The sequence below is a fragment of the Rhinoraja longicauda genome, unplaced genomic scaffold (genome assembly GCF_053455715.1).
Source record: "Rhinoraja longicauda isolate Sanriku21f unplaced genomic scaffold, sRhiLon1.1 Scf000143, whole genome shotgun sequence".
Taxonomy (NCBI): domain Eukaryota; kingdom Metazoa; phylum Chordata; class Chondrichthyes; order Rajiformes; family Arhynchobatidae; genus Rhinoraja; species Rhinoraja longicauda.
Genome location: NW_027601361.1, coordinates 1 through 139,401, shown reverse-complemented (window position 1 = coordinate 139,401; position 139,401 = coordinate 1). Strand labels below are relative to the sequence as shown.

Here is a 139,401-nt window from a genome sequence, read left to right as displayed (position 1 = left end):
TGCAGCACAGACACTGAACCCTTGGCACCCCATAGTCATGATAACTGTTGCACCATTAGGTATGTAGCCTTCTACGCTGTGATGATTCAGGTGCTTATCCAGATGTTTCGCAAATGTTGTGAGAGAACCTGGCTCCACCACCTCTTTAGACAGTTCCTTCCATATTACATTACCTTCTGTGTGGGGGAGAAAAATTCCCTCTCACAACTTATCACCTCGTACTGATGTCCTTTTCGTTTAGACAGCTGTACCATCGGAAATAGATTCTTACTATCTATCCCTCTCATAATTTTGTATATCTAGGTCACATCATTCCCATTAACCTTCCCCAGTCCAGGAAAACATCCCCATCCTATCCAATCCTTTATATTTGAACTGCTGTCATTCAGATAACATCCAGGTAAATCTCTTCTGCACCTCCTTCAGCGCACTCAATTCGAACTACAGTGTGGTGACCAGAACTGAATTCAATACTTCAGATGTGGTCTAACCAATGTTTTATGAAGATGTTACATGATGCCCATGTTCTTATATTCTCTGCCGTGGCTGATGAAGGCAAGGGACATTCCCTCGTCACCATCTTAAATATCTGTGTTGCCACTTTTTGGGATCTATGAACTTGTACCTCAGTCTTTATTTACCAACATTTCTTAGTGCACAACCATTGACTGTATAATTCTTGTCCCTGTTTAGCTTCCCAAATGCATAACCTTGCTGCACTTATGGGAATTAACTTAAAAATTTCCCACACTCCACCCAGCTAAAGAATATCATGCTGTAACCTTAGACAATCCACCTCCAATGCTAGAGTAAAATTAGAGTTTGTGTTACTATTAGAGTTATTTTTAGAGTAAAGGACAAAGTCGGAGAGAACTTTCAAAAACCTGGTCAGAAGGCAGCTTTCTTGACAAACATGGTTGAGTAAGCCAGCATTGTTAGATTTGTTTCTGGGGAAATGAGATGGCCCATGTGTGCATGAGAGAATGCTTCAGGAGTAGGAATCATAAGATTGATAGTGTTTGGATTAGTAAACAAGAAGAGCAGGGAGAACTTTAAAGTAGGTCTGCTTAATCTGACGAGGCTAATTTCAGTGGGATCTGGATGATGTGGAATGACATCAGAACAACAGGTGTGCTCTGAAGATCAGGTGTTTTGTATGTAGGCTGAGTATGTTTCTCCCAAAGGGAAAGATAATGGGGTCAAAGCCTGTGCTCCTTGGATGACAAAGGAGGGAGAGAGAACTTGCTGGAAGAAGAACGTGTGGACGATGCATGTGTGGGAAGGAACTAGATGCTGGTTTATACTGAAGATAGACACAAAGTACTGGAGTAACACAGCAGGATGGGCAACATCTCCAGAGAAAAGGAATAGGTGATGTTTCGGGTTAGAACGTCTGAAGAAGGGTTCCGACCCAAAACGTCACCTGTTCCTTCTCTGCAGAGATGCTGCCTGACTGGTTGAGTTACTCCAGTATTTGGGGTGTATGATGCATGTCAGGTGAATAACTAGAGGAAAGCAGGCGGATTGTAGTAAGCTGAGTGGGGAAGTGTGAAGGAAAATAAGGCAAGCAATGAAAGAGCTTGAGAAGAGAATGACAGTTGTCATGAAGGGAACCCCGAGGTCTTTGTATATGCATGCAAACAGTGGGTGGGTCGGTCATGGGCCGGTGTGGTGCAAATTAGTGATGAAGCAAATCATCTTTGCAAAGAAGATGCTGCCAGAAGTGGGGAAACAACAGAGATAATCAATGGCATGAAAATTGATAGGGAGGAGGTACTAGAAAGGCTGACGATGTTTTAATGTAAAAGGTTCACACTAGAATCTTATAGACGAGCATGGGAGGACGAATTGAATCAACTCATAATGCAAGATATATGGGATGAAAGTTTACAACATATACACCAATGTTCATTAAATACTAGACATTCCTTAATACAATTTAAAATAATACATAGATTACATTATTCGAAGACGAAATTAAATAGGATTTTTCCTAGTATCTCTCCTATTTGTGATAAATGTCAATTTCAAGAAGCTCATTTAACTCATATTTTCGTAACTTGTATAAAAATGCAAAACTTCTGGTTGGAGATTTTAAAAATAGTTTCTAAAGTTATTAACAAGCAATTGGATATGGATCCAAAATTAATTATATTAGGATTATCAGAATATACTACAAACTTTACAACAAGTCAGGTACATTTTCTTGATTACAGTCTAATAACTGCGAAAAAATTAATACTTAAATTTTGGAAAAAACCAATAACCCCCACAATTAAAATGTGGACTACGGAAATGACAGAGACCCTGCATTTGGAAAAAATAAGATTTGCCTTAATTGACAAACCTGAGTTATTTTTAAAAATATGGTCTCCATTTATTGAATTTTTAGAAAAGTAAATGGGTTTGGCACAGGACTAAAATAAAATTTTTTAAATTAAAGTTGAAACTTGAGTTAGGGGTTGGATGTACAACTGTGGTTATTGTCTCCCGGATCTACTCCCTTTAATTTTTATAGTTATATCTTTTTTTTAATCCTCTTATTCTCTCTTCCCAATAGTTTATAGTTATTTTTATTTTTTTTTCTCTCTTTAAAAATTTAAAAATTGAAGCTATGTAAGAACTCTGTAACAAATGTGTCTTTTATTTCTATTTGTACATATGCTTTTCAAAAATTAAAAAAATAAAATAAAAGGTTCACACTGATTCATAGAGAATGGAGGGATATGGATCATAAGTGCGGCACGGTGGCGCGGCAGTAGGGTTGCTGCCTTACAGCGCCAGAGACCTGGATTTAATCTCAACTATGGGTGCTGGCTGTACGAAGTCTGTACCTTCTCTCCGTGACCTGGGTGGGCTTTCTCCGAGTGCTCGGGTTGCCTTCCACACTCCAAAGACTTGCAGGTTTGTAGGTTAATTGTCGGTAAAATTGGCCCTAGTGAGTGTAGGATACTGTTAGTGTGCGGGGATCGCTGATCGGTACGTACTCTGTGGGCTGAAGGGTCTGTTTCCGCGCTATATCTCTAAACTAAACGAAAACTATAAGCAGGCAGAGGAAATTGGTTTAACCTGACATCATGATCGGCATGGGCATTGTGGGCCGAAGGGCCTGTTCCTGTGCTGTATTGTGTTCCAAGTTACCAGGTGTGGATGTGATATACCTATGTGATATACTGCTGAGGGTGGAGTTCCCAAAAATGTCCAATCCTCTGTGCAAACAAGTGAGGTGCTGGAGATCTGGAAAATAGCAAATGTAACACCAAAATAAAAATGGGGGAGAAAGGACATGCCCAGTAACTACAGGTCGTTCGGTTAATCCTGGTGGTGACGAAGTTCTTAGAAACGAGTCAAAGTTAAAATTAAACGCCCAGTAAATTTGTTAATGAAGAGACATCACTGATTGTTAAAGGCAAATAATTGTTGTCTAATCTGGTTAAATTTCTTTAGAACATAGAACAGTTGAGGACGAGAAAGGGGGCTTCAGCCCACAATGTCTGTGTGGAAAATACTGCCAGTATGTAATAGGGGAAGGTTGAATAAGAAGAATAGTGGCAACCATTTTCAGAAGACTGAATGGATTTCCAGAAGACATGAGAAGGTCTATCCAAAGGCATATTAGCCAGACTGTTGTTTGGAATTAAAAGACCAGTAACTGCAAACATAAGAGATTAGATGAAGGCAGGAGAAGAGTAGAGGTGAATGGTTGTTTATCAGACTGGAGGATGATAGGTGTTCCCAGGAGTCCCTGCCTTAACCATTGCTTTTTTATATCTGTATATAGCAGTCATGTTTATGCAGTGAGCAGGTGTGATCTAGTGTAAGAAAATAACTGCAGATGCTGGTACAATCGAAGGTATTTATTTCACAAAATGCTGGAGTAACTCAGCAGGTCAGGCAGCATCTTTTATTTCACAAAGTGCTGGAGTAACTATTTCACAAAATGCTGGAGTAATATTTATGTTACATGAGTAACATAGGTGTGATCTAGCGTTCACTGCTTGTTAGGATGGTGAAAACAGAGCTAATTGAGTCTTTCAGAAGGGAATTAGCTGGGGATGTGAATGAATGATGTGCAGGATTATTGAGAAAGAAGGAATGAATGGGACAGATGGGATTATTTTACAAAGCAGCAAAATCTGGATGGCCTCTTGTGCCATTTAATTTGTAATAAACGTCATTATGAAGTAATTTTTGATGATGCCTCTCTCTGAGAAGGACAAAGCTAATTAATGGGATTATCCGCAGAGCTAAGCCTATGTTTTCCATTGTGGAGTATATATCGTTAATAACCATTTCAAAAAATATATTGCTTTCTATTTTGATTTAAATGTTTTTGCTACTTTTGGTCTATGCGCAATGTTGTGTATCATCTTGCATAACGAACTTTCCAATCAAGCATTATATTCATGAAATTGTTTTTTCCATTGTACTCATACATTAATTCGAACGGTTCAATATGCTATTGGCTGTTTTAGCTTTGCATGTTCAAATATGGTTGTATAAACCATAGGCTTTCAGTAAACTGACTGTTACTTATAGCTTGAGGTTGGTTCTCTCCATGTCATGATCCTCTTGAGGTGAATTGAGAGTGAAATACTGATGCTCGATTTGAGTATCAGCTGTGAGTATTCAACTCAATTGTTTATTAACAACAAATTGGGTATCATAGGTCACCAAATCTAAATCCTAATCAGTTGAAATTTCATATTTACCTTGTGATCCCCTTGAAGATATCCTAATCTCGGTATCATCTTTACTCTTCTAATAGACACATATTGAAATCAGGCTCGGGAGGCACAGTGGTGCAGCGGTAGAGTTACTACCTTACAGCGGTGGAGACCCCGGTTTGACCCTGACTATGGGTGCTGTCAGTATGGAGTTTGTATATTCTCCCTGTGTCCGTTGGGCCCTCCGGTTTCCTCCCACATTCCAAAGACCTGCAGGTTTGTAGGTTAATTGGCTTCTGTAAATAGTCTCTAGTGTGTAGGATAGAACTAATCTATGGGTGATTGCTGGTCGGCGCTGACTTGATGGGCCGAAGGGCCTGCTTCCACGCCGTATCACACTAACCCAACAAGTGCATTCAATGTGATGGGCCCAAAGATAATAGAGCAGAGCAAGATAGACCACTCGACCCTAAAAACCGTAGTATCTCATGGCGCCATTTTAGTAGGCAGAAACTTACAGAAACATTTAAAATGAAAAATAACAAAAATCTGTGAATTGATAGATGAGATATATTCTGCATTTTAATGGTGTCATCACACATACTGTTCCCCCAAAACACTGATTACACTGCGAGAGGCATAACGGACGGCGGGTTTTGCCTATTAAAATGGCGAACGTTACGCTCCTTTGCGTGCTACACTTCAGTATAGGTGATTTCGACGGAGTGGTCCATCTTGCTCCTCTAGTATCTTTGGATGGGCCTGACTAAGGGCACTGTGTAAACCAGCCCAAACTGAGGAACATAAATATGTTAAGTATGGATCAATCACAATAGGTAAATAGTCCCAAGTGATAGTGATAGTCTTAATGGTGTGATTCCTCTGATTTTTAGAGTTCATTCTCTTGGTATCAGCTAGATCCAGGCCACAGGACTCCAGTTCGAAAAACAACCTTCCACCATCATCCTCTTCTTTCTCCCTTCCTCCCATCAAGCCAATTCTCTATCCAGTCGGCTAACTCTCCCAGATTCCCACGTGATCTAACGTTCCAGAGCAGCCTACCATGCAAAACCCTATCAAATGCCTTGCTGAAGACCATGTAGGCAACCTCTACAACTGTACCCTGGTCAACCTGTTTGGAGCAGGTGAGAATCGTATGTGTCAAACATGTACAATTACAATTAAGGTGGTACCGCACCATCGCACATGAGCTCTGGCAGCGGGGGACCACGTCCCATGCGGTTCTGGACACTAGATAAAATATATCACGTGAGATGACCCTAATGCGAGTGTTGGTGTGGTCACTGCCAAACCCAATGTTATTTCTGATGCCACACTACCTTAACTAATCTTTTTTAGTTACAATTTTCCCAGTAAATCTCCTTTGCACCCTCCACAGAACAATCAATTTGTTTTACAGGTTCAGAGTGGAAACAGGCCTTTCGATCGACTGAGTCCATGCCCACCAACATGAAAAATAACAAAAGTCTGTGAATTGATAGATGAGATATATTCTGCATTTTAATGGTATCATCACACATACTGTTCCCCCAAAACACTGATTACACTGCGAGAGGCATAACGGACGGCGGGTTTTGCCTACTAAAATGGCGGACGTTACGCTTCTTTGCGTGCTGCACTTCAGCATAGGAGATTTCGACGGAGTGGTCCATCTTACTCTGCTCTATTATCTTTGGATGGGCCTGACTAAGGGCACTGTGTAAACCAGCCCAAACTGAGGAACACAAATATGTTAAGTATGGATCAATCACAATAGGTAAATAGTCCCAAGTGATAGTGAACAGCTCTTAATGGTGTGATTCCTCTGATTTTTAGAGTTAATTCTCTTAGTATCAGCTAGACAGCTATTCAAAAGCATTATGCATTGATTCAGGAGCTTCCCATCGGGAAATATTACTTGATGATAAAGAAGGCATGATTAATGTATAACTCTCACAAAATAGAATTTGGTGAGGCTTTTTTGGTATGTTCAGGCTGAGGGCATAATGTGCTGGGTACACATAACCTATCGTAAACTTTATAGATGGTGCAAACAGATGGCCGATAATATACCGGTGGACAGTTTAGTGAAATGGGCCCTGGGAGAAGAAATTCAGCAGTAGATTGTGGAGCAATACATTTTGTTGAGAACAATGAAGAAGGCAGAATAAATTAATGGGACCATTTTAAAGCAGAAACCAGGAGAAGGATTCTAGATTGTTCACAAGTAAATGTTCGGATAGACTCGGATAGAGTGGATGTGGGAGAGTCTCGGTCTAGAGGTCATTGCCTCAGAATTAAGGAAGGAGATGTGGAGGAATTTCTTTAATCGGAGTGTGGTGAATCTGTGGAATTCTTTGCCACAGAAGGCAGTGGAGGCCAAGTCAATAGATATTTTTAAGGCAGAGATAGATAGATTCTTGATTAATATGGGTGTCGGGGGTTATGGGGAGAAGGGAGGAGAATGGGGTTAGGAGGGAGAGATAGATCAGCCATGATTGAATGGCGGAGTAGATGGTGGGCCGAATGGCCTAAATCTGCTCCTATCACTTATGACCTTATGACTTAAAATGCTGGAGTAATTCAATGGGTCAGACAGCATCTCTGGAGAAAAGGAGTCTGATGAAGGGTCTTGACCCGAAACGTCACCTATTCCTCTTCTCCAGAGATGCTGCCTGACCTGCTGAGTTACTCCAGCATTTTGTGTCTATCTTCAGTGTAAACCAGCATCTGCAGTTCCTTCTTACATATTAAATGTTTGGATATTGCAGGACAACAGAAAGCTCTTCATTTGATGTTATATTATCTCTGGATGTAAAAGGAGGTCATTTCACAATCAGGCTAAATTAGCTCGATCCTAAACCCCGACTAATTTTACCGTTACTCTGCACATTTCCATCAGCATTTACCTTCACTCCAGGGGTAATTTACAGTGGCCAATAAATCCTCCAAACTGCAATCTTTAGGGTGTGGGAGTAAACTGGAGCACCCAAGGCAAACTATGAAGTGCAAACTCCACGTACACCCAAGGTCACGGTTCAATGGTGTGCAGTTTTGGTCTCCTAATTTGTGGAAGGACATCCTTGAAATTGAGGCAGTGCAGCGTAGGTTCACGAGGTTAATCCCCGGGATGGCGGGACAGTCATACGAGGAAACATTGGGAAGGCTGGGCTTGTATTCACTGGAGTTTAGAAGGATGAGAGGGGATCTTATAGAGACGTATAAAAAGACTGGACAAGCTAGATGCAGGAAAAATGTTCCCAATGTTGGGGGAAAAGTCAGAACCAGGGGCCACAGTCAAAGAATAAAGGGGAGGCCATTTAAAACTGAGGTGCGAAGAAACTTTTTCACCCAGAGAGTTGTGGAATTCTCTGCCACAGAAGGCAGTGGAGGCTAATTCACTGGATAAATTTAACAGAGAGTTAGATTGAGCTCTAGAGGCTAGTGGAATCAAGGGATATGGGGAAAAGGCAGGCACAGGTTACTGATTGTGGATGAACAGCCATGATCACAATGAATGGTGGTGCTGGCTCGAAGGGCCAAATGGCCTCCTCCTGCACCTATTTTCTATGTTTATTGTCACGTATGCACTGCACAGTGAAATTCTTTACGAGTTGTGATATTTTGGCACCATTTACAAAAAGGTCCAAAGTCCGGTCGGTCCACATGCTGGAGGTACTGGAGTGCCCCCAATACAGGTACGCTCCAGACTGCCTCCGTCGCCCTCGACCGCAATGTGTCCCGGGCGCCTCCTGCAGCCAACATTGAAGGTGCTGGAGGCAGTACCCCGGTCCCTCTCCTATCAGGTCACTTCTCTCATCCATCGTCACCAGTGGCTCCCTGTTCCTTGACTCTCTGCTCAACCTGAGTCACTGGAGCTGTGAGGGAACAACTCTACTAACTAAAAGATAGTCACCATTGTAATATATATTAAAAAAATGCACTGGACAATTTGCACGCAATTGTTCTACAGTGTGGTCATGTGATCTCTTATATCCGCCTAAGACTGAGGGGAGGACCTTTTACAATGTCCTATTCAAAAGTCAGCACCACGCTTGCAGTGCTCCCTTAGTACTGGACGGCACTGAAAAGTCAGCCTGGATTTCCATGCCTATGTCTCAGGCACAAGACTTGAACCCACAACCTTATGAGGCAGAGACAAGGATGCCACCAACTGAGTAGAGATAACTAGAATGATGGGAGGGATGAAAGACCTCAGTTACAGAGAAAGGTTGTAGATTTGACAGAGGTGTTCTAACTCATGAAAGGCTTTAATGACTAAATCAAAAGAACCAATTGGTGAAGGGCCAGTGGGCAAGGGTTTAAGGTGGGTTTAAGGGCAAAGATTCTGAGTAACTTGGGAAGCCATTTGTATTCTCTGTATTGTGACCACAGCTGTGTGTAGTGTGACCACACGGCAGCACAGTGGGCAGCGGTTGAGTTGCTGCCTTACAGCGCCAGAGACCTGGGTTTGATCCTGACTACCGGTACTGTCTGCATGGAGTTTGTACGTTTTCCTTATGACCACATGGGTTTTCCTCGGGTACTCCGGTTTCCTCCTGCACTCCAAAAGACGTGCAGGTTTGTAGGTTAATTGCTTTGGTAAAAATTGTAAAATGTCCATTGTGTGTCGGATAGTGTTAGTGTATGGGGATCGCTGGTCGGCGCAGACTCGGTGGTCCGAAAGGCCTGTTTCCGCACTGTATTTCTGTATGGGTATCTCTGCACTGCATGGATTGGCTATGTAAGCAGGTTCAGTTATGTAGGTTCAGCACTAACATTACAAAGAGAATGTCATACAATCCCAGCTGTTATCAGGCAACTGAATCATCCTACCATAACTAGAGAGAGGTCCTGAACTACTATCTAGCTCATTGGTGACCCTCGGACTATCTTTAATCGGACTTTACTAGCTTTAGCTTGCACTAAGTGTTATCCCCTTATCATCTGTCTATACGCTGTAAATGGCTCAGTTGTAATCATGTATTGTCTTTCTGCTGACTGATTAGCACGCAACAAAAGCTTTTCACTGTACCTCGGTACATGTAACAATAAACTGAACGGAAATGAACAATCTTGGAGAGAAAGTTAACTCCACTGAGAAATTGCAAGGGTGAGGGTAACTAGGTCAATGAGCAGGCGTGGGCAATCTTCTATGCTGTTTCTTTTTATGATTCTAAAGCTGTTTCCCAATCACGTTGCTGAATAGGTTATCATTCAAAAGAACCATTCCCATGGTATCATTGGTAGGATATGCCACATGATATTGAAACCATTTTGAGGGACAAATTGGAAAGCTTCCAAACACTGGGAATATAATAGATGTCAACCTCTGCATGTTAAGTGTTCTGGAGCAACACTCCAGGTTCTGGTTTGTACTGTGGCTAGGGTTAATGGCATATCATGCTGACTACACTATAGCCTCTGGCACTATTCAATACATCATGTAACCACTCGTGTAGCCACATTCTCTGTCTATAAGCACTCACAACTTCACAATCATCTGGCTAGAAATTTGATTGCGCCCAGATTTTTGTACTAAATCTGCTTTGCAGTTAGCCCACATCTATTTGTACGTGTATAATAATCTGAATCTTTGGAGGCATGTTTTAGTTTTAGTTTAGTTTTAGAGATACAGCATGGAAACAGGCCTTTCGGCCCACTGAGTCTGCATTGACCAGCGATCACCCATACACTAGTTTTATCCTACACACTAGGAACAATTTATGGAAGCCAGTTAATCTACAAACATGCACATCTTTGGGATGTGGGAGAAAACCGGAACGTCCAGAGAAATCCCGCACTGTCCCAGGGAGAATGTGTGAATGCTGTACAGATGGCACCCGTAGTTAGGACTGAACCCGGGTCTCTGGCGCTGTGAGACATGTTAGACTGAATGGCATGCAAACAAAACCTCCTCACATTTAAAAATAGGGGTCACCCATATGTTAGTCAGGTGTGAGGCCATTTCACAGGGTGTTTGGAACTCCCTTCCTTAAGGGAGGTTGACACAAGGTGTGGAATCCTTTAAAAATGAATCCAATAAAAACATGGAGGTGAGAGGGTACATGGGATTTTCAGATTAATGCCATGCGCTATTAAACATGGTATGGGGGGGGGATATATATATAGATGTGGTGAGAAAATTAGTTAAAAGACAGAAAAGAGAGTACAAATAAATAGGTACTATTGGGAGGAGGTGACAAATCAGTTCAGTGTGGTTGATTGTCACGTGTACCGAGATACAGTGAAAAGCTTTTGTTGCGTGCTAACCAGCCAGCAGAAAGACAATACATGATTACAATCGAGCCATTCGCAGTGTACAGATACGTGATGGATGACAGGCACGATGAGATGCCACAGCGATGAATGTGGGTGCCTCAGATGTTCACAATCTCTATCGATCTGGATGGAGGAGCCAAGTGCAACAGAGGCAGCTAGGTGGCAGTGTGGGCTGTGAGGAGGTTATGTGAATGGACCAGGATGTGGCAAATGGAATATAATGTGCAAAATTTATGATGTCAAACACTTTGATGGAACAAATTGAAACGCGGAGTATTTTTTTTAAATGGAGAGAGATTGAAAGACATCAGTGTCAGAGAGACCTGGGTGCCGTTGTACACAAAACACTGGAGGAACTCAGCGGGTCAGGCAGCATCTCTGGAGAACATGAATAGGTGAAGTTTCGGGTCAGGACCCTACTTTGGACTGGTGGGGGTGGGAAGAGAAAGCTGGAAGAGAAGTGGGTGGTGGGGACAGGACAAAGCCTGGTAAGGCTTTGATTTCTTAATTATTGATTTCTCTAACCTCAAGTAACCCCTTGCACGCCCTCTCTCTCCGTCCCTCCACACCCTAGTCACCGTACTAGAATCACTGTCGTCCTGTTGAGTTTCACTGTCCCTATAATTGGTTATCTCTACACCTACAGCCAACAATGGCCCATTGTGGGCTCCACCATTCCTTGATCATCATTGCTTTTTGCATATCTTTTGTTCTATGTGCCTTTTGTATCTCCTGTTTCACTTTCCGCTGACTCATTCTGAAGAAGGGTCTCAACCCAAAACATCACCTAGTACATGTAGGATAGGGCTAGTGTTCAGGGGATCGCTTGTCGGCACGGACTCTGTGGTCCAAAGGGCCTATTTCCTCGCTGTATCTTTCAACTAAACTAAACTAAAAGTGTTTGGCAAAATGGTAGTCGAGTCTATTAGTGATATTGACCTTTATTGCAAGTAGATTTGTGTACAAGAGTGGAGCTTCGTTGCTCTAATTACATAAGACCCCAGTGAAACCATATCTGGTATTTTATTCCAACCTAAAGAAGGATATGTATAATGTGATAGAGTGATTAAGTTTATTTTAGGAGATCAGGCAGACTGGGCCTCTATTATCTTGAGTAAGGGAATCGAGAAGCAGAGGACATGGGTGAGGGAGGGAGAAACATTTAATTAAGACCGGAGGGGTCATTTTTTCCACACAAAGAGTGGTGGGTGTATGGAACGAGCTGCCGGAAGAGGTAGTTGAGGACGGTACTATTGCAATGTTTAAGAAACATTTGGACAGGTACATGGATAGGACAGGTTTAGAGGGATATGGGCCAAACACAGGCAGGTGGGACTAGTGTAGATAGGAGATTTTGGCTGGTGTGGGCAAGTTGGGCCGAAGGGCCTGTTTCCATGCTGTATGAATCTATGACTCTATGATGAGCTGGAGGCAAGAAAAGACCAGGACCAATGAGGGCCGGTCCCAAATGACCTCAGGCAGGGTGGTGCCTGGTGAGCCCATTATTGGCCAGGGAAAGTGTGATCTCAAGAGGGAAACAATGTGGGGAACTGTGGAACTGGTAAAAAGAACTATGAAGGAGGAAGGGGGCAATGGGGAGGGGTGGGGGGTGGGAAGTGTGCTGGCCAGTTTGAGATCAAGAAGGGCGGCACGGTAGCGCAGCGGTAGAGTTGCTGCTTTACAGCGAATGCAGCGCCGGAGACTCAGGTTCGATCCTGACTACGGGTGCTGCACTGTAAGGAGTTTGTACGTTCTCCCCGTGACCTGCGTGGGTTTTCTCCGAGATCTTCGGTTTCCTCCCACACTCCAAAGACGTACAGGTATGTAGGTTAATTGGCTGGGTAAATGTAAAAATTGTCCCTAGTGGGTGTAGGATAGTGTTAATGTACGGGGATCACTGGGCGGCACGGACTTGGAGGGCCGAAAAGGCCTGTTTCCGGCTGTAGATATATGATATGATATGATATGATGGCTGTTGGGTCTCTGGAAAAGCATTAAGGTGGATAAATGGCCAGGGCCTGATGGGATCAATCCCAGGTTATTGAGAGAGACAGAGAAGAGATTGCAGGGGCCTTGACGAAGATCTTTGTATTCTCTCTAGCCACATGCAAGGTCCTGGATAAGGGGAAGCATTGCCAACATCATTCCTTTGTTAAAGAAGGGAAGTAGACATAATCAGGGATATTAATGGCCAGTGAACCTTACATCAGTGGTAGGGAAGCTATAGGAGAGGATGCTTTGGAATAGGATTTATCTGCAATTGGAAGAGAATGGGTTAATAGAGATAGTCTGGAGAGGTTTGTCCGTGGCAGGTCATATCTTATGAACTTGATTAGGTTTTATGAGGAGATGGTAAAGTGATCAATGAGGGCAGTGGATGTTATTGACATTGATTTTAGTAAGTAATTTGATAAAGTCCCTCATGGCTGATTGGCTGATCCAGAAGATTAAAATGCGTGGGATCCACAATGAATTCGAAGTTTGGATTCAGAACTGTCTTACCGGTAGAACACAGAGGGTAGAGATGGAAGGGTGTATATTCTGGCTGGAGGTCTGTGACCAGTGGAGTTCTGGGATCTGTGCTGGGATCTCTGTTGCTTATGTTATTTTAAAATGACTTGGACGTAAATGTAAATGGGTCGGTTAGTAAGTTTGCAAACAACACCAAAATTGGTGGAATTTGTGGACAGTGAGGAAAGCTGTCAGTGGGATATGGATCAGTTATAGATATGGGCAGAGAAATGGCAGATGGAGTTTAATCTAAACAAGTGTGGCATGTTGCATTTTGGGAGGTCGGGCGTAAGGGGAAAGTATACAGTTAAGGCGATTGCATAATATTGCAGGTTTATAAAACTTTAGAGTATTGTGTGCAGTTCTGCTCATCCCATCACCAAAAGGATGTGTAGGCTTTGGAGAAGGCGCAGAAAAGGTTTCCGAGAATGCTGTCTGTATTTTTCTCTTCTTCTTCTTAAGCCCTTGGCTCCTCTAGGGAGCGTAGGCCATTGACAAATGTCCTCCACCTCACTCGGTTGTTGGCGGTTCTTTCGAGATCTCCCCAGTTGAGCCCACTCCCAGACATTTCTGCCTGGACACCTCTTCTCCAGCTGTTCCTGGGGCGACCTCTTTTCCTTTTACCTTGGGGGTTCCATTTCAGGGCTTGCCGGGTGATGTTTGTGGCAGGTTTTCTGAGGATGTGTCCAATCCAACTCCATTTTCTCTTTCGAATTTGTAAATCAATGGGATCCTGGCTTGTTCTTTTCCACAGGTTCACATTGCTTACTTTGTCTCTCCTCCAGATGTTTAGTATTCTCCTGAGGCAGGTGTTAATGAATTAAAGGGTATTAATTATAAGAGGGAATTGGACCAACTTGCATTGTTTTCTCTGGAGTGTCAGAGTTGAGGGGACACCTGATAGAAGTAGATACAATTCTGAGTGGCAAAGATAAGGTAAACAGACGGAAACTTTTCCCTGGGGTAAAGATGACAGGACTTAGCTTTAAGGTCAGTGGGGGAAAGTTTAAAGATGCGCAGAGCAGGTTTTTTACAGGGAGTGATGGGTGCCTGGAATGCACTGCCAGGGTCGGGAGTGAAAGCAGATACAATAGTGGCGTCCAAGAGGCTTATAGTTAGGCACATGGATATGCAGGGAATGGAGGGATATGGATCACATGCAGGCAGAGGAGATTAATTCGGCATCATGTTTAGTTCAGACGTTGTGGGCAGTATGTACGTTAGTATAATGTGCGTGTCTGCTAAAATCAAGATTTTCTATGTACCTGTACCTCACCATACTAGTGCATATGATAATAAACTTGATAAACCTGATTTGAATAGGAACTGGTTAGGTGCAGTATGTTCTATGCGTCTTTATCTTCTGTAGAGCTGTCCCAAGACCTTTGTATAAACTCATTGCTCCTGTTCTGGATGCAAATGCAGCAGCTTTGGTATTAAGGGAGGGTCACTGTTTTGTCTGTTTATATTAAATGAACAATGTTTATACTAACTTAAACCTTAGTTTACATCATCCCTCACACCCTTATCTCCTGTGTTAACTGTGCATCATCACAGAATAACGGGGCGGCACAGCGGTAGAGTTGCTGCCTTACAGCGCTTACAGCGCCAGAGACCCAGGTTCGATCCTGGCTACGGGTGCTTGCCTGTAAAGAGTTTGGACGTTCTCCCCGTGACCTGCGTGGGTTCTCTCTGAGAACTTCAGTTTCCTCCCACGCTCCAAAGACGTGCAGGTTTGTAGGTTAATTGGTATAATGGTATAAATGAAAGAATTGTCCCTCGTGGAGGATAATGTTAATCTGCAGGGATCGCTGGTCGGTACAGACTCAGTGGGCCGAAGGACCTGTTTTTGCGCTGTATCTCTAAACACTAAAAGAAAACTAAACTAAACATTCAATATAGTGTTCCAATATATTAAATTCAATTTACAGGTCACCTTGAACCACTCTTGTCAAAAGAACAGCAGAGAAATAGGCCCTGCTGCCCATTGAGTCCATGCCAAACACCAGACACCTATTTACGCTAATCCTACATAAATTCCATTTTTTAATCACCCCCAAATTCTCATCTACTTCCCCTGATTTTACCATTCAGCTACACATTAGCAGTAATTTACACCAGTCAACTAGCCCACCAATTTGCACAGGCTGTGGGTGGAAACCAGACCACACCAGAAGAAACCCTTGCAGTCACAAGGAGAACATGCAAACTCCACACAAGCAGCATCCGAGGTCAGTATTGAACCTATCACAGGGTATCACAGTTCTTCAGATTCCAATACCTTCTTCTGGATGGCAGGAGTGAAAGGAAAACATGGCCAGGGTGGTGTGGGTCCTTGATGATGCTGGCTGTCTTTTTGAGGCAGCGCCTCCTGTAGATCCCTTTCATGGTGGGGAGGTCAGTAACACTCTCCATATTAGAATGGTGGGAGCATCTTCCCCTGAAGGACTACAGCATTCAAGAAGGCAGCCATTGCCAAGAGGCAATGTTTAAGCCTGAAGAGGGGTCCTGTCCTCCAGAGAGGCTGCCCGACTCGCTGAGTTCCTCCAATACCTTGTGTCTCTTGGTCATCAATTGTGTTTCTTGTTGAAGATTCCAGCATCTGCAGCTCCTTGTGTCTCTATTATTATAGTTTAGAGTTTAGTTTAGAGATACAGTGGGGAAACAGGCCCTTCAGCCCACTGAGTCTCTGCCAACCAACGATCACCCATATATATACTAGTTCCAGTCCGCACACTAGGGACAAATTTTTACAGAAGCCAATTAACCTACAAATTTGATTTGATAGCATCGATACGGAAGCGACATTCAAAATCTCGTTGTACTTGTACAATGACAATAAAGGATATTGTATTGTATTGTATTGTATTGTATTAAACCTGGGAGGAAACTAGTGGGTATGGGGAGAAGGCAGGAACGGGGCACTGATTGAGAATGATCAGCCATGATCACATTGAATGGCGGTGCTGGCTCGAAGGACCGAATGGCCTCCCGAATTGTCTATGGCACCCGGAGGAAATCCATATGGTCACAGGAAGAACGTACAAACTTTGTACAGACGGCACCCAAGGTCAGGATTGCACCGGGGTCTCTGGCGCTGTGAGGCAGCAACTGTTCCGCTGCACCACTCACTGTACTGATGACACCAAACCGAGCTATGGACGTGGATCACATGAGGCAGCTCCAGTTCTCCCTTCTCACGGGTTCTTCCCTTTGCTTTAAAGGCCCCAAGGGAATGTGCAAAGGAGAACAGATTGCACTCACAAAGCAAGAGCCTCAGGCAATGACACGACTGACACGTAACTGTAATTAGCACAGCATTAACGAGCTGAACAAGCCTCACTCAGCCACATCATCAGTGCGAAGGTGACAACAATCTCCTTCCTCCCCACAGTGACCCGGCACTCTGCAAGTGATTACTGGGACTGAATGCATGTAAAGCACAGGTGTTGCTTGTAACACCAGCCGTGATTTTCAAATTCTAGAAATTCTCCACAAGGGATTAATTTATTTGTTTGAAACTGCAGGCATTATCCACGTCAAGATAAATAAACCAACAATGTCAGCTTGAGCTTGTCCTTTTTGGCGATGGATCCATTTGAAAATATAATACAGATAAACCCTCCTGTACGTCCGCTGATCTGAACGCACCCATAAACTGGGGTTGGTACATAATTGGAGACACCAGAGGCTGCAGATGCGGGAATCTTGAGCAAAAAAACAAACTGCTGGGGGAGCTCTGAAAAAGGGTCCCGACCCAAAATGTTGCCTGTCCCATTTCCTGCTACAAATAGAACATAGAAACGTAGAACAGTTTAGCACAGGAACAAAGACTGAAGAAGGGTCTCAACCCGAAATGTCACCCATTCCTTCTCTCCAGAGATGCAGCCTGACCCTCAGACTGAAGAAGGGTCTCGACCTGAAACGTCACCCATTCCTTCTCTCCAGAGATGCTGCCTGAGTTACTCCAGCATTTTGTGTCTATCTTCGGTTTAAATCAGCATCTGCAGTTCCTTCCTACACATGATGATAAGTTAATCTGATCTGCTTGTACATGACAGTATAGCTGCTATAGCACATATACATGACAAATATATGTGCTATACTATAGCACATATATTTGTCATGTAACATGTTGACTGCACTTCCCAATATGCTGGATTTAGCTAATTTCCAAAGACAATATTTCACTTTTACAATTCTCAGCCACCCAGAGGTATTTTGTAGGCAGATGTTTCCAAACCACATTAAGTGGGAAACTGAGAGAGTGGGGGGTGGAGGGGAGGGGAGGGGAGGGGGGGGGGGGGGGGGGGAGGGGAGGGGGGGGGACGGCGACAAAGAAGACTGTAGGTGTTTGAATCTTGAACAAAAAAGAGAAATACATCAAATTTAAGCTGTGCCCTTTCTGCATTTTTTCTTCCCAGTTACTGTGTTACAGTGTTTTGATCAGAAACATTGACTCTGTTTATTTTTCCATATTTGCCTCATGACCTGCCTTTTTTTCCCCTACTGTTTTTATTACATAATCACAGTTACAAAGTACTATGTAAATCAAAACTGCTTGTGCGGTTTGCAGACGTCAGGTGTTAAGTTACAACATTATCATCCATATCCATGACGCCCTTGAGACCCCGCAGCGACCAGTGTTCAAGGAGACCTTCAATATCTCCGTGGACACCGACCGGGTGTGCTCTCTCCAGGGACACACGGGCATGGACACTGGCCTGGAAGAGGGACAGGTAGTTGACTCGGGCGGAACCCTTCGACTGCCTGCTGCCTGGACCATCTTGGTCAGGTTCGTGCAGGACCTGCTGAATGTTTCCAGCATTTTTCTGTACCTATAACCGATTATTTTATTGGTTGTGAATCTCTTGGAGACATCTTTTTTTTTTTTTTTTTAATTTTATTTAAATTTTAACAAAACAAATACATATTAAGTGCAAAGGAAATTCAAGTCACTTTTTGGACATGGACTGGTTGTCTACCTGTAGTTGAAGGCCTGCCTATTTACTGATTGTAAGGTGAATAATGGATTACACTGTAAATGTACATGGTTCAATTGCATCATCTTTTGTTTCCTTAATTTGCACAGAATGGAGATTATGGTACAAATTCATGCAAATAGTTTAAATTGGCAGTGCTTTTGATTGGAAGATCTAAGCACATTCAGATCCAGATTAGTTTATTGTCATATCCACCAGCGTGCAGTGAAATTCCTTGTTCACATGAAGCTCACAGAGTGAACAGTATAATTCAATAATGTCACAATGCCTACAAATTATTTGGGTGGCACAGTGGCACATCTGGTGGAACTGCAGCCTCACAGCGCCAAAGACCCGAGTTCGATCCTGACCTCGAGTGCTGTCTGTGCAAACTTTGCACATTTTCACTGTGACTGTGTGGGTTTCCTCCAGGTCCTCTGGGTTCCTCCCACATCTCCCACAAAAGTGTGCGAGTTAATTGGACAAATGTAAATTTCCCCTAGTTTGCAGGAAATGGATGCAAAAGTGGAATAACATAGAACTAAACAGTTGATCGATGGTCGGCATGAACTTGGTGGGCCGCAGGGCTTGTTTCCATGCTGTATCTTACATGCAGACAATCAATTTGCATCTGAACTGATAACAATGATAACATTAGTGGAGCTTTAACTGTATGATACTCATTTCCATTTCTTTCTGTATTGTAGTCTCAGCATGCAAATCTGCAGATGTTGGTGATAAGAAAAGCTTCCCTCTGGGTATCGGCACCAGGTATATTGAGATGTATTTATAGACGTACTTAGATGGCCACTTGAAGGCCATGGTGTTGGTCAAGATGCTGGAAAATGGGAAGGGTTAGAGAAGTAATTGATGACTGGGACATTTTCCAGCTTTATAACAAGGGCATATATATACACACTGAGCTTTTTTATTATATTCTTTACAGAGTACTATGTTTACATATTCTGTTGTGCTGCTACGAGTAAGAATTTCATTGTTTAATTTAGAGACACAGCGTGGAAACAGGCCCTTCAGCCCTCCGAGTCTACGCCGACCAGCAATCCCAGCACATTAACGTTATCATACACACACTGGAGACAATTTTTTACACATACACCAAGCCAATTAACCTACATATCTGCACGTCTTTGGAGTGTGGGAGGAAATGGAAGATCTCTGAGAAAACCTACGCAGGTCACGGGGAGAGCGTACAAACTCCGTACAGATAGCACCCGTAGTGGGGATGGAACCTGGGTCTCCGGCGCTGCTAGCGCTGTCAGGCTGCAACTCTACCGCTGGATATATGACAAGAAAACACTCTTGACTTGAATAAAATTCTATCATAGGACAATCAGATCTTTTACATTACTGATGACGTACGACTAAATTCAAACCTTTCTGTCGGCAGAAAATCCAACATCATGGACACTTGAGCGAGCTAATTCAAAATTGTTATTCAACCCTACTTGTTTCTGGGTTAAATTGGAAGATAAAAATTAATTCCCTGGGAAGAATCGATGGTCAAAAATCCATTGCCCCTCGCACAGGCCTCGCAAATGATCTTTAGAGTCACAAATTGTCAAGATATTGCAGCTCCTGAAACTAAGGTTTACGCGATGCACTTATTCACAGGCAAACGTGTCTACAAAAAGGTAATGATTCTCTTGGGCACATAGTACTCTGGCATGAATCCATAAAACAACCTTCTTGGCATCGGGCCACGACAGATTGATTAACAAGGCACAGTTGGATTTATTCTCCCTTTGACAGTTTAAGCTTTTTTAATTTTCTGGATTTAGTGCAGGGGATCGAGATACTAAATTATACTGTCTTCTTTCAATATGACCATTAACATCACTGCGTAGGAACTGCTTCATATAGCCCTGTATTACCGAGAGTCGAGTCTTAAGAGTCATAGAGTCAAACAGTGTGGAAACAGGCCCTTCAGCCCAACGTGTCAGTGGGTACCGTCTACACTAGTCCAACCTGCCTGCATTTGGCCCGTATCCCTCTAAACCTGTTCTATCCATGTACCTGTCTAAATATTTCTTAAATGTTGCGATATTTCCTGCCTCAATTATCTCCTCCAGCATTCCATACACACTTCACCGTCTATGTGAAAAAGTTACCCCTCAGCTTCCTATTAAATCATTCCCCCATAGCCTTAAACCTACGTCCTCTAGTTCTTGATTCCCCTACTCTGGGCAAGAGACTCTGTGCGTCTACCTGATCTATTCCTCTCGTGGGAGTAGCAGGATTGTTTTCTGGTGAAATGGTACCCACTGTGAAGTTGGTTCAGGCGCTCACAGTTACAGCCTGATGGCAGATATACACAGAGTCATCTGACTTTCCACACAATGCCCATTTCCACCCGTACCAAACAATATCAGAGCTTCACACCGACTGTTTAGTTTAGTTTAGTTTAGTTTAGTTTAGAGATACAGCACAGAAGCAGGCCCTTCGGCCCAACAAGTCCCCACCGACCAAAGATCCCCACACATTAACACTCGGGACAATTTACACAGAGCAAGCCAATTAACCTACAAACTACGTCATGCTGGGTCCTTGCATGAGATTGTTGCCACATAAAGGTTTACTCTGCTGACACTGGGAGCTCTGACTGGGCACTTCCAGATCACACCTTGGGACACCTTCCAAAGTCCACAGGTCTTGCAAAGACTGACAGGGGGCATTTCCTCCACAACTTATCTGCCAGATGTTTTATACACCAGAGAGTGGTTGATAATCTGGAATGTGCTGCCTGGGGAGGTGGTGGAATCGGATATAATCAGGACAATCCTCGGTGTAATCCTTTGGAAATGCTGATCATCTGGAACCTTCTTACTGTGCAATGTATTGGCATTGGTTTAATGGGGCCATGGTTTCTGTGCTCCTTTTGACTCACGACGTGCCACATCCTATTCTGACTCAATGTGTAGAAAGGAACTACAGATGCTACTTTAAACCAAAGATAGACACAAAAAGCTGGAGTAACTCAGCGGGTCAGACAGCATCTCTGGAGAGAAGGAATAGGTGATGTTTCGGGTCTGAAGAAAGGTCTCGACCCGAAACCTCACCTTTCCCTTCTCTTCAGAACTGCAGTCTCAATTTCGAGAGAGAGTTCGATTTAGCTCTTAGGGTGAAAGGAATCAAGGGATATGGGAAAAAAGCAGGAACGGGGTACTGATTTTAGATGATCAGCCATGATCATATTGAGTGGCGGTGCTGGCTCGAAGGGCCAAATGGCCTACTCCTGCATCTTTTTTTCTATGTTTCTATATTTCGCTGCTTCAAGCATTTTGTGTCTATTTCCTATTCTGACTCACCAGGTTCCCAGTTCCCAGTTTCCCTTCTGACTCACTAGAGTCCTGATTCTCATGCTCTCCTTAAACTGACCAGGATCTCATTCTCCACTGACCCTTTAGAGTTACCGGGTTCAATATTACATCTATATACTAAAACTCTCGTTTGTTTGTTCGTTTGTTCCAGAACTACAGCCAAAACGGTACACGATAGCGCAACAATTTTAGGCCCACCTTACTCATCGTCGTCCCTTTGGTGCTAATGGAAGGTTTCATTGAAATCGGTGTTATCTTTTTTAAGTTATTCACATTTTAAAATTTAAATCTATCTCCAAGGGAGGGAGGGGGAGGAGGGAGGATAAGGGGGTTGATGGGGATGGAGTGGGGGAGGGCAAGGTGGAGGGGGTGGAGGGAGAGGGGTTGGGGGCGGGGAGGGGAAGAGGTAGGGGAGGAGGGAGGGGAAGAGGTAGGGGAGGAGGGAGGGGGGTAAGGAGGGGGAGAGGGGGAGAGGGGAGGAGGGGGGAAGAGGGGGGAGTGGGGGAGGAGAGGGTGCTGCACCAATGCAGGAGAGGTTTGGGCCCAATGGGTCCACTTGGTCTACTTTATTATAAAATTATCTAACACTTTTTAAAAACGTGAATAAAAATATGTTTGATATTAATTGGGAGAATAACTTCCCAGGGATATTTTGGTTAACATATGAGGAGCATTTGAAGGCTCTGGGTCTGTACTCGCTGGAGTTTAGAAGGAAGAGGGGGATCTCATTGAAACCTACTGGATAATGAAAGGCCAAGATAGAGTGGACGTGGAAAGGGTGTTTCCAGGAATGAGAGAGTCTAGAATCAGAGGGCACAGCCTCAGAATAAAAGGGCCTCTCTTGAGAATGGAGATGAGGAGAAATTACTTCAGCCAGAGGGTGGCGAATCTCTAGAATTCTTTGCCCAGATTACTATGGAGGTCAAGCAGACACTAGATATTTTTAAAGTGGAGATTGATAGGTTCTTGACTAGTTAGGGTGGCAAAGGTTACAATGAGAAGACAGGAGAATTGGGTTCAGAGTGAAAAATAGATCAGACATGATTGAATGGTGGAGTAGGCTTGATGGCCAAATGGCTTACCTCTGCTCCTATGTCTTTTGGCCTAACATCTAATAGCCTAGAAAGTCGATACCACCAAAGCTTAGAGTGTGACAGATAATTGAGATTTACTGCAGTATATTTATTAGCAGATTCCTGAGATTAACAGAACAGTTCCTTCCCCTGCAACCGCAGAAGGTGCAACACCTGTCGCTGTACCTTCTCCCTCGACTCAGTCCAGAGATCCCAACAGTCCTTTCAGGTTAGGCAGAGGTTCACTTGCACCTCCTCCAACCTCATCTATTGTATCCGTTGTTCATTATGTGGACTCTTATACATCGGTGAGACCAAACGCAGATCGTTTCGCGGAACACCTTCGCTCAGCCTGTGTGAACCAACCTGATCTCCCGGTTGCCAGAAACTTTAATTCACCTTCCCATTCCTACAAAGACCTTTCTGTCCTCAGTCTCCTCCATTGTCAGACTGAGGCTAAACACAAATTGAAGGAACGACATCTCATATTTCGCATGGGCAGCTTGCAGCCCAGTGGTATGAATATTGATTTCTCTCACTTCAGGTAGCCCAAACATTCCCTCTCTCTCTATCCCTCCCCCATCCAAGTTGCACTAGCTTCTCGTTTTCACCCAACAAACAGCTTACAATGGCCTGTTTCCTTTATCATCGTTACATTTTTGCATATCTTTCATTCATTGTTCTTTATCTCTCCACATCACCGTCTATATCTCTCATTTCCCTTATCCCTATCCAGTCTGGAGAAGGTTCTCGACCCGAAATGTCACCCATTCCTTCTCTCCAGTGATGGTGCCTGTCCCGCTGAGTTACTCCAGATTTTTGTGTCTATCCTCATCTCTGTATCTCCCTCTCCCCCGACTCAGTCTAAAGGAGGGTCTTGACCTGAAACATCACTCATTCCTTCTGTCAGGGTGATTAATGCTGCCTGTCTCGCTGAGTACTCCAGAACTTTGTCTCTTTCTTTAGTTTAAACCAGCATCTGCAGTTCCTTCCTACACAATATGAACATTGAATTCTCCAATATCAGGTATCCTTCTAGCTGAGATTCCCACCAGGGAACCGGGTTCGATCCTGATTACAGATGCTGTCTATGTGGAGTTTGTAGGTTCTCTCCCTGACCGCATGGGTTATCTCCTGGTGCTCCGGTTTCCACCCACACTCCAAAGATGTACAGGTTTGTAGGTTAATTGGCTTTGGTAAAAGTTATAAATTGTCCCTCGTGTGTACGATAGTGCGATCGTGGCCGGCATGGACTCAATGAGCAGAGGGCCCTGCTTCTACTCTGTATCTCTAAAACTTTGTACACCGCTGTACACCTTCCTTTCCAGCCCCCAATCTCCCCGCTACCCTCCTTCTTCCTCCACCCACTCTCCTTACTCCAGGTATCCAATTTTTCTTCCCCTCTCCCCACCATCACTCCCTCTGGTTCTACATTTCACTTTCCACCGCCCTTTCTTATCAGATTCCACCATCTGCACCCTTTTGTCTCTTGTGCACTTGTCACCTCCAGTCTCGGTTACTATCTCCACCTTTCTCTCCCCCACTTGACCCATGTCTCCATTAATCCACATACACAGTAGAAGGGTCTCAGCTGCACCCACCTACCCACCCATCACTTGCCAGTTCTTGGCCCACCCCTTGTCCTCATCTCTCCAGACCACCTGTTTTTTCCCCTCCACCATCAGCCCCGAAGAAGGGTCTCCACCCGAAATCTCATTTTCCTCCACAGATGCTGCCTGGTCCGTTGAGTTTTCCTCCAGCAGTTTTTTTGCTTTTGTTTTTTAATGCTCAGGGTTCCAGCTTCTCCAGTATTTTTTTGTCCCTCCTTTTACTGCCTTGTTCTAAAACCGTGATTGCGTTGCAGTCGTCGAGCGCTAGGACCCGGCGGGTCCTTGTCGAGACTGGGTCCGCCCGCTGCCCGCAGTACGCTCGGCTCGGTAGTGGGGTGGAGCGGAGCGATCGGGGAGCCGAGCGTTGCCGAGTCGGAGCTCCTGCACGGGGGCCACTGCGAGCTGCGGCGGCTGCGGTGGTGGTGGTGGTGGTGGTGGTGGTGGTGGCGGGCTGGGCTGGACGGACAGCGCGGGCACTTCGACCGCGGAACCAGAGGCACACTGCGGCAGCGAGCGGCGGCGTGGACGGGACGGGACGGGACGAGACGGGGCAGCTCAGGTAGGAGAACCCGGGGAGAGTAGGTGCTGGAGGAGGGAAGGTGACGGTGGAGCTGACAGTGGCGACAATGTCTAATGACAGAAACCAGCAACTGTGTGTATAAAGCAGGGATCAGGCACAATGTTCCCATGGAGCATCGTGTGTCCAATAACAGAAATCAGCTACAATGTGTCTGTTATTGAATCAGCTACAATGTATCCACTACTGTAATCAGCTACATTGTATCCACTACTGTAATCAGCCACAATGTATCCACTACGGCAAACAACTACAATGTGTCTGGTTATTGAATCAGCCACAATGTATCCACTACTGTAATCAGCTACAATGTGTCCACCACTGTAATCAGCCACAATGTGTCCAATACTGTAATCAGCTACAAGGTGTCCACCACTGTAATCAGCCACAATGTGTCCAATACTGTAATCAGCTACAATGTGTCCACCACTGTAATCAGCTACAATGTGTCCACCACTGTAATCAGCCACAATGTGTCCAATACTGTAATCAGCCACAATGTGTCCAATACTGTGATCAGCGACAATGTGTCCAATACTGTAATCAGCTACAAGGTGTCCAATACTGTGATCAGCGACAATGTATCCAACCACTGTAATCAGCTACAATGTGCCCAATACTGTAATCAGCTACAATGTGTCCAATACTGTAATCAGATACAATGTGTCTGTTATTGAATCAGCCACAATGTGTCCACCACTGTAATCAGCTACAATGTGTCCACTACTGTAATCAGCTACAATGTGCCCAATAACATCATAAATTACAGTCTGTCCCGTCAGCTGGCCATTCAAATACAGCTTGTCCAATAACAGAATTCTGCCTCAGAGTCCCGAATAGCAGAAATCTTCCAAAAGATGTCCAATAACATTCTAAGAGGGGAGGCTAAACAGCCAAGAGATCATGGTCCATGTTGGTACTCATGACTTGGGTAAGAGAGATGAGGTGCACCAATATCAGGAAGTCACGATGCTGCTCTAAAGGACATTGTTTGGGCCACAAATGGAGTATTGTGTGCAGCTCTGGTGGGCCCCATTGCATGGAGGCTTTGGAGAGGGTGCAGAGGAGGTTTGGCAGAACACTGCCTGGATTGAAGTGTTTCAGCTGCAGGGCGAAGTAGGATAGGCTTGGATTGTTCTCTCTGGAACGTTGGAGGTTGAGGGGAGATTTGATAGAAATGTATATAATTATGAGAGGCATTGATACAGTAGATAGTCAAAAGCTTTATCCCAGGGTGGAAATGTCGGTCCAACACTAGAGGGCACAGCTATAAATTGAGGGGGGGGGGGGGGAGTTTAATGGAGATGTGTGGGGCAAGTCTTTTTCATAGAAAGTGGTGGGGGTCTGGAATGCATTGCCAGGGGTGATGGTGGAGGCTGATAGAGTGCTGTTTAAGAGGCTTTTATTTAGGCATGTGAATGTGCAGGGAATCGAGGTGTATGGATCACGGAGAAGCGGATGAGAAGAATTTAACAAGGCATCGTGTTCAGCACAAATATTGTGAGCCAAATGGCCCATTCATGTGCTGTACTCTTCTATGTTCCAACATGAAATCAGGGAGCTAGATTAAAGAGTCAAAGAGCGAGACCTTTACGATTGTAATCTCTGGCTTGCTAGTGAGTATAGGAGTTGAGGAATAACTCAGATAACCGAGTGGTAAAGGAGGGAAGGCTTTGGTGTGTTGCATCAGTGGGACTGTTTCTTGTGGAGGAGGGACATGCAGAAGCTGCATCAGTCAGCACAAACAGAAACTGGTCTGACATCTTCCAGGGAGGTTTATTCGTGATGTTGGGGAGAGTTTAAACTAACTTCGCAGGGGAATGGGGCTCAGAGTGGCTGTACAGTTGGAGTGGAGGTACTGTTACACATAGAAGAAAAACAAAGTCAGTCCAATAGGCAAACAATACGAATTGTAAAGGTGCAGGGGAGGATTAGAAGGCTCAGTGCATGAATCTTATGTAAAGAGCCTGACAGGTAAGGCAAATGAAGTTAACAATGTTAGGAATATAATGCAATATAACACAGTACATTGTGGACAGCCCGATTATAATCATGTATTGTCTTTCCGCTGACTGGATAGCATGCAGCTAAAAGCTTTTTACTACACCTCAGTACATGTGACAATAAACTAAACTAAACTAAAAATATGGTCAAAAGAGGGGCAGGACTAACATCTCAACGTTCCAGGGGAGAGATGCTTGCATGATCTGGGAGGTAATAAAAGAGGATCGCAGAAGACCATCACTGCTGTAATGAGGGAAGATGTCCTGGAAGGCTCTCCAATTGAGGCTAGACACAAAATGCTGGAGTAATTCAGTGGGACAGGCAGCATCTCTGAAGAGAAGGAATGGGTGACGTTTCGAGTCGAGACCCTTCTTCAGAAATTGAGGCCATTTGTGTAGAGCTTGGAAATCAAATAGTGGGAATCACTCACTTTGTGGAGTCTTCAACCTGGTGGAGGAGCAGATGAACAGACAAATCACAGAGGGATGTAAGAACAATAGGGTTAAAGTAGTAGAGGATTTCAGTTTCTGGGATTGCCTCAGTGTGAAAGGCCAAGACGGAATTTTAATGTGCATCCAGAGAAACATTTTGAGCCAGCGTTTTGAAACATTTTGAGCTACTTGCCCAGATTAGATCCAGCACTAGGATAATTAGACAAGTGCTGGATCTAATCTGGGCAAGTAGTTAAAGGGTCTGTGGGTGAGCATTTGGGGGACAGTGACAATGATTCTAAGTTTCAAGATGGTAATGGAAAGGAATAAGGAAGCGATGTTCATAAGTTCTAGGAGCAGAATTAAGCCATTCAGCCCATCGAGTCTACTCTGCCATTCAATCATGGCTGATCTATCTTTCCTTCTCAACCCCATCCTCCTGCCTTTGGCCCATAATCCATGACACCCTTCAAGAATCTGTCAATCTTAGCCTTAAAAATATCCATTGACAGCCTCCACAGCCTTCTGTGGCAATGAATGCCACAGATTCACCACCCTCTGATTAAAGAAATTCCTCCTCATCTCCTTTATAAAAGTACATCCTTTTATTCTGAGGCTATGGCCTCTGGTGCTATACTCTCCCACAAGTGGAAGCATCCTCTCCACCTTCACCCTATCCAGGCCTCTATCCAACGATGCTGAATTTGAGGAAGGACAATTTCAAAACCTCAATGGGACGTGACAAAAAATAGTTTGGGAGTAGCTCGTTGTGGTAAATCTACATCTGACCGCTGGGAGCCCTTTATAAGTGACTGTGCTCCTGGAAGTGTGGTAGTAAAGGAAGGCAAGTGCTGGGGAGCCTGCAGGATTGTGAGGATGTGATAAAGGAAAAAGCAAAAGCACATGGCAGGTCTAGAGCATTGAAGTCACGGAGGCCCTTCAAGAGCATGGAATGTGTAAGAGTGCAGTTTAACAAAAAAATGGAGGGGAAATGCAGACTATTAACTGCAGACAAAATGTATGAAAATCCCAAGAGGTAACCAGATTAGAGCCCACCAGGGACCTAAGGAGGAGCCTATGTGTGGTAGACGTGGAAGGGGTCTTAAAATTAATACTTCTCATCTGTATTCATTGGGGAAAAATTAAGCAACATGTTAATACTTTTTTTAAAGTGGAGATATTAGATGTCAGGCACAAAGGTGGATAAATCCCCAAGGCCTCATGAGGCGAGAGAGGAAATCACTGAGACTCTGGCAGAGATTTGTCCACCTTTGGAAAGGCAGGAGTTGAACAGGCATCGTCAGCAGGGCTTTGTTGGTGGGAGATCCTTTCTGACTAATTCAGTTGAGTCTTTTTGAAGATGCAATAAATTATATTGATAATGAACAGTCTATGTGTGGGAAGTAACTGCAGATGCTGGTTTACACCGAAGATAGACACAAAACACTCAGCGGGCCAGGCAGCATCTCTGGAGAAAAGGAATAGGTAACATTTTGGTTCAGAACCCTTCTTCAGACCCTGAGTCTGAAGAAGAGTTCTGACCTGAAACATCACCTATTCCTTTTTGCCCGAGATGCTGCCTGACCCGCTGAGTTGCTCCAGCATTTTGTGTCCATCTTCGGTTGATGGAGTCTACGTGGACTTCAGTGAGGCCATTGACAAGGTCCCACATGGTCCAAAAGCTTAGAGCCCCTGGTCAAATTAGATGCAAAGTTTGCTTGGTAATAGGGAGAGTGATAGTCGTGGGTTGTTCTGGGGTAGGATGCCTGTGACCAACAGTGCACTACAGGCATTGATGCTGAGACCCCGACGGTTTGTCACCGTCCGAAAAAATTGCCCACAAATAAGATCAGTAGTAACGTTTTTAATGGGACAATCAGTTTATGTCTGTAAAATAAGAAAAACTCCAGCTTTTTGCGTCAGTCTTTAAGAAAAATCACCCGCTGTGTTTCGAGTAACAGGGAGTAGGTTGCAGTGTGTCCCATTACATAAATCAGTTTCATCCTGTTGATAACCACTACTCTTTGTCTTATCTGAAGCATCCTCTCGCCTGTCCAGTAAAATAAATGGGCTGCTGTGTGTTTAATGAAGGAAGTCAGGTGTAGTGTGTCCAGTATCACAAATTAGCCTTTGAGAGTCTGTGATGATAAATAGTTGCAATAACAAAGAAAGCCATCAGTATGTATGAACAAAGTGGCCAATGAACTACAAGGTGACCAGAAGCAGAAACAATTTCAAGGATTTCTTGTTGCAGGAATCAGTTATGACCATCTCAAAGTAAATATGAATTACATTTTCTGAATCACAAAAGTCAACTGCTGGGTATCAAATAATAGCAATCAGTTACTGTGTATCTAAGTAACAGGAATCATAGATAAATGATGACATGGAAGGAGGTTTTTCCTCCCATTATATCTGTGATGATCAAAAATTGCTACCTAGTTTTGACCAATGTTCCATCACTTAGTCCTTAACTTGCAGATTGCACCTCTTCAAATGCACATGCCAGGACTATCCAAATGTGATGTGAGCTTCTGCCACTATTACACTTCCAGGCAGTGGGATTTAAACCCCACTGCCCTCTGGATAATTTTTCCTCTAATCCTTCTGCAAGTTATGCTAAAGGAAATAGGCCATCAGCATTTTACTTTAGTTTATTCTCACGTGTACTGAGGTACGGTGAAAAGCCTTCGTTGCGTGCTATCCAGTCAATGGATAAACAATACATGATTACAATCGGGTCATTCACAGTGTATAGATACTTGATAAGGGAATAACGTTCAGTGCAAGATAAAGTCAGCAAAGTCCGATCTAGGATAGTCCGAGGGTCACAAATGAAGTCGGTAGTAATTCAGGACTGCTCTCTGTGCTTCTCTGTGTAAGCTCTTCAAGAGTTTATACACCTCAGTTAAATCTTCCCTTGGGTTCTCCATTCAAAGTAAATCAACCTTCCATTAAATCTTTCCTTGTCGCCATAATTATCCAGTCCCAGCAAAACCTTTGCAAATCTCTTCTGCAGCGCAGCCATATCTTGCTATAAGGTGGTGACCAGAATGTATGTGTTGCACTCACCCTTTGTCCTAATGAGATGTGTGTACATTTCTAACATAACCTTTTTTCTTTATCGCATTCTATCGACTTAAATGGAAATTATTTCGAACATTATGCCTCATTGAACCGTACTGACAACAAAATACCCATGAACTGCTACTGAGCCAGTTTTGTATCTAATTTGCCAAATTTCATCCAATGCGAGATCTGGTTAAAATGCTTTGCTAAAATCCTTGCATCAAATACATGGCTTCATTGAGCTCCTTCAAAAAATCCAAATCTTTGGGTAGGTTGTACCTTCCCTAAATAAATCCATGCTGAGAGTTCCTGGGTTAATCTATGCCTTTCTAAATAGAGGTTATATTTTTCCTCAGCGGTTTTTACAAAAAAAACACCACTGGTTAAATTAATTGGCTTGAGATGAATCAATGTATTTTTTTTTTTAACGGTGGTACTTTGTAGCTCCCTATTTCTCTGTCTCACACGCATAGAATCATAGTCAAACTTTTTGCAGTTTCTTGCCTTATCATATCATATATATACAGCCGGAAACAGGCCTTTTTGGCCCACCAAGTCCGTGCCGCCCAGCGATCCCCATACATTAACACTATCCTACACCCACTAGGGACAATTTTTACATTTACCCAGCCAATTAAAATTTGGGCCAGGCAAATTATCCAATTTCCAAAGAAGCTAAACCCTTAATATTTATTTCTTTCTTATAGAAACTTACAAAATTCTTAAGGGGTTGGACAGGCTAGATGCAGGAAGATTGTTCCCGATGTTGGGGAAGTCCAGAACAAGGGGTCACAGTTTAAGGATAAGGGGGAAGTCTTTTAGGACCGAGATGAGAAAGTTTTTTTTCACACAGAGAGTGGTGAATCTGTGGAATTCTCTGCCACAGAAGGTAGTTGAGGCCAGTTCATTGGCTATATTTAAGAGGGAGTTAGATGTGGCCCTTGTGGCTAAAGGGATCAGGGGGTATGGAGAGAAGGCAGGTACGGGATACTGAGTTGGATGATCAGCCATGATCATATTGAATGGCGGTGCAGGCTCGAAGGGCCGAATGGCCTACTCTTGCGCCTATTTTCTATGCTTCTATGAACTATATCCATCTTAGTCAATATTTCAAGGTCACCTTTTTGCTGCAACACGCATCTCTTGTATTGTGAAAGAGGCGACAGAATATTCATTAAGAAACTCTTCCTCCATCCATCAAACATTCTTTTGTCTCGATGAGCCCTGTTCTTTCCTGAGCTGTTCTCTTGCTCTCTGTTTAATAACATAAGCCAGCTGCACTCCTACAATGACAGCAAGGCGTGGTTGTGTGTAAAACGACAATAATCACCCACATTGTGATGGATTAGAGAAACCAGCGTTAGTAACAACCCAGTAATAGATCCCCATTACGATATGCCCAAGAACAGCAAGTGGCTGTATCGTATCGAATAATTGTTACAACACCTCTGGGATTTTCCATTAAAAAGGTGCTGGATCAGGCAGCATCACTGGAAGATGTGGATAGGTAACATTTTACATCACCTATTTACATCCTCCACAGATGCTGCCTGACCCGCTGAGTTACACCAGCACTTTGGGTTTTGTTTTGTCAACCAGTATTTGCAGATCCTTGTGTCTCTCTTGGATTTTCCTTGATTTTACTAGTCAATATATATATATATTTTGGTACCATTTCTTTGCTTTCTTAATTTTAAAAACATTTTTACCGTCACGCTTTCTGTGCTCTTTACTCACGTTCACTGCTGTAATAAGGTCTCATTGTCTGACAGAATGTTTATCTTGCATGCACCTTGATATCAGGGGGGGGGGGGGGGGAACCTTTGGCCATCCTTCAATTTTATGAGAGACCTTGTTTACCTCAACCACTTGAATTTCCTCTTTGCCGGCCTGCGGTCCATCACTCCAGGATTGATCTTTTCAAGCAGCTGTTTCCAATCCATTTTGCTAAATCATTTTGCGGTCCCATAAGATTGGCCATGACCCAATTTGGAAATGTTGATCTTGTTTTACATTTGCCCTTTTTCCATAACTGTGCTAAATTAAACTGAACGATGGTGATTATTGCAACATCGCTCTTCCACCGATATTTCTTTCACCTGCACAGCTTAATTCCCAGATTCAGAGCAGAAGTCGGCTACTGTGCCGAACAACAGAAATCAGCTGCAGTGCTTCCAGTAGCAGCAACGGGTGACTGTGTGTGGAGCAGCAGAAATCACCCACATTGTGCACGATATGAGAAATCGGCCTCTGTAACAGTTCAGTAACTGAAGTCCATTCTTCTGCATCCAATAACAGCAAGTGGCTACATTGCATCTAATAATAGAAATTAGTTACATTGTGGCCAATGAAGGAAATGTTACGCTGTCTAATAACAATCACCTACTAGGTGTGTTTGGGAAGAAGTCTCTTATACTATCTCCAAATCTGCTATCTGATTGTGGGGAAATTTCACTGGTTTGGCTTCTGGTTTACTGGGCGCTGATTTCTGCACTCCCCTTCACTCATGGAGTCCCAGTTTCCACTCTCCCTTGAAACTCAACTGGTTCAATCCCCACATTCACTCGAAATTGACCTGGTACTGTTTCTCATGCTCCCTTTACAGTTATAAGTTTGCTAGAACATTTACTAAGCGGAATATTCTGGTTGGGTGGCTTACAGCCCAACGGTATGAACGTTGAATTCTCCAATTTTAGTAACTTCTGACCCACCCACTCCGCCCCTTTCTCCCTCGCACCCCCTCCCCTGTGCTCCACGTGGACTCACACCTTTTTCTCCCCTTTCCTTCCCTCCCCCTCCTCCTTCTACATTCCAACCTCTGGCATCATAATTCACAACTCTAATCCTTTTGTCTCACACCTTTTTTCATCTCTGGCCTTTGTCCAAACCATCTGCCTATCAGAACCCCCCTCTACCTATTGCCTGCCATGCTTTGTCCTGCCCCTCCTCTCTTCTAGCTTTCTTCCTCCCCCCCCCCCCCCCATCAATCTGAAGAAGGGTCCCAAACTGAAAGGACACTGATCAAAGTTTTCCGCGGATGCTGGCTGACCCGCCGAGTTACTCCAGCACTTTTTTATCTTCTTTTGTAAATCGGCATCTGCAATTCCTTGTTTCTACATTATCAGCATTACTTGCAATGCGTGTAATCAATTGCATTGTGCTGAATGACTGATGGCAGGCACTTTGTGCTCTTTAAACAGAATCGGGTGTGGGATCTCTGGTTACAGAGTCAAGCACAATGCAGGGTGCAACCGTACCAAATTAAAATTTAGCGCGATTCGGCTAGAGTTACTGTACGTTCATAAGTTCCAGGGGCAGAATTAGGCCATTCGGCCCATCAAGTCTACTCTGCCATTCAATCATGACTGTTCTATCGCTCCCTCTCAACCCCCTTCTCCTGCCTTCCCGTACTAGTACCTCTGACACCCGTACTAGAATCTGTCAATCTCCGCCATAAAAATATCCACTGACTTTTCCTCCACAGCCTTCTGTGACAATGAATTCCACAGATTCACTGTCATCTGACTTAAGAAATTCCTCCTCCTTTCTAAAGGTGTAACCTTTTATTCTGAGGCTATGGCCTCTGGTCCTAGACTCTCCCACTAATGGAAACACATCCACTCTACCCAGGCCTTTCACTATTCAGTAAGAGTATTTAGTTACAGTACTTACAGTTGCAGCTCCAGTATCTCATGGCAAAAAATCATAGACATTTACAGAACTGAAAGAGACCAATAGTCCAAATCTTCTCTGTTCATATCAGAACGGGCTATTTGTACTTCAAGTCACCCATCTGTAATGTTGGCGTGTTTATTCTCCTCTCTCCATTAGCAGAGCCTGACTCCAGCTCTGTATTTCGCATTCTCCATCTCTAACTGCTTCCATTAACCCATTGACTGTATGATCAGTTGTGTATTTATTCAAGGGGTGTGGGCTCCGTCAGCTGAGTCAGCATTTAATCGTCCATCCCTGGTTCCTCTTCAGCAGGTGGTGGTGAACTGCCTTCTTGAACCGCTGCAGTCCTTGAGGTGTGGGGATACTCACAACGCTGTTAGGGAGAGAGTTCCTGGATCTTGAACCAATAACGGTGAGGGAATGGAATATGTGTCCAAGTCAGGGTGGTCTGTGGCTTGGAGGACAAATTCCAGGTGGTGGGGTTCCATGCTTTTGCTGGCCTTTGTCCTTGTGGGTTTGCAAGGTGCTGCCCAAGGAATCTGGTGAGTTGCTGCACTGTGTCCTGTAGGTGGCACAAAACCTGCTGTCGGTGGGTGGAGTGAATGAATAGTGATGGATGCCTATCAGGCTAGCTGCTATGTCCTGTATGCTTCTGGGCTTCTTGTTGAAGTTGCACTCCTCCAGGCAAATGGGGCGTATTCCATCACAATCCCGACTCGAGCCTTGTAGATGGTAGAGCAGCTTTGGGGGAATTAAGAGGGTGAGTTACTTGCCACAGGATTGCTAGTCTCTGACATGCTCTTGTAGCCACATTGTTTATATGGCTACTCGACAACCTAAGCCCATTGGAAAACCTGGCATCACCCTTTTACAGACACTCCCTTTTTTCCCTGTCCATCTGCCTCTCACCCTGTCCGTAACTTCAGCTGTTTTTTTTTTATCTCTTACCCAGTTCAGGTGAAGCATCATTGACCTAAAATGTTAACTCTTTTATTTCTCTCCCCACGGATGCTGCCTCATGTTCTGCTTATTTCCAGCATTTTCTGTTTTTATTTCACATTTCCTGCATCTAGCTGTTTTCTCTTTGGGTTTTCACTTACTTATCTCTTTGCAGGCTCTTTGTGTCATTGTCCCACCTGTCTTTGTATCATCAGCACATTAGCACCAAATCGGTCCCTTTAGCCAAGTTATTGGTGTGGTCCGTGTATAGTTACGGCCCCTGTGGCATCATACTGGTTACAGCTTGCGAACCTGATTACAGGTTACAGCTTGCTAACTCTTCATCCCAATGCTCAGTTTTCTGCTAGATTGACAATCTTCTATCCATGTCAATATATACCTCTTGCCACGAACACTTGTTACGATATGCCTTTTGGAAATCCAAATACACTGCATCTACAGCTACCCTTAATCCACCCTGCTCAGTTTGGTTTAGTTTAGAGATACAGCACGGAACGAGGCCCTTTGGCCCACCAAGTCCACGCCGACCAACGATCACCGCACGCTACATGCACTAGGGACAATTTACACTTGTACCCAGCCAATTAACCCACAAACCTGTACGTCTTTGGAGTATGCGAGGAAAGCGGAGCACCCGGGGAAAACCCACGCAGGTCACGGGGAGAACGTACAAACAGCATTCATATTCAGGATATAACTTGGGTTTCTGGTGCTGTAAGGCAGCAACTCTACCACTACACCACTATGCCACCGTAAGGCAGGAGAGCTTTGTCGAAGAGCACTAATGAAGTTCTCACGCCTGATTTCCCTTTCTAAAGCTCCTTGACTGTGTGATTGTATGGTGTTTTCCCTACATGTCCTGCAATAACTCCATGATGATGGATTCTAACATTTTCTCAAAGATGGGTGTCACGCTATTCGGTGTTTAATTCCCTGCTTTTTGCCTCCTTCTGTTCCCGAATAGTGCCACTATATTTGCCAGTTTCCAATCCTCTGGGACCTCTCCAGAATGAAACCCCTGCATGTGCCATTGATGTACCCATGACCTTTAAGATGCCAAGTTGCAAATGATCAAATGCGCAATCAAATGCACTTTCAGTTTGTCAGCATGTTTGTAAGTGTCTGGGTAGATATTTCACATTACCTAGGCTCCTTGGACAGCCCTCCCAAGCCCGTGATCTCTGCCACTGACAAGGTTGACAGCAGCAGGTAGCAAGTACCCCTCCAACTCGTGCATCAACCAGACGAGGAGATATATCACCAGTCCTCCATCACTGCCAAACCCTTGCTGTAAGACTACCATCACCAGAAGGACTGCACCAAGGACTGGTCACTCCCTCTTCTGCCCCATCGGGCAAAAGGTATAGAAGTGTGAAAATGCACACCTCCAGATTCAGGGACAGTTTTGTCCCAGCTGTTATCAGGCAACTGAACCATCCCACCAACAACTAGAGAGCAGACTCATGAACTACTATCTACATCATTGGAGACCCTCGGACTATCTTTGATTAGACTTTACTGGCTTTATCTTGCACTAAACATTATTCACGTTATTCCCTTTATCATGTATCTGTACACTGTGGATGGTTCGATTGTAATCATGTATTGTCTTTCGGCTGACCGGTTATCAAGCAATAAAAGCTTTTCACTGCACTTTGGTACATGTGACAATAAACGAAACAAAACTCAAATGCAACTCGACCAATTCAAGGAGGAGGACCATCACCATCTTCTCAAGGCAATTAGGGATAGGCAGTAAATGCTGGTCTCCTCAGTGGAATGCAGATCCCAAAAATGGAATGAAAAGCAGCCAACTTGTTCTCAACGATATCTCAGCCTCTCTGAACATCTGACAAGAGCTCACAAAGCTCACGTCACACAACAACTGAGCTATAAAGAGCAGGTCATTCAAACACTCAGATCTTATCTTTCCCTTTTAATTTGCAATCTAAAGTTGTCCACAATGATGACCAGACTGACGAAGGGGGAGGAGCAGCTGGAAAGGCTGTTTGCCTGTGATACTTTGTCGACACAGGCCACCACTCCTTTCTAGTTCAGTTTAGAGATACAGCGCAAAAACAGGCCCTTCGGCTCACCGAGTCCCTACCGACCAGCGATCCCCGTAGACTAACACTATCCTACGCACACCAGGGACAATTTACATTTTAACCAAGCCAATTAACTCACAAACCTGTACGTCTTCGGAGAGTGGGAGGAAACCAGAGCATCCGGGGAAAATTCTCGCAGGTCACGGGGAGAACGCACAAACTCTGTACAGACAGCACCCGTGGGTAGGATCAAACCCAGAACTCTGGCGCTGTAGGGCGGCAACTCTGCCGCTGTGCCACTCATTCTCCTGTTGGAGCTGAGGATGTTACGGCTCAGCTAGTGCCCACAGGGCAAGTCGTATACCTTCCCTCTTTGTTAGACTTTATAAATCAGCCACAGTGGAGCTCGACAATGTGTCAGCAAAATCATACCAATGTCTCTTGAGATGAAGCGAGCTTCATGACTTGCGATGTGTTGTACACCTTGGTGTACCGTGATTAAAATGCAGTGGTCACTGGAGACAACTTTTTGATCCAATTTCTGTTGTTAATTAATTGAAATGAGCCATGCAAGCTGACAGGAAATGATTCCCGCCTCAGGGCGAAATGCATGATCCAGTTTCCCAACGCACGCAAACACTTAAGAAAAGGGTTTTCTTTTGGTATATTTGTACAATTTACACCTCAAGAAATAGATGCAAAATGGTCAATGTTGCGGAACTCTGATGCCACATTGTATCGCTGGCAAGGCTTTCTTTTGTTTCGACCGTCCTCGATGCAGTGAAATGGTGGCAGTGAATTTGAACTTCTTCTTGAACTTTGGTGGGCCTTGTGAATGTGTTGCCAGTGTTGGATGGCAATCCCAGATTATTGGCCCCGCGGTGATGACAGAATAGTGATGGTGTGAGACAGGGAGGGCAGCCTGGAGCCAGTGGACCATCAGTTGCTTTTGGTCTTCTGGGTGGTAGAGTGGTTTGATTAGGAGATGCGCCGTATCTGCCGTGTTTGTCGTGACCGGCACCAAGTCTCATCCCCTTGGTCCATACACTTGATGATTCAATGATCCAGGTTAATTGCTTGAGTTAAGAATTCCTACCCTTCTTTCCAAATCCAACTTCCCTATTTCTGTATTTCTGTAGTCTCCTCTACCTTCAAATTCCACTGTGATGCCTGCACCAATTTGCTTCTGAACCTCCCTCCTCCCTGCATTTAATCACCGCATCACTGGTATCTGCGACTTCACATCGTCTTCTCTCTGCGACTTGATATCTACAACTTCATTTATATCTTCATTGGTGTCCACTTGTATCTTCATTGGTATCTGCATCCTGAGATAGTTTTCTCTATTATGACTCGAGTTCACAAGTTGTCGGAGTAGAATGAAGCCATTCGGCCCGTCGAGTCTACTCCACCATTCAATCGGGGCTGAGCTCTGCCTCCTAGTCCCATTTTCCCGCCTTCTCCCCAAAACTCTTGACACCTGTTCTAATCAAGAATTTGTCTATCTCTGCCTTAAAAAAATATCCACTTGGCCTCCACAACCCTCTGTGGCAATGAGTTCCACTGATTAACTACCCTCTAACTCAAATTCCTCCTCACCTCCTCTCTAAAAGAGTGCCTTTTAATGCTAAGGCTATGATCTCTGGTCCTAGACTCTCCCACCAGTGGAAACATCCTTTCCACATCCACTCTATCTATGCCTTTCATTATTTTGTAAGTTTCAATGAGGTCCCCCCTCAACCTTCTAAACTCCAATGAGTACTGGCCCCAATGCTCTACTCATTGGTATCTGAGACTTCAGTGGTAACTTCATTGGTTTCATTGGTATTTGCGACTTCAGATAGTTTCCTCTACAGAACATAACAGCACAGGAATGGGCCCTTTGGCCCACAATGTCGGTGTTGAACATGATGCCTTGAGAAACTGACCTCGCCTGTCTGTACATGATCCATATCTCTCTATTCCCTGCATTTCCATGTGCCTATCAAAAAGCCTCTTAAATGCCACTATCGTATCTGCCTCTGCCACCATCTGCAATGCTTTCCAGCCCCGCACCACTCTCTGTGGAAAACAAAACATCCCCCTCGCCATTAACATCTCCATTAAGCATTTCCCTTCTCACATTGTAGCCATGCCCTCTAGTGCTGGACATTTCCACCCAGTGAGAACGGTTCTGTGGTCAGATTGCACCCTGGGATATCTGCACCGTTGATTCTGGACCTCGCCCCTCCCTGCATTTAATCACTGCATCTGCGACTTCAGCCTCCAAGGCACCTGTGCCCTGGAATCCACATTAGGGGCAATTTACAGAGGCCAATTAACCTACAAAACCCACATGTCTTTGGGACGGGGGAGGAAACCGGAGCTTCCGGAGGAAGCCCATGCGGAAGTCCGCAGGGAGAACGTGCAGACTCCACACAGACAGCACCCGAGGTCAGAATCGAACCTGGGTCTCTGGCGCTATGAGGCAGCAGCTCTACCAGCTGCATCACAGTGATGCCTGAGGCATGTTTCAGTGTAGATTATATGGAGCGAATTTACTTGAACTATCACAGTGCAGTGCAGGGCCTGTGTCCTCTCGCATGTAAATACATCTTAAGGTATGAGCTTAGTGACCCCTACCCTTTGCTGCAGGTTGCATATGGCTGCTCACCAAAAGATCGGCCTGATATTCTCCAATGTGCCACATGCACCTCTCCCCAGCCACTGTTCCTCATCCCTGGTGACGTCCTAACCCGCCCAAATGACCATCCATCCACTCTTTGGGTCCAATGCCCAGCAGAATATTGAAAGGGTGGGCAGGGGATAGTCCCACCAGGGGGCATCACCAGTTCCAAACACCTTTTAAAACACTGAATAAATTTATGCTGTTATGCAGATTCTAATTTGATAGATTCACGCAAAAATTCCCAAATGCTGTACTGCAGCGCCCAAGTCATATAGAGTTATAATCATAGTCATACAGCGTGGAAACAGGCCTTTCGGCCCAACTTACCCACACTGACCAACATGTCCCATCTACACTAGTCCCACCTGCCTGCATTTGGCCCATATCCCTCTAAACCAGTCCTATCCATGTACCTGTGCAAATGTTTCTTAAACATTGCAATACTACCTGCTTCAACCACCTCCCACAGCTCCTCATTTCACACACTCATCCCGCTCTTTAAAAAAATATATCCCTCAGGTTCGTATTAAATCTTTCCCCCCTAACCTTAAACCTATGTATTAAATCTTTCCCCCCTAACCTTAAACCTATGTCCTCTAGTTCTTAATTCCCCTACTCTGGGCCAGAGACTTTGTACATCGACCCAATCTTATTCCTCTCATGATTTTGTACAAGTGCTTTGTTTCTTTTTATTTCTTTATTAAAAGTCACAAATTGAAGGAGATACACCATTAACTACTTGAAATCAATGTAAATTATTGGGTCATTTCATTCACAAAATGCTGGAGTAACTCAGCAGGTCAGGCAGCATCTCGGGAGAGAAGGAATGGGTGACGTTTCGGGTCGAGACCCTTCTTCAGACTGATTAAATCGATTTGTACCAGCATCTGCAGTTATTTTCTTATACTTCTTAAATTATTGGGTCAATATCTTGCAATTCATAGCGAAACCTCGGGAGACCATTTTGTAGGATCCGACAAAGCAATTTTGAAGTGATTGTTAATATAGCGTTGGACAGAGAAAGAGACATACAAAGAGGCAGAGGGAGCGATAGAGTGACTGGGAGAGAAAGAGAGGGACAAGGAGAGACAGAGAAGGACAGGCAGTGAGAAAATTAGATAGACGGAGAGACAGATGAAAAGAGAGAGAGAGAGAGAGAGAGAGAGAGAGAGAGAGAGAGAGAACGAGAGAGAGAGAACGAGAGAGAACGAGAGAGAGAACGAGAGAGAGAACGAGAGAGAGAGAGAACGAGAGAGAGAACGAGAGAGAGAACGAGAGAGAGAGAACGAGAGAGAGAACGAGAGAGAGAGAGAACGAACATATCTAAAAAGTAAAGACAGACCAAGGGAAAGAAACTAGGGAGAGGCAGAGACAACAAAGTGCAGATAGACAACGGAGATAGACACACTGAAAGCAAGAGTGGGGGAAGCCTGACACAGGGAACTGAAAGAGACTAGTTGAAAATGGGTGTGAGCGCAGGAGAAAATCGCAGGATACGCTGATCTGGCGTCGTCAGCACCCTGAGGAAATTTTTTCGCTGTAACGTCTAGGAGATGAAAGGTGGATCATTGCATGCAGCAGAAGGTTTATCACCTCTGGTGACTGACTGTAGGTGAGGCTGCAGAGCACGGAGCTCCCTCTGCATGTTTGGTTGGGTTTGCGATCCGTCTGTGCAGCTCTGCAGTTCCAGGAGGGAGGACATTAACCATGCGGTGGGTTGAGGAGAGTAAAAAAGCTCTCTGCAGTGGCGACAGTGAAAGCGTTGCCCAGGTAACAAGGTACATTTGCACTAGGAGTATTTTTCACAGTAGAGATAATTAATCGATGGTAAGGGAAATGATACCATGTTACAGGCCATGCGTTTGGCTTTAGCTGCTGTAACGGCCTCAACAAATGTGTCAAAACCTAGTTTTTATACATCATGGTGGCGCAGCGGTAGAGTTGCTGCCTTACAGCGCTTGCAGCGCCAGAGACCTGGGTTCGATCCCGACTACGGGTGCTGTCTGTACGGAGTTTGTACGTTCCCCCCGTGACTGTGTGGGTTTTCTTCGAGATCTTCGATTTCCTCCCACACTCCAAAGGCGTACAGGTTTGCAGGATAATTGGCTTGGTATAAGTGTAAATTGTCCCTTGTGTGTGTGTAGGGTAGTGTTAATGTGTGGGGAGTGCTGGTCGGTGTGGACTCGGTGGGCCGAAGGGCCTGTTTCTGCGCTGTATCTCTAAACTAAACTAAACAAGATTTATTGATTTATTAACATGGCAGAACATTTAATCCTATTCATATATAAAATACTGCTGGCAATATTTAGATCACGCAGCACCTCTCGGCAGTGAAATGGGTTAATGTTTCAAACTGATGACTTTTCATCCTAACTGGGAAGAATTAGATCAATGTACATATTGAGTCGAAAGCTCCTGCAACAGACTGAATGTTGTAATCATTGTCACATTGTTCTGAAGAAGGCACATCACGTGACTCTCCTGTGTAATTTGATCATAGAGTGTCTTCATCCCTAAACACCAGCTGTAATATGGGCACCTGAGCATGGAGAGGCTGTAATTTTGAACATGATATCAGCTGCTGGGGGAACTCAGTGACTCAGGCAGCTTCTGTGCAGGGAAATTGACGGACAATGTTTCTGGACAGGATTTTATTCACAAAATGCTGGAGTAACTCAGCAGGTCAGGCAGCATCTCGGGAGAGAAGGAATGGGTGACGTTTCGGGTCGAGACCCTTCTTCAGACTGATGTCAGGGGGGCGGGACAAAGGAAGGATATAGGTGGAGACAGGAAGATAGAGGGAGATCTGGGAATGAGGAGGGGACGGGAGGGACAGGATCCATCCTCAGACTGAAGGAAGGCCTCGCCCCGAAATGTCACCTGTCCATTTCTCTCCATGCAAGCTGCCTGAGCCGCTGAGTTCACTGTGATTCGGGTATGATTCTACGTCTTGCAGCTTGGCACGGTGGTGCAGCTGGGTGAGCTGCTGCTGCCTCACAGCATCAGAGACATGGGCTCAATCCTAGACGTTTGCATTTCTCCCTGTGACCGTGTGGGTTTCCTCCAGATGCTCCAGTGTGCTCCCATATTAGTTTGGTTTAGAGACACAGTGTGGAAACAATACTTTGGCCCACCGAGTCAGCACCCACCAGCGACCCCCGTAACATTAACACCACGCTGATGACACTTACATTTATACCAAGCCAATTAACCTACAAACCTGTACGTCTTTGGAGTGTGGGAGGAAACCGAAGATCTCGGAGAAAACCCACGCAGGTCATGCCGGCTCCCCAACACTCAATAGTGTCATAGAGCATGGAAGCAGGCCCTTTGGCCCAACTTGCCCACACCGCCCAACATGTCCCATCTACACTAGTCCCACCTGCCTGCATTTGGCCCATATCCCTCTAAACCTGTCCTATCCACGTACCTGTCTAAACGTTTCTTAAATGTTGCGATAGGCCCTGCCTCAACTACTGTACTTCCGCTGGCAGCTGGATCCGTACACCCACCACCCTTTGTGTGAAAAAGTTACCCCTCAGATTCCTATTCAAACTTTTCCCTTTCACCTTAAACCTATGTCCTCTGGTCCTCGATTCGCCTACTCTTGGCAAGGTATCTACCCGATCCATTCCTCTCATGATTTGATACACCTCTATAAGATCACCCCTCATCTTCCTGTGCTCCAGGGAATAGAGTCCCAGCCTACTCAACCTCTCCCTTTCGCTCAGACCCTGTAGTCCTGGCAACATCCTCGTAAATCTTCTCTGAACCCTGTATGCTGTAACTTGCCCACCAGTTTTCAAAAGCATCCTTGTGTGAAGAATGATGCAATTTGATGTGTGCAGATCATGTTGGAACTTAGCATAGGGTGGCCAAGTCACATCTCACTCGATGATGAATACTTTTCCATTTGCATTGGCAGAACTCTCTTGAAAATCGAGCCGCACAATAGAATTTACCCGCCTTGCAGTTTACCTCAATCACTCTTGACTCCATTATTTCATTTGTAGTACTTAAACCTAATCAGATGACAAAGAAGCATAAATTGTATAATAACTCTCATGATTTGATACACCTCTATAAGATCACCCCTCATCCTCCTGCGCTCCAAGGAATAGAGTCCCAGCCTACTCAACATCTCCGTCTAGCTCAGAACCTCTAGCTCTGGCAACATCCTCGTAAATCTTCTCTGTACCCTTTTCAGCTTGACAGCATCTTTTCCATTACATGGTGCCCAGAACTGATCACCATACTTTAACTGTGGCTTCACCGATGTCTTATGGAACTGCAACGTGTGACCTCCCAAAACATGACCTATTAAATTGGAGCTTCAGGTGCTGCTCAGGTGCCAGAGGGCGGGAGGCCCGGAACCTTGGACAACCTCGTCTCTGCAGGCAGCGAGGCCTTTCTAGGCCCCGGCAGCCAGTAGATCCCAGGGCAACAATGTAAAGGGGAGGCAGACTGGGAGAAGAAGCTGAGGAGGTAAATGAAGAGGGAATTTCGCACTTCCGCTGCGTAAACGCTTCCTAACCAAAGAACATCTTTTATTGGTTGCCTGTCTACTGGAGATAGCTTTGAGTGGTAGCTGCACCACCAGGAAGTGTGTGCTTGGCCAAGTTCCTTATTTTTGACCAAGCAACATGTGTTTGAGAATTGAGGAAGTAAACTGCTGTGGTGACATAAAATAAACGAATCAACTTGCATTCTGGAAGATCTTCATTTCTGTGGAGTGCGGCGTACTAAATGCCAAGCACTGGCAAACATTTCCCTCGCCTGAAACAGCCTGCATTCAGGTAGCACCTTCAACGCAGCAAACCGTGCAGGCGGAATCGTGAAAACTGACAACAAGGAGACGCTTAACGCAGGTAAAAATAGGGAGTATTTTAAAGGAGAATTTAAGGGTTTGAGAGGCATTTGAACGAGTAAAGACCACCTACCGCTTCAGGGAAGAACTAAAGACTCAGGGAGCTGAAACCATTGGCAGATTGATGTCCATGGGGCCACAGGTGGAGGAACAGCCACCATGGAGGTCTACAGGGCTGCAGCAGCTCACATAGTGGAAGCGGACGGAGCATGGAGAAGGATTTGGACGCTTTGATAATTTTTTAACATTTTAAAATTTGAACCATTGCTGGAGGATGGGTGGGAGGGTTCTGCTGTGGCAAATATGGGCATGGTGATTGAATGGGCCTGGTGTCCATTAGGATGTTGGCAGTAGAGTTGACCACATTCACGCGAGTGGTTTTAATTGCAGCCAAACCTGGAATTGTGAATTTGGACAAATGTGATGGATCATGGTTTTAATATGATGAAATAGTTTAATAAGAAAAATGTACGTTGCTGGAGATTGGTCAACCTGCACAGAGGCACATTGGACTTTGTCGTGCAGTGAATGAGTTGGTGTTTGGTTTGTGGGCCCACCATCAGGAAACTGCACAGTAGCTCATGCTCGAGGCCTGATGTAACATTGAATTTGTCCTTGTGCAGGGAAAGGCCTTACTGCTGCACTGAAGCCTCCTGGAGTGGTACCCTGAACCGGGGCTCATGAGGGGAAGTGTACGGGGGGGATCGCCAGTTGGCACGGACTCGGTGGGCCGAATGGCCTGTTTCTGTGCTGTATCTCTAAATTCTAAAGTCTAAAGTGATAACGGCAAATAGCTAATGTTGGTCAGGGGACAAATCGTGGGTGGGCACTGGCTATACTCCCCTACTTGGCTGGTGTTAGAAGTTCTCTCACTTGTGCCCGAGGAAGGCAGACTGGCTCTGAGTTTCACATTTAATCCATTTAATTTGATGGGCAGCTTCTCAGAGGGAGCAGAACTCTCACTTCTTTTCTTGAGGTCATGGCTTGAACCCATGACCTTTCAACTCCAAGCTTTCCCATGGAGCGTGACCTTTATTACACGGCAGGAGAGATGAACAGATAAACGTGTGGGGCAAGTGCTTCTTTAACATGTATGCAGGCCAGAAAGATCTCTCCTTTCCTCAAGAATGTTTTGCTTGCACCGATTAGAGAGGTGGTGTTTTAAAATGACAATTTATTTATTATCTCTGGAAGCAGCTTGACTGAAGAGGATTAGGTGTTAGTGAGAGGAGTTAATTTAGTGTGATGGATTAGCAAGCAAACGACTTGTTTTGATTGAGGAAAGGAGCAGAGTCACACCGATTCAGAACGTCTTGAACATGGATCTGTACGTCAGCTCAAGGTTGTATTCAGTGTGGAGTGGATTTGCAGTGAAGGTAAGGGTTGTTATGGGAAAGATGAAGAATTTTTTGGAATGTTTTGAGGATATAACTAGGAAAATTGACAGGGGAGAGCCGGTGGGTGTGGTGTACCTCGACTTTCAGAAAGCCTTCGACAAGGTCCCACATAGGAGATTAGTGTGCAAAATTAGAGCACATGGTATTGGGGGTAGGGTACTGACATGGATAGAAAATTGGTTGACAGACAGAAAGCAAAGAGTGGGACTAAATGGGTCCCTTTCAGAATGGCAGGCAGTGACCAGTGGGGTACCGCAAGGCTCGGTGCTGGGACCGCAGCTATTTACAATATACATTAATGACTTGGATGAAGGGATTAAAAGTACCATTAGCAAATTTGCAGATGATACAAAGCTGGGTGGTAGTGTGAGCTGTGAGGAAGATGCTATGAGGTTGCAAGGTGACTTGGACAGGTTGCAAGGTGACTTGGACAACGTGATCTGGGTGTCCTAGTGCATCAGTCACTGAAAGGAAGCATGCAGGTACAGCAGGCAGTGAAGAAAGCCAATGGAATGTTGGCCTTCATAACAAGAGGAGTTGAGTATAGGAGCAAAGAGGTCCTTCTGCAGTTATATAGGGCCCTAGTGAGACCGCACCTGGAGTACTGTGTGCAGTTTTGGTCTCCAAATTTGAGGAAGGATATTCTTGCTATTGAGGGCGTGCAGCGTAGGTTTACTAGGTTAATTCCCAGAATGGCGGGACTGTCATATGTTGAAAGACTGGAGCGGCTAGGCTTGTATACACTGGAATTTAGAAGGATGAGAGGGGATCTTATCGAAACATATAAGATTATTAAGGGGTTGGGCACGTTAGAGGCAGGAAACATGTTCCCAATGTTGGGGGAGTCCAGGACCAGGGGCCACAGTTTAAGAATAAGGGGTAGGCCATTTAGAATGGAGATGAGGAAAAACTTTTTCAGTCAGAGAGTTGTAAATCTGTGGAATTCACTGCCTCAGAAGGCAGTGGAGGCTAAATCTCTCTGAATGCATTCAAGAGAGAGTTAGATAGAGCTCTTAAGGTTAGCGGAGTCGGGGGGGGGGGGGGGGGTTGGGGGGGTATGGGGAGAAGGCAGGAACGGGGTACTGATTGAGAATGATCAGCCATGATCACATTGAATGGTGGTGCTGGCTCAAAGGGCCGAATGGCCTCCTCCTGCACCTATTGTCTAAGATAATGGGGAAAGAAGAATGGTCGGTTCCTTTGATGATACGGTTAGAATTTCCACTGGGTTGTAGAGGCAAGGAACTGCAGATGCTGGTGTATAAATGAAGACGCAAAATGTCGGAGTAACAACGGGTCAGGCGACATCCCAGAAGAACATGGATAGGTGACGTTTCGGGTCGGGACCCTTCTTCAAGTTGGGTTGTGCTTGGTTTCTGGCGCACTTATTCACAAGTTCTTGATAAGTCTCCCAAATCAAGGCATCCTGTGCTGATTTACAGGTAACTAACCCACTCAAGAGTTGTGCCGTGCCTACTGTGATAATCCAGTGTCATTCTGGGTTTCTGCTCATTGTGCCAATTTATAGGCCTTCCAGGAGTCTCCTCAAATTACACTTCTGTCAATGGTATAAATAGATTAATAGCATCTTTTAACATTTTTAAGATGTTAAGAAAGCACACCAATGCTTTTACTTTCTCCGAAGGGTAACATATCTACAAAGGACTATTACCAATTTCTTTTGATGCACTGTAGAAAGCATCCTATCAGGAGGCATCTGAGTCTGGTTTGACAACTGCTCTGCCAAAGACCGCAAGGGATTTCAGAAAGTTGTGAATGCAGCCCAGTCCATCTCACAAGCTGGCCTCTCCCCATCAAATCCATCTATGCTCCATGTTGCCTCGGGAAAGCAGCCAACGTAATCCTGGACCCCCCCTCTTCACTCTCTCATCAGGCGGAAGGTATAAAAGCTTGAAAGAACATAACATCAGATTCAAGGTGTGCAGGAAGGAACTGCAGATGCTGGTTTCCACCAAAGGTGGACACAAAAATCTGCAGTCACTCAGCAGGTTAGGCAGCATCTCTGGACAAAAGGAATAGGTGAGACCCTCCTTCTGAAGAAGAGTCTCGACCCAAAATGTCACCTATTCCTTTTCTCCAGAGATTGCTGCCGGACCCGCTGAATTACTCCAGCTTTTTGTGCCTATCTTCCATCAGATTCAAGAACAGCTTCTTCCCCACTATTAACAGATAGTCGAACATACCTCGCAATTGTCAGAGATAAATTATTGATCTTCCAATCTACCTTACTGCACCCCTTGCATTTTCTTTTACCAGCACTTTCTTTCCTGCTATAAAACTAGACTGTTAATGTTCTCTTTGGCATTGCCTGATGTAGTCATGAATGGTATGATTTGCCTGGATAGGAAGCAACGCGAAAATGTTCACGTTATCTCGATTCACGTGACAATAATAAATCATCCACAGATCCTGCCTGACTGGCTGAATTCCTCCAGCATTTTGATTTTTGCTCAAAGATTCCAGCTGTCGAGGTCGGGCTCATGCATTCTGAAGTTTATATTGAGAATCTTTGAATCTTATGATAAATTTGTAAGTTCATAAGTTACAGCAGCAGAATTAGGCCATTCGGCCCATCAAGTCTGCTCTACCATTCAATCATGGCTTATCTATCTTCCCTGTTCTCAACCCTGTTCTCCTGCCTTCTCCCCATAACCCCTGACACCTGTACTAATCAAGAATCTGAAGAAGGGTCTCGACCCGAAACGTCACCCATTCCTTCTCTCCCGAGATGCTGCCTGACCTGCTGAGTTACTCCAGCATTTTGTGAATAAATCGATTTGTACCAGCATCTGCAGTTATTTTCTTATACTAATCAAGAATCTGTCAGTCTCCGCCTTAAAAATATCCATTGACGGCCTCCATCGTTGTCTGTAGTAATGAATTCCACAGATTCACCACCCTCTGACTGAAGAAATTCCTCCTCACCTCCTTTCTAAAGGTACGTCCTTTTATTCTAAGGCTATGACCTCTGGTCCTAGACTGTCCCTGGACATTATTGAGACGCACGCGATTCTGAGGGGAGATTGTTACACTGCGATCGGAGCATGTTTCCCCTAAAAGGGGAAACATGCCCCTGGATCGGGGAGGCAAGGTTTCAGAATATACATCACGTAAAAGTGAGGGTGATATTACTTTCTCAGAGGGTCGTGAATCTTTGGAATTCTCGACGGTAGAGCACTGTCTGGGAAGAATCATTGAGTACATTGAAAATGGAGGCAGACACACTACAGGAGAGTAAAAGGGCGAGGGGGGTGGGGGGTGGTAGAGAGTAGGCAAGTGGTGCTGAGACCAAGATCAGATCACCCATGATTCCTTGTGAATGGTGGATTAGGCATGAGACGCCAACTAGCCTACCCCTGCTCAAAATTATGTTCTTGGGCCCTTATTCTTTTGATGGTAGAGGTTAAAGGTTTGGGAGGTGCTGTTAGGATAACCTTGGCACATAAGTGCAAATGCATTAGGGTTGGGGTTAGTGGTGTAGATGTTGCCAACCTGAGTCAGTGGTGGACGGAATAAATGTCTCCTTTCGTGGATGGGGAGGGTGGGGGGGGGGGGGGGGGATCAGTTTGACAAGCTTCGTTGTCATGGAAAGAAAGAAAATGGATAGGTGATGTTTCAGGTCAGGGCCCTTCTTCAGTCTGAGAAGAGTCCCGACCCAAAACATCACCATCCTTGCACTCCAGAGATGCTGCCTGACCTGCTGAGTTGCTCCAGCATTTTGCGTCTTTCCTTGATAAACCAGCGTCTGCAGTTCCTTGTTTGTACTTCTGTTTCCTGAGCTCAGGTGCATCACAAGTCCACCGAGCTTCGGTTTAGAGGCAAGAGCACATACAATTTTTTTCATTTCAAAAATAAACTATTCATGAAAGATATATGTACAAGAAATACAAAACATGGCATGGTGTTCTTTACCTCCTTGGTGTCGTCCACTCTATACGTACATTGTGTCATCGGGTTGATACATTCTAGGTACAAAGCACCGATGTCACTCAAGATAGACACAAGAAGCTGGAGTAACTCAGGGAGACAGGCAGCATCTCTGGAGAGAAGGAATGGGTGACGTTTCGGGTCGAGACCCTTCTTCAGACTAGTTAGGGACGAGGGAAATGAGAGATACAGACGATGATGTAGAGAGATAAAGAACGATGAATGAACACTATGCAAAAAAGTAACGATGATAAAGGAAACAGGCTATTGTTAGCTGTTTGTTGGGAGAAAACGAGAAGCTGCTGCAACAGGTATTTATTCACAAAATGCTGGAGTAACTCGGCAGGTCAGGCAGTATGGGAGATATTACGATATTATTTTACACATTAGACATTGTTGTTTAAGGTTTGTAACTACTTAGGCATTAGGCGCCTCTCTGTAACTAATTAAGGCGCTCCCTCCTTACCCGTGAAACGTGTCTGTACTTAGGCATTAGGCGCCTCTCTGTAACTAATTAAGGCGCTCTAGACATTCCTTACCCTTGACACGTGTCTGTAACTGCTCAGGCGGATAATTAATGGTGGAGCGAGGAGGAGAAACATATGAGTTGGAATGATGGATGAACCAGAATAGAAGATAATGGTGGCAGATAAAGAAAGACATAGGCCTTGGGGTGATGAATGGATGTGAGGGATGGACTAGCAGGGAAATAAGGGAGGCGAAGTATGAAGGGATGTGAGCATTGAGATAAGGATAAATTACTGAATGGGATTTAATAGTGGCGGGACAGACGGGTGACTGCAAAGAAATGAATGACCGAAGAAAGGAGTGTGGGTATGAGGTGATGTAAAGAAGATAAGGTTTGGAATAATCCTATAAACATAGGCTGCCCGATGTACTAAGTGGGCAGTCAGATGGTTGACATCCTGATTGTTCCAGCCGTTGTTTGCAAATAAAGGCTTTTAACTTCTTGAAGAATTCTCCGTGTCATCTGCTTCATTTTGAACACCGGTAACCACGACAGCAGCATCTCAGGAGAGAAGGAATGGGTGACCCTTCTTCAGACTGATGTCAGGGGGGCGGGACAAAGGAAGGATATAGGTGGAGACAGGAAGATAGAGGGAGATCTGGGAAGGAGGAGGGGAAGGGAGGGACAGAGGAACTATCTAAAGTTGGAGAAGTCGATGTTCATACCACTGGGCTGCTCGATTTGTACCAGCATCTGCAGTTATTGTCTTATAATACCAGCTGCTGCAACAGTATTTTGCTGAGTTACTCCAGCTTTTTGTGCCTATCCGGTTTAAACCAGCATCTGCAGTTCCTTCCTACACCAATGTCACTCACGTGGCCTCTTTATACAACATATGTTCAAGTGGACCCAGACCTCAGTGCTCCTTGGTGGTACACAGCCAGATAAGCCACAGCTGACACTTTACGTTCATTTAAAATGCAGCGTGAACTTTGGCTGTTGTTACCACCTCAAACTAACTGCTCATTCTAGTCGCAGTGTAAATACTGCAGGACTAAATACTGTTAGAGGGGGATGGGTAATTTCTGTTCTTGAAGAGCTGAATTTCAACTGCAAGGTTGTACCCAGACATAAATTGATTTCTGTAAGTCGATTAAATTTTTATTGCGATAGTTTGCCGGTGGGATGCATTACAGAGCATGCACAATTAATTATGCAGAGTGGTGCGGGCAAATTTGAGAGTGGTGGTTTTGTTTATCGAGACTGATTTTAAAGTTAATGCAATTATTATGGATTTAAATCCATATATTAACTTCATGAAGGAAGTGCTTCATATAAACAATATCGATCATTGATTCTCTTTCTTCAGCCGTCAAGCGCAGCATGGTGGCGCAGCGGTAGAGCTATTGCCTTACAGCGCCAGAGACCCGGGTTCGATCCTGACTACGGGTGCTGTCTGTACGGAGTTTGTACGTTCTCCCCATGACCTGCGTGGGTTTTCTCCGAGATCTTCGGTTTCCTCCCACACTCCAAAGACATACAGGTTTGTAGGTTAATCAGCTTGGTATAATTGTATAAACGTAAAATTGTCCCTAGTGTGTGTAGGATAATGTTAATAGACAATACACGATAGGTGCAGGAGGAGGCCATTCGGCCCTTCGAGCCAGCACCGCCATTCAATGTGATCATGGCTGATCATTCACAATCAGTACCCCGTTCCTGCCTTCTCCCCATACCCCCTGACTCCGCTATCATTAGGAGCTCTATCTAGCTCTATCTTGAAAGTATCCAAAGAATTGGCGTCCACTGCCTTCTGAGGCAGAGAATTCCACAGATTTACAACTCTGAGTGAAAAAGTTTTTCCTCATCTCCGTTCTAAATGGCCTACCCGTTATTCTTAAACTGTGGCCCCTGGTGCAGGGATCACTGGTCGGTGCGGACTCAGAGGGCCAAAGGGCATGTTTCCATGCTGTATCTCTAAACTAAACTAAAAAACAAAATTCTGGTTGGGCAAGTTGATTTTCCGCTGATCATGGAACAGGAGATGAGTGATGATGATCATAGCACCTTAGAATTCAAAAGGCGGCCTTTGCAACACCTTCCTTATCCCAGGGCCGTCTTAACGCATGGACCTGATGGGCACTTGCCCGGGGCCCCACGAGCATAGGGGCACCATGCTGATCTGTGTATGTTAAGTGACTTGCAATAAATAAATACTACTTTAAAAATGTAGGTTCAATAAGTGCTTTTTTCGCAACATTTTCGGTCACTAAGTGCTTCTCACAGCGATCTGTAAGTGCTTTTCGCAACAATGTAGCACCCTAAGTCCATCGCTAAGTGCTTTTCGGTAAGTGCTTTTCGCCGGCACGACAGGGGGGGGCTGGTAGGGAAAGGGGGGTGGGGGAGAATAACGGTAGGGGCCCCAGTACACTGCTTTGCCCGGGGGCCCATAATGCTGTAAAAACGGCCCTGCCTTATCCTGGTTCTTTGAAAGAGTCATTTACTTCGACCTGCTTCCCTGCACTTTCCCCAGGACCCTGCACTATTTTCCTTGACCGAATTCCCTTCGAAAGTTAAATATGCTTCCTCCTTGCAGTCAGTATGTTGTGGATCGTTGTAACTCATTGTATGAAAAAGATTCTTCTCATTTCACACTCTGGTTCATTCTCTGATATTTGTGTCACCTGGTTTACTGATGGGGTAAACTATCTCTACCAATCCTGTGAAACCTATTTATTCTTTTGAACATTTCTATCTCCCTAAATCACCTCCTCTGAGGAGAACAGAACCACAACTAACCTGTTAACAATGGACGCTCCTCATCGCTGTAGCTTCATGATACTTCCACTGCACCCCTTTCCTTCATCCTTAAAGTACGATGGCAGGAAATGAGCACATTGTTACGGCTGGAGCTTAGTTTATTTGAGAGATACAGCGAGGAAACAGGACCTTCGGCCCAAAGAGTCCGTGCAGACCAGCGATCCCCACACACTAAAACCATCCTATGCCTTTTATGGCCAATTTCCCAATTTTTACTGAAGCCAATTAACTTTCAAACCTGTATGTCTTTGGAATGTGAAAGGAAACAGGAGCACCCGGAAAAAACCCACGCAGGTCACGGGGAGAACGTACGTAATTTAGAGATACAGAGATACAGCGTGGAAACAGGCCCTTCAGCCCACCGAGTCCGCGCCGCCCAGCGATCCCTGCACATTAACACTATCCTCCACACACTAGGGACAATTATTACATTTTACCCAGTCAATTAACCTACATACCTGTACGTCTTTGGAGTGTGGGAGGAAACCGAAGATCTCGGAGAAAACCCACGCAGATCACGGGGAAAACGTACAAACTCCGTACAGACGGCGCCCGTAGTCAGGATCGAACCTGAGTCTCAGGCACTGCATTCGCTGTAAGGCAGCAACTCTACCGCTGCGCCACCGCGCCGCCACCGTAATCGGTACAGAAACACCCATAGTTAGGATCGAACCCGGGTCTCTGGCGCAGTAAGGCAGCAACTTAATCTCTGCACCTCCGTGCCGCTCATAAACAAATAATTTTATGAAGACTTGGTATTGATATTGCTCAAAATTGCCACATGTACTGAGATGCAATGAAAAACTTTGTTATAAGTGCCATTCAGCCAAATCACGCCATCCATGAGTAAAATTAAACCGTACATGAGCACAACAGGTAGTGGAAAGAGAGAGAAGACATAGAGTGCAGAATAGCGTTACAGCTACAGAGAAAGTGCAAATTAAAAAAACCCATAAAGGCCGCAACGACGTAGGTTGGAAGATCAAGCTACATCCTTAACACGTGAAAGTTCCTTCCAATAGACTGATCACAGAAGGGAAGAGGCTGTTTTTAATCTGGTGGTACGTGCTTTCAAGATTTGTATCCTGTGTGCTTGTTGGGAGAGGGGAGAAGAGGGAATGATTGGGATGCGAGTGGTCCTTGATTATGTTGGCTACTTTACTGAGGCAGTGCGAAGTGTAGATGGAATTGATGGTCTTCTTGAATAAATTAGGTTCACTCCCCCTACTGTGGATTAGTGAGAATGCCTGGTGTACAAGGAAGAGGCACAATTGCAGTCCTCTGCAAAAAAATGCAACTTCCTACTGGCTGCTGGGAATCTTCGGCCTGTGTCTACTCTGAATGGAGAAAGAATTAGGATGGTTTTGAGAAGTGGGGTCCATGCATCAGGAGGACAAGAGACCATATCTCAATGCACTGCCAGGTGTGGTGGTGGAGACAGAAACGATAGTGGCGTTTAGAGGCTTTTAAATAGGCAGGGGATGGAGCGGAATGGATCATGTGTAGGCTGAGGAAATTAGTTTATCGTGGCATCATGTTCAACCCAGATATTGTGGGCCGAAGGGCCTGTTCCTGTGCTCTCATTGTCCTGTAATGTACGGATGAATTTTTTTACAAAATGCTACAGGAAGTCTTCCAGTGCCTTAGAAATTCTTTTCAAATGCGGCTGCTCAGCTGATCTCAGTTGCTGTGAAGGCTGAAAACTGAGCTGCCCTTCAGGAAAGGCAAGAGGTCCTCAGCATGGACCTGTTGAGCTGAAAGTTTCATTAACGGAAGTACCACCAGCAGAATGGTGTCTAACGTATTAAATGTGGTCTATTAGGCAAGTTAACTATCAGTCAGAGCCTTAACTCTGGCTGCTGGCCCCAGCACCAGATCTGTCACCTTTCCAACAATGTGCCCTACACATAATGTGGACATACGTATCTCTCCAGGTCCCGAGTCCATTCTGATCTCTACGCGTGTGTAGGCACCTGAGGTTGAATTGCCTCTCACTTTAATTGCCTTGGGAAAGTTCTGTTCCATGAAAGGCACTGTAGGGGCACTCGATGTTCAATTGCAGGACAGCTCTCTGTCACCAAAATGATGGGATTCTAGACTGGGTGACAACCAAGAATAGTTTGGTGACTACTGGAGAGACAGTTGACGGCACGGAAAGGCGGCGCCCAGGACAGGATGGGTTGGCACCCCAGTCTGTGTCTCTCGTGAGAAAGAAACCCAATAAACTAAGGAAAGGCCTTATGCCATCAGACAAGAATGAAATGCTCGGAGAAGGAGGAAGAGGTGCAGCGCACAGGCCTTGAACCTGGTGAGAGGCAGGAGGAGCCCGGCCAGGACTCACCCCACAGAGCCCAGTCCCTCCACGCACCAGAGTCTCCCAACCCCTGCAGAGTAGTTATTCAGAGGGCTGATCCGTGGGCGGTTGCTGCTGGGGCGCAGGTCGGGGCCTGATCAACCCCGGCTGGGTCGCCTGGGCGAGCGAGGGTGTCTGATGTTGTGAGACCCGAAACACCCCATGACCCCAGGTCACATCACTGAGGATGCGTCCCAGCGCATCCAGAGGATGTATCTTGCACACATTGCCATCGGGCCAATAGATGCCCAGCCATAGTGCTTTGCATCGCATCTGCCTGGTGGAGCGAGTGGCTGCCGTGTGCACAGTGCACTAGAGCCGTTTATATGTACATTCAGCAGGAACAAAGAGAGCAAGGATTAACCCATGGGGGATGAGCAAAAGCAGATTATTCCATCCAAAGAGTCATCCGTAGCAGGGTAAGGAGAGGGCGAGCATGACCTTGTCCACCAGCAGTCATTAGTACACCCACAGGCAAGGGCGCTGGTAGCGGTCATATTCTGCCTGGTCTCTGCTCCGATTTACTTGGTGCTGTCAGGCATTACACAGTGAGAGCAGATTTGGGTTATAGATGGAGAAGCTCCTAACCCCATTCTCCTGCCTTCTTCCCATAACCTCTGACACTTGTACTAATTAAGAAACTATTTATCTCTGCCTTAAATATATCCACTGACTTGGCCTCCACAGACTTCTGTGGTAAAGAATTCCATAGATTCACCACCATCTGACTAAAGAAATTTCTCCTCATCTCTTTCCTAAAAAAACGTCCTTTAATTCTGAGGCCATGACCTCTAGTCCTAGACTCTCCCACTAGTGGAAACATCCTCTCCACATCCACTTTATCCAAGCCTTTCACTATTCTGTATGTTTCAATGAGATCTCCTCTCATTCTTCCAAACGCCCGTGAGTACAGGCCCGGTGCCGACAAACGCTCGTTGTAGGTTAACCTACTCATTCCTGGAGCTCCTGCTGATCCACTCTATTCGTCCTGAGTACAAATTCCAGTGACGTGGCCAAAGCAGATACCAACGGGCTTTGCGTAAGATAGACACAAGATACTGGAGTAACCAAGAGGGCCAGGCAGCCTCCCTGGAGAAAATGAGCAGGTGATGTTTTGGGTCGGGAGCCTTCTTTAGGCCTTGAGCTTTTTTTCTTTAGGCTTTGTGCAAGCTCAGCGGGGCATAGTTCCAACTCCTCTTGTCAGCGTTAGTCTTTGTAAAATACAGCAATCTGCCAAAGTGTACTTCAGTGAAGGAACTTTTCACCTTTGGGGCCCAGCAGATGGGAAAATAAGTATTGGTTCATTGGTATTGGTTTGGAATTGGATTATTATTGTCACATATACCAAGATACAGTGAAGACGTTTGTTTGCATGCTGTCCAGTTAAATCATATCTTCCACGATTAAAAACACGTCTTTGCGAGAAAATGAAGTATTGGAGTTGCCAGCATTAACTGAAATGGTTTCCTTGTGCTGTAAGCCACGTTGGTTTGAAAAATCCTGGGGTTTACTTACAAACCATTGGTTGGTAATGGCTGTTGCAGTGCCGATTTAATTGGTGATAAATAAATAGAAGTAAGGCTGGCTCCGAACTTCCATTAGCACCACATTTAACAAGAGGATTGACAATACTTTGGATAGCAATTTAAAAACTTTTGAGTGGTAGCTAGCAGCAATTCAGTATCATCAGAGAAAAGCACCTGCACCAACCAAAGGTTTCCAATCGCAGGGAGATGTCACAGCCAAATTAGAAGGGGAGTTGGGATGGTCACGTCCACTTCTCGGTTAGTGCGGGTGTCAGGGGTTATGGGGAGAAGGCAGGAGAATGGGGTTAGGAGGGAGAGATAGATCAGCCATGATTGAATGGCGGAGTAGACGATGGGCCGCATGGCCTAATTCTACTCCTATCACATGACTTTATGACCTTATGAGCCCGCACAGATTTGGAAAGGGTAGGTCATGTCTCACAACATCACGTTTGTAGTTTCAACATTGTCAGTGAGGGAGCACTTGAGGATGTGGTTTATATGGACTTCCAGAATGCATTTTTTGACAAAATTGCACAAAAAATTGTTAACAAATTGGGAGTACAATCTGTCCGTGGATTACAAATGCCCATCTTATGGACACCCCCACATCAGATCCAGCGCCCATCACATTATTAAATTCAAAGGCCCGATATATTTGCACAGGTTTGGTCTTATGCGCGGCAGAACTAGCTACTTTTCTTTCTTCGCACTAGTAATTGTTCTTTCTTATCTTCTTCTTGCGTTTGAGGCAGCAGAGGTTATGAAGATGCTTCTGCTTCTGCTGTCTCTGTTTGTTGTCGTTCGGCTGACTGAGGTCAGTTGACAGGGCTCACCATGGGGAGGTGAGACAACATGAGCCCCTTCTTTCTTATCAGTCTGAAGCGCTTTTGATGCCATACATTACGAGGCCGTGGAGGTATGGTAACAATATCGATTGATTTTTGTCTATTTTTCCGACTTGCAGACAAAAATCGATGTTTGTAAAACTGTAACAAATTCATTATCCGGAGATGCCCTGGACAGGAAATTGGGTGACCTTTTGTTTGGTATCTCTACTCTGCCACCAACCAATTATCCAGCTTCTCACGACTTCAAGCCAGCACAGTGAACTACTATTGGGAGCACAAAACTACAAAGAGATATTATTAATCAACTGAAGATAGACACAAAATGCTGGAGTAACTCAGCGAGACAGGCAGCATCTCTAGGAAGAAGGAATGGGTGACGTTTCGGGTCGAGACCCTTCTTTGGACCAACTGAGCAGACAAAACTGTGTAACGTGGGAGCTGCACTTTGAATATAAGCAATTTCAGAGTATTTTTAAATGTGAAAATTTAGGAAATTGGATTTCCAGGCCCAGGTGAAAAGTAGTTAAAAAGAGTGAAGAGGTGGCGTAGTAATGCAAATAATATGATGCTAGTTTTGTTATTTTCCTTTGAGGATGTGCTGACTCGATTGCAGCTCCTGGTAAGGCCAGTGCTTTCATCTACAGGCCTTGTCTCACCATGGAGACTATTGTTAAGGACCCCTCAGAAATTGAGAGTTCTTTCCTCTCTTTACATCCTGGGCCTTGCAGAGGCAAGCTGAGACCTTCCCCTTCCATGGCCTGCAAACTCCCTAATTTATCAATCTAATCTCCTTGGCCGAACATAGACACAAAAAGCTGGAGTTACTAAGCGGGTCAGGCAGCATCTCTGGAGAGAAGGAATGGGTGACCTTTCGGGTCGAGACCCTTCTTCAGACTGTTCAGATGTTAAAATGTACTCCGTCTAGTGGAGCTGGTCCTCTGCGTAATCTCCTGGCCCTTCGGTCAACAACAAATCATCTCGGTGCTGAGGCAGAGCTGTGGTTTGCGTTGTGCAGTGTGGTTCAAGAGCCTGATGGTTGATGGGAAGATGCTGCTCTTGAATCTGGAGGTCATGGCTCCCAGGCTCCTGCACCTTCATCCCGATGTAAGCACCTTGTCCAGCATCGACACGGTGTGTCTGCCTCTTTGCTATTAGTTCAGGCCCAGTCTGTTTAATCTCCTCTCCTTGAACAGAATCCACTTAAACATGTACTTTAACTGCGCCTTTGGGGATTCATTGCATGAATGAGAAGTTTGTTACCTCCCCCAAAGAGCAGTGGTCTGAATCGTCTATTGGACCATGTGATTCTGTAGTAAGACCAGGGCAAAGTGATTTCAGTACAGATAATAAACGGACTCATTGTTAACATTTATATATATGTTCAGACAATAACAGATTTTTTTTAAAAACGGAAGTCACTTAAAGGGGAGAACAGGAGGAATGAGCAAAATAATATAAAGCATGAAAGGGTGATGTGACCGCTTCCCGTAAGAACATTAGTAATAAGATGATCTTCACAGTACAGGTGAGGTCACTGGCAATGACGTGGCTAGTACACCAGAAATAGTCAATAGTCAATAGTGCTTTATTTGTCAATAGTGCTTTATTTTTTCTGCATATATTACACATGCGGGCTCTGCATATATTACACATGCGGGCTCTGCATATATTACACATGCGGGCTCTGCATATATTACACATGCGGGCTCTGCATATATTACACGTGCGGGCGCTGCATATATTACACGTGCGGGCGCTGCATATATCACAGATGCGGGCTCTGCATATATTACACGTGCGGGCTCTGCATATATTACACGTGCGGGCTCTGCATATATTACACGTGCGGGCGCTGCATATATCACATATGCGGGCTCAGCATATATTACACATGCGGGCTCCGCATATATTACACATGCGGGCTCTGCATATATTACACATGCGGGCTCTGCATATATTACACATGCGGGCTCTGCATATATTACACAAGCGGGCTCTGCATATATTACACATGCGGGCTCTGCATATATTACACAAGCGGGCGCCGCCATTATTCAGAGTCCGGACGGCTTAAGCGCTCGATGTACTGGAGTAATTCCAATGTCCCTCTCCTTGTTCGGCCATCTTTGTGTCCCAGGTCCGCCTCCTGCAGCCTACCTGAAGGCGCTGGCATTACCCCGGTTCACCCTCCTACCAGTCCTTGCTCCTCGCGTCCAGGTACACATCAGGCTTACGCTTTCACACCGGGGCTAGGGGCTGGGCTGCAGGACCTGCTGCCTATGAGTCACTTGTGGGGTCACCACTCAAACTGGGATGATGCTAAAAAAACATTAAAGGTGACAAATTGCTGGAACCTGCTGTTGAGAGAAACCAGACAGAATTGTCGTTGGTTCCACCTGTAACCTCCCACAATTTTGTGGAAAGGATTGATCCCGGTGCTGTTTGTAGGAGTTGCTGGGGTCTACTTGGCTGCTGTATTGCCCACATTACAACAGTGAACGCACTTTAAATACCTTCAATGTCTGCTGCATTTGGAGATGTGTGGAAGTTGTTAAGAGCATTATGTAGAGGCCACTACAAGGCCTAGAATTTAGATTTCTCCAGCACAAAGTGTTTCCAAAAACTGAATTACATTGTTCTTTACAGAATACATAAGGCGATTGGGATAAGACTGGGCAGGAGAGCAAAGGCATGTGAGGAGGGGAGTGGAATATAAAAAGATGCAAAGTGTATCAGGAGAGTAGGAATAGATGTTCGGATGGGATTACATTGCAGTATATTAGAATGGTATTAGACTGGCTGAGGTATTGGGAAAAAAGGACACAAAGTCTTGTCACGGTGGCGCAGCGATAGAGTTGCTGCCTTACAGCACCAGATACCTGGGTTCGATCCTACGGGTGCTGTCTATACGGAGTTTGTACAGTTTCCCTGGGTGCTCCGGTTTCTTTCCACACTCCAAAGATATACATGTTTGTCGATTAATTGGCTTTGGTAAAGATTATAATTTGTCCCTTGTGCGTTGGATAGTGTTCGTGTATTGGGATCGTAGGTCGGTGCGGACTCGGTGGGCCAAAGGGCCTGTTTTGCTCAGTATCTCTAAAAGAGCTGGAGTAACTTAGTGGGTCAGGCAGCATCTCTAGAGAATATGAGTAGGTGACATTTGGGGTTGGGACCCTTCCTCAGACTGATTGTAGTGGGTGAGGAAGAAAAGAGGTGGAAGAGAGGGGGGGGGGGGGGGCAGGCTGATTTGGAGTGGGATATTGATGTGGCATTAGAATGAAGAGTGGGATATTTTGGGATATTTGAAGGACATTGGGACTATGGTTTGAGTGAGATTAGATGGGATCAAATATTAATGGGTATGTTAAAAGCGATGGGGTGGATCTTTAAAGGATAATATGAGTGAGACATTTAATTGAAGGAGTTATGAGACATTGAGATTAACTTGGATAGAACATTAATGGCATTAGATTAACATTCACAACTCTAGGCAGGTGTGAGAGCCAGTTGTACCAGGCAGGTGTGAGAGCCAGAGCAATTTGAACGTTGGACCATCACGTTTTCTAACCTTCGAGCTCCATGCAGAATTCCCATTTATTTACCCGCAATACCGTCGAACTAACGGTGGTTTCTTTGTGTTGACCTTTGCCTCTTTTGCCACTTTCTGCCATTAAGCGATTAATTCCACTATCCTTCACCTATCTTTCCCTTAATATTTCTGTCACGCACTCGTATCTGAGCCGAATCTTTCCTTCCTGATTGGGAACCGAACGTCCTAATTTTGGAACCGGACCTTCCTAAAATCTGTTCCTTACATCATGTTTTATTTAGTTAGACCAAGCAAGCTGTTCCTTTTCCCTTGAGGCATGTGGAGCTTCCAATCCAGGAACACCGTGTGTTTCCAGTTAATTTATTTCTGGATCTCCTGACTGTTTTATTTTTCCAACCAGTGTTGGGTTTACTCGTGGAAGAGCCAAGCATTTCTTCAGAGGTGCCAGCTATGGTGGGCTTCAAAAATATCTGTGGCTTCTACTGATTAGGACCACCTGGTTGTTCACAAGGAGGTTCCTTGATGGGATTCTTGAGACCTCTCATGGGATTTTGTTGAGGCAGTGCTTCTGTTGCCAGCAAGACGATATCGGGCCAGATTACCCAAGTGGTCAGTCCGACATCAACGCCAATGGGTGAAGCTGCATCTCACACTTCGCCGGTGATATAACAACATGTGCCAATATGCCTGGATCAGAGTGTTGCTGGGGAACTCACCTTTTGATGAAGAAGGTTGATTTAGTCAAGACTACATTGCCAGCTTGTGGTCAGGAGGAGAACACTATTGCAGTTAGGTGTGCCCACCTCTTCTTTGCTAATCATGCCCTTCCAGAAGATATTGTATTTCACGATACTGGGACTGAAGTTGTTGAGAGAATCAGTTGTTTCCTTTTTGGATACAGGCCAGAGTTTTCTTGAGATGAAAGTAGAAGTCTTTCTCAGCCTCATCTGAAACTTTGAGGTTTGGGCAAGTGTTCTGATGCTCACTATGTCTTGGTTCCATGGTAGACGGAGCCAAAGGGCCAGAAGATAATGACAAATAGTTCAGGGAGAGTCACTGAGAGGCCAGATGAGCTCATTCTTCATAGCAAAGCTCACTATGTGAAGATGACGTTCATCTTCAGGTTTGTCCTAAAGATGTACCCATTGCCACCTTCAAAAAATTGGCCATGTCCTGCCCATGGTGACCCCCAGGGAGGTGATATAGACTTTAGAAATACAGCGCGGAAACAGGCCCTTTGGCACACCGAGTACATGCCAGCCAGCGATCACCCCGTACACTAACACTGTCCTACACACTGGGGACAGTTTTTACAATTTTACCTAAGCCAATTAACATACAAACCTATATGGAGTGCGGGAGGAAACCGGAGCACCCAGAGAAAACCCACATGGTCACAGGGAGACTGTATAAATTCCGTACAGACAGCACTCGCAGTCAGGATTAATCCAGGGTCTCTGGTGTTGTAAGGCAGCAACTCTACCGCTGCGTCCCTGATGATGATATCAGTTGCTAGGCAGTGACAGCTGAGATCATGCAGATCTCTCTCTGCTGGGTCTGTCCATGTGGATCCAGCTGTTCCAGGTGCTGGGCATTACGTTGTTGAATGGAAACTGTCCCCGTGGGCTATCCAGTTTACACCAGCCCCCACATAGATTGACACGAGATACGGGGGCTGTCTGTACGGAGTTTGTATATTCTCCCCTTGACCGCGTAGGTTTTCTCCAAGATCTTTGGTTTCCTCCACACTCCAAAGACGTATAGGTTTGTAGGTTAATTGGCTTGGTATAAAGGAGGTGTAGGAAAATAGCTGCAGATGCTGGTATAAATCGAAGGTATTTTTTCACAAAATGCTGGAGTAACTCAGTAGGTCAGGCAGCATCTCAGGAGAGAAGGAATGGGTGACATTTCGGGTTGAGACCCTTCTTCAGACTTCAGTTTGAAGAAGGGTCTCGACCTGAAACGTCACCCATTCCTTCTCTCCTGAGATGCTGCCTGACCTGCTGAGTTACTCCAGCAATTTGTGAATAAATACCTTCGGCTTGGTATAAATGTAAATTATCCCGAGTATGTGGAGGATAATATTAATGTGCAGGGATTGCTGGTCAGTGCAGACCAGCAGGGATTGCTGGTGGGCCGAAGGGCCTGTCTCCGCGCAGTATTTCTCAACTAAACTAAAGTAAATAAAGTGACAACTCCTTGGTAAGGTTATGGTGCACTGTGGGTTCCAGGTAAACACGTCATCTCTTGCTCTTGTTAAGGGATCTGGTTTCTTCATATCCTGTTTTTGTCATCTTCTATATACTAAACCTCTCGTTTGTTTGTTTGTTTGTTCCTGAACTACAGCCAAAACGGTACACGATAGCGTGACAATTGTAGGTCCACCTTAATCACCGTCGTCCCTTTGGTGTTAATGGAAGAAGTTTCATTGAAATTGGTGTTATATTTTTAAAGTTATTCACATTTTAAAGTTTAAATCTATCCTAGGGAGGGAGGGAGAGGAGGGAGGATAATGGGAGCTGAGGGGGATGGAGTGGGGGTGGAGGGGATGGGGGAGGGGGAGGAGGGGGTGAGGGGTATGGGGGGAGGGGGAGGGGTGGGAGAGGGGGGGGGGAGGAGAGGGTGCTACACCAATGCAGGAGAGGTTTGGCCTCAACATGTCCACTTGGTCTAGTAGCTAATAAAACCCACACCAGTGGTCCACAGCTGTAACACACGGAATAGGGTCCTCGCTGAGGCTGGCTGATAAGTAGCAAAGATCATTACGGCTGCTATGTACTTCCATGGGAGTTGGAAGTTTTTGCCCTGTGCATTGGGCGATACGTTGGAAGCAGAATGAGGCATTGGGACAGTATTTTTCAAACTGAATTTTTAAAGTCTGGTTGGTATGGTAACATAACAGGAAGTTGCTGTTCTATTTATTTTAAAAAGATGTTCCCAGTGATTGAGTTGCTCCAGTAATTACTCAGCTGTGGGCTGTAGTTTGGAAACCCAGACCATGAGCCAACTCAACGCTGTGCTTTAAGGAGTTGTTACTCTGATTCAATGAGTCCTCTCTCTCTCCCTCTCCCTCACCACCCTATTGTAAGTAACCGCCCTCCACTGTGATTAAAGGAGCATCTCCCAACAGACCCTCCCTCTCCACCTCCAGCTCGACCGAAAGGAATCGCCTCTTAAATGAGCCACCCTTAGCTCTGGTTAAAGGCAATGGCCCTTGCTGTGGTTAATGAGGCCCAGCCCCACCCTCCCCAAGCTCAGGTTAAAGGAGCTATTCCGGGCTCTAGCTTTCTTCTCGTTGCTACCATCAGGAAGCAGGTGTAGTAGTCTGAGAACCATGGCCTCCAGGACCAAGAACAGCATCTTCCCATCAAGCTCTTGGACCTCACTACCCAACCCCAACCACAACCCTCCCTCAGCGCCAATCTACTGTGGACTCTGCACTATTAAAGTTTTGGTTTTAGTATTAGTTTTTAGTTTTAGAGATACAGGGTGGAAAGAGGCCCTTCAGCCCACCGAGGCTGTGCAGACCACGATCACCCATACACTGGTTCTATCCTACATACGAGGAATAATTTACAGAAGCCAATTAACCTACAAACCCGCACGTCTTTGGCATGTGGGAGGAAACCGGAGCGCGCAGAGGAAACCCATGCGGTCACAGGAAGAATATACAAACTCTGTATGGACAGCACCTGAGATCAGGATTAAACCCGAGTCTCTGACGCTCTAAGGCAGCAACTCTATCGCTGCACCACTTTGTCGCCCTCGACACTATTGCTCTCCATATTTCCACTTGCATCATCATGGCCTGGTTCTCCTAGAACTGTTGATAATTTACTGTATGTTTGTTTGTTGTTGTTGCATTACTGTGCTTTTTAAGCTGCAGCAAGTACGAATTTCATTGTTGTGGTCCTCGTGCATATGGCAAATAAACAATTATGGACTGCTGGTTAACTTGTCACAAGTTTTGTCAGGGTGAGTCCTTACAACTTAAGCCTTTCTTGTTATCCCTACGATTCTTCTCTTCTGCGTTGGGGCCACCCCTAACATCATTCCTACAACCACTCATGGACAAACACACACACACACACTAACTGGCTTCCTTCCCCCTTCTCTCTCCCTTTCGTTCTGCCCCTCTCTTTTGCCACATCCCTGCTGCTCCTCTTGTCCTGACCAAAGCTTATAGAGCAGAGCAAGATAGACCACTCGACCCTGAAAACCGTAGTAGGTCATGGCGCCATTTTAGTAGGCAGAAACTTGCAGAGACATTTAAAAAGAAAAATAACAAAAATCTGTGAATTGATAGATGAGGTATATTCTGCATTTTTATGGTATTATCACACATACTGTTCCCCCAAAACACTGATTACACTGCGAGAGGCATAGCGAACGGCGGGTTTTGCTTACTAAAATGGCGGACGTTACGCTCCTTTGCGTACTACACTTCAGTATAGGCGATTTCGACTGAGTGGTTCATCTTGCCCCTCTAGTATCTTTGGTCCTGACTCCCAGCCCTCCTTCATTATGGGAGATGTACTGAATAGGTTACAGTGCTGCAGATGGTAAATCATATTTACCATGATAGTCTGAAGGGAATCGGGTAAAATTGTGGAATGTATTGGGAATGCATTAAAGATTAGGCGCAAACAGATCTTTATCTGCGTGGCATGCAGTGAGAGCCGGAGTGCCAAAGTGATCGGTGTTTGGGCCAAAGGGGAACGTTTAGGAAGGAGACCAGAGTGTGAGCTGTGAGGAGGATGCAAAGAATCTCCAATGTGATTTGGATAAGTGGACAAATGCCCGGCAGATGAAGTTCAACTTGGATAAATGTGAGGTTATACTTTACCTGATTCCCTTCAAGGTCCACATCCAACAACCCAACATGATGAAAGACTGTTGCATGGGTGCATAACCTACCCCTTCTCCTTTGCAAGACCTCCTCCTGCTGGGGCCTACCTATAACCAGCAAGTCTGTTCATCCGTACTTTTTCCTTGGCTGTCCCTCTGAATGACTTGCTCCCATGCCAGCTTTGATCAGGTCAGTGAAGATAGACACAACATTTTGGAGTAACTCAACGGGACAGTCAGCATCTCTGGATAGAAAGAATGGGTGACATTTCGGGTGGAGACCCTCTTCAGACTGAGAGTCAGGGGAGTGGGAAACACAGATAAGGTATGAAAACGAGACAACAAAGGGGATGAGGCTCAAGGAACATTTAGAATAGATCGTTGTTAGCTAGGGGAAGGTGACAATGAAGCATACAGAGATAAAATTTAATCAGGGGGACAGTCAGACTGGCCAGTGATCAGGTCAGATCAGGTCAGTGTTAGAATCACAGATCCTTCCATAGATGGTGTAGGAGGTGGTCATTGAAGGCAGGTGGATGGGAACTTTGTGAGGTGGTTTTGCCCACTAGCACAAGGCATTTGTTGCTACTGACCCCCAGGAGGTTCTTAATACAGTTCTGGATGTTCTTTCTTCACTTTGAGTCAGAATTTCCCAGAAGTTATTGGCAGTTACTTTGAGAAGAAAGCTTCAAGTGCAGACATGAACCTTTCCCATTGTCTGCCTGGTAATCTGTTTCTTTGATCAAGCTCGGAACAGAGTGCCTGTTTCAGAAGGCTGGTGCCTGGCTAGCGAGAGGTATGACGTGGTCAGTGTATCCACAGGCCTCCGTGCTGGGGATGTTGGCCTGGGAAGAGCGCATTGATGTTGGGCTGTTTATCTTTCCAGTGAATTTTGAGGAGAAAGTATGAGTGGAATCTTTTGTATGCCTTGAGGCGCTAACTATAGAGTCCAGGTCTCCGAGGCAAATAGGAGGACAGGGATTACTGCTGCCTGTTAGATCATGAGTCAGGTGCCCGGTTCGAATCCAGGATCGCCAAACACACTCCTCCTCAAACGACCAAGGATTGTGCTAGGGCTCGGAAGACAAAAGTGAATTTTGTGAACATTGCGATGTTGATGCCCCTTGGTGCTGGGAAGAGGCTCCAGGGAGACAGCAGGACTGTGGTACGACAACGGTGCTCTCTGTATGGGCTTTTGCATCTGCTCTCCTGGCGCTCCTGTTTCCTCCCACATCCCACACACGTTGGGGGTTGGTAGGTTAATTAGCCACTGCGGCTTGTGCCTAATTAAATGAGTGATAAAATGAGGAGGATGTTGATGGGAGTAGGAGGTATGATAAGTACGTGTGCAGATGAAATGAAAATTGGCAGTGTTGTGGATAACAAGGACGGTTGTCAGAGGATACAGCAGGATATAGATTAGCTGAAAAGCTGGGCGTAGTGTTGGTGGATTGATTTTAATCCCAACAAGTGCAAGATGATGCATTTTGGGAGGTCGAAAAAAGGTAAATCTAAAAGTTGGGATGTTATATTGCAACTTTACAAAACACTGGTTGGGCTGCACTTTAGTTTTGGTTAGAGATACAGCACGGAAACAGGCCCTTCGGCCCACCGAGTCCGCGCCGACCAGTGATCCCCGCACGCTTACACTATCCTGCACAGACTAGGGACAATTTATATTTTTATACCAAACCAATTAATCCTACAAACCTGTACGTCATTGGTGTGTGGGAGGAAACTGAAGAGCTCCATGAAAACCCACACGGTCACGGGGAGAACTCCGTATAGATGGCACCTGTAGTCGGGATCGAACCCGGGTCTGGCGCTGTAAGCACTGTAAGACAGCAACTCTACCGCTGCGCTACCATGCTGCCGCTTGGAGCATTGCGTGCAGTTTTGATCGTGTCACTCTGGCTATGCTGGAGAAAGTATGGAGGTGATTCACTAGGATGTTGTCCAGATTAGAGGACTTTAGTTATGGGATGGCTGATTGAATATGCTGGGGTTGTTTTCCCTAGACTGAAGGAGGTTGAGGGGTGACCTAATAAAAATGCATAAGATTATAAGATGCATAGGTAGGGTACATAGTTTAAATCTTGTCCCGATGATCGGTGTATCAAAAACAAGAGGGCGTAGTTTTAGGGTGAAAGGAAGAAGTTTTAATGAGGATCCAAAGTGCAAATCTTTACACAGTATGGCTGATTTCTGGAGCTCGCTGTCAGTAGAGGTGGTGGAGTCAGATACGATTAGTGGGGGGGGGGGGGGGGGGGGTGACAAAATATCTCTGGCTAACAGGACTATTAAATCCAGGGCAATTTAAAATAATTTTATTAAGGATGTAAGAAAAGCTACGGAAATAGCTCTTAGGGCTAACGGAATCAAGGGATATGGGGAAAATGCTGGAACGGGGTACTGATTTTGGATGAACAGTCATATTGAATGGCGGTGCTGGCTCGAAGGGCTGAATGGCCTACTCCTCCTGCACCTATTTTCAATGTTTCTATGATAGAATAGGGCCCATGAGGGATAATAGTGGATCTTGCTATCCACTTTGCTGCTGTAACACTGTAAATGTCCCCGGTGTGGGACGAATAAAGGAATATATTATTATTATCAACAATGGCAATCGGTGGTGAATGCCAAGGTGAGGTCCCTTTTTTTGTGTGTTCTGTGACTGCTGGAAAATGTAATTTCGTTCGGTATCTCGGTATCGAATGACAATAAAGCTCTGTATTCTGTATTCTTTCATCAGTGTTCACAAGGAAAATGGACTTTGGTTGGAGGATTCAGCAAAGGGGAGGGTAGAATTCCATCTCAAGCCTCTCAAAATAAAGAGGCGGTCCTGATGCCTTAACACAATGTACCCGATTAATACAACGGGTCAGGCAGCATCCGTTAAGGGAATGGAAAGACGATGTTTCATGTCTGGACCCTTCTTTTGACTGGTCAGACTGATGAACGCTCTGCCAGGGCTGGTGGTGGAGGCAAATTTGATAGTGGCATTTAAGAGGCTTTTAGATAGGCACATGTAGGGAATGCAGGGTTATAGAAATGGTGCTGAAATGTAATAGAAATTATACATTTAAGAGAGCCAACCCATTAGCCTTAAGTCCCATTCCCCTCTATCTGGGATATTCTTCTATTTATCCAATTTCCTTTAGAAGTAACTGTTGAATCTATTTTTCCACCTTGTTCAGCAATCTAGATAAAACAGCTTGCATAATGTTTAAAGCTTTGAGGAATTGAAATAAACCTTTTCTCTAAGGTCTAATGGGAATTATCCTTTTCTCTGAGGTCAAATGGGAATTTAGCAATTGTGCATTTCACTGTGTGTTTTAGCATCTGGACTGACTTTGGGCTTGTGAGCTGGGCCTTGAGGCTGGGGCAGTCACTGAATCGGGATGGAGATCTGTTTGAGTGGGAGGGGTGGGGGCAGAGGTGAAGGATGAAAGGTTGATCATGGTGCTGACCTTAAAGGGATTGCAGTCCACATGTGTGCCAGCAGCCCAACCATGGCCATTCCTTAGACTGTATAGAGTCATAGAATGATACAGTGTGAAAACAGCCCTTCGGCCCAACTTGCCTGCACCTTCGGCCAACGTGACCCAGCTAAAATAGTCCGACCTGCCTGCGTTTGGTCCATATCCCTCCAAACCTGTCCGATCTCTGTACCTGTCTAACTGTTTCTTAAACGTTGGGATAGTCCCAGTCTCAATTACCTCCTCTGGCATCTTGTTCCATACACCCACCACACCTTTGTGTGAAAAAGTTACCCCTCAGTTGCCCCACTTTTTTCCCCTTCACCTTAAACCTATGTCCTCGGGTCCTCGTTTCACCTACGGTGGGCAAGAGACTCTGTGCATCTACCCGATCTATTCCTCTCATGATTTGATACACCTCTATAAGATTACCCCTCATCTTCCTGTGCTCCAAGGAATAGAGTCCCAGCTTACTCAACCTCTCCTTATAGCTCCAGTCCTGGCAACATCCTCGTAAATCTTCTCTGAACCCTGTGTGTTGTAACTTGCCCACCAGTTTTCGAAAGCATCCTTGTGTGAAGAATGATGCAATTTGATGTGTGCAGATCATGTTGGAACTTGGCATAGGGTGGCCAAGTCACATCTCACTCCATGATGAATATTTTTCCATTTGCATTGGCAGAGCTCTCTCGAAAATCGCGTTGCACAATAGAATTTACCTGCCTTGCAGTTGTACCTCAATCACTCTCGACTGTTATTTCATTTGTAGTACTTAAACCTAATCAGATGATAAAGAAGCATAAATTGTATAATAACTGACAACCACTTTACTCTAACTTGACTCCAAAAAAAAAAGATCATTTGTAAATACGTTTACAGTAGATAGTTGAGAAAATATCTGTCAGAATTAAATTAGCACAGCTGCGGCAACTGTTAATTATGTTCTTGGCTCAGATTTCTGATACAGGACTCAAATCACATCTTTTGGTTTCATTAAAATTTTGGTACGAATATCTTGTTTAATGGATTGAATGCATATTAAGTATCCCGTGATCATTGCTGGATCGGGTGCTAGTGTATTTGGGAACAGCGCTCAACTAACAAAATCTATTTGTACAGAAAAGGACACGAAGTTCTGGAGCAAGTCAGCGGGTCAGGCAGCATGAAGAAGAGTCCCGATCCAATACGTCACTTTTCCATGTTCTCCAGAGATGTGGCCTGACCTGCTGAGTCACTCCAGCACTTTGTGTCCTTTTTAATATTCCACAATCGTTCATTTGAATGACTAAGAATCGAAAGTGTCAAATGGATCTATTGTTCAGTAGTTCAAAAGTTGGTGTTTTATCATTCATTGCCAATAGGAGAAAATTGGTAGTGATTTATAAATTCTCGTCCAATATGGCAAAGTTCCATCGCTGGTAGAGTAGCTGCCTCTTATCGAAACGTATAAGATTATTAACGGGTTGGGCACGTTAGAGGCAGGAAACATGTTCCCAATGTTGGGGGAGTCCAGAACCAGGGGCCACAGTTTAAGAATAAGGGGTAGGCCATTTAGAATGGAGATGAGGAAAAACTTTTTCAGTCAGAGAGTTGTGAATCTGTGGAATTCTCTGCCTCAGAAGGCAGTGGAGGCCAATTCTCTGAATGCATTCAAGAGAGAGTTAGAGAGAGCTCTTAAGGATAGCGGAGTCAGGGGGTATGGGGAGAAGGCAGGAACGGGGTACTGATTGAGAATGATCAGCCATGATCACATTGAATGGCGGTGCTGGCTCGAAGGGCCGAATGGCCTACTCCTGCACCTATTGTCCATTGTCTATTGTCTGGCCCGTTGAGTTTCTCCAGCACTTTGTGTTTTGCTCAGGCTTCCATTTTTTACATTCATGCACACGGATAATTCACATGGTTAGCACATGCATTGCTGCGCACACACGCACACGCACACATGCAAAGGCATAGAAATTGTCGGCAGAAGGCGAAAGTGACGGGATAACTGCAATATGTCTTATGGCTGCTCAAACTTCTACGACAACCGACCACTCTTTGCTCAGACCCACTTTAATTATTCATGGACCGCAAACAAGAATTGGTTTTCTGTCTTCTAACCTCTTACAGTCTCTGTACGGTGTGGGCCAATAAAATGAAACAAACAGATGGATGGAGGCACGCGCGATATGCGAGTGGATGAGTGGGGATTCTGGCAGTGGTTGGAGCCTCTCGGTCCCGGCACTTCATTAACCAGTTGCTCTGCAACTGAATACTGGCAACTTCACCGGCAGGAGAGATTTTGCAAAGATCAAATTACCTCTTTTTAATCAAGATATTTTGCTGGCTGAAGCTTTTCAGTCATAAATTTCCATGGAATTAGCACAGATTTACTGCCAGCCTACCTTACAATGTTTACAGATTTCGTTGCTAATTGGTTTCTACATCCTGTCCCAGGTGACGGCACATTCTGCTGGAATACACCCAACCAAAGGGAACTGGCTTGCATTTACATAAAGCAACGCGTTGGAAGTGTGGCAGCTCTCGTAAGGAAAAAAAACAGCGCAGGGCCAATTTGGATGTAGCAACTTGGAACCCTTTGGCGAGCCTAAAACCATTCATCTCCACACTGCGAAGAAGGACACTACAATTGTGGCCTCTGGTTCAGGGCTCATTCCAAACTCTCCAAGGTCCCAACAACTTTCATAAATTATCAGAAACTCTGGATCAAGTCTACAGTTTGGTTTCGTTTAGAGATACAGCATGGAAACAGGCCCTTTGGCGACCATCGATCACCCATTCACACGAGTCCTATGTTGCTCCATCTTCTCGTCAACTCCCAATACACTGCAAGTAATTTTACAGATGGCCAACTATCCCACAAACCCGCACGTCTTTGGGATGTGGGGGGAGGCCGGAACATCCGGAGGAAACCGACGCTGTCACAGGAAGAAAGTACAAATTCCCCACAGACAGCACCCAGGGTCAGAATTGAATTCAGGACTCTGGTGCTGTGAGACAATAAACAATAGGTGCAGGAGTAGGCTTACCCCTTATTCTTAAACGGTGGCCCCTGGTTCTGGAATCCCCCAACATTGGGAACATATTTCCTGCCTCTAACGTGTCCAACCCCTTAATAATCTTATATGTTTCGATAAGATCTCCTCTCATCCTTCTAAATTCCAGTGTATACAAGCCTAGTCGCTCCAGTCTTTCAACAGGTCAGGGTGCACCTTTGGATGGATTGGACTGATGGTGTTTCTAGTTAGGAACCTTCTTCAGTTCCTTCCTGCCTCATTGCCCGAGTTCCTCCAGCACTTTGTACTTTGCTCATGATTCCGGCACCTGCGGTTTCATATGTCTCAAAATAGAAGCAGGAATCATCCAATTGGCTCCTCTCATCTGCTGCCCCCTCCAACTCCTCACTAAGGTCATGGCTGATCTTTTACCTCAATACTATATTCCTGCACTAACCCCATATCCTATGACTCTCTTATCATCTAAAAAACCTTGATCTCTGCCTTGTATGTGGCCAGTGGCTGGACCTCAAGAGGCTCGGCAGCAGTGAATTCAAAAGATTCTCCACCCTCTGAGTGAAGGGACGTCTGACAATGGGATCGATTCTGACCACGGGTGCTGCCTGTGTGGAGTTTGCATGTTCTCCCTGTGACCGGCTGGATTTCATCACCTAGGGCACCCCAGAGGGTACTCACCATTCTGACTTCATAAGATCATAAGACTCGGCTTGAGGGGGGATCTTATAGAAACTTACAAAATTCTTAAGGGGTTGGACAGGCTAGATGCAGGAAGATTGTTCCCGATGTTGGGGAAGTCCAGGACAAGGGGTCACAGTTTAAGGATAAGGGGGAAGTCTTTTAGGACCGAGATGAGAAAGTTTTTTTTCACACAGAGAGTGGTGAATCTGTGGAATTCTCTGCCACAGAGGGTAGTTGAGGCCAGTTCATTGGCTATATTTAAGAGGTAGTTAGATGTGGCCCTTGTGGCTAAAGGGATCAGGGGGTATGGAGAGAAGGCAGGTACGGGATACTGAGTTGGATGATCAGCCATGATCATATTAAATGGCGGTGCAGGCTCGAAGGGCCGAATGGCCTACTCCTGCACCCATTTTCTATGTTTCTATAAAATTATAAAATCATAAGTCATAAGATCATACTGTGGCACGATGGCGCAGCGGTAGAGTTGCTGCCTTACAGCGAATGCAGCGCCGGAGACTCAGGTTCGATCCTGACTACGGGCGCCGTCTGTATGGAGTTTGTACGTTCTCCCCGTGACCTGCGTGGGTTTTCTCCGAGATCTTCGGTTTCCTCCCTCAGTCCAAAGACGTACAGGTATGTAGGATAATTGGCTGGGCAAAAAAATGTAAACAATTGTCCCTAGTGTGTGTAGGATAGTGTTAGTGTGCGGGGATCGCTGGGCGGCACGGACCCGGTGGGCCGAAGGGCCTGTTTCCACGCTGTATCTCTAAATCTAAAATCTAAATCATGAGGCAGAAGTAGAATTAGGCCATTCGGCCCATCAAAGCCTTCCCCGCCATTCTATCAGGGCTGATCTATCTTTCCCTCCTGAACCCATTCTCCTGCCTTCTCCCCATAACCTCTGAAACCCGTACTAATCAATGGAAATGTATATCCAATATCTATGCTGGGTTTAAATCCTGGAACTCCCTTCCTAGCTGCAGTGTCTTCACTAGTGGGACTTCAGTGAATGGTTATCAAAGGTGAATGAATGAGACTTTACTGTCACATGTACCGAGGGTACCCAGGTACGGCAAGATGTTTGGTTTTGCATGCGACCTAGGCAGTGCACAAGTGTCGTCACGTGAATGGCGCCGACAAAGTTGCAAAGTACCCAACAGTCCTGTCTACTGCCTGCCGCCGCACATGGCGCCTCCCCTCCCCTCCCCTCCCCTCCCCTCCCCTCCTCCCCTCCTCTCCTCTCCCTTTCCCCGCCAGATTCCCCCTTCGTTCTCGGCGCCCCGCCCCATCCCCACCCCCCACCCGACTCAGCACCAACATCACAAGAACAATTAGGGACTGCCAATAAATACTGGCTTTGCCAGGAGCATCTGCACCTTGAAAGTGAATAATTAAATAAAATCTTTGCTCAAGATTCCAGCATCTGCAGTGTAAGGTGTTTTACGTGTAAGGTGTTTTACTATGGATACAGTGCCTGTGGCTGGAGCAGTTGCCATAGCGACATTGTGATCTGTCATTGAGTTCGATTGGTATTAGTTCTAATAATTAAAAAAAATATGGACAAAAAGAGGCTAATAGTAGCCAGTGGGGGCTAATCTTAATTTGACTGTGGACGTTTATTTTGTTAAATTATTTATGATCAAATAATTTTCTAGGAATATTTGCACATTATTGCTGTTGATTGAGCTTCATGACGTAGAAAGATTCCTATGCCTGCAACATTATTTGGCAAAAATGCTGCTTGCCTAGCTCTCATCTTCCAAGTGGCCTTTCCACAGGGTATTTACAGGCCTCACTTTCCATCTGGACCTTCACTCTGCCCTCCCTCCCTCACAACCTCGCCTCCCCCTGTTCTTGGCACAATCGCAGGTGCTGCCTCGCCAGTAGGATGGTAGTGGGAGACTGTAGTGCGACTGGCGATTTTAAAAACGTGCACCGCCTTCAAAATGGTTCCCAGCTTCCTGACCCTGCACGTTCCTGGGAATGTTTTGTTGCCCATTTTGGGTTCAAACCATTTGGGAGGAAGGAGGAGTGGCTGAGTGATGGGATCATTTACTGAGCTGAGATCTGTGTTTACAAAAAGCCCTACTAACTATCTGCTGCATACATCAAACCCACAGCACACCAATTCATCTACTTCCTGAGAAGGCTTAGGAAGTCCGGCATGTCCCCTACAACTCTCACCAACTTCTACAGATGCACTGTAGAAAGCATTTTATCACAGCTTGGTTTGGGAACAGCTCCATCCAAGACCGCAACAAAAATTGCAGTGAATTGTGGATGCAGCCCAGACCATCACACAAGCAAACCTCTCTTCTATTGACTCCATTTATACCTCAAGCTGCCCCCCCCCGGCAAGGCCTGCAGCATAATCAAGGGTGAGTCGCACGCTGGCCACTCCCTCTTCTCCCCTCTCTCATCAGGCAAGAGGTAGAGAAATGTGAAAACGCACATTCAGATTCAGGGACAGTTTCTTTCCAGCTATTATCAGGCAACTGAATCATCCCGCCAACAACTAGAGAGCAGTCCTGAACTACTATCTACCTCTTTAGTGACCCTCGGACTATTCTTGATCAGACTTCGCTGGCTTCACTTTGCACTAAACGTTATTCCCTTATCATGTATTTACACACTGTAAATGGCTGGATTGTAATCATGTATTGTCTTTCTGCTGACTGGATAGCTTGCAACAAATGCTTTTCTCTGTACCTTGGTGCACGTGACAATAAACTAAACTGAACATTGAGTAAACTTGCTAAACTGGTTCTGCTTGCTGTAGGTGGATGGCATCTGAACCTTGATTATCCCCACATTATCATTCACACCTAGGTCTGTGTTACCATGGTGTCATTTCAAGGCTTCCCATAGGCCTTCTCCGATCACAGGGAGGTACCATCCTGACACAGAGCCAAGCTACACACCGTATGCTGACGAGCTCCAGCTCTGCTTCCCCACCACTCCTCTTAACCGCTCTGCCGACTCTTGTGTCGTCACACTACTCGTCTGATATTTAGTGGAGGATACCTTCTATTTGGCGGCACGGTGGCGCAGTGGTAGAGTTGCTGCCTTACAGCGAATGCAGCGCCGGAGACTCAGGTTCGATCCTGACTACGGGCGCCGTCTGTACGGAGTTTGTACGTTCTCCCCGTGACCTGCGTGGGTTTTCTCCGAGATCTTCGGTTTCCTCCCACACACCAAAGACGTACAGGTATGTAGGTTAATTGACTGGGTTAAATGTGTAAAAAAAAAATTGTCCCTAGTGTGTGGGGATAGTGTTAATGTGCGGGGATCGCTGGGCGGCGCGGACCCGGTGGGCCGAAGGGCCTGTTTCCGTGCTGTATCTCTAAATCTAAATCTAAATTAAGAAGTCTGCAGCCATTGCCTTGATCAAGAAACAAAGTGCTGGAGGAACTCAGCGGCAATGGCAGCATCTGTGGCGGGGATAGACAGACGTCCTTTCGGGTCAGGACTCCCCTTCAGACTGATGGAGTAAGGGGAAGAAAGCTGGCAAAGGGATGTGCTGCTGGGGCAAAGCCTGGCAAGTGATAGGTGGACATAGGTGAGGTGGGTTGATCGGCAAATGGGTGCAGTAAGCTTCTCTCTACATTTGTTCGTCAGGCCTACCCTGGCCAGCTGGTTTGCATTCACATGTTCATCAGTTATAGGAGTAGAATTAGGCCATTCGGCCCATTGAGTCCACTCCATTATTCAATCATGGTTGATCTCTGCCTCCTAATCCCATTTTCCTTCCTTCTCCCCATTACCCTTGGCACCTGCTCTCGTCAAGAATTTGACTATATCTGCCTTAAAAATATCCACTGACTTGGCCGCCACAGCCCTCTGTGGCAATGAGTTCCACAGATTAACTACCCTGCATTGGGTCCCAGCCCACCAAGACCTGCAATTCAAACTTAAGGCCTTCAAGCATGCACCCCTCCCCCCTTCCATCCTTATTCCTTTAATCTCCTTCCATGTAAACACCCACCACGTTTCTTCATTAACATATTCAATTCCTGTCTCCTATTACCTCACCAAAAATAGTTATATCCAACGTTTTTTTTCCCTTTCCTGAATTTTTCTTTGTCTCTTAAGATCGTCCTGATGATGTTTGTTACATTATTTGTGGGACCAAGGAACTAAGGCGACAAACTCAATGGAAATAATCTGGACTCGAGAGCTTCATTTTCAATCCCAAGATATGTTTGAGTGCACGGACAGGCCATTCACCGGGTGAGACCATGCTGGTTTATGGTCCAAATGTGCTTCTTACTGCTCTCATTATCACATTTTCCCAGCACATTTTTTCATGCCTTTCTCTCTTACAAACTTGCCCTGCTCATTACGTCCAGCCTGTTCACTTCAACCACTCCAGTGGGAGGGAATTCCACATTCTCTTCACAGGATATAGACAGTCTTTCCTGAAATCTCTATTGTATTTATTCGTATCAGGCATTTATTGATGACTCTTGGTCTTCAACTCCCCCACAAGTGGAAACAACTTCACACCTACTCTCCCAAGCTTCCTCTATGAGATCATCCCTTGTCCTTAACTATTCCAGAGAAAGGTGACTCAGCCTTTTTTGGCTCTTCTGTGTGTGGGTGTGTGTGTGTGTGAGAGAGAGAAAAAGTGTGTGTGTGTGAAACTGTGTGTGTAGTGAAATGAGAGCTGTATTGTTGGGTTCTTCACCGCACCTGGAGTACTGTGTGCAGTTTTGGTCTCCAAATATGAGGAAGGAAATTCTTGCTAATGAGGGCGTGCAGTGTAGGTTTACTAGGTTAATTCCCGGAATGGCGAGACTATCATATGTTGAAAGACTGGAGCGACTAGGCTTGTATACACTGGAATTTAGAAGGATGAGAGGGGATCTTATCGAAACGCATAAGATTATTAAGGGGTTGGACACGTTAGAGGCAAGAAACATGTTTCCAATGTTGGGGGAGTCCAGAACAAGGGGCCACAGTTTAAGAATAAGGGGTAGGCCATTTAGAACTGAGATGAGGAAAAACTTTTTCAGTCAGAGAGTTGTGAATCTGTGGAATTCTCTGCCTCAGAAGGCAGTGGAGGCCAATTCTCTGAATGCTTTCAAGAGAGAGCTAGATAGAGCTCTTAAGGATAGCGGAGTCAGGGGGTATGGGGAGAAGACAGGAACGGGGTACTGATTGAGAATGATCAGCCATGATCACATTGAATGGCGGTGCTGGCTCGAAGGGCCGAATGGCCTCCTCCTGCACCTATTGTCTATTGTTTACCCTGTACCACACCGAATCTCATTGTCTAAAACCCAGACCCATTCCATGGTGAAGCTGAGACCTCATTGATGCTCATCGGCAAGTTAAACCCTGCACAGACTTGGTCAGGTGCCTGGATGGTGCATCCCTGACCTTCAATGTCTTTTTATTTCTTGCAGCCCCGTTGAAACGCAAAAACTTCCCTTTTGAACTTTTTGCTTAGTATTTTTGATTTTAATTGCTTGTCTTTTGTTAATCACGCTTATTATATTTTAAATGTACTGCTTAAGCAAACTTGAAGTAAGACCAGGGTACAAGGGGTAGTACACCTGAATGTTAAACAACAGCACTGGAATATATCAGCCTGAACGTTTGTGGTGGAGGCAAGTTTCCTCTTGCACCACACCGCACACGAGGGCTTCGGATCGCCGGCTGCGGGAGCTTTGATTGCCCCGACTGAGGGTGGTTCGACAGCCCCGACCGCGGGAGAATAAAGAGGGAGAAGATTGGACTTTATTACCTTCCATCACAGTGTGGAATGCGGGGAGCCGCTGTGGTGGATGTTTATGTTAAATTTTATTTGATGTGGCTGTGTGTCTTGTTGCTTTTCACTTAGTGTGGCTGTATGGTAACTCAAATTTCACTGTACCGTAATTGGTACATGACACAATAAACTGACATTGAAACCTTGAATTTTACACTTGGCTAACAAGCAAAGGAACAGACTGCTGGATGATCTCAGCTGGTCAGGGAGTATCTGGAGATATATGGACTAGTGATATTTCGGGTTGTGTGTCTTCTTCAGACTGACCTGAAACATTATCAGTCTATTTCCCACCATAGATGCTATCTGACCGGCTTAGTCTCTCTACTGGTCTGTTTTATTGGTTCAAGATTTCAGCTTCTGCAGTCCCTTGGGTCTGCAAACAAAGCCTTGTGATGTAATGGACACCTTAAGATGCATTCTACGCCAAGGTTAGCAGATTGAAGGGGAGCCACAGTCATATCGAGCTTGGTTAGCTTCCGTTAATATATTGTAGCTTATTTTGAACAAAGTGTGTACGAAAATAACTGCAGATGCTGGTACAAATCGAAGGTATCTCAAAATGCTGGAGTAACTCAGCGGGTCAGGCAGCATCTCTGGAGAGAAGGAATGGATGATGAAACGTCACCCATTCCTTCTCTCCAGAGATGCTGCCTGACCCGCTGAGTTACTCCAGCATTTTGTGATACCTTATTTTGAACAAACATGCTTTGGGCAACAGTCGCTTGCCTGATTCTCATTTACATGTTGTGATCGTTGCCCTTATGCTAATCAAGGCTCCTAACATTCTTGGCGAGGTAGGACCTTTGAGCAAGTCTCTGCACAAACGCGCGCAGAAGTGAGGCAATCTATCCCATTGCTGAATTACTCTGCTTTATGTCTGTTTAATGTCCAAGAAATAAAAACAGCTGAAGACCCTGTTTTTAGCTGTTCCTGCTCAAAGTCGTATTTTAAGACAGGGGATGGTTCCAAAATTTCTCTTTAATCTTTAGTGAAATGAAAACTCACGAAAGTAAAATCAAAAGTTTGGATGAGAGGCTCTCGGATCCTGGCGGCATTCTGGTTAAACTGTCATATGATAGGTTGCAAATTGCATCTGATAGTTTGCAAATCTTGACATATTCATTTAAAAAGCTTATTAATGTGCACGAAAGATGGATCTACATTGATAAGTTCTTACAACATTTTTTCAAAGAAACTCATTTTAAAATGCAAATTCATTTTGAGGTGATTCCTCTCCCTTTGTGCATTTCCCTGTGTTTTCCTTCCTTTTTCTTCAATATCCCACCTTCAGAACTGTAAAACTGAAAGATAAGTCAATCATTTCAAAGGTTAAACCTTCATGTTTTTTACTTGAAAACCTTAATGTTGTTCAAATGTAGAAAGGAAATAATCAGCTGCATTCCTTGACAGTAGTTCAAACTCGCACAGGGATAATTAAGATAATTTTCGTGCCTGCTGGAGAAATCCATTACCAGCCTAACAGCAGACTAGGCCATGGGCTCATGATGAGGGGGACGTTCCATAGTGTGTGTGTGTGGGACTGTGAACGAGTTCAAGCACATTAAATCGTACGGCGGAAAACCTGTTCCAAGTTGTGGAGGTCTGTGCGGCAACTTGCTCTGAGACTTCACTCAGCATCAGGCCCCTGAGGTGGGTGACTGCCCAATAGACAATAGACAATAGGTGCAGGAGTAGGCCATTTGGCCCTTCGAGCCAGCACCGCCATTCAATGTGATCATGGCTGATCATTCTCAATCAGTACCCCGTTCCTGCCTTCTCCCCATACCCCCTGACTCCGCTATCCTTAAGAGCTCTGTCTAGCTCTCTCTTGAATGCATTCAGAGAATTGGCCTCCACTGCCTTCTGAGGCAGAGAATTCCACAGATTCACAACTCTCTGACTGAAAAAGTTTTTCCTCATCTCAGTTCTAAATGGCCTACCCCTTATTCTTAAACTGTGGCCCCTTGTTCTGGACTCCCCCAACATTGGGAACATGTTTCCTGCCTCTAACGTGTCTAACCCCTTAATAATCTTATACGTTTCGATAAGATCTCCTCTCATCCTTCTAAATTCCAGTGTATACAAGCCTAGTCGCTCCAGTCTTTCAACATATGCCAGTCCCGCCATTCCGGGACTTGCCATGCGTGCCACCCGGGGCCATTGGTCCAAATCTATCCACACCAGATCCATATGGCTGGTTCTGTTGCCCAAGGTGGGGTGAAAGGTAAGGACCAAGGGAACTCTACCTCTATTTCTGTCTGCGGGGAGGTGGGAAGAGAGTGGAAGTATGGACAAAAGTATTGAGAAATGGATGAGAAATGGCTCCATCAACCACAGTGAAGGGGAAGCAGTCTTTGCTGATAGAGGGGTGGCACAGTGGCGCAGCGGTAGAACCTGCTGCCTTACAGCGCCAGAGACCCAGCTTCGATCCTGACCACGGGTGCTGTCTGTGTGGAGTTTCCGCGTCCTCCCTGCGACCACACAGGTTTTCTCTGAGTGGTTTCCCTCCCACGCCTCAAAGATCTTGCTGGTTTGTAGGTTAATTGGCTTCTGCAAATTGTCCCCAGTGTGTAGGATAGAACTAGTGTACAGGTGATCGTTGGTCGGCACTGACTTGGTGGGTTGAAGGGCCTGTTTCTTTTGTTTAAACTAATAGTAATGGGATCGTGGAGCAATGTAATCAGGTACTGTAGCTGGGCCATAGAATTACAGAGTCGTCCAGTCTGGAAACTAACCCTTTAGGCCCCAACTTCCCATCAACTTCCCACAAATTACACCACTTACCCACCACCAGGGACAATTTACAGCGGCCAATTTACAGCTTTCAGCTTGCAAGTCCTTGTGATGTGGGAGGAAACTGGAGCACCTTCGTTTAGTTTAGAGATACAGCCCTGAAACAGGCCCCTTGGCCCACCGTGTCGACGTCGACCAGCGATCCCCGCACATTAACACTATCCTACACTCACTATGGACAATTTACAATTATACCGAGCCAATTAACCTACAAGCCTGTGCATCTTTTGGAGCGTGGGATGAATCAGGAGATCCCGGAGAAAATGCACGCAGGTCACAGGGTGAACGTACAAACTCCGTACAGACAGCACCCGTAGTCAGGATCGAACCCGGGGCTCTGGCGCTGCGAGGCAGCAACTCTACCACTGCCTCACCTGGGGGATATCCACACAGTCTCAAGGAAAACGAGCAAACTCCACACAGACGGCACCCGAGGTCAGGATCGAATCCACGCTTCTGGAGCTGTGAGGCGGCGGCTCTAAGATCAAGCAACACCCACAGGCAGTACTGGCGCACTCCCAGCTGCACCCCCTGTCAAAGCTGTCTAGGGTTTTTTCTCAGTGCTGCTGCTGAGTGTGCTGGAGAGCCGACTGGTGAAGTGGTTGGGCTGGAAATTCTTTTGCATCGCACAACAATGTGTGGAATTCACTCTCGCGCCAAACACGTCTTTTCAGTCCGTGCACTTTGAAGAATGAGGCACAAAGTCTGCTGGCAAACACGATGTTTCAGGTAGAGGGGCTGAGTACACCTGGATGTATGAGAAAAGTGTCTCGATCCGAAACGTCACCTATTTCCCCCAGAGATGCTACCTGACCCGCTGAGTTACTCCAACTTTTCGTGTCTATCTTTCGCATAAACCAGTAATCAGCAGTTCATTTTTATTACCCATGTCAGATTCCTAGTTATAGACCATAGCTCCGCCTTCAACACCCTAATCCCGACCAAACCGATCTCCAGATCCCTGGAGTTAGGAGTCGGGACCCCCTCCCAATGTGAACAATTGCCCAATGAAATGTCCGTGTAAGTACGATGCTCCTCTTGATGGAGATAATGTAAGCTGATTGCCTCTTCTGATGAAGAATGTATGATGCCCTCTGTCTACGTTTTTCATGGCAAATGCAATCTGACGACCATTCCCTCTGGAAGCAAGAGACACAGTTTTAAAATTGGAACTGGGCAATTAAGGACCTAAAATATGGATGACATCTTCACAGAAAGCATCCTGGTGATCTGGAACCATATCTCCAGCGGCCCTTGGTGCCCAGAATCACTGCAACTTCAAGTTAAGTCAAGTCACATGGACAATAAAGTGGAGTTGTTATTCACAAAATGCTGGAGTAACTCAGCAAGTCAGGCAGCATCTCAGGAGAGAAGGAATGGGTGACGTTTCGGGTCGAGACCCTTCTTCAGTATTTTGTGAATAAATACCTTCGATTTGTACCAGCATCTGCAGTTATTTTCTTACATAAAGTGGAGTAGAGTCTGAGAGCAGTTCCCAAAAATGCAGAAGCTGGAATCCTGAGCTAAAAACAAAGTTGCTGGAAGAGCTCAACAGGCCAGATGTCTTCTCAGGAGAGAAATGGATGGATGTTTAGGAGAATCGAAGGAACTGCAGATGCAGGTTTACAAAAAAAGAGACAAAGTGCTGGACGTACCCCAGTGGGTCAGGTAGCTTCTCTGGAGAATGTGGACGGGTGACGTTTCGGGTCGGGACACCTCTTGATTAGGACCAGGACCCTTTTTTTAGACTGATATATACAGCGCAGTGAGGTACAAGTACGATGGAAATCTTGCAAGAAAATTCAGACTTTCATGTCAGAGAAGGTTAGTTGCCTTTTGCAGAGTAGAGTCAGGAGATTTGGAGTTAAGATACAGTTCAGTCAGGACCTGAACTGAATGTCACAACTATCTCGGGGACCATGCATGCCTCTAGCTCCCCATCACAAGTGGGCATGAGGCACCTGGGACGTTGTCTCCTCCTCGGGTAGGTGTGGCACGGGAAGGCTGAACGTGGTACTATTGACATAAATGCCACTGGCATAGCAGGAGCATTGGAAGCTTTTGGATTGTGTCAACAAGACACAGCAGGAGCTGGACTAAGAGAGAGTTAGATTTAGCTCTTAGGGCTAAAGGAATCAAGGGATATGGGGAAAAAGCAGGAACGGGGTACTGATTTTAGACGATCAGCCATGGTCATATTGAATGGCGGTGCTGGCTCGAAGCGCCGAATGGCCAACTCCTGCACCTATTTTTCTACGTTCTATGAAACAGAGAAGGTTCACTTGGGCATGCTCGTCATTTAAATATATCTGAAATGACATTGTTACTGAGCTTCATTTCTCTTGGGGCTGATCAATGAAGGACAGCGAGGGGCTGTTTGTTTGCGAGGAGCTGAAGACTGATTAGTGTCTTCACGAGCTAACAGATCTTGTGTGTTTAATTATTCTACCAGCTGGAGAATAAGCCCGGTAAGATCGTAAGCTCCAAGGTCAATACTTTGCAATGTCTGGCTTTGTCTCGTCATGGCAATATCATGTTGAAGGTTTTAGAAAATACGCTGCATTTCTTGTGGCATTGACAGCGCCGTGCCTATTGAAATTGCAATGCAAAGTTACTGTCAGCGGATAACACTTAATTACTTGTAATTAGCTGGAGTCACAGTTGCTAGGTATTCGCTTCTTTGTCACAAGCACAATTTAGACAGTAACACTGGAGAATCTCTTTTTAAGATAGTCCTTTGCATTTGGATACAGGGCTTTTCCGTCTGCAAGATGCTGTTCCAATTAGCAGCGCTTCGGTTATTCAGTCCATGGATGCATTTCTCTGCCTTCTAACAACTCATTTAATCCTCAACGTGTGAGCTTCTTTCATTCCAGAAAGATTCTCAGCAAACATTTCTGTGTGTGATGACTGATTAATTATTATCATGGATTGTCTTAATTGTTCAATTTCACTCGCTCTTTGCAGCCAGTCTCCCTGTGTGGGCTAACCAGGATTCTTTATAGGTTTAACATCTTTTCGCAGCTTTTGAATTCTATTCTTCTTGGGTATTAAGCCTAATGGATTGTTGTTTTTATCATGGCGTTATTACATTTTTTCCCCCCAATGATTGGTGTTTCTGTACGGCTGGATCGCACTGCTCGTAAACTTCACGTGAACCTCTTGAATTTGCAACCGCAAGAGTGTGGTTGAATGCATGGGTATTTATTGGTGCCAGACAAAGTTAAAACACACTGAGGGAGCAGCTTCAACAATCCGAAATCGCGGCAGCACATCTGGCTGGGGGATCGCCCCTGTCTGGCCACACGTCTGCTTTGCATCAGGAGGGAGATGTAGTACGGCCGGTACAACAAGCATTGATCTGCGATGTTCCGGACTATTTTAACCCTTTGCTCACTCCACCTGATGCAACACTGGAGGTGGAGATGCCATCGGGGGTTGGAATTCTTCTTGGCATTCTAACTGGGTGCCCTGTGGGAACCTCTTCGTGGTGGTGGGTGGTGCGGGGTGGGATGGGATGGCAGCCATTTAGCTGTGACAATAGACAATAGACAATAGGTGCAGGAGGAGGCCATCCGGCCCTTCGAGCCAGCACCGCCATTCAATGTGATCATGGCTGATCATTCTCAATCAGTACCCCGTTCCTGCCTTCTCCCCATACCCCCTGACTCCGCTATCCTTAAGAGCTCTATCCAGCTCTCTCTTGAATGCATTCAGAGAATTGGCCTCCACTGCCTTCTGAGGCAGAGAATTCCACAGATTCACAACTCTCTGACTGAAAGCTTGGGTTCAAAGTAACTTTGAAAAGCTGGGCCCTGGGACTTTGGGTTTTAGTCAGCAACCTCTGTCGCTACTGATATTGGCACTTTTCCGTGCGGTAAACTGCAAGGGTCTTGGACGCGTGCAGACCCTTTGACCCAACATATTTATGTTACATTTCCGCTGAGTTACTCCGGTACTTGTACTTTACTCAAGATTCCTGCATCTGCGGTTCCATTGTGTCTCTATATCTCTTTTGTTATTCCACATCTTGATGATTTTTTCGGCATGTACAGTTAAAAGCTCTTACCTAATTTAGCTCTTCAAACCCATGGATTTCTATTTAAGATTTCAGCACTGGGTCAGGCTTAACAAATATTCTGCCGCAAATTTACAAATGTCTGCGTCTATAATCTTTAAATGTAGGACTGATTCGGCAGTGAGTTGGTCTTGAAATGGATGTCCACTCAGTTCATCTTTCATCTAAAAAAAAGTGCATTTATTTAGTATTTTTAACATTGACTTGTCACAACATCGCGTGATTCATTGAGGTGTAAATAGACAAACAATGTCTCAACCCTGACACCCCAAACAACTTCAGACCAATCTCCAACCTACCCTTTCTGTCCAAAGTTTTGGAACGTGCTGTAGCTTCCCAACTCAAATACCACCTCTCTACCAATAACCTGTATGAAACTTTCCAATCCGGATTCCGCTCCAACCACTGTACTGAAACTGCGCTCCTCAAAATCACAAACGACCTTTTCCTCTCCTCCGATGCTGGCAACCTCAACATCCTCATCCTACTTGACCTCAGCGCCGCCTTTGACACCATAAATCACTCCATTCTCCTCACCCGACTTGAAACCTCCTTTAACATCACCGGCACAGCCCTATCCTGGTTCAAATCTTACCTCTCTGACAGGCACCAGTTCATCTCCATTAACAACTGTAAATCCCCCACCGCTCCCCTCCCCCAAGGTGTCCCCCAAGGCTCAGTCCTTGGCCCCCTCCTCTTCATCCTCTACCTGTTCCCCCTTGGTCAATTAATCCGCTGTCATGGTCTCAACTTCCACTACTTCGCCGATGATATCCAGCTCCTCATCTCCACCAAGTCAATCTCCACCACCACACACTCTACACTGACAAACTGCATCACTGAAATAAAATCTTGGCTTCAATCAAATTTCCTCAAACTCAACTGCAACAAATCTGAAACCATCATCATTGGTCCAAAAACGCTCACCAAATCCACCCAAAACTTCATCCTCAATATTGATGGTCTCCCAGTATCCACCTCCCCTCACATCCGGAATCTTGGAATCATCTTTGATCAAACCCTCTCCTTCGACAAACACATCAAACACATCACAAAGACAGCCTTCTTCCACCTCAAAAACATTGCCCGTCTCCGTCCATCCCTCTCCTCCACAGCTGCAGAAACCCTCATCCACGCCTTCATCACCTCCCGTCTGGACTACTGCAACAGCCTCCTCTATGGCGCACCCTCAAAAATCATCAGTAAACTTCAATACATTCAAAACTCCGCTGCCCGTCTACTCACCCACACCCCGATCCGTGACCATATCACCCCCGTCCTTTATAAACTCCACTGGCTCCCCATCCCCCTGAGAATCCAGTACAAAATCCTCCTCATGACCTACAAAGCCCTCCATAACCTGGCTCCATCCTACCTGACTGACCTCCTCCACAGGCACACTCCCACCTGCACCCTCCGCTCTGCTGCTGCCAATCTCCTATCCCCCCCCCATCCGGACCAAACTCAGATCCTGGGGGGACAGGGCTTTCTAAATCGCTGCTCCCACCCTATGGAACTCACTACCCCAAACCGTCAGAGACTCCTCCTCACTCATCACATTCAAAACATCACTGAAGTCTCACCTGTTCAGTACTGCCTTCAACCACTGAAGGTCACCTCAGCTTCTGTCTCCTTTCTCTGTTCGTTTACTTATTTATCTATTTATTCACTTCCCTATGTTCTTTAAATCCCTGTAAAGCATCTTTGAGTGTATGAAAAGCGCTATATAAATGTAATACATTATTATTATTATTATTATTATTAATGTTAAAATGATATATCATAATTGGGCAAAAGAATAGAGAAATTGAAGAGATTTTTTTCTCTCCGGTCAATGCGATCTGCCGTACACTGCCTTATCTCCTTGAGTTACGGTCAGGTTCCATATTTACAGGGTCAATCTTGTCTTCAAGTGGGGTTATACACAAAATCACATGATACCATAACCCCACCTCCCCAGGATTGTAAAGTATGATGTTGATGAGGGCCAATTAACACAAACATTTGAACGTCTGAAGAAGGGTCTCGACCCGAAACGTCACCCATTCCTTCTCTCCCGAGATGCTGCCTGACCTGCTGAGTTACTCCAGCATTTTGTGAATAAATACCTTCGATTTGTACCAGCATCTGCAGTTATCTTCTAACGGCAGCGGCTGACTAGCAGTCTGTCCGTCTTTTTTTTGTTGTGTGTCGGTGTTGGGATGGTTTTTATATATATTTTTTGGTTGTGTATGTGTGGGAGGGGGTGGTGGTGTGGGTGGGTGGGTGGGGGGGGGGGGGGGAACTTTTCTCTTCCTCACGGCGCGGGGTGCGGCTCGGCTGCGGGGCCTAACATCGCCCGCTGCGGCTCGGCCGCTGGACGCGGCTTGGCCGCTGGACTTAACAGTGCCCGGTGCGGCTTGGCCGCTGGACTTTACATCCCGGTGCGGCTTGGCCGCTGGACTTAACAGTGCCCGGTGCAGCTCGGCTGCGGGGCTTTACATCGCTGGTGCAGCTCGGCTGCGGGGCTTAACATCGCCCGGTGCAGCTCGGCTGCGGGGCTTAACATCGCCCGGTGCAGCTCGGCTGCGGGGCTTTTCATCGCTGGTGCGACTCGGCTGCGGACTTGACATCGCCCGGTGCGGCTCGACCACGGGACTTAGCTGCGCAAGGCTTAGTCGCGGGCCTTTCATCGCCCGGTTCGGCCGCGAGACGTTTCAGCGCCCGGTGCGGGGACTGTGCGGGTCGGTCGGGGACGAGCTGTCTGTCCATGGGCGTGGGGAAGAGAGTGGAAGTTTTGTTGCCTCCATCACAGTGAGGGGGTGTTTGGAGTCACTGTGATGGACGTTTGTGTTGGGGTCATGTGTCTTGTGTTCTTTTTTTTTTTTTTTTCTATGACTGCTATGTAGTTTCGTTCGGTACTTCGATACCGAACGACAAATAAAGCTCTGTTATACCTGTTATACCTGTTATAACACAAACATTTATTTATTATCTTCCCCTGCCTCGTTACAATGGTGCAGAATCTATTTGTGGCTGGCATCGGTGGGCTTGGTATCATGGCTGTTACTTTGTTTAATAGAGTGCCAAGTACCAGAAGGTGTCCCATGCCAATTTCCAAAACAACTTACTTGAGTGGCCCCCTGCGGTGATACTAGCAGCCCGTGATCTCAAGATACAATGGTGTCTGGTGACTGCAGGGAGGCTACATGTAAACAGGTTTTTTTCAAGACTGGGTCTCATTGAAATATAATTATATTCATGGGGACCTTGTCTGTATGTGCATAATTCAGGTCTTCATAGTCTGGGGAGGGACTGCGTTGTGGTGGAAGCAGAATCAATCATAATATTATAATACATCACCTCCTATACATCAGGAGGTGCAGATCCAGCGTAAGCAAGATTATGAGGGACCCCTGCCACCCCAGTAACGGACTGTTCCAGATGCTCCGGTCGTGAAAACGGAGAGGATGAGACGGAGTTTCTTCCCACAGGCCATCAGGACTGTCAACTTTTATAACTCCAGACTAAATTTTTGTCTAGACTATAGTAACTTATTAACTTTATTTATATGCTGTAACTGCACTTAATATAATTGTATTTATTTGTTTTTGCATTTATTGCATATATGTTTGTACGCACCGTCAGGATTGGCTATTTTTAAATTTCGTTGTACTCGTTGCAATGACAATAAATGAATATTATTATTATTATAATTCTTTTTTGTGCACAATCCGCAGGCATTGCCACTTTCATTTCATTGCACATCGTGTATGTGACAAATAAACTTGACTTGACTTGACTTGAGAAAAGGAATTGGATAAATATTTGAATTCATGGTCATAGAGGGCAGTGGTGGATAGTTCTTTTTCTGACTGGAAATCGTAGAACAGTACAGCATGAAATGGGCCTTTCGGCCCGCAATGTTTGTGTCGAATAAAACAAGTTAAACGGATTTCATCTGCCGGTACATGCCATATCCTTCTATTCCCTGTGTCTATCCAAAAGCATCTTAAATGCAACTGTTGCATCCACCTCTATCACCACTTCTGGCAATGCGTTCCAGGCCCCCACTATTCTCTGCGTAAAATAAACTTGCCCAGCACATCTCCATTATACTCTATCCCTCTCGCCATATACCTATGTCCTCTAGTGTTGGACATTTCCACCCTGGGGAAAAAGGTTCTGACTGTCTACCCTATCTATTCCTCTCCTAATTTTTTTTACTATCAGACTCCCCTCGACTTCCGACGTTCCAGAGAAAGCAATCCAAGTCTATCCCTCTAATCCAGACATTCTGGTGAACTTTCTCTGCACCCTCTCCAAAGCCTCCACATCTTTCCTGTAATGGGATGACGAGAACTGCACGCAATACTCACAAATGCTGCCTTACCGCCGTCCGATGGAGCTGCAACACGACTTCCTGAGCCTTATATTAAACGTCCCTACTAATGAAAGCAAATGTACCATTCACTTTCTTTAACACCCCAGTGTGGGAGCCTATGGGCAAAGAGAAGAGTAGTGGGACTAACTTGAGGCTTAAAAGTGGCAAATAGCTCCCCCTGTGTTGTATAAAATAATGATAATTCCCTGAAGTAGATTGTAGTTAGGGAGATGTTGTAGAATGTTTAAGAATAAGGGGGTAGGCCATTTAAGACTGAGATGAGGAAAAACCTTTTCACCCAGACAGTTGTGAATCTGTGGAATCTGTTTAAAGGCAGTGGAGGCCAATTCACTGGATGTTTTCAAGAGAGAGTTAGGGCGAAAGCAATCAAGGGATATGGGGAAAAGCAGGAATGGGGTACTGATTTTGGATGATCAGCCATGATCATATTGAATGGCGGTGCTGGCTCGCAGGGCCGAATGGCCTATTCCTGCCACCTGTTTTCTATGTTTCTAATGTGTTCTTGCCCAAACGCCTTGTTTCCCATTCTAATTGTTTATTTATTTCAGCTCTGTAGGACCTGGGATATCTATTAAGGAAGAGGATCTCATGAGATTTGCAGTGGCTTCCAAAGTTGCTTCCATCTGCCGAGTCCGAGAAACGTGGTGATGTCAGCGGCGGAAAGGAGCTCCGGGCGCGAGGACAAGGAGATGGACATTGCTGGAGATCCTCAGCAGGAAGACCTGGCTCTGCAAGTGGCTGCCGTGCAGGTCTCCGAGGAATCTGCTTCCGCCAACATGGACAGTGGCAAGCAGCCCTCGGAAGTCAAGGATCTGGGCAGAGCAAAGGAGGGAGAAGATGCGCAAACAAACGGAGTGGGCCATCCTGCGGAGGACTCTGCCAGCACCCACGGGAGCGCAAGCAGCACGGCAAAGAAAGTAGGCCCCAGGCCCAAGCTCTCCAACAGGAAGCTGTCACTGCAAGAACGTTCCTCCGGAAACAGCCTCTCTGCCCGAGGGGACCAACCCAGCACTGGTCCCTATGCAACAGGACCACCGTCATCAGGCAGCCGGCCAACGTCTGACTCCAGCCGGGTCAATATGGGTGACTCCCAGGTGAGTTAATTTCCTAATTGAAACCCAGAGCCGCTCCCATCTAAAATAAAATACCATTTATTGTTTGGAATTAGTTGTAGATTTTTGGCTATTGACATTAGTGGAAGAGGAGATTCAAAAGATTGGGAGGTGTTGGTTGCAAAAAATGCCTGTCTTTAAACTTCAAAGGGGATCTGGTGTAGTTAGGGATATAATTGTGCCTGAACAATGTTCTGAAGATGGGTCTCAACTTGAAACGTCACCCATTTGCTCTCTCCAGAGATGCTGCCTGTCCTGCTGAGTTACTCCAACATTTTGTGTCTATCTTAATTGGTTCATTTGGGGTTGCTTTAAATGTCATGGATAGTATTTGATCTTGTTGTACACAGGTCAACAGTGTGATTGCTAAGTTCTGAACTGTGTTTGGTGCTACAGGCAGATCAATCCTTAATTCCATTGTGGAATAGTTTCCTGCCCGTGGTTTAATGTTGGTGCCAATCCGTTTAAAGCACAGTGGTGCCAAACTCAGGGATGTTATTCCCAGTGTACAAGAGGGATGGAGGGAGAACAGAGAGGGGCTTGTAGATTAGATCTAATATTGGAGAATTCTCCCCCCACCTCCCCCCCCCCCCCTCACCACCAGTCTGAAGAAGGGTCCCGACCCGAAACAATATCTATCCATGTTCTCCAGAGATGCTGCCTGACCTGGTGAGTTACTCCAGCACCTTGTATCTTTTTTCAATGGTTAAATGGAGAAACATACAAACATACAAACATAGAAAATAGGTGCAGGATTAGGCCATTCGGCCCATTGAGCCAGCACCGCCATTCAATATCATCATGGCTGATCATCCAGAATCAGTATCTGATCAGTGCCTGAGGTCTGATATCTGTCCTTGCTGTTGGCAATACACCGTGCCACACGCAGAGAGGATCATGCCGAGGGCACTACCCGCTGCAGGAGAACCATTTATTTCTGCCAGCGGCAATCCACTATAGTTGTGGATAATTACATGAAAATGATCAACGGACTATAACGTTGGTGGTTCGTTTCCGTCGCAGGTTTGTTATCATGGTTGTTTGACATTCTGGACGTTTGTTGATTTTGTGTTGAACCAAGCTATCTATGCGTGTGAACCACACCTACTCCCTTAACAATTGTTTGGTTGTGCTTCCACTAGAAGTGTCGATAACACATTCTGCAAGGGACTGCCAGGTCAGTCAGCAGCAGAATGTGTTATTGACACTGCTACAAATTCACAAGAAGCAGAAGAGCTGCTGCCTCACAGCGCCAGAAACCCGGGTTCACTCCTGACCACAGGTGCTATCTGGGCAGAGTCTGTACGTCCTCCCTGTGACCAATTAGGTTTCCTCCGGGTGCTCCGGTTTCATCCCACATTCCAAGGACGTGCGGATTTGAAGGCTGCTGTAAATTGCTCCAAGTGTGTAGGACATAGAAACATAGAAAATAGGCGCAGGAGTAGGCCATTCGGCCCTTCGAGCCTGCACCACCATTCAATATGATCATGGCTGATCATCCAGCTCAGTAACCTGTACCTGCCTTCTCTCCATACCCCCCTGATCCCTTTAGCCACAAGGGCCACATCTAACTCCCTCTTAAATATAGCCAATGAACTGGCCTCAACTACCTTCTGTGGCAGAGAATTCCACAGACTCACCACTCTCTGTGTGAAGAAATGTTTTCTCACCTCGGTCCTAAAAGACTTCCCCCTTATCCTTAAGCTGTGACCCCTGGTTCTGGACTCCCCCAACATCGGGAACAATCTTCCCGCATCTAGCCTCTCCAACCCCTTAAGAATTTTATATGTTTCTATAAGATCCCCCCCATCAGTCTTCTAAATTCCAGCGAGTACAAGCCTAGTCTATCCAGTCTTTCTTCATATGAAAGTCCCGCCATCCCAGGGATCAATCTGGTGAACGAAAGGTTTAGAGGGATATGGGCCACTTGCAGACAGGTGGGACTAACTTAGATAGGAAATCTGGTCTAGTGGAGGGGTGATTGATGGTCAGCGTGGAGTTGTTGGGCCGAATGGACTGTTTCCACACTGTGTCGCTCAACTAAGGACAGACTTACACAATGGAAAGGGTACCTGAAGCAGGTGCAGTTGTGAATTCATTGTGAACTCTTTGCAAATCTCGCATTGTATGTGCAACATCGCGAGAGGCGATGCTTTTAATGGCGACTCCACTTTTCTGACTGAGTTGTCGTACACAGTACTGGAGCAACATTTTGCTTTGTTAGAGCTGTGATTTCATGCATTGTCATCATTTCGAGGATTGCATTTACACTTATTATATAGAGGGTGGGTTGTAGGCACTGCAAGGTGAAGATTTGTTGAGGTGCGGTGCCACATTCACCAAAGGGCACAGAGAATGTTCCGGACTGGGGCAGTGAACGTTCACAATTCACAACTCAGTTCATCTGTTGATACAGGAGACAGCGCATCTGTTGACACAACAGGCACAACGCCTTTTGTCACTATGATTGCAAAATCCAAGAGGACTCAAATAAATGTTTACATGGTACATTGAGATTGCTTCTCTTTCTTTTACATTTAAGAGCTATTGTTGTTCATCTCTGATTCTTGAGTAAGACCGCAACATCCAGTCTACCATGTTACAGCATGCATAGAAGTGGCCGATGAGACCAATCTGGGCTTGAAAGGTGCTCCCACACAGGTGACAGAGGTGTATAGACGCTGTAGTTGATGATGTACTTGATGTAGTAGATTTCCTCTTTGCTTCCTCTATTCTAACTTCCTCACATGAGCGAGCATCACTTTTCATGCAGGAACACCAAACAGAATGAGGGGTAAACTAAAGAGCAGAGGTCTTGCCTACTCAATCTCTGCTCATATGACACACCCACCATGCCAGCAATCAATCTAATGGAACTTTGCTGCACTCCATCAATAGCAAATGTACTGGGGTTTTTTTTTTTAGAAACAAGGAACTGCAGGTACTGGTTAACACAAATGGACACAAAGTGCTGGAGTAACTCAACGGGTCAGGGCAGCATCTCTGGAGAACATGGATAGGTGGCGTTTCAGGGGTTGGGACTCTTCTTCAGTCTGAAGAAATACCCTTTATCCTGCACCTGTTCACTTTGGATGGCTTGATTCTAATCATTTATAGTCTTCTTGTTGACTGCATAGCACATTACAAAACAGTTTTTTACTGTACCTCACTCAGTACACGTGACAATAATAAATGAAACTAAACTAAGCTAAAGAAGGTTCCCGACCCGAAACGTCACCTATCCGTGTTCTCCAGGGATGCAGCCTGAACTGCTGAGTTACTCCAACACTGTGTCTTTTGTAATATATGTTTTTGAATGAGGTGTCCAAGATAATGGTCCTATTGTGGTCTCATCAAACCCCTTTATAGTTGTAGGACCACACCTTTACTCTTCGCCTCAGATCCTCTTTTGCATTTTAAGGCTAACATACAAAGTGATTTCCTAACACCTGCATGTTAGCTTTGGACACCCAGTACAAGGGCCCTGGTTCTCTGTCAACGTCATCATTATCCAATTGTCACTGTTTAAAAAAAATATGGGTGCTGTAACGAACAATAGTGTACACAGAATTGTCAGAATAGTGCATCCCTGCTCTGTCTTCCACAAATGCAACACACTTTGAATTTCGACATAGATGATAGACACAAAAAGCTGGAGTAACTCAGCGGGTCAGGCAGTGTCCCTGGAGAAAGGGAATAGGTACCGTTTCGGGTGAGACCCTTCCTTGACCCACTGTGTCTGCTGATATGCAAGTCATTGAGTTTTCCACAGACTTGGACTACTTTCCTTGAGCAGGACATTCTTTATGTGGCGAGCTGCCACTACAGACATAGCTATTTTGGAGTAGGAAGAGTCTGAAGAAGGGTCTCGTCCTGAAACATCACCCATTCCTTCTCTCCAGAGATGCTGCCTGTCCCGTTGAGTTACTCCAGCATTTTGTGTCTATTTTTGCTATTTTGGGGTATGTTTAGTTCACCAACGTGTTGGTCTCCAAATTTGAGGAAGGATATTCTTGCAGCGTAGGTTCACTAGGTTAATTCCTGGAATGGCGGGACTGTTGTATGTTGAAAGACTGGAGCGACTAGGCTTGTATTCACTGGAATTTAGAAGGATGAGAGGGGATCTTATTGAAACCTATAAGATTATTAAGGGATTTGACACGTTAGAGGCAGGAAACATGTTCCCAATGTTGGGGGAGTCCAGAACCAGGGGCCACAGTTTAAGAATAAGGGGTAGGTCATTTAGAACGGAGATGAGGAAAAACTTTTTCTGTCAAAGAGAGTTGTAAATCTGTGGAATTCTCTGCCTCAGAAGGCAGTGGAGGCCAATTCTCTGAATGCTTTCAAGAGACAGCTAGATAGAGCTCTTAAGGATTGCTGAGTCAGGGGGTATGGGGCGAAGGCAAGAACGGGGTACTGATTGAGAATGATCAGCCATGATCACATTGAATGGCGGTGCTATCTCGAAGGGCCGAATGGCCTACTCCTGCACCGATTGTCTATTGGTCATTGTTCTCTGTTAATGGTCTTGAATAAGAGCGTCTGCTTTGATGTTTACTTTCTCTGATTCTGTTCTTGTGGTCATTCGTCACTGATTGTTGTATTCTCTGAGGCTGCCAACAACCTTGCTAATTTGAGCAGCTCAATTTATCCCTACAAAGGGCTTTCCATCTGTTTGCTCTGAGGGGCATGCTATAATGATCTGTGTTTTTAGCTCTCATTTCAAGATCAGAAATGTTCTGTTTTGCTGCAAATTGTCTCCATCGGGCAGAATCTCGATCAGCTGCCTCTTTTCCTGCTTGTCCTAAGACAAGAGGCTGCTGGAGTATAAAGTGTGGGGAGGGAAATAAAGTTATGTATTTCGTAGGAAAAGCAGAAAGTCTGAGTATTTTGGAAATGGTGATGGATTGGTAAATGTTGATATTCAAAGGGTACTCCAGCCACTGAAAAGCTGGTGTGCAGGTGTAGAGGCAGCTAGGCAGGCAAATGGTCAAGAGAAGAACATGTCCCAATGGGGCAAGTGGACTCATTGATTTAAATACTGGGTTAAAGATGCTGCAATTACATGGAGCTTTGGTGCTTCCACACCTTGGTGCATTTTCTTCTTCTTGCCAAAAGAAGGATCTACTTTCCATGAAGGATGGCAGCAGAGATTACTGAGCTGATGGGTTTGTCAGACAGATTGGGTGGGATTATAGAGGATTGACAGATGAGCCCATTGATTATTGGAGTCCTACAACACAGACAACACAGTAACTGGCCCTTCAGCCCACCTCGTCCATACTGGCCATTAAGTACCGGTCAGTGCTGATCCCATTTACCCGCGCTTGGCCTAAAAAGATTATTTGGTCCTACGGTTTATGTCTATTTGTTGCACATGCCTTTTTAAAGTTTTGAGAGGCTTAGATAGGGTAGGCAGTCAGAGCCTTTTGCTCAAGGTGGAAATGTCCGAGACTAGAGGAAATAGCTTCAAGATGAGAGGGGCAAAGGTTAAAGGAGACGTTCGAGGCAAGTTTTTTTTTAACGCAGAGGCTGCCAGGTGTGGTGGTGGAGGCAGATACCGTGGTGGTATTTAAGAGGCTTTTAGAGAGAGATACAACGTGGAAACAGGCTGGTGGACTGTGAGGCTCAGTCATTGATCCAAAGCTGAGGTGGATTTTTGATGCAAGAGGAAGTAAGTGATATAGGGATGATGTGGGAAGATGGCATTGAAGATCAGGCAGGATCATGTTGAATGGTGGAGCAGGCTCGAGAGGTTGAAAAGGGCATCCATGCTCTTATTTATTTTATTACTAGACCAAGTGGACCCGTTGGGCCCCAAACCTCTCCTGCATTGGTGCAGCACCCTCTCCTCCCCCCCTCCCCCTCCCTCCCCTCCCCCTCCCCTCCCCCTCCCTCCCCTCCCCCTCCCCACCCCCTCCCCTCCCCACCCCCTTCCCCCTCTCCATCCCCCTCAACCCCCCTTATCCACCTCCCCCTCCCTCCCTCCCTCCCTCCCTCCCTCCCTCCCTCCCTCCCTCCCTCCCTCCCTCCCTCCCTCCCTCCCTCCCTCTCTCCCTCCCTCCCTCCCTCCCTCCCTCCCTCCCTCCCTCCCTCCTCCCTAGGAGATAGATTTAAACTTTAAAGTGTGAATAACGTTTAAAATATAACACCGATTTCAATAAAACTACTTGCTTTACCATTAAAGTGATGACGGTGAGTAAGGTGGGCCTAAAATTGTCAAGCTATCGTGTACCGTTTTGGCTGTAGTTCGATCACAAATAAACAAGCAAACGAGAGTTTTAGTATGTAGATGCTGCATTTACCACAGGCTGCTCTGGAGTGGAGTACACTGACAATGCAGGATCTGCACCTGTGTATTCATTAGTTTTGGGTGATAACGTTTGATAAATATCCTGCTGTTCCTCACCACCACAATGTAACAGGAGTGCTGCTTGTTCCTACATATTGTTTGTGATTCCAAGGACAGTCCTTCAAAGCCACTGTCCTGAGTGAGACCGGACCAACGATGGCACAGAATGCCTTGCAGTTACATGAAGTTGCACAACTTGCCAGCAAGTGAGTGCAGTAAGGTCATAAGATCATAAGTGATAGGAGTAGAATTAGGCCATTCGGCCCATCAAGTCTACTCCACCATTCAATCATGGCTGATCTATCTCTCCTTCCTCACCCCATTCTCCTGCCTTTCTCCGTAACCTCTGACACCTGTCCGAATCAAAACTCTATCTATTTCTGCCGTAAAAAAATCCACTGACTTGGCCTCCACAGCCCTCTGTGGCAAAGAATTCCACAGGTTCACCACCCTCTGACTAAAGAAATTTCTCCTCATCTCCTTCCCAAAAGAGCATCCTGTAATTCTGAGGCTGTGACCTCTAGTCCCAGACTCTGGAAAAATCCTCTCCACTTCCACTCTATCCAAGCCTTTCACTAGTCTGTATGTTTCAATGTGGTCCCCTCTCATTCTTCTCAACTCCAGTGAGTACAGGCCCAGTGCCGACAAACACTCATCATAGGTTAACCTACTTATTCCTGGGATTATTCTTGTAAACCTTCTCTGGACCCTCTCCAGGGTCAGCACATACTTCCTCAGATATGGTGCCCAAAATTGCTCACAATATTCCAAATGCGGCCTTACCAGCTCCTTGTAGAGCCTCAGCATTGCATCCCTGTTTTTGTATACAAACATTGTATGCATGCACCGAACACACACCCGAGTCCTGCCACTTACTTCAACATACATTTTTGTATTGCTGGTTAACTCGCATTGATTCTGTTTAATTAGCTTCCTTGTGAAAATCTGTATTGGCACCTGCAAGAATTAAATGGCAGGCTGACTCGGAAACAGGCTCAGCAGCAAGAAATCCTACACCCTGGGCCAAAAATTGACAGCGGTAAAAAAAAAGAGTTTATTTTGTGGAATTAACACGTAATGCTCAATCTGGCAGTGAGTGCATCTCCAAGCCTGACTTTCTTCACACCAGTGGAAACCTGTGACAGGTTAACCCTTGCATCAGTGATTACGTTTCCAGACGTTTCCATACAACATGCATGGAGGCTATTTGCCCTATAGTCTATGCCAGGTCTCGGAGCAATCCCATCATTCTAGTTCCCCCACTTATTTCCCTGTAATCTTGTAACAGGCTCACCCTGTAACATGCACACTATCACACTCTCATTCCCCCAGTAGCCATCTAAACCAGGTATAATTTCCAGGAGCCAGTTAACCTCAAAAAGCTGTACGTCCTTGGGATGTCAGATAGAGATCTAGGGGTTAGTGGAATCAAGGGATATGGGGAGAAGGCTGATTGTAGATGATCAGCCATGATCACAATGAATGGCGGTGCTGGCTCGAAGGGCCAAATAAATAGCCTCCTCCTGCACCAATGTTTCTATGTTTCTATGTGGGAGGAAACAAGAGCTCCTGGGGAAACCAATCTTGTTAATGAAAGAATGTGCAAACTCCACATTGGAAGTACCCGAGGTCAGGATTGAACCTGGGTGGCTGGAGCTGTGAAGCAGCTAAATCAGTAACAATATTCCTGTGTCACTCCCGTAGGACCTCTGCTGAGCACTACGAAAATGCAGTCTGAAGAAGGGTCTCAAACTGAAACATCACCCATTCCTTCTCTCCAGAGATGCTGCCTGTCCCGCTGAGTTACACCAGCATTTTGAACCAGTATCTGTAGTTCCTTCCTACACACAATGTAAACAATGTCTGCTCCCTTTTCTGCCACACCTCGGAAGTATATAGTCCTAAGGAGAAAGAGTTCTTTGAGGGGGTGCCTTAACCTGACAAAACAAGACAATTACACCTTTAATGTCAAGACAGCGTCCCAACCTTTGACTGGCATCTCAATTTTAGGAAACAATAAACTGCAGATGCTGGAATCTTGAACAAAAACAAAGTTCGGGAGGAACTCAGCAGGCCAGGCAGTATCTCAGAGCGTCATACAACATGGAAACAGGTTCTTTGGCCGAACTTGCCCACACTGACCAACATGTCCCACCTACACTAGTCCCACCTGCCTGTGTTTGGCCCATATCCCTCTGAAACTATCCTATCCATGTACCTGTCTAAATGTTTCTCAAATGTTTCTCAACTACCTCCTCTGGCAGCTCGTTCCATATATCCACCACCCTTTGTGTGAAAAGGTTACCCCTCAGATTCCTATTAAATCTTCCCCTCCTACACCTTAAACCTATGTTCCCTGGTTCTTGATGTCCTACTCTGTTCAAGAGACTCACGATTTTGTACATGTGTCAGATTGAGGAAGGGACCCTTCATGAAACATCGTCTGTCCATCTCCCTCCACAGATGCTGCCTGACCTGCATTCTGATTGAAGATGAGTCATCAGACTGAAGAAAAGTCCCAATCTGAATACCGACATTTAATACCTCCTCCCTTTTAATCTTATGGTACTCTAAAATTTCAACACATCCGTTCCTGAACTCTCCAGAGGATGCTGGCCAGGTCTTCTATGAATACATGTCATTTGTTTTCACTTAGGAGTCCTTCACTTAAGTGCCCTTCTCCTAAGTGATCCTACAGAGAAAAAAAAAAAATTAACACTTCACTTATGTCCTTTGGCTTTACCCACAGAGTTCCTCCAGTGGTTTTGTTGTTGTTGCTGTCTGACCTTCTCCTCATCGAGGGCCAGGAGAGCAAGGAATGAGAGGCAACCATGTGTGCAGGAGCGGCTCAACAGACTGGACCCCTCCTCCCCCCCCCCTTGTCCGCCTTGTGGGTGGGTGGGGGCACCTGAAAATCCCTGTTCACTTGAACATTGCTAGGACTCGCTGGGAAAAGGGTCTTTGCGTATGGGGATTTCTTTGACCTTTGAGCCCCCCAGCATAATCAAGAACGAGTCTCACCCCCAGTCGGCCACTCCCTCTGCCTCCCCTCTCTCATCAGGCAAGAGGGACAGAAGTTTGAAAACGCACATCTCCAGATTCAGGGACAGTTTCTTCCCAGCTATTATCAGGCATCTGAACCATCCTATCCACAACTAGACACCGGTCCTGACCTACTGTCTACCTCAATGGAGTCCCTTCGGATAATCTTTAATCAGACTTTACAGACTTGCACTAAACATTATTCCCTTTATCATGTATCTGTACACTATGTGCGGTTTGATTGTAATCATGTACCGTTTTTCCACCGACTGGTTAGCACGCAACAAAAAGATTTTCACTGTACCCCGTATACGTGACAAACTAAACTAAACATCTTGCAAGTCCGAGCACAGTGCTGCCAATGGCATGGCCACTTTGCAAGTCCGAGCACAGTGCTGCCAATGGCATGGCCACTGTGTCATCCATTTCATGAAACGCTCCGCAACTCCAAGGAGTTAATGATGCACTCCAACGCCTCTACTTCCTTAGAAGGTTTAGGAAGTTCAGCATGTCCCCATCAACTCTCACCACCTTCTACAGTTTCTCCCTAGAAAGCAGTTTATCAGGATGCATCACAGCGAGGTTTGGGAACAGCTCCCTCCAAGACCGCAAGAACTTGCAAAGAATTGTGGACGCAACCCAATCACACAAACCAACCTCACTGACTTTGTCAACTTCACGACTAAGTTCTATCCTGCACTCAAATTCACTTGGACCATCTCTGACATCTCCTTACCGTTTCTAGATCTCACCGTCTCCATCACAGGAGGCAGACTATTGACTGACATCTATTACAAACCCACTGACTCCCATAGCTGTCTAGACTAGACGTCTTCCCACCCTGCTTCCTGTAAAGACTCTATCCCCTACTCCCAATTCCTCTACGCCGCATCTGCGCCCAGGATGAGTTGTCCCATACCAGGTCATTGGAGATGTCCTCGTTCTTTAGGGAAAGGGGTCTCCCTCTTCCATTATAGATGAGGATCTCACTAGGGTCTCCTCGATATCCCGCAGCTCCGCTCTTGCTCCCCCTTCCCCCTTCGTAACAAGGACAGGGTCCCCCTTGTCCTCGCCTTCCACCCCATCAGCCATCGCATACAGCATATAATCCTCCGACATTTTCACCAACGGTCTCACACTTCTGGCCACACCTTCCCATCTCCACCCCTTTCTGCTTTTCGCAGAGACTGTTCCCATCGCAACTCTCTGGTCAACTCTTTCCTTCCCACCCAAACCACCCCCTCCCCAGGCGGCACGGTAGCGCAGCGGTAGAGTTGCTGCTTTACAGCGAATGCAGCGCCGGAGACTCAGGTTCGATCCTGACTACGGGTGCTGCACTGTAAGGAGTTTGTACGTTCTCCCCATGACCTGCGTGGGTTTTCTCCGAGATCTTCGGTTTCCTCCCACACTCCAAAGACGTACAGGTATGTAGGTTAATTGGCTGGGTAAATGTAAAAATTGTCCCTAGTGGGTGTAGGATAGTGTTAATGTACGGGGATCGCTGGGCGGCACGGACTTGGAGGGCCGAAAAGGCCTGTTTCCGGCTGTATATATATGATATGATATGATACTTTCCCCTGCAATCGCAGGAGATGCAACACTTGTCCCTATACCTCCCCCCTCAACTCCGTCCAAGGACCCCGACAGTCTTTTTAGGTGAGGCAAAGGTTCACTTGCACCTCCTCCAACCTCATCTACTGCATCCGCTGTTCCAAGTGTCAAGTCCTGCATATTAGCGAAACTAAGCGCAGGCGATCGTTTCACTGAACACCTCCGCTCAGTCCGCCTATACCTACCTGATCTCTTGGTTGCTCAGCATTTTAACTCCCCCTCCCATTCCCAATCTGAACTTTCTGTTTTGGGTCTCCTCCATTGTCAGAGTGAGGCCCAGCACAAATTGGAGGAATTTCACTTGGGTAGCTTACACCCCAGTGGTATGAACATTGACTTCTATAACTTCAAGTAGCCCTTGCTTTCCCTCTCTCTCCACCCCCTTCCCCTTCCCAGTTCTCCCACCAGTCTTACTGTCTCCGACTACATTTTATCTCTGCACCGCCCACTCCCCTGACATCAGTCTGAAGAAGGGACTCGACCAGAAACATCACCCATTCCTTCTCTCCGGAGATGCTGCCTGTCCCGCTGAGTTACACCAGCATTTTGTGTCTACCCCCCTTCGATTTAAACCAGCATCTGCAGTTCTTTCCTACAAACTCCCTTCCATTGACTCCATTTACACCTCACGCTGCCTCGGCAAGGCCACCAGCACAATTAAGAATGAGTGGCATCCCACTCATTCTCTCATCTGACTCCCTCTCCCATCTGGTTAGCACGCAACAAAAGCTTTTCACTCTACCTTGGTACACGTGACAATAAACTAAACTCCTCTCCGGCGTGGGCATTCTCCTGGAAGTCAGATGCGGGGTGTGCCATCATTAATAGCAATTAAATGAAGGACGCTGCACATTGTATTCTTTGTTCTCCTGCGATTGCTCAACCACAACCACAATGTTTCTTGCATGACCGACATCAGGCTCACGTGTCACGCTGTGAGATTCCCAGGCATGTTAACATAGAATGTGTGCCCCAGTGCTGGTCTAATACAGCAATAACAGAATTTCACCTGGAGGAGATCACTAACACTCTGTACTCCGGGCAGAATTGATCCTTGCTACATTTAGAAGCTACATTATTTCATATGTTTGCAAACTGTATAAAAATTAAAAAATTCTGGGTAAATATTTTTAGCATAATATCTAAAGTAACCAGCACACAATTGGACCCAGATCCAAAATTAATTATACTCGGAATATTAGAATTAAATCAAACATTTAGAACAATACAAAGAAACTTTATGGATTATAGTTTAATAACAGGAAAAAAATTAATTCTAAAATTTTGGAAAGGCCCTACAGTCCCCACAATCAAAATGTGGATTATAGAAATGACGGAGACCTTAAACGTGGAAAGAATCAGATTTTCCCTGTTGGACAAACAGGAATTATTCATTGGAACATGGTCTCCTTTTATTGATTACTTAAAGGGTCAGAATGGTTCAGCACGGGGACCTGACTAGCACTCGGACTAAAGAATGGATGAAATGCTATACTTTGAAATGTACGTATATATCTCGAATGAAGTTTTTGTTATTTTAATAAATTTTTCCATTCTTCTTTAACTAACTTTTTCCTTATCTTTATAATTTGTTTTTGTTTTTGTTTTTATTTTGCTTCTCTCTCTTTTCTTTCCTTACTTCATCTATTTCTTTAGTTCTATCTAGTTTAAAAAAAAAAAAGGGGGCAAAAGGTATTGGAGACAATATAATAATAATTGACAATATTATCAATTTAAAAATGTATGACTGTAAAGATGTACCTATCTCCAATAAAAAATTTATCTTAAAAAAAAAAAAAAGAATTGATCCTTGCATTGCATTGGACTGGATAAAACATCCCTGATGGTTTGGTTTTGTGTTGGAAGCGTCTATTGTCCCTTAAACCGACCGAGTGGCTTTGAGCTTGGACAGGAGACACCTCCTGGATCTGTGATTTTCGAATCTCCTAAATAACAGGTTGCATTATGCTCAATCCAATCCAGCCTTTGCATCAGTTCTGTGAACACATTTCCCTGCTGGGGCATAGCGGGATGAGCCCTACTCAGGCCCTCCAGTCCATGGCCCTTCTGTCCTGCCTCCGTGTTTTTCAAATCTCCAGGATGATGCCAATGCTGGCTTCAGAATCCCACAGATTCTCCAGCTGATTATTGTGCTCTCCTTCATCCAGCTTGTCTGCGTATCTTGTTCGTCTTCTCTCTCTGCATTCTCTCCCCTCTCTCTCTCTCTCTCTCTTGCACCCTCTTGCTCTCTCCCTCCCTCTGTGCACTCTCCCCCTCTCTTTTTCTCTCTATCCCCTCTCTCTCTCGTGCCTGCTCTCTTTCTGTTTCTCAGTCTTGCTCTCTCTTTTGCTCTCTTCCCTCACTCTTACTCTCTTTCTCTCTTCCACTTTCTTCCATTGACTCCATTTATACCTCACGCTGCCTTTCTCTTTCTCTCCCACTCTCTCTCTCTCTCTCCCACTCTCTCTCTCGCTCTCTCTTGCTTCCTCTCTCTCCCTTTCCTCACCTCCCCCAACTCAGCTGCTGTATTTTGCTGCCTTTTCCTGCGCATTACCTTTTGACATTTAATGATTCTTTATATCCAGGTAAAGGTTGGCCCTGCCTCTGAGGCACATCTGTTAGTTCCAGTCAGACAATGAAGGGTGAAGCTTTGCTGGCGTCCTGCACAGTTCTGAGGGAGCTCCGCTTTGTCAGAAGTGCCATCCTTCAGGCGATACTTTGAACTGAAGCCTTGTCTGGACACAAAAGACACTGTGGTGCTATGCAAAGACATGCTGAGCAATTCTTTCCCAGGGTCCTGATCAAAATTTGTCCTCCTGTTAACATCACAAAAAAGATATTCCTCCTTGCTGATCGTGAGATTATTGCTATAGACAATAGACAATAGGTGCAGGAGTAGGCCATTCGGCCCTTCGAGCCAGCACCACCATTCAATATGATCATGGCTGATCATTCTCAATCAGTACCCCGTTCCTGCCTTCTCCCCATACCCCCTGACTCCGCTATCTTTAAGAGCTCTATCTAGCTCTCTCTTGAAAGCATCCATGCTTGTGTGGATGGAGGCCGTTTGGCCTATCACATCCATGCCAAGTGACACAAATCTAGTGAGGTAAGTCCTAGAGAGATGTAAGAGACTGCAGACGCTGGGATCTTGAGCAAAATACCAAGTGCTGGAGGAACTCAGCAGATCAGGCCACATCTGTGGAGGGAAATGGATGGACGACATTTCTTACAAACTTAATCGTGCTTTCCCACTGCTGGTCAACAGCCCCACACATCATGATGCATCAAGTGCTCAACCATTTAAGGATATCACAATAGCTTCTACCTCCGCCTCTTCTCTCAGACAGTCAGCCCCATTGTTTGCTCCCATCTGCTTTAATCTCGTTCATCACCACAATGACTCCATTTCTAAAACACTTCATTCTTTCTGTATGTCATTCCAGGGTGTCATGTGAGGCACTCTCTGGGATGCAAGTGCTTTCTTTTTAATCTAACCATTAAATATTAACTGCTTTCTCAATTCCCTGCATCTCAGCCCACATCCATTTAAATACTCTTTAAGTTTAGTGCTCCTAGTCCCGGAAGATTAATGAGCTTCCGGGATCTTACAGAGATGGATGAGCCCATTTTTAGACGGAAGTTGGCTTGTGCAGCACTAATGTCAGGTTACGTAGTGACCGGGACTCAAGCAGATGGAGATCAGATGATCAAACTGTTCCTCAGCTGTTAAAGTGGCAGAGTTTCAGTGTTAGTCAGCGAAGCTCAGCCTTTTTAGGCAACTCTCGCCCATGGCACAGAGACAGGGGATTCAAGATATTGCTCAGTCCTGAACAAACACTGATGAGACGGTGACCATGCGTGATGTTCTCCTGGTTCTGGCTCGGCAGAGATACAGCATGGATCACTCAGAGGTACCACGTCTTTATTGCAACATTGGCAGTGTCTGGGTAGCTTGTACGGTGGGAGAAGTTCACCACAACGCTGCCTGAATCCCAGGGTATTAGCGATGTGACGTTGGGCAAACTTGGATTGTTTTCTCGGGGAGTGTCGGTGGTTAAAAGGAGATGCAACACAGGTTTATAGGATTGTGAGAGGAACAGACAGTGTGGACAGAACCTTTTTTTCCAGGGCGGAAGTGTCACAGACGAGGGTATAGGTTTAAAGTCAGAGGGGGAACGTTTAAAGGAGATCTGCAGGGCAAGTTTTTTTTAAATACAAAGAATAGTGGAAAGTGCTGCCAGAGGTCGTGGTGGAAGCAGATATGAGAGTGGCGTTTAAGAGGCGTTTGGATAGGCACATGGATATGCAGGGAATGGAGGGATATGGATCATGTGCAGGCATGATATTTAGCACAGACGCTGAGCCGAATGGCCTGTTCCTTGTAGAGTGTTTATTCCCTTCGTTCACCTATCCATGTATCTGTCCCCTCCTGGGGGTAGGGGTGGGGCAAGAGGTGGGGGTGGGGGCGAGGCAAGAGGTGGGGGTGGGGCAAGAGGTGGGGGTGGGGGCGAGGCAAGAGGTGGGGGTGGGGGTGGGGGCGAGGCAAGAGGTGGGGGTGGGGCAAGAGGTGGGGGTGGGGCAAGAGGTGGGGTGGGGGTGGGGCAAGAGGTGGGGGTGGGGCAAGAGGTGGGGGTGGGGCAAGAGGTGGGGGTGGGGCAAGAGGTGGGGGTGGGGCAAGAGGTGGGGTGGGGGTGGGGCAAGAGGTGGAGGTGGGGCAAGTGCGGGTGGGGCAAGAGGTGGGAGTGGGGCAAGAGGTGGGGGTGGGGCAAGGGGTGGGGCAAGAGGTGGGGGTGGGGGTGGGGCAAGAGGTGGGGGTGGGGCAAGGGGTGGGGCAAGAGGTGGGGGTGGGGCAAGAGGTGGGGGTGGGGCAAGAGGTGGGGGTGGGGCAAGAGGTGGGGTTGGGGCAAGAGGTGGGGGTGGGGCAAGAGGTTGGGGTGGGGCGAGGTGGGGGTGGGGCAAGAGATGGGGGTTGGGGTGGGGCAAGTGGGGGTGGGGCAAGAGGTGGGGGTGGGGCAAGAGGTGAGGGTAGGGGTTTGGGCAAGAGCTGGCTGGTGAGGGATGGATACAGGTGAGGAGAGCTTGGTTGATAGATAATAGCTAGATGTGGGAGGGAAGGGTGGAGATAGTGATAAGAAGACAGAAGGTGATAAATGGACAATAAAAGGCCATAGATTGTATAATCAGATAGGAAAAGAAGTTGCAGAATGGAACTGAATGAGGCTGGTGGCGTATGGGAGCGAGGGGAAGGGTGAGGTGGAGGGGAGGGGAGGGGAGGGGAGGGGAGGGGATCCAGTGGAAGAAGTATATGGGTGATGGGCACATGTAGCTGGGAAGAGGGGTGGAGGAAATTGGGTGATCGGGGTCTGGAGCGTTAAAGGGTTGGAAGAAGGGTGTGTATGAGAGGAACAGGGTAGATAGAAGGAAAGCGAAAGGGAGAGAGGACGTGTGGGTTACTTAAAATTGGAAAATTCAATGTTCATGCCATTGGGTTGCAAACTACCCAGGTGGAATATGTGTTCACGTTTGTCTAGTTCACATTTCTAGTTCAGATTTGTCCTCACTCTAGTAGTGGAGGTGCTCGTCGGCAGATAGATTGTTGTGGGAATGGGAAGGTGTGAAAACGCACACCTCCAGATTCAAGGACAGTTTCTTCCCAACTGTTATCAGGCAACTGAACCATCCCACCAACAAATAGAGAGCAGACTCCTGAACTACTATCTACATCATTGGTACCTCGGACTATCTTTGATCGGACTTTGCTGGCTTTACCTTGCACCAAACGTTATTCCCTTATCATGTATCTGTACACTGTAAATGGCCCGAGTGTAATCATGTATTGTGTTTCCGCTGACTGGAGAGCACGTAACAAAAGCTTTTCACTGTACCTCGGTACACGTGACATAGACTAAACTGAACTGAAGGGGAACTAATATGGCGGCAACCGGGAGCTCCAGATCCAGCTGGCCACAGTGGATAGGGCACAGGAGCTTGGCAACATGGCTGCCTAGTCTGCAAATTGTCTCACTGACGTTGAGGAGGCCATATTGAGAGCACCAAATGCAAGATAGGAGATTGGAGGAGGTGGACATGAACGCCTGTCTCACCTGGAAGTGCAGTTTGGGTCCTTGGATGGAGGTGGAGGGTGGAGATGGAGAGACGTAGAAACATAGAAAATAGGTGCAGGAGGAGGCCGTTCGGCCCTTCGAGCCAGCACCGCCATTCATTGTGATCATGGCTGATCATCCACAATCAATAACCCGTGCCTGCCTTCTCCCCACACCCATTTGATTCCACTAGCCCCTAGAGCTCTATCCATGTGTGGCATCTCCTACAGTTGTAAGGGGAAGGGCCTGGGGGAGGGGGAGAGATGGGTGGGGAGGGATGTTTGAACTGAAATAGTGGTCCCTGCGGAAAGCAGAAAGCGTTAGGGAGAGGAGGAGACGACTGGGCGGAAGGTTATAGTTATAGATGGCAAATACGCCAAAGAATGATGTGCTGGTTTGGAAACGTGTGGGGTGAAAGGTAAGGACGAAGGGAACCACCTCTGCTCTGTCTGGGAGGAGGTGGTGAGAGAGTGGATGTATGGAAAAGGAGGAAATGGAGGGAAAGCAGCGTTTGCTGAGAAGGGAGATATCCTGGAGTGGAAAGCCTCAACTCGGGAACAGATGCGGTGGAGATAGAGATGGAGAAACTGAGAGAAAGGGGTGGCATCCTCGCAAGAGCCACATGGAGTTTGTACGTTCTCCCCGTGACCGCCTAGGTTTTCTCCGAGATCTTCGGTTCCCTCCCACACTCCAAAAACGGACAGGTTGGGAGGTTAATTGGCTTGGGTTTGTCTACTTGTTGTAGGTGTCAATTGTCACTAGTGTGTGTCGGCTTGTGTTAATGTGTGGGGATCGCTGGCCGGTGCGGGCTCGGAGGGCCTGTTTCCCCGCTGTATCTCTCAAATAAACTAATCTAAACTAAAGCTGGGTGTGAGGAGTAGTCAAGGTAGTTGTGGGAGTCAGTAAGCTTGTGGTAAAGTTTCTGAAGGCTATTTTTCAGCTCTGCATGATTGACTTCTATATACTAAAACTCTCGTTTGTTATCTTGTTTGTGACTGAACTTCAGCCAAAACGGTACACGATAGCGCGACAATATTAGGCCCACCTTACTCACCATTGTCACTTTAGTGATAATGCAAGTAGTTTTATTGAAATCGGTCTTATATTTTTAAAGTTATTCACATTTTCAAGTTTAAAAAGAGGGGAGGAGGGAGGGAGGGGGGAAAGGGGGAGTGGGGGAGAAGGGAGAGGGGAGGGGGGGGTTGAGGAGAGAGGGGAGTGGGGGGGAGGACAGGGTGCTGCACCAATGCAGGAGAGGTTTGGGCCCAAAGGGTCCACTTGGTCTAGTAATAAAATAAAACCCTTTCCATTGCATAATCTTGGATAATGATGTAGAAAATCTATGAATTTTTGTAATAAAGTCCAGCTATCCTCTCGGATGGGAAATCGAAGCTCCAACTGACGTACCAAAGATACCAGGGATAGGTTTGGGCTGAAAGTCCTTCCTCTAATCTCTGCCTCTCCACAATCTATTTCGGGCAGAAAAACAGGCAGGAAGGAATGAAAAACTGCAGAGGCTGTAAATCTAAAATAAAAACAGAAAACGCTGGAAATATTCAGGTCAGGTCGCGTGCGTGGGAGGAGAAATAGAGTTAATGTTTCAGGGAACCGTTGTCAGATTTGGGAAATGTTGGAAATGAAACGGGTTTTGCTGCAGAGCAAGTGGGTGGGAAGTGAGACCACAGGGGGTCGGTGTGTGATGGTGTGCAGAGGGGGAGAGACTGCACGGTGATGTGATGGTACGTCTGTCACGCATGGAGGGTGAAGGTTGACGAGTAAACAGGAGCCGCTACCTGGGCAAGAAACTGGAGGAGAACGTGAAATTAGAAGAAAAAACGTGAAATTAGAGCGGAAATGGGACTGAGAATTTGAGTGAGAAGTGCCGGGAAGTTATACGAGCTGTCAAAGGAACGGGGTACTGATTGAGAATGATCAGCCATGATCACATTGAATGGCGGTGCTGGCTCGAAGGGCCGAATGGCCTCCTCCTGCACCTATTGACTATTGTCTATTGTCTATTGAAGTTCATCCAGCAGCATGTGAGACTAAGGGGTAGTCCTCATGTATAAAATCATACGGGGCATAGAAAGGGTGAATGCACACAGGCTTTATCCCAGGATAGGGGAATCAAAAACTGAAGGGCGTGGGTTTTAGGTGAGAGAGGAAAGCTTTAACAGGAACCTGAGGGGCATCTTTTTCACACAGAGGGTGGTGAGTATGTGGAACGAGCTGTCAAAGGAAGCAGTTGAGGCAGGTAGCATTTGAAAGACTTTTGGACAGGTACGCGGATTGGAAAGGTTTTGAGGGATATGGGTCAAATGTGGACAGATGGAAGGAGCTTGGAAGGGCATTTTGGTCAGCGTACATGAGTTGAGCTGAAGAGCCTGTTTCCATGCCGTATGAATCTCTTTTCCAGTATAATTTATTTTACATCTTCATTGCACTAAACCCAAAGTTCTTCAATATTACTGACAGATTATTTGTGCCTTTCCTTGCAAAAAGATGGACACACAGTCTTTATTTAATTGTTCTGCCATTTTCCTATTCTCTATTATAAATTCTCCCGCCTCTCTTGATTAGGGAGACAGATTTGCCATCGCTATTCTTTTCCTTTTTAACAGACCTACAGAAGCCCCTTTAGTTGGTTTTGGAACGTTGAACATAGAACAGTAGAGAAAAAAGACACAAGGTTCGGGTGTAACTCAATGGGACGGGCAGCATCTCTGGAGAATGTGGATGGGTGACATTTCAGTTCGGGACGTTTCTTCAGTCTGTCCTGAAATGTCACCTACCCATGTTCTCCCAGAGATGCTGCCTGACCTGCAGAGTTACTCCAGCACTGTGTGTCCTTTTTGTTGTTGTTGTAAACCAGAATCTGCAGTTCCTTGTATCTACATCGAACAGCAAAGCACAGGAACAGTCCCTTCAGCCTGTGCCCAACATGATGACGGCACGGTGGCGCACCGGTAGAGTTGCTGCCTTACGGCGAATGCCGCGCCGGAGACTCGGGTTCGATCCTGACTACGGGTGCTGTCTGTACGGAGTTTGTACGTTCTCCCCGTGACCTGCGTGGGTTTTCTCCGAGATCTTTGGTTTCCTCGCACACTCCAAAGACGTACAGGTATGTAGGTTAATTGGTTGGGCAAATGTAAAAAAATCGTCCCTAGTGGGTGTAGGATGGTGTTAATGTGCGGGGAACGCTGGGCGGCGCGGACCCGGTGGGCCGAAGGGCCTCTTTCCGCGCTGTATCTCTAAATCTAAAATCTAAATGACATTAATCTGCTGTGCCTGCACGTGATCAATATCCCTCCATTCACTGCATATCATTCTGCCAATCTAAATGCCTCTTAAACATCACTATCATATCTACTCCTAGGCACCCATGCACTCTGCAAAACAAAATTAACTTGCCCCACACATCTCATTTAAACATTTCCACTCTGCCTTGAAAGCCATCCCCCTACTCTCTGACACTTCCACCATTGAAAAAGGGGAACTGTCTGTATCTATGCCTCTTGTGTAGGAAAATAACTGCAGATGCTGGTACAAATCGAAGGTATCACAAAATGCTGGAGTAACTTGTCATCCCATTCATTCTAGATTTTTAGATTTAGATTTAGAGATGCAGCGCAGAAACAGGCCCTTCGGCCCACCGGGTCCGCGCTGCCCAGCGATCCCCGCACACTAACACCTAACACACTACACCCACTAGGGACAATTTTTTAATTTTTTTTTACATTTGCCCAGCCAATTAACCTACATACCTGTACGTCTTTGGAGTGTGGGAGGAAACAGAAGATCTCGGAGAAAACCCACGCTGGTCACGGGGAGAGCGTACAAACTCCGTACAGACGGCGCCCGTAGTCAGGATCGAACCCGAGTCTCCGGCGCTGTATTCGCTGTAAGGCAGCAACTCTACCGCTGTGCCACCGTGCCGCCCAAATAATTTTCTCTCCAGAGATGCTGCCTGACCCGTTGAGTTACTCCAGCATTTTGTGATACCTGTGGTATATCTATGCCTCTCTTCATTTTACTTCTATCAAGTCTCCCCCTAACCTCCAATGCTCCAGAGAAAACAATCTAAATTTGTTTAATTTTTCCTTATAGTTTGTACCCTCTAATTCAGACAGCATTCTGGTAAACCTCTTCTGCACCCTTCCCAAAGCCTCCACATCCATCCAGCGATGGGGTGAACAGAACTGCACATTAATGCTCTAAATGCGGCCTAAGTAAGGCCTAACCAGACTTCCTGACTCTTACACTCAATATCTCGACTGATGAAGGCAAGCAGACCACACGTCTACCACTCCGTCTACTTGTTTTGCTACTTTTAGGGAGCTGTGCATTTGGACCCCAAGACCCCCCTGTACATCAATGCCATTAAGGGTCTTGCAATTAACTGTACACTTTCCCCTCACATTTGACTTCCTAAAGTCCAACCACTCACATTACATTCCATCTGCTATTTCCCCACCCATATCTCTATAACAAGATCCATATCCTGTTGTAACAGATCCATATCCTGTTGTCGGCTTTTGGTTAGGCTGCACCTGGTTAGGCTAGTTCGGTTTGTTTCGCTAGTTTGGTTTGCAGAGGGCATTAGTGGCATCCTGTTTGGCCAGGACATGATGAGCCGAAGAACGTGTTCCTGGGCCATACTGTGCTGTTCTATCTTTAATGTCAACAAATCCATCAATGTTGGTGTCGTCTGGAAACTTACTAACCAACACCTCTCTACATTGACGCCCAAATCATTTTTATACATCGCATCATCCAAGTCACATCCAACAACAGAGGTCCCAGCTCTGATCCCTGCTGAACACGACTGGTCAGAGACTTCCAGCCAGAATGACATCCTTCACCACTACTCCCTGTCTTCCATGGATAAGCCATTTCTGAATTCAAACTACCAAGTCACCGTGGATTCCTCACACCTTAATCGTTTGGATCAGTGTATCATGAGGCTCTTTATCGCATGCCTTCTTAAAACCCACGTCGACACCATCCACTGCCCTACCCTCATTAATCACTTTTGTCATCTTCTCAAAAATAACTCAATCAGGTTAGTAAGATGTGGCCTGCCGTGTAAAAAGCCAAGCCGACTGTCCCTCGTTAACTAATTCTCATACAAATGCTAAGGGCGGCACGGTAGCGCAGCGGTAGAGTTGCTGCTTTACAGCGAATGCAGCGCCGGAGACTCAGGTTCGATCCTGACTACGGGTGCTGCACTGTAAGGAGTTTGTACGTTCTCCCCGTGACCTGCGTGGGTTTTCTCCGAGATCTTCGGTTTCCTCCCACACTCCAAAGACGTACGGGTATGTAGGTTAATTGGCTGGGTAAATGTAAAATGTAAAAATTGTCCCTGGTGGGTGTAGGATAGTGTTAATGTACGGGGATCACTGGGCGGCACGGACTTGGAGGGCCGAAAAGGCCTGTTTCCGGCTGTATATATATGATGATATGATATGATATGATTCCAAAGAATCCTCTCCAACAGTTTCCCCTACCTCTGACGTGAGGCACACCGGCCTTTAATTTCCTGGATTATCGTTTCCCTTCTTAAACAAGGTACAATGTCTGTCTCTGATATACTCACGTATTTCATTTTCTCTGACATATCAATTTCTTGGTAATCCTTTGCTGAACTAAACAGCACTCCCAGCCTCCAGCTTACTGTTTTCCTGGAAATCCTGTGAGCTTTCTCACTTAGACTTCACACCATCTGCACTTTCTCATGTAAATGGAATGAGCTGTACTGTCTGACTGCGGGGTTTAGTGGGAAGGAGTAGGGTAATAGCTCCAGTCCACCTGGGCAGAGCTCAGTACTAAGGTCACATTTATGGTTTCCAGGAACAATGAATCAAATTCAGAAAAAATAAAATCCGCCCATGCTGCCCGATGTTCGCGTGTAGGAAAGAACTGCAGATGCTGGTTTACACCAGAGTCCAGTCTAAAGAAGGGTCTCAACCCGAAACATCACTCATCCCTTCTCTCCAGAATTGCTGCCTGTCCCGCTGAGTCTCTCTCTTTTTCTCTCTCTCCCTCTCTCCCTCCCCCTCCCTCCCCCTCCCTCCCCCTCCCCCCCCCCCCTCCCTCCCCCTCTCCCCCTCTCCCCCTCTCCCCCTCTCCCCCTCTCTCCCTCTCTCCCTCTCCCTCTCCCTCTCCCTCCCCTCTCCCCTTTGCAAACCAAACTAGCAAAACAAACTGAACTAGCCTAACCAGGTGCAAATGGTAAGTCGCTGTTTATTTTTGTAAATAACAATTCTCTCTTGTGGTTGGAATTCCAAAATGGCCTTTTGATTATTCCCGATATGAGGCTTGACCTGTGTTGGGAAAATTACAGGGAGGTCGGGCAATCAGTACCAGATGGGATAACCAGTCCCCCATCGATTCCATTAACACTTCCTGCTGCCTCGGGAACGCAGTCAATATAATCAAGGCAGAAGTTTGCAAGCACCCACCAGCAGATTTAAGAACGGCTTCTCCACTCTTATCAGACTACTGAATAGACCTCTCATATGCTCACGATGTATTCCCGATCTTCCAATCTACCATATTGAAGTCCATGCACATTTTCTATCTGCACTTTCTTTGTATAGTTAAGAAATACAGCGCAGAAAAAGGCTTTTATTTTCTGAGTCTGCGCTGACCAGTGATCCCTGCACACTAGCACTATCCCACACACAACAGGGATAATTTACAATGTTACCATGCCAATTAACCTACAAACCTGTTCGTCTTTGGAGTGTGGGAGGAAACCGGAGCTCCCAGGGAAAATCCACGCAGGGCACGGGGAGAACGTACAAACTCCGTACAGACATCAACCATAGTCAGGATCGAACCCGGGTCTCTGGCGCCGTAAGGCAGCAACTCTACCGCTGCGCCACCCCGTGTTGTACCGCTATCTTGTGCACTCTGTTCATTTTTTCTTTGGCACTACATGTGGTACTCGTGTACAGCGTGATTTGCCTAGATAGCAGGGCAAAAAAAAGTGTTTCACTTGGTATCTTGGTACATATGACTGCAATGATAAACCAAACTAAACAAGAATGATGTTGGTTCGACCACACCAGCAGCTCAGAGAGCAGTCCTGGACTCAGCAGCGTAGTCACAGACTATGCTGCTGATGGGAGCACAGCAGGGAATTACCCAAATTACTCCTGGATTCTGAGAGTCAAACTATGTGGAAAACTAAGGTAAGGAGAGTTATATTCTTTACGACTCTAAATGGGTGATTTGATCAAACCGAAGATCTCGGAGAAAACCCACGCAGGTCACGGGGAGAACGTACAAACTCCGTACAGACAGCACCCGTAGTCAGGATCGAACCTGAGTCTCCGGCGCTGCATTCGCTGTAAGGCAGCAACTCTACCGCTGCCCCACCGTGCCGCCCTGCGGATTACCCAAAGTCACGGATAGGTAACATTGCATTGTTTAAAATACCTGGCCGAGGCAAGTCACAAACTCCACTGCACCATAATCTGGAAATTAAAGTGCTGGTCTCTCCATTTCCCTTCCCCCTGACTCTCAGTTTGAAGAAGGGTCTTGACCCGCTGAGTTACTCCAGCATTTTTGTGTCTGTCTTTGGTTTAAACCAGCTTCTGTAGTTCCTTCCTACACTGCTGGTCTTTTACCTTTTGTTTCACAATTCCAGCCAAGTTAGCTGGAAGACGTTGCAGTTTCACTTGCTGAAGTGTGAGCTGAGCAGGATTAATTTGCCTGCTCCTGTTCTCTTCTGTAACAAATGCAAAAATCAAAGATAACCAGCGATTAATTTTGTTCCTATTTCTCTCTAGGACTTTATGCGTTTGAACCAATACCAGCTGAAGACTGAAATTGGAAAGGTAAATAGCAGCTGGTGTTTAAATGTTGCAACTCCATTCTAAGTAACTGTATGAGTTGGGAAGCCATGCCCTTCCCTATTGTTAGAGGTGCCTCTCTATCTTTTCCCACTGATGTTTTCAGGGACTGAATGGATTCTTATAGTCATAGAGTCATAAACAAGGAAACAGGTCCTTCAGCCCAAATCATCCATGCCCACCCATCCAAGCTACTCCCATTTGTCCATGCCTGGCCCATATCCCTCTAAACCTTTCTTATCCATGTACCTATCCAAATGTATTTTAAACGTTGCTATTGAAACCGCCACAACTATTTCCTCTGGAGGCTCGTTCCATGCACCCAAATTGCATTTTCCCCGAACATCATATCTGCATTTGCCTTTCATTCACAACATTCTTATGTTCTGGGTGCTGATGCTTTGCTGAGGTTGCCCGCCAGTGGACTCCCGGCAACGGGGTCAGAGGTCGGATGCCTGTAACTCATTTGTCTTCAGAGCTGAATCTTGAGTAGCTGCAGGAAGGGAGGAGAGGCATCTTCGCATTGAGCAGGGGAGAGCTTTCACCTTGGAAAGAGCTTTCCCCAGATCACCTATCAACCCCAATATAACAGGCCACAAAATGTTTCAAGCCGTTCTTGGTTTAGGCTTCAAACCAAGGTAGGCCAGCCAAGCCACTGGCAATTGGTGGGCTAAGTTGTTTGTGGATCATTCTTCCCCACACCTTGTCTGTCACTTGCCTAACAATCAGCAGAGTCCCAATGGACTGAATCCTTGCCCAAGCCACACCACCTTTAAAAGCACTGCTCAGGGCACCACCAGGAGCTTGGGGAATGGCCAAGCCTCGGCCTACTTCAGTCGCGGCCTAGGCCCGTGCTCTCCACTACCCTGGATTTCAACGGATTGTGGTCTGGCATTGAACCCTGAATCTGTTCCATAGTAAGGCTGCGGTTTACAGGTTTCTATGTGTCTTTCCTCTAACGCTTGAGGAAATTATTTCACTAAGTGACTAATCTGAGCTTTGCTTTGTTGACAGGGATCCTATGGTGTGGTGAAGTTGGCGTACAATGAAAATGACGACAAGCATTACGTGAGTAAGCTGGAGATTAATTTCTTGTACTGGAGGTGGGGGCTGCTTTTTGGTGAGAGCCGTGTTTTCCTGTGGGCAGAGTTGGGTTAATACACCCTGCCCTTCCTTTGGTTTCACCTCAAAATGGACACCATTTCCAACAAAGTTGTGATGAACGAGTTGGAATATTATAACTGAGGGTGACAGTTACAAGCTATCTGATAGTTCCATTCCGAATGAGTTGTTTCGTTCGTGTTTATCGTATTTAGAACAACAAAGGTTAATTCTCTAAACCAAGTAAACTCGTTGGGAAAGTATTTGAGCTGACGTGGTGCTTCTTCTGTGGTAATGATTTGAATACTGAAGTATTTGAAATCCCCAAGCATCTCATAATAAACTGTTTAAACATATCCTTATGTTGAAACCTTTGATCATGTCGCCATGCCCTGTAGTTAAAAGAATTCACTGGAGTAAAAGATTCCAAAAAATTATGATTCAGTGTTACAAAAATGGTCAGCAGACCAGCATATAAATGTCTGGATCTGCTGCTTCGTCGAGGTTGCTTAATCTCGCTTGTATCTTTTATGCTTTAATATTTTTTTTAAATTTTGGAATGAAACCAATTTTAGCTTGAATGTGGGACAGTTTCCTCCCAGCCGTTATCAGGCAACTGAACCATCCTACCACAACTAGAGAGCAGTCCTGAACTACTATTTACCTCAATGGAGACCCTTGCACTATCTTTGATCGGACTTTATTGGCTTTATCTTGCACTAAACGTTATTCACGTTACTCTTTTTATCATGAATGTGTGCACTGGATGGCTTGATTGTAATCATCTATTGTATTCTCGCTGACTGGTTATCATGCAATAAAAGCTTTTCACTTTCCCTCGGTACAGGTGACAATAAACTAAACTAAACTAAAATAAACTAGAATGTAATGGTGAGGTGGCTGGGGAACAGGATGTTCCATAATCGTATCCCTCTGATCTTTCAAAAATGTATCGACCTGCTCTTTAATTACCCCCAATGACCCAGTCTCCATAACCTTCCATGACAGAGAATGTTAGAGACTTGCCACCCTCTGAAGAAGCAGCTATAGTTGACGGCCGTTGGGGGGGGCAGGTCTGTTTGTAGAAACATTGTTCTCTGTGTTGACAAGTATTGGTACTGGGAGATGTTTCAGGCGACAATAGATGGTGAGGTTAGAGTGAACGGCTGTGGCCAAATATGAGATGCCCGCATCCTGTTTTGGGGATGGAGGTTGGGTCAGCCCCAAACAGGTTCTAGCCTGGAGGTGCATGGGTTGGGGCCAGGACTTTATACTGGGGACTCCTACAAGCCACCCATTAACAGCCCCTCCAAGCTGAAGACCATTGTGTCCATAGAAGGGCAAGCAGCTTCCTATTGGCGGGAACCTGTGTTTGGATTCCCTCGGGTTAAAGGTTGATTATAGAGGGCTGCAGCTCCCACAATTCACAGGGGCAGAGAAATACCACTCTCTGTGACACTGGCCTCACTGAACTCTGGAGGGAACCTCCGCTTACTAAACACTTCAAGGGAAACTTTTTTTCACCCCTGTGCCTAGTTATCCTTTTATTTTCGATGGAATGGTTAGCTTGATGGAAAGTTAAATCACTCATCCTCAACCAAGTTATTTTGTTGAATTAAATGGAGACATACATAATGCCAAACCTACCATCATGGGAATGGCCGTCACTGGGTGATGTCGTGACTGCATTGGGGAAATGGATGATCACCTGATGATGGTGGCAATTCTGGAGTGGGGGAGTAAGCAGGGTTCCCAAGTAGAGGGATTGGGCCCATTTGGTAATTTCAGGTCCTTTTACTCCACACCCGCCACCACCTACCTCACCTGACCGCACTACCCTTTCTGATCCACGTGTTTATCAACTTTAGTTCAGGCAATTGATACAATTTGCCTTGGCTGCCAGACCCATAGGAAAATGGGTGACCCTTAGCTGTCCAGGAAACCGGTGGGAAAGCCATATGTCTGAGGACATTTGGGGATGGGCATTAGATGCTGATCAGCAATGCCCACATCCTCTGAAGGACCAGGTTCAATGGTGTCTACCTGTGACCACGTGAGCTAGGAGCAGGCCGATTCCTGCACTCGGTCCCACAAGCTTGATCCCCCCATTCAATTTGATTGTAACTTCGTCCACACTCTCCTCCACACAAGGGAATCTTCCACCCTTTGCTTGTCAAGTATCTACCTACTCTGCCTTAAAAATATTCACAAAACTCTGCTTCCACTGCCTTTGGAGGAAGAGAATTTCAAACTCATGAGCCACATTTTTAAACTGTGAGCCCTAATTCTAGATTCTCCCATGACAGGGAACCTCTTTTTCTCAACCACCCTGCCAAGACCCCCAGGATCTTGTGTTTCAATCAAGTCCTCTCTCACTTTTCAAAGCACCACCAGATGCACTATGAACCCAATCAACCTCTTATTAGATAACTCACCAACTACACAAATGACACTGGCAAGCCTCCTATGAAGTGCTTCAATGTACTAACACATTTCCTTAAACAAGGAGGGGCACATCATACAGTTCTTGAATTGTACAGCCTTCAGCCCATGATGTTCATACCATGCTTTTTACCCATCCGCACTAATCCCGTTTGCCCTAATTAGGATCATACCCTTCTTCGCCAAGCCTATTTAAGTGCCTGTCTAAATGCCATAGTGATCATACCTCACCATCTCCTCTTGCATCGTACTCCGGATATCAACCACCCTCAGTGTAAATAATCGTACCTATTTGATCCTCTTTAAAGCTCCTACCACTTTTCTTAAAACCATACCTTTTTGGTTTTGATACCCCTTCTGTGGTAAAAAAGATTTTGACCAACTACCTCTGTTGTGATATTGCAAGGACTATTTTATTATATCACAAGGACTATTTTGTTTGCCTGCGTAGCAACATGTATATATGAGAATGACGTAATTTTGGCGGGCACTCTGGTTCCAGGTGGCCGTGAAAGAAACTGAGCCTGGATTTATGCTCGGCTTTCAAACCCCTAAGTACGTGTTCTTGTGGCCATTCCAGTCATAACAACGGTATAACGGATACCGGACCACGAAGTACAACAACCTCATCCTTAAGTTGCCCGTTATATCTTATATGATTCTATCAGCTCATCCTCTGCCAGTCTATCCAGTCTATCCCGATAGCTAAAGTCCTCCAGTACAGTCAGCATCCTGGTGAATCTGCTCTGCACTCTCTGCAGTGCAACCATACCCTTCCAGTCGCATGATGGCCTGAACTGCACGCAATACTCCAAGTGCAGTCAAATCACTGCTTTATAAAGTTACAAAATAATGTCCTAACTTTTATAATTCAATGCCTCGAACTATGACGCCAAGCATGCCATGTGCATTCTTCACCACACTATCTGCCCATGTTGCTACTTTCAGAGAACAATGGGCTTGGATCCCTCGGTCTCTCTGTTCATTAACATTTCTTCGGGCCCTACATTTACTCTATATGTCTTACCCCGATTTGATTTCCCAAACGTTTTCACCTTGCACTTGTTGGCCTTAACTTCCTCTGCCGATGGTCCGCCCAACTTTCCGGCTGGTCTAATCCTGCTGTAGACAGCCTTCCTTGCCAACCACAACACCACCAATGTTTGTTATATCTTCAAACTCACTAATCATTTCCTCCCTCTGTATTATCCAGTCTTTCACCTAGAACTCCAGACTTGATCAGCTACCTGGATAGGGTAGATTTAGAATGATACGGGCCAAATGCAGGCAGGTGGGACTAGTGTATCATATCATATATATACAGCCGGAAACAGGCCTTTTCAGCCCTCCAAGTCCGTGCCGCCCAGCGATCCCCGTACATTAACACTATCCTACACCCACTAGGGACAATTTTTTTAAAACATTTACCCAGCCAATTAACCTACATACCTGTACGTCTTTGGAGTGTGGGAGGAAACCGAAGATCTCGGAGAAAACCCACGCAGGTCACGGGGAGAACGTACAAACTCCTTACAGTGCAGCACCCGTAGTCAGGATCGAACCTGAGTCTCCAGCGCTGCATTCGCTGTAAAGCAGCAACTCTACCGCTGCGCTACCGTGCCGCCCTGTAGATCGGGCATGTTGGTCGGCGTGGGCAAGTTGGGCTGAAGGGCCTGATTCCATGCTGTATGACTCTATGTGGTTTCACCAATTCTCTACATAATTGAAGGAAAAGGAAAGAAAATTAATTCAATCTTATTTTTAGAAATCTCAGCTTTTCCTCTACTGTACGTCCTTTTCCGTTCTCCTCCTTGGCAGGGTGCTGAAGCTGTGGCCTTCAGAGAGAGGGTTCAGGATCATGTGACTTCTCCCTGCACCCTGGCTCAGGGGCATGGTGGCAAGGTGCAGGCAAGCGCTCAGAGTCTCCGGTGCTTTTTTTGACCAGGATATATTTGAATCTTTGAATACTGCCCCCAGCAATTCTGCACTGATCTTTACTGCAGTAAAGTGTGTGGTAAATCTGCTTAAATTTGATTACTTGATTTTATCTCTTTTCTAGTGTTCAACAATGACATGGTGTTTTGTGTAAAAGCCCATGATGGTGACAGGACTATTCTTTCTCCCCAGGCCATGAAGGTACTTTCCAAAAAGAGGCTGATGAAACAGCAAGGATTTCCGCGTGAGTTGGCTTCCAGTTTTCCTGTTTAAACTCTGATACAATTTGTCCAATTCCAGGCTTTTACCCTTTACTGGTACTGGTGTGGGTGGATGTCCACTTCTGCCCCTCTTATGGCCTACATCCCCCCCCCTTATGGCCTACATCCCCCCCCCCCCTCTCCCCACCCCTTATGGTCTATATTTCCCTCCCCCCCCCCCTTATGGCCTACATCTCCCCCCCCCTCCCCCCCCTTATGGCCTACATCTCCACCCTCACCCCTTATGGCCGACATCTCTGCACCCTACGATCCACATCTCCCCCACACATGCCACCCTGTGCTGTACCTACATGTTAATTATCTGTGTGTTCAATCTTGCTAGCTCTGTCAGAATTTTATGCATTTCTAACACAATAACTCTTCTGAAAAATTATGTGGTCGATGGCTCATCAACTTCTGATTCTATAACCTCTAAGCATCTTGTCTTCACATTTCTTCATTACGGATCATAAGATCATAAGTGACAGGAGTAGAATTTGGCCATTCGGCCCATCAAGTCTACTCAATTCAATCATGGCTGATCTATCTCTCCTTCCTAACCCCATAACCTCTGACAGCTGTACTAATTAAGAATCTATTTATCTCTGCCTTAAATATATCCACTGACTTTGCCTCCACAGCCTTCTGTGGCAAAGAATTCCACAGATTCACCACCCTCTGATTGAAGAAATTTAATAGACAATAGGCAAATTCCTTCTCATCTTCCTAAAAGAATGTCCTTTGATTCTGTGGCTATGGCCCCTAGTCCTAGACTCTCCCACTAGTATAAACATCCTCTCCACATCCACTCTATCCAAGCCTTTCACTATTCTGTATGTTTCAATGAAGTCCCCCCCTCATTCTTCTAAACTCCAGCGAGTACAGGCCCAGTGCCGACAAACGCTCATCATATGTTAATGATGATCCGGGCGCTTTGTCGAGAGCAGATGTCAGTCCAACTGGTTTATTGTTGCCCAGCTTTTTTTTCTCCCTTCTTAGATAATTATGTTATATTTACCACATTTGAGTGTGCCTGGACTGTTCCAGATTCCAGGGAGTTTTGGAAGATGGTTTGTCTGCAGCATTTTGTTCGAGAACTCAGACTTATAGATTATGTTTGATCCAGTGGAATTGTTGGGTTTTAGACCTGTCAATTTTTAAAATTAAATTTTAGGTTTTTAAAAAAAAAATCAGCTTCTTTGGTTAAGTTACCGACTTTAAGTTCCCCCTCCCCGATCTCAGCAGAAATTCAGTTTCCTGCTGTTTCAGGCACAGTGATTGTTATCTTGTCCAGTGAGGACAAACATCTCCATTATAAACATCACCAGTCTCTGCCAAAGGACAGGCGTAGGCATCTGCCACTATCTTCCTTTCAACATGGTCGCAGATTGGTGAGACACACAGATATCTGCTTGAGGTTCCAAAGAGTATGATGCTGCACCCTTTGTTACAATTAAAGACAATGCAGGTACAGGGCGGGTTGTGTCATCTCCATTGCGAGAAAGAGAATCAGATTGGTGAAGAGTGACTCCAGCCATTGGAGTGTTGTCCCTGGAGCCCATTCATTGACTTCAGCTTAACCAGGACTTCCTGATGCCCCATTTGGCCAAGTGCTGCTTTGATGTCAAGGACTCGTATCGCCTTTGGTATTTAGTTCTTCGGTCCATATTTTGATCAGACTGTGATACGGTCTGGAGCTTGGTGGTCCTTGTAAAGTCCAAAATGAGCATCGGTGAGCAGCATTCTGCGACTTCAGACCTCGGGAGCAGACAGAGATCAACCCTGTACCCTGAATGACATGGCTACCAGTACAACAGACTTGCCTTTTTTCAGTGACCCACTTGATTAGCTGGGGAGAATGTTCCTAGTCGTTATAACTTGATGCAGCTTTAAGTCAAAGCCTTCAGGAACCGCACAAGGACAGGCAATGTGGGTACTGTTGTGTCGAACATGATGCCAAGACCATCTCTTACCTAGCTGCACATCATCCATATTCTTAAATTCCCTGCATAACCGTAGGCCTCTCCAAAAGCCTCTTAAATGGCACGATCGTATCTACCTCCACTACTAACCCTGGCAGTACGTTACAGGCACTCACTGTTTTCTCTGTGATTGGGTGGCTCAACATGTACGCTGCATGTAGCTGATAGGTTCGCCCTTTCCAGCACCTTGTTTCCATCTCACCCAAGTTGTGCACTCCTCTCCCTCTGTTCAACTCTCCCGTTGTCTCTGTCTTTCTCTCATCTCTCTTTCTCTACCTCTTCTTTCTCTATCCCTCTCTTTCTTTCTCCTCCTTGTTCTCCTGCCTTTCTGTTCATTTATTTTTCTTTCCTTCTCCCTCTTTCCTCCCCTCTGTCATTATCTCTCTGTCTGTGTCTCACTGTCTCACTGTCTCTCTGCCTCTCTGCCTCTCTGCCTCTCTGTCTGTTTCTGACTCTCCCCCTCTCTGTCTCTCTGTCTCTCTGTGTCTCTCTGTTTCTCTGTCTCTCTGTCCCTCTGTCTCTCTGTCCCTCTGTCTCTCTGTCCCTCTGTCCCTTTGTCCCTCTGTCCCTCTATCCCTCTGTCTCTGTCTCTCTGTCCCTCTGTCTCTCTCTGTCTCTGCCTGTTTCTGACTCTCTCTGTCTCTCTGTCTCTCTCTCTCTGTCTCTCTGTCTCTCTGTCTCTCTGTCTCTCTGTCTCTCTGTCTCTCTGTCTCTCTGTGTCTCTGTCTCTCTGTCTCTTTTTCTGTGTCTTTCCCTTTTCTCAGTAATGACACTGGTGCAATAACAGTTTCTCAGGTCTTTTCTTGCTCAGGCATCATTGCTGGCCTCTGTCATATCCACTTTAGAAACTCTGAACGAAACATAAGAAACACTTCCAGCTCCCCTGGATTGGGTGAATCCACACTTGTGGCTCGACTTGTTTTGCTCGTGTTGTGGAGCAGGTTGCCGTGTACAGTTCAATGCGCATTGTTCAAAGTTTAATCTTCACACAGCTGCCAAACTTAGAGCTGCAAAGATGAGTGTTAGGGATCACATTGCAGTCTCCAACATTATCGTGTTAATAAACAAATCAGCGAGCTAGAAATTTGGACCAGTTCCTGTTGGCAGCGATCAACTAATCAACATTACCACCTGTTACAGTAACGATCATGTCAAAAATCTTGACAGTTTAATTGCATTGTCTCCAAATATTAGTTCCTTGAGAGAAACAAGGAACTGCAGGTGCTGGTTTACAAATCAACAAATTCCTCGCCACCATTCCATGGAGTCTGAACACCACACACTGGTTCAAAGGGAAGTGAGTGAATGGATTGGTGAAAATGTACCAACATTTGTAAACTCTTGCTCCTTGCCTGTTGACCAGTACGTCCGGCAGTGGGGGGCAACTCAAAAGCCACGAAACAGGGGCATGTCTGGTCACTCTGAGAGGAAGACGGCCAAAAGGACAGAGAGTGTCCGTGGAGAATGGTACGGTCACTGGAGCTGTGCTGAAATTCCTTAGTCTTCTGATGGTGTGGTGGATTTCCTGGCCATAACGTCATTGTGGTTATTGGTGATATTTATGCCTAGGAGCTTGAAGCTCTCCATTATCTCCACTTCATGGTGTTGCAGACTGGGTCGTGTACACCACCCTGCTTCCTGAAGTCGATGATTAGCTGCTTCACTTTGCTGACGTTGAGGGAGTGGTTCTTCTCTTAACGCCGTGCTACCGAGCTCTAAAGCTTCTTCCACTACCCTGCCTCGACATTGTTCGAGGTCCGGCCCACTACGGCGGTGTCATCCGCAAACCTGTAAGTGGAGACAGAGCATAATTTGTCCGTACAGTCATGAGTGTTTAGGGAGTTTAGAAATGGTCTGCGATCACAGCCTTGTGGGGCACCAGTGCTGAGAATTATTGTGGAGAGTGTTTTGTCATTTATTCTTACTGACTGAAGTCCATCGGTCTGGACATTGACAATCCGGTTGCAGATGGTTTATGCGCCCTAGGTCCAGGAGTCAGTGCCCATTTGAGAAGTATGACTAACACCCCAACCTATCAGGCACTCAATGAAGCATGTTCTTTGGCCTGCACTAGGAGTGCAGTTTAGGACAACAAAATCCAATGAGTCCTCAAGATTGTTTGCATCCCATTGCACAACCACGAAACACCAGCCCCTACACGAACTATGCCTGAGCTTCCCTGTTGCAAAATTCTGGGTGAGGTTGCGTCCTCTATTCAAAACGATGCATCACTCTTTGCTCTGGATTCCAGGTCGCCCCCCTCCTCGGGGATCAAAGCCCCCGTCTGGAGAGCAGCCCAAGGCTCCAGCGCCCCTGGAGCGGGTCTACCAGGAGATAGCCATACTGAAGAAGCTTGACCATCCCAACATCGTGAAACTAATGGAGGTGAGTTGCTTAGATGTTGACCCACTGACAATGTTTTCATTGCATGCTGAACGTAGGCCTTGGCTGAACCAGCTTCATTGGTACGACGATGGCCATCGATCGCTCATTGTGCCAATCAGTTTCTGAAGCAATTTCTACACATCTGGCAAATGCATCAACTGGGGAAATGGTGATCAGGCAATCCAGGCCTGTCTTCCATGCCCTCTCCCTCCCACTAGAGGAACGTCACTATATTTAAGAGGGAGTTAGATGTGGCCCTTTTTGCTAAAGGGATCAGGGGGTATGGAGAGAAGGCAGGTACAGGCTACTGAGCTGGATGATCAGCCATGATCATATTGAATGGCGGTGCAGGCTCGAAGGGCCGAATGGCCTACTCCTGCACCTATTTTCTATGTTTCTATGTTTCTATGAATCTCCTTACGGTTGAATTCTCACCAAGCACGCCCACCCTCCCTTCAGTTGCCGTTCCCTTTTAATAGTTTCCCCGGCTGTTGTAGGGAAAAGGATAGTGAGGGCTAATACCTAGTATATAGGGATGTGGATTGTGCTAATTGTTGACAGCGAACTGCAGACAAAGCCTACAAGTAGACACATGGAATGCAGCAGTGATGACACCCAAGTTTCAGGAACTTCATAGGTCACATGATAGCGTGCACCCATTGTTGTAACAGAAAATTGCCAATGAAGTTGGACTTGTGGATAATCATTTAAATCTGTAATTAAGACCTAGTTTGTTACCTAATTAAGTCTTTCTACAACCTCCATTCTGCAATCAAGGCCTGGTTTCACGGTTAATCAGGTTTCTGTGTAACCTTGTCAGCTGAGAAGGTAAAAGGTGTACCAATGTCACGCTCAGGAGATCAGCTTTGACTGGTCTCCTAGTACGTACCAGTTTTAATAAATCGCTCATTACTTCGAACAACGACTCTGCGTGGCCTTTCAATATGCTCCTACACTAACACTGCTTGATGTCTGGTCATGTTATTTGATCCACCACAGCTTTGTCACTGCCAGGTGGGGATGTGAGACATGTTCGCCAGCAGGTGGACCCCAGTCCCTGGACCCCCCTCTAGTAGCTCAGCCTGCACAAGGCATTACTCCCCTCCCATCCCTCACACTGACCCTGAATATTCCACCACATCAGCTATTCTGTTTGGGAAAATCTTTATGTTAACAAGAGGGTGCATAAAATCTGGTGTCCAACATTGTAGTCACAACCACACGTTTTAATTTGGATGGATGGATTTTGAGATAATTTAGTATCACCCGAAATGCTGGACATAGAAAGCTTTCAGACAAGTGCTAGAATGTGGGTTTACTAAGGATATGGATCTGTGGGCTGGCATGGACATGATGGGCTGAATGGCCTTTTGCCCATGTTGTATGACCCCATGACTCTACTTCTGAGTAGAACTTAGAACAATATAGCACAGTAACAGGCCCTTCGGCCCACAATGTTTATAGTGAACACGATGCAGAGTTAAATTAATCTCATGTAATTTATATCCCTCCACTCTCTTCATATCCATATGCATATCTAAAGGCCTATTTAAAGGCAGGAGTACAGAATATAGTATTACCATTACAGAGAAAGTGCATTTGAAAAAAAGTGCAGGGTCTGCAACGACGTAGATTGGAAGATCGATAATTCATTCTTCGTGTATGAAAGGTCTGTTCAGGAGTGTGTTAACAGCGGGGAAGATGCTGTACATATATCACAACAGTCAAAACTCCCTCGCTGGTTCTCCAGTACATTGGGACCTCCGGAACGTGTATATATTCAGGATTTTCTGCCCTTTTAATTCCATTTTGTTTGAATTCTCTCTCTTGTTTTCAGGTTCTGGATGACCCCACTGAAGATAATCTTCACATGGGTATGTTTTGGCTGTTGCAGTATGGAGGGAAATGCCTTTGTGGTATTGCAGCAATACTGTAGCAGATAGTGTTTTCACTGTGTTGGACAAGAATATCCTTTGCTTCCTTTGCCTTGCCCTCCTGTAAGATTTTTTTCCAGCTGTGCTGTTTCCTCTCAATCAACCGATATTTCTTCTCCATCTCTGCTGACGTTAGCTCTCCGACTTTGGTTTCAGGACTGAGGTGGGTGGGAAGGGAGGTCAGTCCGTGGCCGCTCCGAGCTGCAAGCTCACCTCCACAGCCTCCAGCAGTGGGAGAGGAGCAGGGGCAAATGGCTGGACTTCCCCCTCTCGGGACTGAAGTGCTCTCAGTCCCAGCTTCCTGCCGGCGGGAGACATACCTGTGGTCCCACAGGGCAACAACCTCTCAGAGAGCCAGTCCCTGTCTGTTCACCCTCCTGTGCCGTCCACAGTGTCGGTCACTCTCTCGTGACATGGGTTAGTCCACAGAAAACCAGGCTACATCTCCAACACAACATGAAGGCAGTGCTACACTGTCTGAGGTGCCGTATTTCCACTCTGCTCTCTGCTCCCTGAGGTGCATGGATTCATCCTTGTGTAGGAAAATAACTGCAGATGCTGGTACAAATTGAAGGTATCACAAAATGCTGGAGTAACTCAGCAGGTCAGGCAGCATCTCTGGAGGGAAGGAATGTGGAGAAGGAGAGAGAGAATATTCCTACTCTCCAGAGATGCTGCCTGACCTGCTGAGTTACTCCAGCATTTTATGGATTCATCCTTTATCACTCAATAGGAGGAAAAACATGGGAGTTCCCACTTGGTGTCTCTGTCTATGATTTTATTTACCTTTCGGCATTGCTGGCAAAACCCTGTGCCGTTTTGAGACTTTCCCTCCTGCCTCCACTGTTGTTGTGTGGTGGGCCTTTGTTTCCCATTCTAGTGCATGGCCTTAGTGATCCTTAGTTTTGTGCGGGCTTGTGATGTGGGGAAAACTCTTAAAAGATGGGCAGGGATGTCCGGTGTGGAGAGCAGTCAGCAGAGCTGGCCTGCAAGGTCCCTGAGTGTGACGGGGCCTGGCTCAGACACCGAGAGCTGGTCAGAGCGAGTTATCAGAAGAGGTTGCAGGTGTCAGTGAGGACTACCTTGTGTAGAGAGGACTGTACATCATTGTCATTACCAGAGGTGTTGATCAGAGGGTGGCTCCCAGGGAAGCCTGGGCACATCGTGAGTTGGGTACCACCTCTTCTGTCAACATCTTACTCACTTCTCATCTGATTAGCACAGAGTTTTCTGATCAGCACAGTTTTCAGCTTGAGAATTTCTCCTGGCATTTCTGATCACTGAGCCTTGAGGGAATAGCAGCAGCAATTATGTGGGCGGAGGGATGTTTACTGAGATCCCAGTTTAGATCAGTCTCCCTGTTTTTTGCAGCTCTGTTTACGACTGCAAGAGATGTACCTGGCCCTTCAATGCAAAAAGCATTTTAGCGACTAGTGTTAACTTTCCCCAGAAACGTGCATCAAAGTGTTTAAGGCCATGCTCACACAACTTCTACAATGGCTATTTCCTCAGTGTAACGCAAATAAACTTCGGCATCAAAGCTTCCACGATACGCTTGAAGTTACAGGTTGGCTCCCGGCCATGTAGAGCAAAAGCAAGAGAGTAAAAATGTTTCGACAAATTGTGCACCAAGTTATTTTAAAGTGGAATAGATTCAAGTATTTGGAACTATATTTGTAGCCTTATTAACCCAGAATATATTGCCATATTTCTGTTTGATTTTTTTTTTTAACATTCGTGTTCATTTTCTGTCCTTTTCTTGTGCTTGCAGTATTCGAGCTGATGAGCAAAGGGTAAGTTCTGTAGTGAATCATTAGTAAACGCGGCCCTTTTATAACGCTTGATTCTGCTGAGCTTCTAACTCCCCTCTTTCATACATCTTTTCTCTCCCACAATTTCAGCCCTGTGATGGAGGTGCCAGCGGACAACCCATTCTCGGAGAAACAGGCACATTTCTACTTCAGAGATATCATCTTGGGCATTGAATATTGTGAGTGTTAAACACCATGTTGCCATAGCAACTGCCTTCCACATAGTGATCACATTTTTGATATTAATCTCCCTTGCAGTACCTTTTGTTTTGTTACCCTGATGGTCATCTTGGAAAAAAATTGTATCCTGCTTAAAAGTATTAAAGGAATATTTCCAAGAATAATTTTAGATAAATATCAGGAAAGATTTCTCAAAATAGCAATAGCAATAGCAAAAAAATGTGTGGCGGTCACTTGGAAAGATCACAATGAAATAAGAATTGCAAGATGGTATGCAGAAATGCGTAGTTGTATCCCATTAGAAAAAGCTACTTATAGTCTGAGAAATAAATATGATTTCTTTTTGAAACTTTGGAACCCATTCACTTTAAAACTAGGATTAAGAATTGGAAATATTTAATTTCAGGATTGTTTTGATACCCCTAAAAAGAATTTAATAAGAAATTAGCCGGAAGTGTTTCCTTCTTGTCTCCAGGTTTCCTTCTTTCTTCTTTTTTTCCTTTTTTAATTTATTTTTTATTTTTTATCTTTCTTCTTCTCCTTTTTCCTCTTTTTTCTAACCGGGGGGTGGGGGGGAGGGGGGTTGCGGGTGGGGAGATAATACAGAACAATACAAGTATAATCGAATTTAAAATGTATAATCGAATTTATAATGTAGGTACCATCGCGTACTATGAGTTCATACATGTATTTGTTTTGTTAAAATTTAAATAAAATTAATTTAAAAAAGTATTAAAAGTAACTTTTAGCTCCATTTTCAAGAAACAACTTTAAACCATTTGACTAGTTTGAACTATTTTCCAAAATGCAAAACAAGGGGGGAAAAAAATCTCGATGAGAAGTGTTTCATAATAGTGTTTTAAATGATCATTTTGTGATCGTTTCCATTTGGAGTAAAACTAATCGTGAAATGATCGTGTTGGAAGTTATGCTTGTGACTCCAGTGAGATTTCTGTAACAGGACTTCAGGAGATGATCTCATTCCTCACGCAATGCCCTGTCCGTACGTAGCTCGACTTAAAAACAGTTTCTTTCCCTGGGCCATAAGAACTGTGAATGGAAATACTTGACTTGATGTGACTCTCATTTTCGTTGCACTTTAAAAAAAAAACAAACAGTATCTTAGGTGCAAAACTCATTTATTATTTATTAGTTTTTATTGTTTTTTATTGATATTGGTACTTGTTGTGTTGGTTCCTATGTTTGCGATTGTTTTTGAAAGATTTGCACTGTCGCACTGTTTCAGATGTAGCACTTCTAAATTTCGTTGTACTGTTCGTACAATGACATTAAAGGCATATTATTATTATTATTATTATTATTATTATTATTATTACCCCCGTAAATGTACCAGCCCTCCAACCCAATATGCAGAGCAAAGGGGAAGAGTGCAGAATATAGTTCTCAGCATTGTAGCGCACCATTTCCAGAGACAGAATCCAATATCTGCAATGGGATAGAGGTGAGTGCCATAGGATATGGAAGGATCATTTAGAAGCCTAATAACAAAAGGGAAGAAATTACAGATTGGGGATCATTTTTATACTCATTCGGAAGAGGCTGGGTGCTGAATCTTTTGCTTTATGGTCATTAGGATCGGAGTCTTTAACCAACACCCCGACCCCTCCATCTTCCTTCACTTTGATCTGTATCCCATTCCCTCCCCCCTCAATCTCTATCCCACTCCCACCCCCTCAATCTGAATCCTCTTCTCCTCAAACTGAGTCTCACACCTCTACCTCTCATTCTGGGATCTTATCGAAACGTATAAGATTATTAAGGGGTTGGACACGTTAGAGGCAGGAAACATGTTCCCAATGTTGGGGGAAGTCCAGAACAAGGGGGCACAGTTTAAGAATAAGGGGTAGGCCATTTAGAACGGAGATGAGGAAAAACTTTTTCAGTCAGAGAGTTGTGAATCTGTGGAATTCTCTGCCTCAGAAGGCAGTGGAGGCCAATTCTCTGAATGCATTCAAGAGAGAGCTAGATAGAGCACTTTAGGATAGCGGAGTCAGGGGGTATGGAGAGAAGGCAGGAACGGGGTACTGATTGAGTATGATCAGCCATGATCACATTGAATGGCGGTGCTGGCTCGAAGGGCCGAATGGTCTACTCCTATTGTCTATTGTCTATTGTCTATTGCCTATTCAACATTCCACTCCCACTTTCCCCTGATCTCTCACTCCCCCATTCTCTGAACTCCAATCTGTAGGAATTCCCTGTAGGAATATCGGAGAGAAACCTCATTGCCATCTCTATGTCATGAGGTTGAAGTTAGCCTAATCACCTGGAATTGTTGAGGGTCATGGAGTTAAACAGCTCCGATTCAGTTTCGTGGGCCCCAGGTTGCTCTGACCATCAAGTCAAGTCAAGTCATGTTTATTTGTCACACACACATACACGATGTGCAGTGAAATGAAAGTGGCAATGCCTGCGGATTGTGCACAGAAAAGAATTACAGTTACAGCATATAAATAAAGTTAATAAGTTACTATAGTGTAGACAAAAATTTAGTCTCTGGAGTTATAAAAGTTGACAGTCCTGATGGCCTGTGGGAAGAAACTCTGTCTCATCCTCTCCGTTTTCACAGCGTGACAGCGGAGGCGTTTGCCTGATCGTAGCATCTGGAACAGTCCGTTACTGGGGTGGCAGGGGTCCCTCATGATCTTGCTTGCTCTGGATCTGCACCTCCTGATGTATAGGTCCTGCAGGGGGACGAGTGTAGTTCCTATGGTGCGTTCTGCCATGCGTGTGAATAAAGTAAACCCGTTTTATTCTCCCCACAATCCCCATTAATTCTCCCCACCACATATTCCACCAACTACCAATGAACCGGCCGACCATCTGACTGTGTGATGTGGGAGGAAATGGGAGAATCTGGATCACAGGGAGAACCTGCAAATTTCACACAATCAGGATCTGGAGGTCAAGATTGGGTCTGCGTCTTTGGAGCTGTGGGGCAGCAACACTACCCGCCGCGCCACTCGTCTGCCCTGTATCACGTGAGGTGCCGATCACGAGCATGGCTGTGGCCTCTCTCCTGTGTCATTGCCCCGTCCACCTCTACCACCGCTGGCCGCACAGTGTGAAGCGGAACCAAAAATGGGCCTCGGTTTATACCTCGTTTATGTGTGTGTGTGTGCTGGCGAGGTGAAGTGATTGAATCTTTCACTTTCCCTAGTACACTACCAGAAGATCATCCACCGAGACATCAAGCCCTCAAACCTGCTGCTGGGGGACGATGGTCACATTAAGATTGCCGACTTCGGAGTGAGCAACCAGTTTGAAGGGAACGATGCCTTGTTGTCCAGCACGGCGGGAACCCCAGCGTTCATGGCGCCGGAGATGCTGTCCGAAGCCCGGAAGAGCTTTCACGGGAAGGTAGGTGGATGAGCCTCCATGTCCCAAAGGATGGAAGCCCCTTGTGCAAGGAAAGCTGGTTGGTGATTTCCACCGCTACACTCATTCACTTCCAATCAGCCTCGTGCTCTGAACGGCAATATTTAAAATTCTGAATAATAAAATAATCCACCCTTTCTTATCTCTGTAACCTCTCTGCGGCCCCTATACCCCTCCTTGTTTCTGTAACCCCCTTCCAGTCGCAATATCCCACCTTATCTTTATAACTTTTTCCGGTCCCTACAACCCCTCCCCACCCCCCCCCCCTCTTTCTATAATCTCCTCTGGGCCTCATCCCCATCCACATCTCTGTCATCCCTCTAGTCCCTAAATCCCTGTCTATCTCTGTAACCATTCTCAGCCCCAACACCTCATCCTATCATTGTAACCTGTCGGTTTTCCTCAGGGAAGGGAGGATGTGACTTCTGAGGCAAGGAGTCAGATGCAGTGGTCGGACTGATAGCGATGTGTGGGTGAAGAAAGACAGGGTATGAGAGGCCTGTCTCCTGCCATGGGGGGGGGGGGGGCAGAGAGATTTGTAGTGGAGAGGTGGGTGGGGGGCACATGGATGGTCTTCAAGGATGCGTTAAATGTGGATAATGTCTGTTGAATTGAGAGACATTGCTCAATCAATCTCTTTATGGGTCAATCCCTCCTTTGGGATAAAGATTGCCTTGCGTTTGGTGTGACATTAGATTTATTTCAAGGGTCAGCAGACAGAATGGATAAATTCCCAATGCAAAGTGTTCAGGCCAAACCCTGGATTGAAGCTGGAGGCTGTGGATTAAAGTTGCCTCCTTCTGACTGGATTGTGGGCAGATACTCCACATTTGCTTATTTTCCCACGTTGGTGTGTTTATGAGTCAGGGTTGGCACGGTGGAGCAGTAGGCAGAGGGTTTGGGATGGGAGGGTGGAAGATGCCGAGAAAAGGGATTGGGTTAATGCCACCCATGAACCAGAACATCAGGTGTGTAACAACTGTGTGAGCACAGCTACTGACGGTAACACCTTGTTCATCTTGACTTGACTGGACCGAAAATATCAATGCACTGTCCAAAAAGGTGCAGGGGGCACTCCTAAGGACCTTCGACAACTCTGTGGTGGCATCAGCCACTTTCTATGGAGTGGTCTGCTGGAGCAGCAGCATCTCAGCAGCGGAGGAGAAGAGACTTGACAAGCTGGTCAGGAAGGCCAGCTCTGTCCTGGGTTGCCCCCTCGACTCAGTACAGGCGGTGGGAGAGAGGAGGATGATGGCAAAGCTAACATCGCTGCTGGACAACGACTCCCACCCCATGCAGGACACCATCACTGCACTGAGCAACTCCTTCAGTGACAGACTCCTTCACCCCAAGTGCGTGAAGGAGAGATATAGGAGGTCCTTCCTTCCCGCTGCTGTGAGACTGCACAACCAGCACTGCTCCCAGCAGACGGGTCAACTGACCAGTCAACAGTAACAGTAAAGAAAAAACACAGTAAATGATGACAATTATTCTTATCATATATCATATCATATATATACAGCCGGAAACAGGCCTTTTCGGCCCTCCAAGTCCGTGCCGCCCAGTGATCCCCGTACATTAACACTATCCTACACCCACTAGGGACAATTTTTACATTTACCCAGCCAATTAACCTACATACCTGTACGTCTTTGGAGTGTGGGAGGAAACCGAAGATCTCGGAGAAAACCCACGCAGGTCACGGGGAGAACGTACAAACTCCTTACAGTGCAGCACCCGTAGTCAGGATCGAACCTGAGTCTCCGGCGCTGCATTCGCTGTAATTCGCTGTAAAGCAGCAACTCTACCGCTGCGCTACCGTGCCGCCCTACCTTTATTTTTATTTATATTGAATGTCTCTTGCTATCCACTTTGCTGCTGTAACACTGCAAATTTCCCCGGTGTGGGACAAATAAAGGAATACTAGACCAAGTGGACCCGTTGGGCCCATTCCTCGTAGACCGTCAAAATAGGCCCTCACCTCTCCTCCACCATTACACTGAGCACCGGCTCACCACAGGGCTGTGTGTTGAGCCCCATCCTTTACTCCCTCTACACTCACGACTGCGCCCCCACCCATCCCACCAACACCATCATCAAGTTCGCGGATGACACGACTGTGGTTGGACTCATCTCAGAAGGAGATGAGACAGCCTATAGGGATGAAATCCAAAGGCTGGCAGCATGGTGTTCAGTGAACAATCTGGTCCTGAACTCCTCCAAAACAAAGGAACTTATAATTGACTTTAGAAAAACCAGTGGAGATTACGACCCACTCTACATCAATGGGGTCTGTGTGGAAAGGGTACCAGCTTTCAGGTTCCTGGGTACGCACATCGCAGAGGATCTTACCTGGTCTACCAACACCATCACCACAGTAAAGAAGGCACAGCAGAGACTCCACTTCCTGAGGATCCTCAGGAAAACCAACTTGCAGGAGAAGCTCATGTTGTCCTTCTATCGCTGCTCCATCGAGAGTGTGCTGGCATACTGTATAACCACATGGTATGCCAGCTGCTCAGAAAAGGACAGGAAGGCCCTTCAGAGGGTCATCACGACGGCCCAGAAGATCATCGGCTGCTCACTGCCCTCCCTGGAGCACCTGTTCAGCCTACGCTGCCTCAGTAGAGCAGGCAAAATAATAAAAGATCCATCCCACCCCGGCCACCGTCTGTTTGTTCATCTGCCCTCTGGTCGACGTTTCAGGTCGATCAAATCCCGAACAAACAGACTTAAGAACAGTTTTTACCCCAGGGCCATACGAGAACTGAACACTACCTTTGCACTAGGCAACACCGTTAAAAAATCTTGTACTTAATATAATTGTATTTAATTGTATTTATGTATTTATTTGTTTTTGCATTTATTGCATATATGTTTGTACGCACCGTCAGGATTGGCTATTTTTTAATTTCGTTGTACTCGTTGCAATGACAATAAATGAATATTATTATTATTATTATTATTATTAGAGGGGGAACAGGGAAGGGGAGAGGGTGTCGTCACTGAGTGAACCCTGGACTCAACGCCTCTCCTGTATTGGTGTAGCACCCTCAACCCCCCCACTCAATCCCCCTTATCCGCCCCTCCTCCCCCACTGATCCACTCCATTCCCCCTACCCCCACCCCCCTGCCCCCACCCCCACTCCCCCAGCCCTGCCTCCACCCCCATTCCCCCCTCCACACCCCTATTCCCTCCTCTTCTGACCCCCACCTCCCTCCCCTCCTCCCACCCCCACTCTCTCTCCTACCCACCCCCACTCTCTCCTTCCCCCCACTGTCCCCTTCCCCCCCACCCCCACTGTTCCCCCCCACCCCCACCCCCACTGCCCCCTCCCCCACCATATCCTCCCCCCTCCCCCACTCTCCGCACCCCACTCTCCCCTCCCCCACCCCCACTTTCCCCGACCCCCTCCCCCTACACCCACTCTCCCCGACCCCCCCCACCCCCACTCTCCCTCTCCTCCCCCCACCCCCACTCCCCCCCTACCTCCACCCACTCGGCCGCCACGCCCACACCCCTCCATGGAGCCGTTGACTGCGAAAGGCACTTACCAATGGGGTGGGGGAAGTCCCCACCCCAATCCCCGGCGAGAGGCGAGGGGAGAGGGGGGAGGTGCGAGGTGCGAGGGGAGAGGCGAGGAGAGGGGCCGAGGGAACGACTGAGCGCGGGCGGGCGTCGGCACTGCCGGCGGCCATCTTGTTTTAGCGAGCGAGGAGCAAATGATGTCGAACGTGGAGCATTGTGACGTCAGGAAATGGGTTAGAAAGTGAATTTTTAAACTTTAATATGTCTGTAGCTTTAAAAATGTAGCTTCAATTTGAATTAGAGTTGTTACATAATATGCCCAGGATAACGGTGAGTAACGTGGCGCAGAAATTGTGGCGATACGGTGTGCCGTTTTGGCTGTGCGAAGCACCAAAATTATGGTGTTCACAAACACACATACACACGGACAGAGAGTTATAGTAATATATATATATATATAGATATAGATATAGATATTATATTATTATTATTATTATTATTATCTTGTGTTTCAGGCTCTGGATGTCTGGGCTATTGGAGTGACCTTGTACTGCCTGGTCTATGGCAAGGTAGGTCAAGAACTCGCAGGGTAAACTGTCCCAGGTTCTGGGATAGTTTCTTCCCAGCTGTTATCAGTCAATAGAACCGTCCTTTCACCAACTAGAGAATGGTCCTAACCTCCCATCTACCCCACTGGAGACCTTCAAACTACCTTTAATCGAGCTTTACTGGATTTTATCCTGCACTAAACATTGTTCTCTTTATTCTATATCTATATACTGTGGACGGCTTGATTGTGATCATGTATAGTCCTTTCGTTGACTGGATAGCACACAACTAAAAGCTTTTCACTGTACCTCGGTACGTATGACAATAATAAACAAAACTAAACTCGGTGGTAACCAGTAATGTTAGGCTGTGAATCACTTACTGCTTTCCACTGTGGTCATGGGGTTTTGTACATGTGAATTCTCTCTGGCTGGCTTGTGCCAGGATTATATCTTAAATCAGAGCAAGAATTACATTTATCACAGGTGACCTCCCATTGAAGATTCTGCTCAGAATGCAAAAACACCAGGCAAACTTCAGTGTAAGAAAATAACTGCAGATGCTGGTACAAATCGAAGGTATTTATTCACAAAATGCTGGAGTAACTCAGCAGGTCAACGTCAGTGGTCACATTGGCTGTGGGAGAGAGGAAGACATCAGCAGACTGGTTAAGTGACAAAATAGTAGCAAAGGGGAAGTGTGAGATACTGCTTTGGGGAGAGCAAAGAAGGAAATGGAAAATAGGGTATGTGTAGAGCATTAAGCAGAGGGAACATTGAGAGAGTATTTCCACTGATTCATCCGCGTAACCAGGACTGGTACATGCAGTGGTTCAGGAGGCAGAAGGGATACTTGCTGTTATTGACTGAAGGTTGGGGAAGTCACACTCTCGTTCGGCCACAGCTAGAAGTCTGCCTACAGGTGAGATCACCACTCGACAGGCAGGATGTGCCAGCGGGAGAGAGGGTGGCGAGGAGGTCTGCAGGGAGGGGGTGCCGAGGAAGGGCGGCACAACGCCAGAGACCCGGGTTTAATTCTGACTACGGTCACTGTATGGACGGAGTTCGCACATTCTACCT

General features: G+C 45.9%; 1 protein-coding gene across 1 annotated transcript; it reads left to right on the top strand.

Annotated features, from left to right (window-relative positions):
• Positions 1–76,812: 76,812 nt before the first annotated feature.
• Positions 76,813–138,342, top strand: LOC144590118 (calcium/calmodulin-dependent protein kinase kinase 1-like; the record flags this gene model as incomplete). The annotated part of the gene is made up of 11 exons (XM_078394975.1): positions 76,813–76,909; positions 91,281–91,826; positions 116,753–116,800; positions 117,830–117,883; positions 122,486–122,537; positions 126,787–126,920; positions 128,758–128,794; positions 130,626–130,647; positions 130,756–130,844; positions 134,027–134,226; positions 138,289–138,342. Coding segments are annotated over exons 2-11 (1,137 nt in total), but the record flags the coding sequence as incomplete, so codon positions are not given.
• Between the last annotated feature and the right edge of the window lie 1,059 nt (positions 138,343–139,401).